Source organism: Platalea leucorodia (assembly GCF_965183815.1).
Source record: "Platalea leucorodia genome assembly, chromosome: 2".
In the NCBI taxonomy this organism is placed as follows: Eukaryota; Metazoa; Chordata; class Aves; order Pelecaniformes; family Threskiornithidae; genus Platalea; species Platalea leucorodia.
This window is the reverse complement of record NC_138824.1, coordinates 1,540,471-1,651,717: the sequence shown is the minus strand read 5'-3', so window position 1 is coordinate 1,651,717 and position 111,247 is coordinate 1,540,471. Positions and strand designations below refer to the sequence as shown.

Below are 111,247 nucleotides of genomic sequence, written 5' to 3'. Positions count from 1 at the left end.
GTCCTCCACAGCTGGCTCTGTGTGGGGGGCATCTTTTATTTCAGCCTCGCCGGTGCTTCGGGGAAGGCTGTAATCTCAGGTTGTTCCTGCCGGCCGGAGTTTCATGGAGCTGCTTCAAATCCCGGTGGTTTCTCAGAGGGTTTAAGACCTCCCCTCGTGGATGGGGGTGCCCGGCAGCCCCGGAGCGTGTCCGTAGGGCATGGCGCAGGCCATCCCAGCCTCCTGCTCCCCTTCCACCCTCTTCATGGAATCATGGAATCGTTTTGGTTGGAAAAGACCTTTAAGATCATCGAGTCCAACCGTTAACCCAGCACTGCCAAGGCCACCACTAAACCATGGCCCCAAGCACCACATCTCCCCGGCTTTTAAATCCCCCCAGGGATGGGGACTCAGCCCCTGCCCTGGGCAGCCTGGGCCAGGCCCTGACAGCCCTTTGGGGGAAGAAGTTTTTCCCCATACCCAACCCAACCCTGCCCTGGCGCAGCTTGAGGCCGTTCCCTCTCGTCCCATCGCTTGTTCCTGGGGAGCAGAGACCGACCCCCCCGGCTCCAGCCTCCTTTCAGGCCGTTGCAGAGAGCCATGAGGGCTCCCCTCAGCCTCCTCTTCTCCAGGCTGAGCCCCCCCAGCTCCCCCAGCCGCTCCTCCCCAGCCTTGTGCTCCAGACCCTGCCCCAGCCTCGCTGCCCTGCTCTGGCCACGCTCCAGCCCCTCCATGGCCACCTTGGGGTGCGGGGCCCAGCGCTGAGCACAGCATTCGAGGGGCGGCCTCACCAGTGCCCAGCGCAGGGGCACCATCACCTCCCTGCTCCTGCTGGCCACACTGTTCCTGATACAAGCCAGGGTGCCACTGGCCCTCTTGGCCACCTGGGCACCCTGCTGGCTCATGTCCAGCGGCTGTCGACCAGCACCCCCAGGCCCTTTCCCGCCGGGCAGCTCCCAGCCGCTCCTCCCCACGCCTGCAGCGGTGCCTGGGGTTGCTGTGCCCCCAGGGCAGGACCCGGCCCTGAGCCTTGCTGCCCCTCACCCCGGGGCCTGGGCCCATCGCCCCGGCCTGGCCAGGGCCCTCTGCAGAGCCTCCTGCCCCCCAGCAGATCAACGCTCCCGCCCGACTGGGTGTCCCCTGCAAACTTACTCTTCCTACAAGATCTTTAAAAAGACACCACAAAATCCCCATGTGCTAACAATCCTATCTTGATTTGCTGTTACTTACAGCTTTTCTTCCTTATATCCACAGCGCATGCTCCATTTTGGGCTCCTCAGTGCCTGTTAAGGGACATGAAGCTGTGAAGAACCCCCGGCCACCTGTAAAGGTCCAGGAGCTTCACAGATGAGACCAGCAGGTTATGAACTCTCTGCTGCGTTAACTGGCAGAGCACAGGAGCCGGTATCACACCAGCCCTTTAGTTTTACCCTTTCTGGGTAATACCTGCTTGTAGGTATTCAGTCAGCGTTGTTGCTTGGTGCACAGTTCCAGCCACGGGGTCTGGAGGAACCCAAATCCCCAACTTGCAGCCTCAGGCTAACCCCCAAAATTTCAGGTTGCCCCCCAACCCATCGTTTTCTATTGCTGCTTGAAACAGGGACTTGAAATCCATCACATCTGCTAAGTAACTCACTGAGGAGGGGTAAAGGGGGTGACGGGGCAGGTCCTACTCTTGCCTAATTTAGGGCGCGAGGGGCAAGGAGGTTGGGTAAACCACATCATATCAAATCACCAAATTTCCATCACATAAAATCAATTCACATAAATTCAATCACATAAAATCAAATCACAAAATTTCAAATCACCAAGCTGAGCGGTGCGAGTGCCAGGCCTGAGGGACGGGATGGCATCCAGAGGGACCTGGGCAGGCTGGAGAGGTGGGGCTGTGTGAACACCATGAGGTTCATCAAGGCCAAGTGCAAGGTCCTGCACCTGGGTGGGGGCAACCCCCGGTATCAGCACAGGCTGGGGGATGGAGAGCAGCCCTGAGGAGAGGGACTTGGGGGTGCTGGGGGATGGAAAGCTGGCCACGGGCCGGCAATGTGCGCTGGCAGCCCAGAAAGCCAAGCGTCTCCTGGGCTGCATCCCCCGCAGCGTGGGCAGCGGGGCGAGGGGGGGGATTCTGCCCCTCTGCTCCCTCTGGGGAGACCCCCTGGAGCCCCGCGTCCAGCTCGGGGGTCCTCAGCACGGGAAGGACATGGAGCTGTGGGAGCGGGGCCAGGGGAGGCCCCAGCGATGGTCCGAGGGTGGCCCAGCTCTGCTGTGAGGCCAGGCTGAGAGCTGGGGGGGTTCAGCCTGGGGAGGGGGAGGCTGCGGGCAGAGCTGATTGCGGCCTTGCCGTGCTTAACGGGGGCTTGTGAGAAAGGGGGGGACAGGCTTTTTAGCAGGGCCTGCTGCGACAGGACAAGGGCGATGGTTTTAAACTGAAAGAGGGGAGATTCAGACTGGATGGAAGGAAGAAATGTTTCACGCTGAGGGTGGTGAGACACTGGCCCAGGTTGCCCAGAGAGGTGGGAGATGCCCCATCCCTGGAAACATCCAAGGCCAGGCTGGACGGGGCTCTGAGCACCCTGATCTGGTGGAAGATGTCCCTGCCCATGGCAGGGGTGGGACTGGATGGGCTTTAAAGGTCCCTTCCCACCCAAACCCTTCTGTGATTCTATGGTTTCAACACTGCACTTACACACAGAGCCCATGAAGCCCTGCTCCTTGTGGATTCTCCAGTGTCTGCTAGTGTACCCAATTTAGTGCAGGGCACTAATTTGCATTTCTTATACCTAGCTCCCATTTGCACAGAACGCTTTGATGTGCAATATCTTTGAGATTTCTATCTTTCCGTCAGGCTGGTTGAAAGGTCCAGCTGATTAAGAAGTGATTAGACCTGCAAGGCCTCCTTAGCCCAAGCTAAGAAACAGGGCTAAAAATCTCACGGAGCTGCACTCCTACCTACGGCGCTGGATGAAGCCTTGCAGCTGCAGGGACAGCGTTTAAAGGTTTAGCGATGCAGAGTTGATTATTTTCATTAATGACATTTAACAAATACTCCTCAAGAGGTTTAATACAAGGAAAAGTCATTTCTGACAGAAGACTGACAGCGTTTGGCCTGCAGTGTTAAGCGATTAGCAAACGAGGAGAGCTTCAATGCTCGTGGAACAGACTGACGATTTAACAAACAGCTTTTACTGCGGGAGGAAGGCTTTGAACTGTTCTCCTCCTGAGAGGTGCCGCATCCTATGGGGGAGCCTCGGAGGAAGAGATGCAAAAATCACATTTAATCATCGTGGGGGTTTTTTGGGGCGTGGGAAAGAGGTTGCAAAACAGAGCTGGCGTAGAGGCGATGCGCATCCAGAGCGGGGCGAGCAGGGAAAAGGAGGCAGCGAACAGCCAGGCAAACGGGCTTGAAAATAAGGAAGGCAGCGCGGCGTGGGCACGAGCGAGGGGTGCTGGCTGCCGGCCGGGAGGAGCTCGGTGCCTACAGCGAACCCCAGCTCTGTCCCCGGGGGGTTATCAGCTACCTTAGGAGCCGGTTCCTGGGGTCTGTTTTGTGGTTCCCCTTCCTCCTCCAGGCAGGGACACTCTTCCAGGAGGGAAGGGATGAGGAGAGGAGCTGTGGCACCCAGATGCACTTGTTCCTCGGGAATTGAGGGTATGCAAACCTCCCTGCCATGTCGCTGGTGACGGGGGATTAAGCTGACCTGCTGGTTATTAAAGGCAAATGCTACGTGGAGTTTCAGATCTGTGTGATATCACACCCTGGCATTGCCCGGCGGGGTGCAGGACTCGTGGAAAATCGGGCTGGCAAGGTTCCCAAAGGGTTCTTCAGTCACCCCCTTTCCCTGCAGTGGGATCATAGAATCACAGAATCACAGAATCGTTAAGGTTGGAAAAGACCCTTCAGATCATCGAGTCCAACCGTTAACCCAGCACTGCCAAGGCCACCACTAAACCATGGCCCCAAGCCCCACATCTCCCCGGCTTTTAAATCCCCCCAGGGATGGGGACTCAGCCCCTGCCCTGGGCAGCCTGGGCCAGGCCCTGACAGCCCTTTGGGGGAAGAAGTTTTTCCCCATACCCAACCCAACCCTGCCCTGGCGCAGCTTGAGGCCGTTCCCTCTCGTCCCAGCGCTTGTTCCTGGGGAGCAGAGACCGACCCCCCCGGCTCCAGCCTCCTTTCAGGCCGTTGCAGAGAGCGATGAGGGCTCCCCTCAGCCTCCTCTTCTCCAGGCTGAGCCCCCCCAGCTCCCCCAGCCGCTGAGCCTGAGCAATGCTTCCCCGGGCGACTGGCTGAGCCTATCCCTGACACCAGAAAGCTATTTTTCCGTTGTCGGACATAAATCTTCCGTAAGTCTTGTCTTGGTTTCCCTGCTGGCCTCGTTAATCCGCATCCCTTCCTCCCACCTCAGGCTGGTGACGGAGGAGCCTAGACTAGGAGCTGCCTTGGCACAAGTGCTCCCTGAATTGAAGCGCTGGGGTTGGGGGCTGAGTCCAGATCCCAGGGAAGGGGGTTGTGTTACACCCCGAAGCCTCCCGGTGAATTGTTAGAAAGATCCTTGGCGCAGTTTTGGTCTCGAACAACCCCAGGCCAACCCAGCCCATCCCCAGGCACGGTTTTGGGGTTACTGAGGCCACAGGTTGTTCTTCAAAAGGAGTTTAGATGCGGCCGCCCTGTTTGGGAAGGAAGCAAGCACTTCATAGCGTGGCTTTAGCCTGGGTAAGGACTATTTCATTTGTTAGCAGCTACAGGTCCCGTCTGCAGAGCCACAAATTGCTGTGACGTACCGCAAACGGCGTGGCACCCCGGGAAGGGCTGGGAGCGGGTGGGTGGGCGAGGGTGGCCACGCTGACAGCCTCCGTGCTGTCAAAGTCGCACCCGGTGCCTACCTCCCTCTCCAGACACCTAAACTGCTTGAACATCTAGGCTCCTCGTGATGAGTCTGAGAGGAATATCCGCTTGGAAAGCCCACCTCCGAGATGGCCTGGCGTGAGCGAGGCCGCGTGCGGGCTCGTGAGGTTGGGCCGTGGCTTGTTGGGGTGGTAAATGTGAGGCGTGGGAGATGCTCAGCTCCCGCGCAGGCAGGAGGCCTGGCCGTCTCACCAGCTCTTCTGCTTGCCAGGTTATCGCGGGCGCTGGGTCAGGAAGGCGTCCTGTCTCTGATTATCTGCTTAAGCTGATCCTGGACCCCTGCTTCAATATTTGTGCAACGCCAAGCGCACAGGAGACTTGGTAACATCCCGTCATCCTGGGAGATGAATTAGCAGGGAAGGAAGAGGGAGATAAACCAACATTGCCCTGAAACTTCTCCTGGGGTGAGTTTGCTCTTTCCTGCACCAGCTGTGGGGGCTGAGGTTGGGGTGTTAGGACTTACACGGGGAGCAGGGGAGGCTGTGTCTTCTGCCAGACTAGGGAAGGGGGGACATGGGACAATCCGGACTTTGTCAGTCGCCTGCCGTGGGTTTGACTGCTCTCATGTGCCCTGGGAATGAGGGGAAGATGGGTATAATAGAGATTTAAGGATTTTTTTCAAGAGATTTGTTCTCTCTTGGTTTTAGGTCACTGTGGCCACCAGATCTCTCTGGTGCCTCTCCATCCTTCCGATACCTCCAGCACTTTCTCCTGTCTGCTCTATAGTTGGAGTTTATTTACCCGCAGCTGAGCAGAGCGCTCAGGTTTTGGATCAAGGGTAGCAGAGCCTCCGGGGACCTCTACATTGCTGAGAGAATGCTAGCGGGAGAGACACCCGCTCACACAGGGACGTTCAAAGGCTTCAGGAAGCCGTGGTGGAGGAGCAGGGCAGGGGGTTTGGATGGGACATGCATGAGGCATCAGTAAATGCCACCAAACCATCAGCGCATGCGCATGTTTTTGGGGCGTCTGCTTGGGAATTATGTTTTCCTTGCAAAGCTGTGTGCTGAGCAGGGCAGAGCACAGAGAAGCCATGCCTCGGGTTTGCATGTCCTGCTTTCCAATGCCTAATGCCCTTAACAACCAGCAGCAAACGCATTTAAGGGAATTTCACCCCAGTCTGGACAAGCAGGAGTGCTGGATTAATTTTTACCCAAACTCCCTGCTGCTTCAGGGCTGCAGGCGCAGGAGAGGTCTTTGAGCTCAGAGACGCTCCCCCGGTGCATTAATCTGTTCGTTAGGTGGGGTGCTGGGAGGTGTTTTGCGTCCCAGCATGGCACATGGTGCAGATGCCCGGTTGGCCACGAAAACTAAATTTCTACAGCTTGGCAGCCTTCAGTCAGAGGGCTGGACACGGCGATCCAGGTTGCTCTTACGCTTCGGTCCAAGGTGAGATCAGCTCTGCGTGTGTCATCGCTGACAGCCTCCTTCAGCCTCTTCTCCAAGATCGCCAGCAGTGGGGACCCTGAAGCCTTCCCAAATGATCAGTCCCAATCTTTTAGTTTCTCACTCTTTTACCTGAATTTCTCGTATTGAAATTTAAGCCTGGGATTTGTCCGGTCCCGCTGGGATGTCTCCCCCTACCTGCCATCCTGCCTGAACGAGTATTTGTTTCTATGACAAATCTCTATGATAAGTAGAGGAAGAAATCTCAAATGCCAGCGTGGCTCAGAAGATGTTTCTTCTCACAGGGCTGCCCCAGCCACGGTCCTGCTTTGATGCCCGCCGGTTGCTGCCCCTCTGCTCTCTGCGCTCTCCAGCCCAGCTGCTTCCTCAGCTGCTACCTACCAGCTTCATCTTCAGGTGTGCAAGAACTTCTTTCGTGGCCCTCAGCTTGGCCAGGGTGACTTTACGGTTTTGTCTGGTTTTTTTTTTTCCTGAGAAGACCAAAGGTGCATCGAGTCTGTCTGGGGCTTTATTTTAAAGTCAAACAGAGCTCTTGCCTTTCTGTGTATTGCCTGAAACGCAGATATTAGTAGCGCTTGGGCTGGATGTCACCGCGATGGCAACTGTACTCAGGGCTCTGAGAGCATGACTTGGCTTTGCAGGTTTCTACATTCAGGGGCTTGAATCAGCTTGAAGAATGGATTTTTTTTGGCATTTTTAAGCAAGACTTAGCTTCAGAATCCCCCTCCAGAGGAATTTGGTGCTTCCCTTGGCAAAGGAGCCGGTGTAGGGGACTTCTGTCCGCCTGGCTCTGTCCTGTGCTCCCTGCACCTCCTTTAAGGCCACCCCTTTCCGGCGGGGTCAGTGCTCATACCAGCACCCCCGGACTGTCTGTGTGCGGGGAAGGTGAATCAGAGAAAACCAGAGGAGGCAGAGCCTCTGCACTGGTTGCTATGGAAATCTCTTGTGCTTCTCTTCTGCTTTTCGTCTGTTTACCGGGGCACTAAAACAATCTGTCTTTTCACCACATTTTAGTGTCAGGTCCCTCTCCGATGAAGGCTCGCGGCTACCCTAGGCATGGGGTTGGCAGCAGAGAAAACGTGGCTGCAGAGGCGGAGGTGAAGCCCTACACCTTCGGGCCTCCTTGAAAGACTCACGGTTGGAGAGAGGAAGGGAAGATCCGTGCCCAAGAAACAGCCTCTAAATGTGTGCCGGGAACTTGCTCAGGGTTATCGTTTGCTTGCTCTCTCACCCACACTTCTATCTTTAGTTGTCTCTAGTTTAGCTGTGAGATGACTAAAAGGATATCAGTGCATCGATCCTCGCTGTTGTGGGGATCCACAAAATGCCGGTCGGCAAAAAAGCTAATTTCCAGGAAACAAGAAAATTGTAATGACTTTATTAAGACAAATGAAGACTTGAAGGAGGCAGCGGTTTGCTGCCGGGTCTGGACTTAGTCCAGCCACTCAGGTGCCTGTCCTGTAGATGCTGCTGCTAGACAGAGCCAGAGGGGGCCCGTTATTCCCACAGATGCCCTGGCCCCCCTTCCATCATTGGAAGTGCTCAAGGCCAGGTTGGATGGGGCTCTGAGCAACCTGATCTAGTGGAAGATGTCCCTGCCCATAGCAGGGGGTCAGATTTGATGATCTTTGAAGGCCCCTTCCAACCCAAACCCTTCTGTGATTCTAGGATTCGGGACGTGCGGAGCTCAGCGCTGGCCTGCAGAGGGTATCCTAAGCCCGTGCAAGGCTCCAGCCTCGCATCCCGCCACCCCAAGCCAAAACCTCTGCCTTGCCCAGCCTGCCGGGGAACCTTTCTCTGCTTCTCACCTCTCCCGAGGAGCTGGCAGGGTTTTGGCACCACCATTTCTCTTTGTGGCCCTCCCAGCGATGGTGCCGGTCCTGGCCAGACGCTTGCCATGTGTTGCAGCAGAGACAGGAGATATGGACAGGTCCAGGGCACTGTGCTCCCCCGTTTGTCCTCTCTGCCCTTCCCCTTGCTTTGCCCAGCCTCTCTTCACCCCTCTCTCTTATTTGGTTGCTGATCTCCGTCCCTGGAGGGGAATCTCTTACTCACAGTCCTCGCTCTATCGCTGAGTATAGACTATTTACCGCTCGTTGGTCTTGTGCTTGGCGACACGCTCAGATGCTAAAAAAATTACCAAATTTCCCATTCCAGGTTGGACTACGTGATTCCATTGGTAAATTATCTAAGCCTCATCAGTCATTGACTGCCTTAAACTCCCAAAGGTGCAGCTTCAGAGCTCTTGAAAGTCCTCTGGCACTCAGATTCACGCAAAAACAACTGCTGCCTGCAGTAGTCATGGCTGTTTGCATGGAGAACAGACCTTCTCAGATGCTGGCAACCCACAGCTGGCACGTGCTCTCGCAGGGTTTGACTGGATCCTGTCGCAACTCCGCAAAGCCCTTGGGAACACACTTTGCGTTCAAGGTGCTGTAATAAATTATGTTGCCTCCGGCACGAGTCCTGCAGGTCGTTAGATCGCTGTAGGGTGACAGATGCAAAGGCTGCTCCTCCCTTTGCCCGGAGCGTGAGTCAGGAGAGGTAGGGTGATGTCCTCAGGAGAGGTAGGGTGATGTCCTCAGGAGAGGTAGGGTGATGTCCTCCGTAGAGTCTTTGTATGAGATGTGATAAAGCTCCCGAGCAGGGCTGCTTCACGCGTGGTCCATTGGGCAGAGCAATCTCCGACGGTGAACGCTTGCTTGAACATCCCCTGAACACAGTTGCCTTCAAGAGACCTTCAGGAGGAGCTCTCGCCGGCGTTAATCACTCATCGGGATGGGAGCAGGAAATCAGATGATGTGTTAGGTGATGTCTGTATTAGAATTGCAGCCGGAGGCAGCTTCCCCGAGCTGCTGTGTCATGAAGAGGTGCTGATTGCTTGCAGGCAAGGTGTCTCCTTGCAGCTCCAGGAGACATTCGGTGCTGAGTTCTAGCTTGGAGGCACATCTCCTGCCGTCACTGAACCCAAGCCAGGCCCTGGGTCGAGGCGGCACAGGAGACCAGCTGCAGAGGTGGCTGCAGTGAGCCCACCGAGGAGTTCAAGGGTTACGCCGTCAGTCGTGGGAAGGAGGTAGCTCCTCTCCCGTGGTTTCACTGCTGGGAATTACAGCATTACTCCACCGCTGGTTTAATCCATGAGAAGGAACAGCATAAAAACAGGCGAAGGCTCAGCCCGAAGGATCCTTGCCAGCTCTCCTCTTCCCACCCCGATCGGAGCTGCAGAGGCAGCGGTGAGAGGAGCTCCTGGGGCATTGTGCAGGGAGGCAAGATTGACTCTGCACCTCGGAGAGAGATGTTTTGCCTCCCCATCCAGCTGTCCATCTCTGCACGGTGCCCTGAGGGACCAGCGGGGAACAGAGCCATCCAAGCCATCAGCCCCAGTTATCCAAATGTCCCTCTCTACCTCCTGGTGGCTGCTGTGCCTACAGGGAGGAGGGCTGTCGAGCAGGATGGGCCAGGAGTAGGAGTCTTACACTCCTGCCCAACCCATGCGTGAGCTCAAGGCTTTGAGAAGTGGAGGAGACCGACTTCTCTGTGGTGGCCACTCCTGGATATGGAGGAGAATTCATAGCTGCTGCCTGCTGGAAAGGCCCAAAAGAGAGGCAAATAGGAAAAGGGCTGATGGGAAGCATTTCCAGGGTATCCAGCCTGTGGCTGATGCTCTCCAAGCAGGACTTTGCAAGACCTCATCCTTCTGCAGAGAGAGCACAACGGCAGCGCAACACAGAAGTGACAAAAGTGACAAGGGCCCTCCTTGGGGAGGGCAGCGGGAGGGAGGGATAAAGCCCCCCGAAACAAGGCGGTGTGGGAAAGCAGGGGGAGGGGATCAGTCAGGGCTGGTCTCAGCCTTACTTGAACCCTGCGGCAAGGCTCGGGCTGGGCTGCCAGCGTTGGTGGCGTGTCTTCTGCGCTTGGGGGGCTTTGAAGGTACGACTCGACCTCCTGGGAGGCTGGGCTGGCGCCGGGGGCTGGGGGGTACCCTGAGCTTGTGTCTCCCTGCAGAAGTGGCATGAACAAGCTTTCGAATCCCCAGGAGAGGAGAGGAAACCCATGAGGCTCCAGGCATAGGATGGGAGTTGGATGAAGTTGTGGTACGAAGAAAACTTGGATTTTGCTCGATTTAGCCCTACCCCACGGAGTTTGGCAGAGAGGCATCATCCCATTCCATGTCCATCTTGCTGGGATGGGAGAGCTCCGTCTCCACTGACTCTAGCTTGGACCTCCGGCATGCTGATGCGGGATGCATCGACTCTTCCTTGAATGCATGCCAAAAATAAAGGACCTGGTCACTAGTCATCAACAGGGACAGAGGGAGACTACGGAGTTACAACAGGAATCTTGCCTCTGCCTTGGCCCACCCCGAGTTCAGGTGCCAGCGCATCTGCCCTCCCACCAGCCGCAGTTCCCACGAGGCTGCGACGGTTTTGCTCAGGGTCTCATGCCACAGCCCGTGTTTAAAAAAAACCCAGAATCCACTCGCGGGAGGTGATTTTCCCTGCTTGATGAAAGGAGGTTGGTGCCAGCTTGGATTGTGCTGCTGGCTGAGCGTCGGTGGGGTGGGCTGGCTGCGGGGCTTGAACGGGGACCGTGGTTTTCACTGCGGGATGACTGATAATGAGGATTTACTCCTGCGTTCCCCAGGATGGGCAGCCCTCACGCCCGAGCAGAAGAAACCACATCAGGCTACGTGTTTTTGCAGCCCGATGTCAAGCGAGGCAGCAGCTCCTCCATCCCTGGGACAGGACTCACTCCTGCAGCTGGACTTCTTTAGTCCGGCTTGCAACGATTCACACTCCTGCAGGTTTCCAGCTCCGTCGCCTGCAGCTGGCAGCCCTCGCATGTGCGTTTCTCCTGGCCCACAGACGCACTCCGGATCAAACATCGGGGATGCTGGGCTGCAAACTTCCAGGGAAAGGGATGGTGTGCAGCCAGCTCCTCCAGCCTGCAGTCTGGCCAGCTCACGATCCTGCCACGAGGCTTGCGTGGCGGGGGATGTTATTGGAGCCCACGCTGTTTATTCAGTAGTTTGTAGGAGAATCTCAGTTTTCACTCGAAAAAAAATAAAAAAAAAGGAATCGTCTCGTCTTCTCGATTGCCCAGAAAACATGAAGCAAGTTTGACCTAAAGGCTCAGGAACCAGAAGGCAAATATAAAGGACCCAAGTTTTATTATTTGCAAGCCAATCCTATGGTTTTTGGAGCCTGATTCATGATCGCAGATGGATTGATGTTGGCAGTATCGAACTGTCAGCCAGATTCCTTCGCAGATGAAGATAAAAAGCCTCGTTTTTGCCAAAGGGTGAATGTATTCTTTATGAGACGCAAGAGAGATGTAACACAGCACCTTGCTCCTGACAAGGCTGGCCTTTATTTCCTGGGTCTGCGCTTAGGACATGGCTGAACTTTCCCATAAGTTTGAGCCCTGATGCGGGGCCAGGATCTACAGTCCTGAATTCAGCTGTTGCTGTTGCAGCAGAGACGCAAAATAACTTCATTGACTTGGGCTTCGCGTCCCCATTTTTCTAAGCACTTTCATAACTTGCCCACAGACCTACGCTACACATGGGCTTTTCAAGCCTGCCTTGCGCAAGGGAAGAGCTGGGAGAGGAGGTACCGGCTGTTCCTGGTGGGAGCTGGAAGGAGCCTGCTGTTTACTCAGAACCCTTTAATATCTTTATCGAGGCATAGGAAGAAATAGAGGGGCATTGCTAGCAAAATTTGCAGGGAGCTGGAAATGAGCAGAGCGGCGAAACAAGGGAAGCTGCATTGGATGGTACGTTGGGGACCGTTGGGTGAGCTGAACCTGGCCGGTGTGAATCCGCACTGTGCGGAGGCACGGAGTTGCCAGCGTGCAGAAAATGGACGGGGGACAGCAAGATGGGGAAAAAATGTGTCTCCCCCAACCACAGCGTGGGACATCCCCCTCCCAGAACTACACGGAGGCTGCAGGGGGGCTGACCCATCGCTCAGAGGAGAAGTGGGCAGCGTGGACCATCCCGGGCTTTGGGTTTTGCTCTGACACCTCAGATGCTGTAACCTACAAGGCGTGTCGCTGCCTTCTCTAAAAAACAGCTTTGTGGTTTGTCTTGAAGGTGTGTGGTCGTGTCAGGATTGCTCCGGTTAGCCCCGAAATGCAACAGCAACGACGCTGCTTGTGCTTTCTGTGGGTGCCAGACGATGCGCAGAGCAGCCCTGGGTTCTGGGCTCCTACTGCAGTGACTTGGTCCTTCAGCAGGATCATGCTGGGCACCGAGCAGTACAATTATTTTTAGAGCTTGTAAACAAGCAGACCTGTGACGATCCCCGCAGATGACCCAGCTCTGTCTCCTGCGCTGTGCACGGGGCTGCGCTCTTTGAGGATCGCAGATATTCCCGTACGGGAGAGCCGAGGTGGGGTGAGGACTCGCCTGCCTTTGCTAGCCGTGGTTCGGTGATGGCCACCTTCTTCCCTAAAGATGCATCCAGCCCATGCGGGTGCAGAAATGCATCTTGACTTCTTGCGCTCAGCAGCTTAAAGAGAAAATAACAAAGCTGATGATTTAAAGTGTTATTAAAACAGGTTTCTTATTACAATTGAGATTTCCCTCATATCCAGCTCCGGGAACAGGCACCTACAGGAGTAGTTTGGTACGGGGGGATGTGTTTGGCTCCTGGGGCAGGGCTGGGGACAGACAGAAAGGAGAGATGGAGGGAAAGAGGAGTTTTTGCTGCAGAAATTCTCCTTGACTGCTTTCATTTCTGAGCCAAATGGGGAAGGTGGCTGATTGATGTGACCAGGCTTAGGGGTTTGGGGCCACCTGGGAGTTGTTGGCAGGCTGGTGGCTTGGTGCCACTCTCAAGTGGGTTGGCGTCAGGCACAAAGATCTCACACCCTGGAAAGCCCAGTCCCGAGCTTGAATTAATGGAGGAAAATAAATAACTAGGCTGATGGAAGAGATCTCCGGTCACCTGGTGCCAACGGGATCGCAGGTGATGACAGTCTCTCCCCGGCCAGTGGTGCGAGGAAGCTGAAGGAGATGAGGGGAAGAGAGAGACCCCGTGGTGTAAAGATGAAGCCATTTGCAAAGAAGAAGCCCAGCGCTCCTGCAAGGTCTGGGACCTCTGTCCAAGCCTGCCTGGGGAGGGAATCACAGAATCGTTAAGGCTGGAAAAGACCCTTAAGATCATTGAGTCCAACCGTTAACCCAGCACTGCCAAGGCCACCACTAAACCATGTCCCCAAGCACCACATCTCCCCGGCTTTTAAATCCCCCCAGGGATGGGGACTCAGCCCCTGCCCTGGGCAGCCTGGGCCAGGCCCTGACAGCCCTTTGGGGGAAGAAGTTTTTCCCCATACCCAACCCAACCCTGCCCTGGCGCAGCTTGAGGCCGTTCCCTCTCGTCCCATCGCTTGTTCCTTGGGCACAGGTTACAGGTGTTACTTGTTACAGGTGTTCGGCACCACGTTAAAGCCTGTATTTCTTGTGCTAATAAGGTGTCTTGCTCTAAGCACCCCTGGAAGTACGTGCTGTGAAGGTGGAGCAGGAGGAATGGGTAAAAAAACCACGCAAAATCTGGCCTTGGGGGTCTAAGGAAGCTGCAGGAACCCATCTCCACCAGGAACTGGTGGCCCTGGGTTATTTTGGCCATGGGAGGCAGCGCTGCCGAGTGGACACGGCCGCTCAGGGAGGGTCCAGTCCTGCCCAGCTTCTCCATGCGGGTCCTGGAGAGCAGAAAGCTGAGCCCCACAGACAGGGCTGGCAGCCAGAGCTGGACCGCTTCATGCGGGATTTGGGGAGCAGCGGGACCAGAAGCAACGTGTCTGGAGGCGAGGTGGCTTCTCCAGGGGTGACTGCGTGACCGGTGGCTTTCCAGCCGACGGCGTTTCATGCCCAGCAGCCCCATGGTGCGGAGACGAGGGGCGGCCGAGGTCTGAGCGATTTGGGATCGTGGCCGGGGGCCGGGGGGGGGTTCCTGCAGAGAGGGGCTACGCTGGTCATTTAAGATGGCTTTGTGAAGCTGGAGGAATGTAAAGCAGCTGGTGGGGAGAGCGAGCCCGACCACTTTGTCTCGCTGAAACCTCTGCCGCTGCGGGTACAGGGGGGATAGCTGCACCCCGCTGCCCCGGGAGGGACAGAGCCCATCTGTGGCACTGGGAAGGGAACTGGGGTTTACTGGGAAGGGAGTCAGGGCACTGGGGGACCTTTGTGGCAGAGCAGAACCCTGGGAAGGGAGGGTTTTTGCTTTGCCCCGCTTGGAGCATGGGATGCTCCGGGCCGTGCCAGGGCCGGCTTTGCCCTGGGGTGGGGCAGAAGCATCTGCGTGGGCTCAGCCCCAGCGTGGGGGCTTCAACCTCTCCCTGGCCCAAGCGTCTGAGAGCCAGGTGGGGTTTAGCAGGGAGAAGAGGTGCAGCCGGGCCTCGTGGGGGGTGACATGTCCCCTGAGGCTCCCCTCCCGGCTCCCAGCACCCCAGGACGGGGGCCAGCGCGGCAGCTCCTGCCGGGGCCCCCCCGGGTACCCCCCGGGGCTCTGCCCCACGGAGCCCGGGCCAGGCTGCAGGGAGGCAGGGGTTAAACCCGCGGCTCCCGCACCCCTCCCCGCCCGCCCTCCCTCCGCCCTCCCGCCGCCGAGGAATTTCCTAAAACACCCAAAAAAAGTGGGAAAAATAATAATAATTAAAAAAAAAAAAAAAAAACAACCGCCCTGCGGATCCCCCCCCGCCCCCCATCTCCGCCTTTAATACCAACAAACAAACTCCTCGGCTCTCCCTAAAGGAGGCGCCTTTGATCGGAGCGAGGCGAGCCCCGCCGGGCACCGGCACCGCGGCATCCCGGGCACCGGCACCTCCGGGCACCGGCACCGCGGCTCCCCCGGGCTCCGGCACCTCCGGGCTCCGGCACCTCCGGGCACCGGCACCGCGGCTCCCCCGGGCACCGGCTCCCCCGGGCAGCGGCACCGCGGCTCCCCCGGGCACCGCGGCATCCCGGGCACCGGCTCCCCCGGGCACCGGCACCGCGGCTCCCCCGGGCGCCGGCAACTCCGGGCACCGGGACCTCGGCACCCCCGGGCACCGGCACCCCCGGGCACCGGCACCTCCGGGCACCGACACCCCCGGGCACCGGCACCTCGGCATCCCGGGCACCGGCACCCCCAGGCACCGGCACCGGCACCGCGGCTCCCCCGGGCACGGACACTGGCCCCGAGGCATCCGATCCCGGGACCGAGACAGCGGCACCACCGAGCACCGGCAGCGAGAGGGAAGCTCCCCCCTGCACCGGGACCGAGGCATCACCGGGACATCGGGCAGCGGCAGCCCCGGGCACCGGGACCGAGACACCCCCGGGCACCGGGACCGAAGCCCCCGGGCGCTGATCGCCGGGCTGCGATGCTTCCCGGAGCGGGTCCCCTCGCCTTCCTCCTCCGGTGCCTGCTGCTCCTCTTCGCCTCCGAGAGCCGAGCCCGGGCTCGTAAGTCCCCCCGCCGCTCCCCTCCAGGCTGCGCTGGGTCCCTCTGTGCCTCAGTTTCCCCATCGCCGGGGTCCCCAAGAATTTGCGGGGGGGCTTTGCAGGCATGGCTAGGGAGACGGGGAGGCTCCTTGCCGTGGCAGGTGCGGGTCCTCCGTGGCCAGGATGTCCCAGGCCATGCAGCAAGCCGGGTCCCCCATCCTGCACTGCTGGGGACACGGCTGCGTCCCCTTCCACCCGCTGCTGTCCCTTGTGGGGACGTACAGCGCCTGGCACACTGCGGCGTGCTGGTGAGGGGGCTGCGGGGTTTCGTGGGCCGGCAGGGACATGGTGAAGGTCTGGGACCCTCCTCCCGTGGGCTAGAAATCGTGTAGGGCAGGAGGTTGAATTACAGCCCGTCCCCTGCACAGATCCCACCCCACCTGGGTGCATCTCCCCTCCGAGGGTGGACGGGGATGTGGGCAATTTGGGGAAATGACCCCCCCAAACCAAAACTGGGGGCTTCTCTCCACGTCCATCCCTTGTCCATCCCCACATCCATCCTTTGTCCATCTCTGTGTCCATCCTTTGTCCATCTCTGTGTCCATCCTTTGTCCATCTCTATGTCCATCCTTGTCTGTCCCCACATCCATCCCTTGTCCATCTCCATGTCCATCTCCACGTCCATCCCTTGTCCATCTCCATGTCCATCTCCACGTCCATCCCTTGTCCATCTCCACGTCCATCCCTTGTCCATCTCCATGTCCATCTCCACGTCCATCCCTTGTCCATCTCCATGTCCATCCTTTGTCCATCTCCACGTCCATCCCTTGTTCTCTCATTGCTCCTGCTCCCAGCTGGCCGACTGCAGCAGATAAGATTTGGGATGGGGAAGGGAAAGGAGGCTGAGCACTTCCTTGTACGAAAAGGCTTGAAGGACTTGGCCAGGGCTGTTTAGCAGCTTGGAGGGTGCTGGAGGTGTTAACTGGGGCCGGGAGGTGGGTTTGGCTTGGGCAAAGCACTGGGACTCCACCAGCAGGTGCTGGGCACCCCTACAACATTGCAAAGCCACCCCAGTGCCGAGCAAACCAGAGCAGGACCGTTGTGTCCCTATGTTTATTCTCCCCTTTAATCTCCCGAAATCCCAGTAGAGCCTGTCGGTGGCTGCGTTAGGGTGATTTACGACTTGTCCGCTGCCAGCGGTGCATTAGGCACTCGGCAAATAATCGTCCTCCTGGAGCGCCGACCCAAAATGTGAGCACTGGATTGCTTGTCCCGGCGGTGGGGTGGGCTGAGGGGAAAAGGCAGGCAGATGGACGGGGCTGTGCGGAGCCTTGGAGAGCAAAATCCGGGTGAGTTTGTCTCCTTTCCCTTCCCCGGGCTCATCGAAAGCCGCTGAGCTCAGACCGCAGCATCCGTTTCTTGCGCGAGGGATGTGGGTCTGACTCCCTGCCTCTGCCAGGGCTGCGTTAACCGTGGTACCCGCGTTAGGAGGAGGATGGAGACGTCTCCAGAAAGTGAAACAGATGCTAGGTGAGGTGTTTCCTCTTCAAGCTGATGGTAGCAGAGCCCCTCAATTGGGCACAAATCAGGATGAATGGGGACGGTAGGGGTTTGTCTGCTTTGGGAGGAAGCGCCGGGGTCTGTTTGTGGGATTTATAATGCCGATAAGGGGCTGGGGGCTGCGGGACAGGGGCAGGATTGGAGCAGGGATGTCCGGGATTGCCCCCAGCTCCGCATCGCTTTGGTTCTGCCGCCGGGAGCATCCCACGGTGTGGGGGGCTTGGCTGGGGCTCCAGCTGCCCCCGTGGTCGAGGGCAGGGGGGTCCTGGGGACAAGGTCCTCATCAAATCGTGGGCTTTTCTCCGCCGTCCACCTCTGCAGCTCGCTGCCTCACATTTTTCTTGGGGCCAAGCGCACAGGGAGAATGAAGTCAGGAATAAATTAGTTACGAGCAGGCTCATCAGCCAAGAGACCTACAGTGTCGTGGCTAAAAATAGGTGAGAAGCAGAAACACTCGGGCTTGAAGGCAAGTCAGAAAAGAAGAATTTGCCCACAGAAACAGGCTATTTTAGGGGATTTACACTCTCAGCTGAAAAAATATCAGAGGCGCAGGTTACTGGGCTGAATGTGCTTCAGCCCGGCTACCATGAGTAATTCAGCGGCAATAGTTGAACGCAACGATGTTTTGGCTAGAGACATTTAAACACCAGCATCTCTGGAGAGCGTGGGGCAGTGGTTTTCTCCAGGAGCTTGGAAGCTGCCATTTCATTTCTTTTTAATGTGGTTCCTGGTGAAAAGTGGGTTCACGGGATCTGTCTGTCCTACGAATTTGGATCCAGCGTGGCGAGGGACCGAGCGGTCCAAGATGGGAAGGCCGGGGATGAAAAGCAAATCCTGCCAGTGGCCACGGTAAGGGAGAGGCGAGGGCTGCACACCCCGCTTTAGACAACCGAGCATCCCCTTGGGAAGGAGAGGAGGGAAACGGGGCCCCATCTGCTGCTCGCAGAGCCCACGGGGATGCTCTAGGTCCGGGGCTTCGCTTGGCTTCTCCACCCTGGGGAGCTCGGCAATGCTTCGTGAGGCTGCATTTGCAGAGCTGCAGAGTATTCCAGGCTCCCAAAGTCCCAAGGAGAAATTCCCAGCCCAGGACTGAGCGAGGCGAGTGCGTGGGAAGCGATCTGGATGTGAGCAGAGTCATTAGGATGCCACATGTCAAGGGCCTGGTGTGTTTTAACCAGCCCCTTCTCAGCTAAGTTGCATTTTAAGCCCTTCATAAATACAGGGCTGTCATAGGAGCGCCTGGACTTTCTGTACCAGACAGTACTTTTTACACTTTATTTATGACCGCTCTTAAAACTCGCAAACTGGTTTGCATAAACACACCCCCGCACGCCCGGCGTGGCGCTGGCTGGCAGGTGCGTGACCTCCGAAAAAGCTGTTGGGGCCGGGAGCCTGGCTCCGATGTGCCCTGCCCGGGGGAGAGCTGCGGGGGGATCGCCTGGGGACACAGAGGTGAGAGAAACCCCTGTGCCGTGAGATGAAACGAGGGAGAAGTGGGGCGAGACCTGCAGGATGGTTCGGTAGCATTCTTGTTGGAGCCAGTTTGGTACCTGGAGTGAAAGTCCCTGCTAGGGAAACTGAGGCACAGGGCCTTCCACACTTTGGGGTCTGCATTAGCCCCTCTCTAGCCACAAGTCAGGGCTTTACCTGCAGCAGGGACTCGCCTCTGGGGCCACTTCAGTGTCCTGTAGCATAGAGGAGCTCCAGTGTAAGTCAGGATTGCTGCACGGTGATCCCACGCGTGCAGAGACCCAGCTGGGTAACGAGCGTGCGAATGGGAGCCGTTCCCCGGGCTGATGGAGCAATGATATAAAAGTGGCTTTAAACCTCCCACGACCCATCAGGATGCCCTGCTCAGGTCTGGGAAACCCTGACGTGGGAGTGGGGGGTGTAGGAGCAGGGTCTTGCACGCGCGCGTGTGTATGTGGCTTGACTGTGTTGAGTGTCGTCGGTCCCTATACCCAAAGGAAGGTGAAGTGAGCACGGCTGAGCCTGAGCCAAAGGAGGATTTGGCAGCAGAACGTGGTATTTCAGTAGCCATCACACGTGCAAATTTAATAGCTCATCTTGGTTCCTGCTGCCACGCTTGGGATCGGTGCAGGAGAACATCTGACCTGTTTTGGCCCCTGGTTCAACCATGGTCAAAGTGTCCAGGCAGTGGGATGAGTCACACCATGTTGGGAAACCCATGGGGACGTCCTTGTCCTCACAGCCCCCTGCAAATGTGGAGGGGTGCAAGGAACTGGCTCAAACGGGCTGCGTCGGTGGGTGGGAGAGCTTCAAGGGACAGGTCTCATGGACATGCTGGCCCGAGGGGACTTGTCTGCGTCTGAGGCCAGGAGATGTCCAGGGGTGGTCTGACCAACATCGGCCAGTTTGATGGTTCAACAAAGAGGTTGTGGGGTCTCGCCCATCTCCCCTCGGTTCATGGTCTCTTACTGGATCTAGAGCAGGTCATGAAGACATAGGATGGCGTCTTATTGGTGGCTGGTGTGGGAAGCTGTTGAGAGACATCCTAAAGAGGCATCAAGGCCGTTCTCATGGTGTGAGAGAGATGTCAGCAGTCACTGAACGCAGCGCAAGGCGGGTTTCTCCATGCCCTGGATTGATGTGTCTAGACCATCTCATGAAGATGCTGCTCTGGGTGGTTCATAGAGTGTCTCAGAGCCTCCACGATAGCCTGTTCTGGGATTTAAATCTCCTGGTAGCTGGAAAGCTTCCCACAATACCTGTCCTAAATCTTCCAGGCTTTGCCCCAAGCTGATTGCTTCTTCTTGTCCCTGCCATGGCCAGAGATCACCCTTTTCTTTGCCACAGCGCTCTCTTGCCTCGTCCGCCCCCTCCTACTTTCCATCTCATCTTACATACCCTCCTTGCCATCCAGGGTGCAATTAATGATAATTAATGACAATGAATGATAATCAAAGCAAACCAGGGCCTGGGCACGGCCTTGAGCATTGTCCGGGGGTGTCCAGACTCTTGCTGAGGGTGCACTCCCCAGCGTGGTGTTGGCCGGTGCCAACGTGGGCTTCACCAAATGCTTGGGGACAGCTGGGCCAGGGCAGTCCCAGCAGGTGGGTATGGACATGAGCTGGGCCAGGCCACTGGCCCCAGACCCTGGCCTAGGGTATTCAATGATTTGGATGTAACCAGGTGGTCCTCACCCAAGAAAACACTGGAGCCACGGCAGAAAATATCTGTTGGATGGGGTGGCAGGGAGAAACTTTCCTCCTCCATGATGTCCCCAGCAGAGCCCTTCGGGGTGGGCAAGGCAGAGCAGCTCCCACGTGGAGGAGTCGCTCTCCACAGCATCTCCCACCCTCCCTCTGGACACGAGGCCACAGGACTCGCTGCTGGGTGGCAGAGGAATCATTTCCACATCTTTCACCTGTTTTTTCTGGTTCATACAACCCATAACAGTATTCTGGAGAGCAGAGTCTGGTATCTGGGGCTTCTTGTATTTGGGAAGAAACTGGTTAGATGGGACCTGTTCTTGGAGGTGTTTGCAGTGGGAGGTGTTTGCCCCTTCTTACCTCTGCTCCTGCTTCCAGGTCCCATAGGGCCACCTCCAAGCATGGACCCTCAACACAACCCACAAGTTGTGTCTCCAAGGTGGCGTGGACCATGCTGGCCCACTGTCTTCTCCTACCCAGGGATCGCGTGCTCCTCGGGAAGGAAAACAAGGTGATGGCTTCATCTGGATTTTTGGTACTGCAGCCTTGAAAGCGCTCTGCAGCTCAGGAGCCCTCTCTGGAAAACGAAAAGTAAAACAACGTGACTTTTGTGAGCGTGCTGTTGCCGAAGACGCAATAAATAAGGAGACTGAACGGCACGGGAGCAATTTACTGCCACAAATGGCTTTTCACTCCCAGTGAATTGGGAAGATATCCAAAGTTTGACCTCTGAAAATGAAATTATTAGCCTGGCCTGGGAAAAAATGATCCAGAGCCTCCAGCTTTTAAGCCTCCTCCTTCCATCCATCCCCAGCTTGCTTTTAACCAAACACGCCGGCGCCTCTTGCCAAATACGTGGCATAGTGCTACTGAGATGCGGACACGTGTCTGCTGCTGCCCAGTGCTGCCAGTCGGCTTTAATTTTACCAGTGGGCCCTTTGCAGACATGAATCAGGCTGCTTTCGAGGGCTGGACCCAAACCAGGGCTCTACTTGTGAAAGGCAAGTGATTAAATGTTTAAACGAAGCAGCCAACTGGCATGGGAGGCTGCAAGCTGAGCGGGGCCGCGTCACACGAAGGCAACTTGATTTCTTCACCCTCAGCGTAATTCATGAAGATGCTGCAAGCAGGGAAAAATGAAGTCATTTTCTCACCCTTTTGCAAAATGATGATTTTCTTTTTTCTTTTTTTTTCCTTTTTCCTGGGTTTCTGCAGTTTCCAGTCACACACTCCCCGTTCTTGCGTGGTTTGCTGTAAGCTCCTGTTGTGCATGGCCAGGAATATGGGTTTGCTGACTTGTTAGAAGTTTGGAGCAAGCTATGGGGATGGTGTAAAGACCTGAGTCGGGAAAAGCCTCCTGCCTGTCCCTCTGGTGGCATCCACCCCAAAATTATTGCAAATATCCACCTCTGCAGATGCAACGCTGGCCCCACACTGCTGTGCTTGGACTAGGCGGTCTGGACAGCTGGTGGCCACCTCCTTTGAAGGTACAACTTGGAGAATCATGTACTCGAAGCCATTAACTCAATGAGGAGCTCAGGGCTGCTGGCAGACCCGTAGGGCTTGAGTTGGAAGGGACCCATAAGGATCATCATAGACCCCTAGGGCTGCCCTTCCTGATGGCCACAGGGTCTGGCCATGGTAGAGCATTCTTCATCCTGAGGATGGTCAGAAGCTGGAGGAGGGATGGCAGCCCACCACAGCATATTCGTATGAGTTTGGCTTGGTTGGTGGGAGAAACACCAGCTTTGGCAAGGTAGGGCAACGCCGGCCGGGCTCTCTAAACCACTGCTTTACCCCAGGTGACAGAGCGGAGCATGGGATGGCTTTTAGCATCATTGGGGTGGTGAGTGCCACCCAGCTCATTGTGGGAACCCTTTGCTATTCATCGAGGAGTCATTCCAGCAGCATAGCAGGGTCAGCACCCACTAGCTTGCATGACTTTGTGTGGTGGGCATGAGCTGGGCACCATGCCTCGGAAAACAACCCTCTCCCCTCTCCCCGCATCCCCAGGGTGCCGCAAGGTTTTAAAAGACCCATAAATGCTTCAAGGAGCATAAATGTCTCCGCTGCCTTCGAGCAATGTAATTGCCCAAACTACCTCAAATCCCCTCGATGACATAACCTTTTAAGTTACCTTCGGTTTTTAGTGGGACTGTAAGCACTTAAACCACTAATAACACACGCGGGCAGGAGTGTGCTTATTCACAAAAGAGCTTAAGCCCTGTCACGTCCCTCTGGCTGGTCAGGGCTTGGGGACACGCCACGGGAGAGCGGGAGCAGCCGATGGACTGTGATGGGAGTTACGGGGTCCAGGTTCCTGCAGGTCTGACCGGGGTTGGAGCTTGGTCCTGCAGGACCAGGCAATGCTTTTTGATGTGAATGTTAAGGATGACTGAATTGGGCTTTCTGGCCAAAGCCCTGTGGTTGTTGGTGGTGATTATGGCCATGGTTTGTCCCACAGGTCCTGCTGCAAGATGGCCTCGTCCTGCCAAAGGGTTGGTGTGTAACCAAGGGCTTGGAGATGGAGGGGGTTGATAGGGACCTGCTAAAATCCAGGGAGAGGGTGGATCACCAAAGGGGATCTCCTTCACCAGTCATGCTGGGCACCATCTCATCTCTCTCCCTGTGCTGCGGCAGGGTTAAACCCAGCCCAGTGTAGGCAGGGCTGGATGGTTTCTGGGACAGACACCTCTAGTTCAGGAGTGTGGCTGGAAACTGGCTCTTCTCGGGATGATAGGATCAGAGGAATAGAAAAACACATGGTTTTGTGCTTTTCGGGGCAAAAAGTGGACGAGGTGGACTTGCTGTCCCCATGGACAGCCCCATAAATGAAGAGCATGGTTCAACCCACTGCAGCCAGACTAGTGCGACGTCAAGCCCAGTAAAGCCAAGGGGCTGAGCCTGGTGGGATGGGGCAAGCCAGCACGGTCCTGCTCCTTAGGGCTGGTGCTTGGCTGTCCGTGTGCTGATAGCGCTTGTCCAGGGCTCCTTGAGAGAATGAGCTGAAGCTCTTAGGGGGAGCAAAAGGTTTTCCTTCAGAATGTGTTTCTACCCCAAAATGTCTTTTTTTTTTGATTCTTCTTTTTTTTTGGGTAACAGTGAAAATGTCTCCTAAATTCAGTCTCTCCTATCTCCCCCACCACTCCCAGCCCTTCTGGTCTCCCTGGGGGAAATTCAGTCTCATAGCATCACCCTGTAATCACCTGTCCACCTTCCAATGAGCACTTCTACTGACCTATTTTAGAGTGACAGCTCTAATTTTTGCCTCAAAAACACCCATTTTGTTCCTTGCTTGCGAAGGGAGTCCAGCTTGCTCAGAGGAGTTGCCGTTTGGTCAGATGAGTCCCAGCCTAAAAAAAACAAATCATGGCAAAAAAAAAAAGGCTTTTGGGGAATGTATTCAGTCTGGGGCCTGGTGGATGGGATGTGGCCATCAGCTCCTCATGGGGGACAGCATGAAAGCACAGAGCTGTCCTTGCTCTTCCCATCACGGATGGAGGAGAGATCCCCCAAGGACTGTCCCTTTCTCTCACAAAGCTTCTCCTGGTTGACTTTCAGGGCCAGATATGTTCTGCGACTTCAACGGCAAGAAGTACAGCCCGGGCGAGAGCTGGCACCCCTACCTGGAGCCGCAGGGGCTGATGTACTGCATCCGCTGCAGCTGCTCCGAGGCATGTCCCCTGCGAGGTGCCGAGGGAGGTGGCGGGGATGCTGCTGCGTTGGGGCATTGCTTTGGCAGCTTTTAAGCAGATCGGTTGTGGTGTCTAATTTGACCAGAGAAACCCTTTCCAGTCCCGTAGGGATGATGGATTAATCTCTTTCCTTTTGAAAAAGCCCCACGTCCCCCTGGGGATGTTGGGTTGACCTTGTGAGGGAGCTGTCTCAGTACTGGGCTGTGGGTGGAGGTGGCTCAGGGCTGCTGTGGGACCATGGGTGGTCCTTGATGATGAGAGATGAGACCATGAGCTGGTTGACAGTGGGGTCTGAGCCAGGGATGGAGACATCCTTGACTCGATGAGCTACACCAGCACGGTCTATCATGATAATGGGACCATCATCCAACATCTTCCTCCTCTTGCAGGGGTGAACATGTAGCTGAATGAACCGTCTTTCTCTCTCTCCCCAGAACACCAACATCAGGTGCTACCGGATCCAGTGCCCAGCTCTGCAGTGTGCCAGCCCCGTCACCGACCCCCAGCAGTGCTGCCCGCGGTGTCTCGGTAGGTGGACATCCCATGGGGGGGTGGTGACAAGGTGGCAGCGGTCCTGCAGCCTTCTTCCCCCAAAGGGCTGTCAGGCCCTGGCCCAGGCTGCCCAGGGCAGGGGCTGAGTCCCCATCCCTGGAGGGATTTAAAAACCAGGGAGATGTGGTGCTTGGGGACATGGTTTAGTGGTGGACTTGGCAGCGCTGGGTTCACGGTTGGACTCGATGATCTTAAGGGTCTTTTCCAACCTTAACGATTCTATGATTCTATGCAGGACGTACCTCAGCTGCAGTCGCTTGAACGCTCATGCCTGGGGCAGCGCAGTGATGCTGGGTCTGGCCCTGCTCACGGGGTCACAGCAGCAATGGCAGCTCGGGCTGCTTGCATTGCTTTTTCAAAATGTAATTTTGATGGAAAAAGGCTGTCTACCAGACCATTTTCTTCACCTTCCCCCCATCCCAAGAAGCCTCGTAGGGACAAAGTGTCAGTTCACAGTTCAGTGACAAACCAGAAGCTGGCACTTCATTCAGATTGTTTGCCAGCAAAATGTGTTGGATACAGGAAAAAAATTTTTTTGAAGATTTTTAACAAAATTCTTGAATTTTTCCCTCTCCTGGATGTGATGACCTCCAACATCAGACAGAGTCAGATAAAAAGGGCTTCTCCCATGGGTAATTAGATAAAAATTAACAACACTTTTTTTTCTAATTTTTTTTTTTTAATTTCCCAAATCATCGATGGTTTTTGACTAGCTTTGCCACCGCTCTGGCACAGGGGGTGACAAGAACCCAGGAGGTCAGACTCCAGTTTTACCTTTGAGCTGAGCTCAGCGCGGTGAGGGCAGCCCTGTTCTCCAAAAGCTTTTGGGCACATAAATCCCCACAGGCCATGCAACGCCCCGGCCGCTTCTTTGTGATAACTGTGGTGTGTAAAGGTCTCCTTGTCCTTTTGGGTTAGGCTGGTGGGGAATCTGCTGAGCATCTGTGCTACGTCAGGGCCAGGCAAGGGCTGGCTCTCATCCCGTTGCTTTCTCATCTTCTTTTCCAGAGCCACATTCCCCTTCTGGCCTCCGGGCACCCATCAAGTCCTGCCAGTACAATGGGACGACCTACCAGCAAGGCGAGATGTTCACCACCAGTGAGCTCTTTCCCAGCCGCCAGCCGAACCAGTGCGTCCAGTGCAGCTGCTCCGTAAGTTACCTGCGAGCCCACGGGGGGCGGGGAGGGCTCAGGGTCTGCTCCTGCACCCCAACAGTGTCCCACCAGGTCAAAAACCTCATGAGGACCGTTGGCTGGTACCAGCCCATGGTGGGATGGTTTATCGTCAGGATCAGGTTATCAGTGCAGGAGACTGATCTTCCTCTGAGCTTCCTCTGAAATGGTGCTGGGTCCTCCCTGCCTGTTGACTAAGGACCATGGCAGAGCTGGGTGCTTCCCCCTCTGCCGGGTGTGTTATCTGGCCTTGACCCAGAGCAAGGTGTGCTGCAAATGGCCACCGGCCCCTGGGGTCAGAGCACGAAGCACTCACCTGCATCTCCCTGGTGGGAACAGCACAAACAAGTTGCTCCAAGGGTGGGTAATTCACTGGAGATCCCACGGTCCAACTCTGGGTGGACCCTGCTGGGGCTCCTTGGGGTGGGCAGGGGCACAGCCCTGTCCCCACTGAGCGCTCCAACAAGTGCATTTGCCTGCTGCGAGGACCAGTGCTGTCCCCGCAGCATCCAGCTATCCCACCTGCCCCGCTGAGGCATCGTACGGCAGACAGCCGGTGGAGAGGACAACCGGGAGCCTCTCCCCATACATGCTTGCTGCAAAGCAGGTGGGGTTTGTGGTCGGAGGACCTGGGAGAGCTCAGCATGCCTGCAAGGCAGCATGGATGCCAGCTCTTGGGCTTCAGGAGTTCTTGGTACATTGAGCCCAGTGTTGAGCTGGTAGGACTGAGCTGAGCTCCAGAAATGATTTGGTGGCTCCCAACCGCTGCTGGATGCCTGGGTCTCACGATGCCTCCAGCAGCCAGCTCCTGCCCTGCATGGCTGGAGCTCACCCCTGACGCAGGCGGGAGACAACAGCAGAGAGATGGGGGCATTCGCAGCAGAGCTTGGCCATCAGGGATAGCAATGGGCAGGCGCCTGGTGATCTTCATCCCCTTGCTTGGATTTAAGTGGAAGCTGAACCCAGGGCTGAGACGTGCTTGAGCACCTGGGTGGCCAGGCTGCAGCAGGAGCCGATTTCATCTGGAAAGTCCTGCAGTGTGTTCACCAGCCCTCTGGGCCATCGTGTGCGGAGCTGTGCCCTGGAGATGTGCATGTGCTTTCCAGGCTGTCTACAAAAAGCATTTGCAGGAAGGGTCTGCCTTTCACACCGAGTTGCAATGACCTTTGGAGGACCATCGCATGCCCATCTTCCGTGATGGTCCTGGTTGCCCTGCCTGAGGGCTGCGACGGTGGCCAGGATGCTGTGTTGTCCTCAGCATGCATCCCCGTGATGGATTGCCCATCCACCACGCATTGCCAGCACCGGAGGGCTGTTCCTTCCCTGTGAGCCTCCAGCAATGCCCTGAGACAGGGCTTGGCTCCGCTCTGCCCAGCCCTCTCCCACAGGCTGGGATCCTGCTAAAAACTGTCAAAAAAAGAGTGCTGACACTTCACTGGGGAGACACGAGGCAGCCTGGCCAGCGGCGATGGGGAAGGTGTGTGGAGCATGGGGCCGCGCGTGCCAGGAACTCTGTGTTGGGAGATAAATGGAGCAGCTCCTCCTCCTCGAGAGGGAGCGAGGAAGGGGGATAGAAAGTGCCGACGCTGGATTTGGGTGCTGTGGGGAACTGCTTGCAGCAGCTATAGCCTCTGCCATAGAAAAGAAGAGGGTTGCAGACTTGGCTTTCACTGCCCATCGCAGGCTCCACTGGTCTGTGCTTTGCTGGCAGAAAATAATTTGACTAAGCTTGGCCAGGAAAGAAAAAAGGGGTGAGAGAGCCCAAACCACCTCCTCTCATGCCAAAAGCACGCACACGGTGGCTACCATCAGCTGATGCTTGATAGTAAAGTATCCGTGATACCGGGATAGCTGGACTGAGCCTTTGGTGCTTGTGCACACCTCGGAGCTAGGTGGCTTGGAGCTAGGTGGCAAGAGGAGTAGCTTCGACGTAGAAATTATACAGTTTTGAGGCTGGTTTCTCTCTGAGGGACCCCAGCTGGATGCCAGCCCACCAGGAAGGAGCCCTCGAACCTGACTGTATGTGCCCACCTGGCCCTGCTTTCCTACCCCATCCGCCACCAGCCCCAGGAGCCTGCAGACCTACGTGTCCCTCTCGGAGGCACTGGCTCTCGCTCAGGCTCTGTTTATTCGGCAGGATAATGCCTTGGATACGAAGGGGAAAATAAAAGGATGGCTGTGGAGCCTTGCAGCAGCAGGGTCTCGCCGGGCTGTGTCTGATGTTGTCAGCTGCTAGAACAGCTGCAGGAACAGCTGGTCTAAACCTCTTTGAAAACCGCCCTGAGACCAGAGCCTCCAGGATAAATCCTGCTTTTTATGACATTTGCTCTTTCCCGCCCAGGGCAGGCCTTCGCCGTGAGCTGCCGGTCAGAAGGAGAAAGAAGGAAGAGGCTCCGTGGCCAAACCCTGCTCCCTGCAGGTCTGGACCCCATGGAGGTCCCCGAAGCAGAGAGCAGGGTTTGCTTTGCAGTGACCTCCACCAAATCCTCTCATTTACCAAACTTTCTTCCTCCTCTTCACGTCCTCTGCACAGCGGCTTGGCTTCCTGATGGTAGAAGAACCTGGGGTGGTTTGGTTTGCTAAGGAAATCCTTGGTTAACCTCTTGGTTGTGGTTGACTGAGAGCTTAGGGATACCCCAGAGAAAATTGCTGCATGGAGAAGAGGACCTTGCTGTTGAGGTCTGGCTGCTGCTGGGCTGCTGAACGTCCTTCTCTACCCTTCTGCAGGGCAGGAAAAGCATAGCCATGCAGCAAACGGGTGCAAATCCATTGACTGAAGTGGGACAGGGATGCACTAAGGTCAAGATTGGCCTTGGCCTGTGGTTTTCAGCCTGAATCACTATGGTAATGATGTTTTCCAACCTAACTACCAAGCCAGCGGAAGAAGATCTACACCTGAACGTCCATCCACAGCTCTCGACCCAGTGTCTTTGGGTGCTTGACTCTGGTGTTATCAAATAACCCAAGACAGAGGGAGGGCAGATTGGTGATATCTGAGGATGGACTATTGGGGTGCTTATGATTTATGCTAGATCTGCAATTTGAAGTGCTGGCACCCCAACATGCAGGACCTACAGCCCTGTCCAGACCTTGGTAATGCTGACAATGCTTTTTTTATCTCCTGCCCTCCTAGGAAGGCCAGATTTACTGCGGCTTGGTGACCTGCCCGGAGCTGTTGTGCTCCTCTCCCCTAACCGTGCCAGATTCCTGCTGCCAGGTCTGCAAAGGTAATGAGGGGCCCAGGAACTGCTCCTGAGCGAGGGCTGGGAGACCCCAGCTGGTTGCCACCAGCTGGGAGAAGCCATTTCAAGCCCCTTTAGCAGGATTTTGGAAGCCTGTGCTGTAAATCAGGCCACTTACTGTGTCTTGGTTGCACCAGGAAACAAAAGATGAGGGCTCAGTTTTTTTCTTGCATGCTTCCCCTCCCACACCTAGTAGTGTCCTGCCTCCCTGCAGCCCACGCGCTGGCTAGGGCGGAGCTCTTTGCCCTGCCACTGGTGCATCATGCAAGAGATGTGACCTGCATGGAGGGCAAAGTCCTCCAGACCCCTCACCCACCAGGATGGAGATCGTCGTATGGACCACGTAAAGATGGTGCATGCTGCTGTTGCTCCAGTGAAGTTTCCAGGACAGCCAGGGAACCCCTGCCTTCCACCTTGGTGCAGCATGGCTGAGTTTCACTCCCACAGCTCTCTGTGGGGGAGAAACTCTTGGCTTTGCTGCTCTTTCCCCTGACTCACACCTGGGAGGGTGAGGAGAGAATCAAGCTCCATGTCTCCAGATGAGACAGACTCAAGAGCAAATGGGCAGGTTCACACCTTGCTGACAATGAAGTCACAGCATAAAATGACTCTTTAATACAAGAAATATTTATGAAGCTGGAAGGCCATGGTGGTCTCCTGGCCATGGCCACATAATGACCTCCTCCAGGTGCCTTCTCCAAATTCTCCCCTTCTGCAATTTGTGTTCCTCTCTCTTAGTTTTCTTTGGTGCAGTTGGGGCATGTCATTGACTTGGTGAGAAATCTCGTTGGATTTCTTTTTAATGCCAGATCATCCCCATCACCTCATACTCTTCCTCTGGGGTGTTTTCATGCCACCTAACTTCAGAAGCTACAAGACCATGTCTTTCTTGGAGCTGAGCTCTTTTTAATAGTCAGTGAGGATAAAAGGGTTTTTGGGGTATGGCTCCCATTTGCTTTGGGCAATGTGAATTGCATATTCGAAGCTCTTCTCTCTCCAGACCTCACAGATGGGCCAGCACTCTGAAGAGAACTGCTTTTAGTCAGCTGGACCCCAGAGCACAAATCCTCTTTCAGCCCTCCAGCATTTCACAGGACAATGTTTTTCCTTGCAGATGGCTCATATGAGAAGTCCACAGAAGAGGAGCACCTGCAGTTAAACAGAGGTGTTGTACGTGATGTTTGCATTTTAAAACTCAGATTATTGCTTCTAGCACAGCCCCATTAAACAGCTCAAAGAAAGCCATTTTCCCTTGGCCATGGTCTTCTACAAAGAAATGACCCACGGTGGCTCTAGGAGGACAGTCAGTTCCTCAGACAGCAGAACAACAGACACCTGGTTTGCAGATGAATCGTGTCTGGGAGTTGACTTTAGGTGAGGGCTATCAGCATAGGCTGAGACTTCAGACCACCAGGGAAAGGCCCTTGTCCACTTCCTCTGAAGCATCTCTGATGTCTTTGGAAGAGCAAAAGACCTGTGGGAACTGGAAATCTTGGGCACTTCTCCTCTTCGTTGGCCAACCTGGCTGAGGTTGACCAGTGGGTTAAAACAGATGAAGAACATGAACAGAGCAGACTCAGAGGTGACCAACAGCCAAATGTGACCCCCACCCATAGAATCAGATGGCCCAAATCTGTCTTTGGGGGCTTTTGCCTCAGGAGATGGAGTCTCCTCTCCACCCTGGGCTCAAAGATGTCCTGCCTCCCAGTCATAGCTCCCACAGAGCAGCCAGCGCTGGAGCTGGCCACCACCGTGCTTTCCCCGGGCTGTTTTTATCGGCAGCCCCAGCAAGGAAAAAGTGACTCCTTGGCTGCCGAAGGTTGATTCATGGTGACATTTCAGAGCTGGGTGGCCCATGCCAGGTCTGTGGGATTAGGTCACTTACAGCTCCTGGCCCTGCCCTTTTCCATACTGCTGGGTGAAACGCCAGCATCACACCTCCACCACCTATAAAACCTCCAAAATAGACACAAGGGGACTCTTTGTGTTGCACGTCTTGTCCCAGCGGTTCGCTCTTGGAAGCCCAGGATGTTCCCGGGATTTCAGTCCCGCTGGCTGGCAGCTCCACACCAGCTCTCCTGGTGCCAGCCAGGTGAGAGGGCAGGATACGGCCCGTCCTTACCTCTCTGATCCCTGTTGGGTTGCACGGATGCTGGTCCTCAGTTTCCCAGCAGGCATCTAGAAAAGACCAGCGCATTTCCCTGCCCGTGTTGGTGATGTAGGACCTCACCTGAGGGCGTTGGGTTGAACGTGGGACGAGAAGGGTGCTGCCCCAATGAAGGTGACCCACTTGCAGCATAGGACGGACATCAGTGCGGGGCATTGGCACAAACTGCTCAGCACCCCTTAGGCGGTGGCAGGCACCGAGATGGCTCCTGGGTCATTGCTCATCCCTGTGGTTTCTGGACCTTCCACTCCTGGTGGAAGCTATGCATGGCTTTTTCCAGCATGCTTTGGAGTGAGAACAACCAGACTGCCTGGGTCTGAGTCCCCTTCTTTTCTCTGACTGCTCACAGAGGCACTCGCAAGACCAGTGCTCGGGGGAAGCGGCGGGCAGGAAGCCACCCGGAGCCACCGCATCCACTGTTCTCGGTTCTTCCCTGGAGTTCATTCCCAGGAGCTTCAAACCCAAGGGAGGAGGTGGCACCACCGTGAAGATTGTCTTGAAAGAGAAGCACAAGAAAGGTAAGGGATGGAAGGGCCAGGCAGTCTGTACGTGGCCTAAGGTGAGTTCTCCAGGACATTGAATTCTCCAGGGAATCTGTTTCAGCAGCAGTTTTCCACCACCAGGTCCCACCTCCCACTCCTCCACAGCCAGCCTCACCCAGCTATCTCAGCCCCGGTGGCCCACAGCCCCTTGGCTGCATGAATCTACCACTTTCCAAAAAGGGTTGGAAGAAGATTACTCCTTGGGGTGTTTTGGAGATCTGGGACCTGGGAAGGGAGGTGCTCAGCTGGAAGACTCCATGTGGTCCTTCCAGGACAGTGCCGCAGAGGGACAGGGTGTTCCTCCTTGCACCTACCCATCGCATGCTGGGTCTGTCCCAGTGCTGTGGTCTTCCTCCTGGAGGAAAGAGTTGGAAAGTGAGATGAGGAGGAAACACCATGGAGCCAAAGGGGGAAAGACAAGTTCCTTCTCCTCTTGGGGGCTCTCCCACCATTGTGTCTTCAGAAGGGCTCTTTCCAGACCTTGGAGATGAAGCTCTGGAGGAAATTTTGGGACCTCCAAAAATTTCCATGGAGGAGTCAGCAGGTGGCACTCTTCACTGTGCTTCATGCCTGTGACAGCCTGGGAGAGACCCTGGGCTTGCAGAGGCTTGGAGGCAGGTGAGCTCCTGCCCACACTTACCACTTGCCCCCACCAGGGTGGTTGACTCCAGCAGCCTCCGTCTCCTGGAGCTGGTCCCCCTGCCCCATGGCACCTCCTGGGTGGGATGGCTGCAATATCCCTATGTCCGCTGCTGCCGGATGTGCTGACAGAGGACCATGTTCCTCAAGACAGTGGGGCCACCCATTTGCAAGGTGGTGAAATGTGTTGAGCTCCACCAAGCCTTGAGTGTACAAAGAGGAGGAGGATTTATTCCCACCAGCAGCTCTTCTCTCTCTCTCCTCCAGCTTGTGTTTACAATGGGAAGACCTACTCCCACGGGGAAGTGTGGCACCCCGTCTTCCGGCTCTACGGCCTCCTGCCCTGCATCCTCTGCACTTGCAGGGATGGCGTCCAGGACTGCCAGAAGATCACATGCCCCAAGGAGTATCCTTGCGACTATCCAGAGAAAGTAGATGGGAAATGCTGTAAAATATGTCCAGGTAGGTAGGATCCCACCTGCTCCTACAGCTGCTTTCCAGTTCCTTCTTTTAGTCTTGGTTTAAAGCGCAGAGCAGATGTGTACGTGTTCACATCACTGGTGGCTTGAATTCACACCAGGTGAGTTCAGCAGGGCACTGATGTAAGGGCTGGCCTGTCTTGCAGGTGACCCAAGGTGAGGAAGCTGCACCGATCCCAAAAGGTTGCATGTGTTGGGTGGGTGTAGTCTGGAGAAAGATGCCCAAGGAGGGACATGTGAAGAGTCTTCAGACAGATAGAAGATGCTTCCTGGGGAGAGGGCACGGTCTGTTCTCCAGACCTCCAGCTGGGACAAGAAGTCATAGGGTTAAATTGTGGCAGCTGAAATGTAGGTTTGAGATCAGGAGGACACTTTCCGAGTGCGGGGTTGTCTGTGGCACTCGTGGTTTGGTTTGAATTTGAGCTGAGGTCCCTGTCCCGGGAAGGGGAGGGTTAGGCACACAACTATTGGGGTGGGCCAGATAGAACTGGGCTGATGCTGGGACTGGGACATGGTGGAGAGGACACCGTTTTTTTCATGTTCAATGGGTTTTGGGTCTCTCAGTTGCTTCTTGGTCTTTGGAAAGCTGTTTACCTTAAACCACAGACCTGGCAAAGATGTGGCAGGGCATGAGAGCTTCTCCCGTTCCCACTGGAGAACGCTTTCTAGGTTATACCTCTCCGTGCTGTCATTCAGCAGTAGATGTTTAGATGATGGAGCACCCACTGCTTCCCTAGAGAAACTAAAGATACCTGATTCTCTTTGAGCCTGACCGCAGATGCAGCAATCGCTGTGCGATCTCCTCTGATGTGCGTTTTCAAGGTGGTTTCGTGTAGGGGTCTCACCAGGGAGAAGCAGCAAGGGGCCTTGCCACGTTTAAGAATGGGAGGCAAACAGGCTGCAAAATAATTTCAGCTGTGATTTTTCAAGGTTTTCCAGCCTCTGAGCAGCGAGGTTCTGGGATGGCCTCCCTGGGGGAGCGAAGGGCAGAAGCTCAGCTTGCTTTAATAAGGTTTCTGATATGTTTATGAGCAGGATTTATGACGTGGTGCCTGGTGGGAATGGGATGTGATGACTGAGCAGAGCCCTTCCAGTCTTGCATTCCCGTTATAGCGGGTCTTTCTGGTCTAAAGTCTACAACTTTCTCTGCTGGGATCTCTTGTCTGTTGTTCAGTCTTCATTTATTTCCATTTAAACACTCTGACCCAGCCAAAATTATTTTCTTCTTGCTTTCCAGTACTCGTAGATAGCAATCACACACACATACACATTGCTCAGCCAAGTTACATGCTTGCCCTCTGTTTCACTGCACGGAGGTTTCACCCATCTTCTTTTTCCAGGCAGTTTCCATGACTGTCCTCCTCTTCCTCCTTCGTACCCAGTAGCTTGGAGAGAAACGCTGAGCAATTTCTATTTGCAAAAGGGATCCCGATCGAAGGGGAATTGCTGCAATGCATTGGTTGGATGGGGAAATGATGGCAACTGCTGGGAGCAGAGCTAGCGGCCGGGACCCCTGGGTCCCTGCTCCTCCTCCCCAACGCCGTTGGCCATCGAGTGGCTCCAGTGTGAAGCTCTGAGGTTGTTAAATACCTGTTGTACCTGCAAGGACGTGTGGTTCCTTCCCTGTCGTGAAGGTGGGGCTGCCTCAATCGATGCAAAGAGTAGCCCTGGAGTGGGTGAAGTTTAATGGTCTGGGACGGAGGTTTTCCTGCACCTGGACCCCGTGGTGGCAGGGAGGAGGTTGGTGGGCTGTGGTCGTCCCCCTTCACGTCACGCTGAGCCTGCAGAGCTGAACGCTTGTCTTCCCATCGCTGGAAAAGCCTGGCTTTGCATCCCTTTAAACTGGAATTTCCATCCTCTCTCCGAGAAGAGTAGCTCAGGACCGCCTCAGAAAGCACGAGGGAGAGCAGAATCAGGCCTAAAATAACTGTTCTACTAAAATAAACCCCACGCGTCTATTTATAGCCAAACTTTCTTTCGAGTAGTGTAAAAAGCTTCAGCATCCAAAATGACAGAGAGAACAAGGCTAAATTCAGCAGAGCTGGGCTCCTCTGTGTTCCAAGGACCACAACCAAAGGCAATAAATCTCCTTCCAAAACCATGGGGGATTCTTAATTACTCCAGATACATGTAAAAAATTAAAAAATTAGCAGCTCTGCTTTACCGAGGATGTTGACAAAGTCACATAGGGTCCCACCGGTGCCCCTGGTGTGGGTCTCCCTGCCGTTGCACCCCATGAGGGGAGGGGGCCCGGGCTGGGGCTGAGCCCACCCGCGGGGCTGAGCCGGGCGCGCTGCCCGGGCAGCCCGGCCACGGTGCTGGCTCCCGTGCTGCGGGCTCATCCCTTCGCTTTGCTGACGTTGCTCCTCCGGGAAGGCAACGGGAGTGAGATGGGAAGCAGGGAATCTAGCCCGGGCTTTGCAGTGATGATGGCACCAAGGTCTCTGCAGCGGGTATGGGGGATCCAGGTGGAGGAAATCCCCCTTCCCCATCCCCGCTGGCATAGAGGCTGCCAAAATCAAGGGGAATGGAAAATATGGGGATGAGCAGGTCCATAGGTCCTTTATCAACATCTCCCTTTGCTGCTGATCTCAGTGCTGGGGATCGGACCCTGGGAGCCAAGGTCCCATTCAGAGATGCGGCTGCGCCACATGGCATTGAACCCAATGAGATGCCCTTTCCTCAACTTGGGTGCTGAGATGGCTCCTCCAAGCTCCTTCCTGCCCCTGTTTAATCAACTCCGTTCTTGTTTTTGCCCAGAAACCAGAGTCAAACCCACTGATGAAATAGTCACCACCCAGTGTGGCAAGAACCCCAACCATGTCCTGGTGTACATGTTTGTGCCGCCGAGCTCAGAGACCTCCAAGGAGATCCTCAGGACGATCGCGATCGAGAAGGAGCCCGCGGAAGAGGTGGAAATCTACAACTGGAAGCTGATTAAAGGTGAGTACTGTAATGAAACCAGCCAGCAGCGGAGGAGGTGTGTGTGGAAACCTGGTGCTTTCCAAGCTTTGTTCAGTTTCTCAGGCTTTTCTCATGGTGCTCCAGACCTTGTGTAGTGAGTTGAAACCTGCTGACAGCAGGTTGGCTTTTCTAACTCCCCCCTTTCGCGCTCTTTTGCTGCAGTTTCATGCAGACCAGGGGCTGGAAACCACTTTTGGCCCCAGTGTATCCTGTCACGAGCTGCAACGCCATTCAGAGGCACAGCATGTGGGCAAACAAGGCAAGGGCCATGGGGCTGCTCCTCCAAACCTGCCCGCTTCTGTGCCAAATGGACATGGAAAACAAACCAAAAAATTGTTCTGGTCATTCCATCCTTTTACTTTTACTCTTTTTTTCCCCCAGTCCACCCATCACTGGGAGCAAAGCTTGCAGAGCTGCTGCAAAGGTGCAGGCAGCGGGGATGGATTGCCCCCAGCCCACTTTTTGGACAGGTGGATTTGGATGCTCCTGTTGGTGTGTCCTCCAGAGGTTAAAGCATGGCAAATACACTGTCAAATGACACCAATCTCTTGCTCTGTCCCCATACCTTTAGCTTCGCAACACTTTTATGGACCTGAGGAGCCTATCTCTACTAGATGTTTGTGTTTTGTTTCTCTTGGGCCTGGAAAAGCATCGCAGTGTCCCCACTCTGTTGGACATACTCTACCCCTTGCAAAAACTTGTGCCTTGAGCACTTGAGGTTGGTCACACCTTACCTATGGATGCAGTGACCCTCAGCCCATGTAGCTGGGTGTCTTCTGGGCATCTGTAGGCAGGTATTCTGGTCTCCTGGGTATGTTTGTGTCTCACCTCTGTCTCTAAGGAGACCTCGGTCCTCCTGGGGCTGGCTCTTCCCAGCTGCCAAGGATGGGCACACTTAGATAGTAGCTGGAGAAATTAACTCCAGAGATGAAGCCCTGACTGCCACCATGTTTCCGTCCTCCCCCTGCCATCCTCCGTCCTCCACGGTGCCCCTCTCCCTGTCCTCCCCCCCGCCTCAGCAAAGCCTCCTTCACAATGGCACCTTGTAGCTGGAGGACAGCTCTGAGCCTGCACTGTCTGGGCCCCACCATTTCCTCCCCTCGCTCCTTGGCAGAGGTCGCCACCCAAACCTTCTCGCCACCTTCTGAGGCCAAAAGCTTCGCGTCTGCACGGAGCTCCCGAGCCCTGCCAGCCAAGGACAGGGGAGGCCCTTGTCCCCGAGGCCAACACAGCTCTTTTGCTTGGCAGAGCAAAGTGTTACTATTGGGAAAGAGCATGAGCTCAGTCACATATGGATTCCACCTCTCCATGGTCCATCACTCTACCAACAGAGCAGCGTGTGTGGAGAAAAGAGGCTGCAAGTTGCGCCTGGAGCCTGTCCATCTGCCTTTGTATGGGCTTATGATACCTACGTGGCCTCATCTATTTCTGTGCCGGGACGGTTTCCTCCACGAGGCAGGAGGAGAAACTGGCGCCAACACCCAGCCAAAAGCTTTACCCAGCTCGCTGGTGGTGCACCACCAGCCCCAAGATGAGTGGCAGTGGGGGCTTCCCCATGTTTTTAGGGGTCTGAACACCTCAGAAGTTTTGAAATGTTTTAGAGCAGGATGTTTTAGAGCAGGATTTATCATGGGGAGTGAGGACAACAAAGGAATAGGCAGGACCAGAGAGGGACCAGCACGGTTTGGAGGCTCTGTCATTGACTTCTGCCCTTCACCCTACCTCGCCGGAGGCCTGGGCTGTACTTGGAGGCACAATCCCCCCATGGACCTCTTTCCCACATTTACCCTCCCAGGCTGTTGATTAGACGTTGATCAAAATATTCCTTTCTATCCTGAAAACCTGCAGCTCTGGGACCTTCAGCAATCCCCAGTGTTTCACCATGCTGGTATACCCTCGCACCTGGGCTGGAGGAGACCTGAGAGGTCTGGACCAGCCATCCCCATGCTCTTCTGGCATGTGCTTGAAGGTCTCCTGCCATGGAGACTGTACAGCCCATCTAATCTCTTCCAGAGCCACGGACCCCTTCCTAAGGGAAGACTGTTCCCAATGTGCAGCTTCCCTGCAGCTCGAGCTCATACCTTCTCATCCTCTCCACCATGGGTGTGAAGGGCAGATGCCTTTCCTCTGAAGATGCCATCGGCTCCTGCCCTTGTCCTCTCTTACACAGTTTAAGCAGTTGAGTTTTTTCAGCCTTTCCTTGATTGAAATTTCTGGTCCTTTGGTCCATCCCATAGCTCTGCTCTGGACTCTCTCTGTGTCTTTCTTGAAGTACAAAGCCCAAAATGGGGTGTGGGGCTCTGGTCAAAGGTTGCGTCCTGCTGGGATGGGTCTCATACACCCATGTGCACCCATGCTCCCGTCTCCATCCACCCACCGAGGCTTTGTTTTGCAGATGGTTTAGCAAGTCCTGAGACCAGTTTCTTGAATTAGACTCTCTTAACTCCCCAGCCCAGCATTAAGTATCACACGACATAAGAGTCATGTTGGTTCCCCACGTAGGCAGCCAAGAGAAGCAGTTACGATATGTCCCGTCCACCCATTTTAGGATGGGTAGAATGGCACGGTGGAAGAGCCTGTCTCTCCCATGTCTCTCCAAAATAAGGAAAGATGAATCGCTCCCTTGGAGATGGGGCTGGTCCTTAATTCATTCCTTGTGCTCTACTGGACTCTGCTTTTTTTTTTTTGGCCCTGAGGCAGTGCCTAAAGTACAGAATCATAGAATCACAGAAGGGTTTGGGTTGGAAGGGACCTTTAAAGCCCATCCAGTCCAACCCCCTGCCATGGGCAGGGACATCTTCCACCAGATCAGGGTGCTCACAGCCCCGTCCAGCCTGGCCTTGGATGCTTCCAGGGATGGGGCATCTCCCACCTCTCTGGGCAACCTGGGCCAGTGTCTCACCACCCACAGCGTGAAAAATTTTTTCCTTCCATCCAGTCTGAATCTCCCCTCTTTCAGTTTAAAACCATCACCCCTTGTCCTATCACAGCAGACTAAAAAGTCTGTCCCCATCTTTCTTATAAGCCCCCTTTAAAGCACCAAGAAAGGTGGTAAGTGCCCAACAGCCCCACCACCTCATCCCAGACCTTGCAAAGAACGATCCTGTCTGTTGGACAGGATCTGCTCGCCGGGAAAAGGCATCGCCCTTTACCAGCTCCATCCCGGATTGCCTCTTCGGCGGATGGCAAGCGCAGCGGTCTATTCTTATCTGCGCTGCCTCGTGCTCTCCTTGTGCGTGCTAGAGCATCGTCCGCATTCCTCTGCTGCTCCCCAGCACCTGGCATGTGTCAGGAATGACTGTCCGGGGGGCCAAAGGTCTCAGCCAGCTCTCCGAGGGCTCTTGGGTGAACATTATCTAGGTCGGTTGATTAAAAGATGTTTATCTCTTGTAGCTCTTGTTTAAAATATCCTCTTGGTTACTAATGTACTGGAAAGAGCTTCACCAGCCACAGGGACTATAAGCACACCCTCCTGCTCCTTTCTAAGTATAGACCAGAAGGATTTATTGAACACTTGTGCCTTCCTTGCGTCATTAACAGTTTTATTATCTCCATCCAGTATCTTCTTTTGTTACTGGTAGGACTTCTTTTCCTGAACCACTTAAAGGACTTATTAATAGTCCAAATAGCCACATATTTCTCTGGATGTCTTTGACTTCCTGTATTAACTTTCCACCGTCCACAACATCTCGTTTATATGGATTGCTAGCCGGTTCCCATTCGTTACATACTCTTTTATGTGTAATTGCTGCTGGGAATCAGGGAAAGTCTCTTAACCAAATAAGGGGGACCACGTTGCCTCTGACATCTGCCGGCAGGGAGATGCTGGACGCACAGGGAGCCTGGGTGAGAGGTGGGGAAGGATGTGCCAGGCATACTTGCCCGGTTTGTCACGCTTCGCAGGCGAATATGAATATCATAACCCCTAATCCTGCAGAAAGGTCGCTTTCGTTGCTAAATGCAGGTTCTGGTTTTCTTGGGTCAAACGTCTGAGTCAGGCACCTCTGCTAACGGGACGATGCTGGCACGGACAGAAACATCAATCTCTGCTGAGGTCATTCGTGGTTTTTTTCTGTCCTGGAGGAGTTTCAGGGCTGGGGGCAGAGGGATGGAAAAAATTGGTCCCTGGTTGCTTCCAGGAAAGGAAAGCATCCAGGGATGGGATGGAGGGGCCTCTGCTGTTGGGGAGGATAGGTGGTCAGGAGTGAGCGGAGAGGAGGGGGATCCTGGGATCCCGTTGGTCTCACCTTAATTTCTCTCATGGTTTTGGGGGAGGTCAGACCCCCTCCAGGGTGAGATGCTTTTCAGAGCAACAAAATCTGATTGCTTTCACCTGCTTCGTGGTGGTGTCCCTGCCCTGTTCTGATTTAACGAGCAGTTACTGTTTTCACATGAGATTTCTCCTGGTCCTTGGCCAGCCCTGGATTTGCTCCCAAACTCCCACCAGGCTTCGGCAGCTGGTCCTGCACTGAACCAGGACCCCGGGGCAGCCAGTGCAGCCTGTGTCCTCTTTGCATCTCAGGGTGGGAGAGAGGTGTGCATCCAAACCCATCTGAGCCTTAAACTGAGCGCCGCAGAGTCTGATGCCCTCTGTTTCTCTCTGCAGGGATATTTCATCTGATACAGACCAAGAAGATCAGCAAACAGGAATTCAAGCAAGAAGCGCAGAACTTCAGGCTGATCACCAGGACGAACGAAGGTAGGGAGAGAAAAAAATCCCATTTCCCCACTCCTCTGGCAGACCCTGCCCCAAACAACCCCGTCTTTTGCTGCATAAATCCCGACACGACGTGGGGAGCGAACCGTAGGGACGAGGCTTGTGCAAACGTAGCCGAGTCAGGGCTGACCTGTCTTCACACGCGTACGCAACGCTTCTGGTTAGCGGTCACATTTTCACTTTATGGTATCAAAAAGGGCAGCCAGCTTTCTAAAAGTGGATGCATGCTTGTGAAATCCAAAGGCTTTGTCTCTCCAAAGCCTGTAAAACTGTTTGATTTTTATATCTAATCCATCTGGCGTTACGGGGGGAAAAAAATGATGCAAGGGATTTGAAAAAAAATAAACTCTTGAAATATTTTTAAAAATCATTCTTAATGCTCTTGGATGTGCGTAAATGTTACAAAAAGCAGGAATGCCAGTGCACATGCCGAGAGTGCCTGTGTGGAGCGAAACTGCTGTGCTATTTCCCGCTGGCTGCCTCTTCGCCTGGGCTGGGTTAGAGTTTAATGGGTTAGGTTCAGATCGGAGCCATTCCCGTATTGTCCAGCACCCACGGGTCATCGGGTCAGCCGGGAACAGCGCTGCTGCCCAGTGCATACCAGCACGCCCAGTGCCCCAGGGAAGGTGGAAACTTGTTTTCACCTTCAATCCGGTCAAGACAACGTTGCTTGACCAAACCCCGGGGGATTTTCAAGTCTCTGCTCCCAGGTTGGCTCTCACACCCTGATGGGGGTCTCTGGCACGTGCCGCCTTCTTCTTGCCTCAGTTTCCCCTGACAAATAACCCTGTTGTGAAACCATCCCTCTGCCGTTGCTGCAAGTTCTAGGAAAGCATTGGCCGGTGATTTCTTCACAACAGGAGGTTAATTCAGCTAGAAAATATGCCCCCCCTGGGGATGACGACATTAGGGCTGCATAATCCTTACTGGGATTACAGAGGAAGCGACCACCTAGAGGGAAAGCACCTCCAGCCACCTCCTGCAAGTACGGGGATGTTGGTGTTTTGGGGGAGCAAGGAGAGGGATTGGGGAGCTTTGTGCTCGTTTTTGGGGTGTTGCCCAGCTCCCACCGACGCATTTGCTTTGCAGGGAGTCTGCAGCTCACCCGTGAGGCTGTGGCAGGACCTAGAGGGGTTTCTTCTTCTGCAGCAGGACCTTCCCCGACCGTAGGTGGTTGCAATGCCCTGCATGAAGAGCCAAGGCTGGGGCAGTGGCAGAAAGACGAGTATAAATAGGAGGGGTTTGAGCAACCCACCCCAAAGAACTGGGACTGGCAGAAGGGAGGAGAGACCCATACCTGCCCGTGGCCCCAGAAACGTGAATTTGGGCTGTCTGCTGATGAGTCAGAGGACAAGCAAAAGGCTTCTCCCCTCTGAGAGGCGGGGAGTCAGCCTGAATCCCGGACACCCGGGGAGGACATGGCCCTAACCGCTCACATTAAAACATCCTTTGAGGAGTCAGAGAGGGGGATTTATCCCTGTTTCAGACTGAGATCTCTTTCTTCTAAGAGCGTGTGAGTGGTTTCCAGGGAAAGCATTGGAAATGCCCTTGATTGCGCTGTTAATTGCATTGCAGGAGGTATACGGGGCCCCTCTTGACCTCAAATACCACTTTAATTGCAAGATGGCAAAGTCTAGGACCAGGTTATGGGGCCGCTGATGAGCTGCTCTGGCCACGGCCAGCCTTGTGGCAGACCTCTCTCCCCACCTCTCTCTCGGCACGGTCCTCGTGGGTCCTCCAGTGCAGAGGGTGCTACGTGTGGGGTAAATTGTGTTTTTCTGCTCCAAGGGTTGTTGCTAATGAGTGTCCTTCTCATCCAGGTCACTGGAACATCTTCCGCGCCCAGACGTCAGAGCTGAGGATGACAGAGAGCCCAGAGAAAGAAACAAAGAACTTGTAAAGAAAAAACTTTAACCTAGCTATTGATTTATCTACACACACACACACAGATACACACATACACATATATAAGAAAAGAAAGTTGCATTATTAAATAGACTGGCACAGCAATAAAGGATACACTAGTGTAAATTACAGAAATTCCAGCAAACGAACCAAACTGAACCGCATTGAAGCCGCAGCCGTGGAGGTGCCTCTCTCCAGCGGGAGAGCGCAAGAAGCCGGCCGTCATCTCCTGCGACCGAAGATGTCGGGTGTGCGGAGGGAGGAAGGAGAGGGGGCGGAGATGTGAGACCCAGTGCGAGGTGAAGAGGTGGGATACGTCCCTGACACCCCGGCATTTCCGAAGAGCACCAGGAGCTAGCAGTAAAGCAGGACAAGACCATGCTTGTTACCACCGCCGGCATAAAGATGACCTGCAAGGAGAGAAAAATCATCCTTAGTTCCTTTCTTGGAGCCCCTGTGATCTGCAAAGGGTTTCTTTGGCTGAATACCCTCCAAAGGGTGTTTCTTGAAAAATCTTGGGTCTTTTCTCCTCTGTTTCAGCTGGGAGGATTCTTTTACCTTCTTTGCAGGTCACTCGAAGGTGTAGTTTTTGGGAGGACCCACCTGCTGACAGGGTCGGAGACCCCAAACACTGCACTAAGGTCGCTACTAAGCATGTTATTATGCTATATATTTATATATATCCTACATAATATCTACTGGGCTGTATTCACAGGAGGTGCATCTCCCAAAGGGCAAACAGGACCATTTCTGCAGCGTGGGGAGGAGGGTGTGCAGCAGCATCGCCCTCCCCCTGTCTGGAAATAGCTTTGGGGGATTTTCAGGTTGTTTTGGTACATATATTTATCCCTGGTTTCTTGTTTTATTCTGTTTTGATAAATCTATTTATTTGGAGATCCAGATCTGTCTGATAAATCTGATTAAAGCGTCTTCTTGATTCATCCTCCTGTGCTGGCTCTCCTTTTCCCGTAGGGTCCGTGTTACGACTCGGGGGGCCTCGTCGGGACCCCCATCCCAGGGGGATCTGATCCCTTTGCACTCACTCAGACAACGTCCTCAGGGTCGAGATGCAGGATTGGGGCATGTAGAGAGCATCCCACGCATGCTTTGCTCATCCTGCCCCATTTGCTTACGGTCCACAGCCAGTTTGGGCCTGAAAATGGAGCCTGGGGCTGGCAGCGGGCACGGGGGTCGGGTGAAGGCTGGGGGCAAACCTGGGCTCTTTTCCTTATGCTCCCAAAAAACAGCAGTTGCTGCCATGTGCTTGGGATGTGGATGGAAACCGGGTCTGTGCACGGCCAAAGGACAGAGAAGGTCAGAGCAGGGCAGCGAGGCTGGGGCAGGGGCTGGAGCACAAGGCTGGGGAGGAGCGGCTGGGGGAGCTGGGGGGGCTCAGCCTGGAGAAGAGGAGGCTGAGGGGAGCCCTCCTCGCTCTCTGCAACGGCCTGAAAGGAGGCTGGAGCCGGGGGGGTCGGTCTCTGCTCCCCAGGAACAAGCGCTGGGACGAGAGGGAACGGCCTCAAGCTGCGCCAGGGCAGGGTTGGGTTGGGTATGGGGAAAAACTTCTTCCCCCAAAGGGCTGTCAGGGCCTGGCCCAGGCTGCCCAGGGCAGGGGCTGAGTCCCCATCCCTGGGGGGATTTAAAAGCCGGGGAGATGTGGGGCTTGGGGCCATGGTTTGGTGGTGGCCTTGGCAAGTGCTGGGTTAATGGTTGGCCTTGATGATCTTCGAGGTCTTTTCTAACCTAAACGATTCTCTGATTCTAAGCCAGAGAGCAAAGCATCCACAGCTCTAGCGGACCTGCAGCAAGGAGCAACCAGGGATAATCATAGCAGCCAGTGGGCATTGACCTGGCAGTGCTCACCGGAGCCGTGTGATGACCCAGGCGACAGGGCTGATCTGGTTAAATTTATCCAGGAAAAAGTTCTTTGGGAAAAAAAAAATCAGGGAAAAACTGTCCCTCATGGCGTGGGGCAAAGGAAGAGGGGCGAAGCCACCCTCTCACCCCACCGCCGTGTGCATGACTGCAGCCATGCCCCAGCGGGGAGGATGCTGCCAGTCCCCAGGCACAGCCTGACCCTCACTCGTCAGCCTAATTAAGTGGCTCTTGCATGCTGTAATTGAGGTAGAGCTGAGGCCCAATTTACGCTCATTTACCAGAAGCGGCAGGTATTTGAAATGAAGCTGCCCGGTTGGGTTCCTAGGGATGGCCTGAGAAAACCAGCACAAACCCTGCACTGCCCGGCCCAGACGCGGTTTCCTACAGGTTACTGAGCCCAGTATAGGTTACGCTGAGCCCATACAGGTTATACTGAGCCCAGACACAGGCAGGAGACCTCCTGGGTGCTGAGTGCCATGTAGACAGAGCTCCTCTACCATCTCCCGGAGGGTGGTGGATGGTGCCAGCTGCTCCACGGCCAGGAGAAACCCTTTGGTGAGCAGTGATGGAGAAACCTGCCTGGGACGAGGTCCCTGCCGTCCCTCACCCAGTAATCTCTACCCAGAGCGTGGTGCATTATATTTCTTCTAAAAGGCGTATTTGAAGTAACCGCAGAGCTGCCTCACCCCTGTCAGTGCTGCCTCGCCCTGGCCCCTGGCTGAGCTTTGCCTGGGGCAGGGAGATTTGGAGGTTAACCGTGATACGCAGGAGGGAGTTTCTTTGGAGAGAGGTTTGATGGAGATGCAAGGTGGAGATGAAGCAGTCCCATCCCAAGGAGCTTCCCACCCAGAGCTGATGCTGCCGCCTGGTCCCTTCCCAGGACACACGGAGGGCTTTGCGCCGGTTGCTGCAGCGGGGCAGATGCTCCGGGATGGATTGGGTGTGCTCTGCTCCTGCTGCCGCCGTTGTCCTTGCACTGAAGTTGGTCCTAGCAAACGGGGTTTGGTGCTGAGCGTACCCACCACGAAAGGAAGATGTGAAAGCCTCCAAAGATGCCATTTGCATGATGTGACTATCTCATCCTTCCGTAGCTTGCTTTACCTCCCAGACCCATTGCACCGCCAGGCCTTGGCTGCCTCCGCGCAGCATCCCATCTTCTCCGGTGTCAGCTTCTCCCCCACCATCAGGTGTTACGCCACCGCCAGCTCTCAGTTGTTGCGAGTCAGGCTTCCTGCTGCCTTTTAGTTATCCCTTTACTGCAGCCCTGCTTTGGGACGCTGTCATAAAAGGCACCCCATAAATTTTATATTGAACAGTAAAACATTTTCACCTTGGCTGCTCTTCCCCCTCACTCGCTGCAGCAACACAGCCCAAAGGGGCGAGCTCCAGTTAGGCAGGAGCCAAGCGCCCTATCTCGGCTGCCAGCTTCTGGCAGAGAAAACCAGGCCGACGTTGATTTTTGCTTGTTTGGTTGGAGGAATAAGCCTGGAGGTGCCTCGCCTTGCACTGGTCCTGGAGCAGCACCGGTGTCTGCTATCCAGGGGACACAGCCACAGGCGGCACGGGACAGCTTGTCTCCACCCAAGGAGACCCAAAAGCCTCCCCCCTGCTCCCTGCGGTGCAGGGTCCCTTACCCCTCTGAAGTGAAAACTGAGCCAACAGGGATATGAGGGGTGGGCTCAGCTCTCCCTTCAGATGGCAGAGCTGCCACCATGGGTTTCTTAGGTGGGTTCCTCACCCTTCCCCATCCATTCATCTCCATCCATCTCTTTATCCATCCGTCTATTTATCCATCCATCCATCCATCCATCCATCCATCCTTTCCCATCCATCCTTCCCTGTCCATTCTTCTCCATCCATCCATCCTTCCCCATCCATCCTTTCCTGTCCATTCTTCTCCATCCATCCATCCATCCATCCATCCTTCCCCATCCATCCTTTCCTGTCCATCCATCCATCCATCCATCCTTTCCCATCCATCCTTCCCTGTCCATTCAAGTCTTATGAGGAGCGGCTGAGGGAGCTGGGGTTGTTTAGTCTGGAGAAGAGGAGGCTGAGGGGAGACCTTATGGCTCTCTACAACTGCCTGAAAGGAGGCTGTAGTGAGGTGGGTGTTGGTCTTTTCTCCCTAGTAACGAGTGATAGGATGAGAAGAAATGGCCTCAAGCTGCACCAGGGCAGGTTTAGATTGGATATTAGGAAAAACTTCTTCACCAAAAGGGTGGTCAAGCATTGGAACAGGCTGCCCAAGGAAGTGGTTGAGTCTCCATCCCTGGAGGTATTTAAAGAACGGATAGACGTGGTGCTCGAGGATGTGGTATAGTGATGGACTTGACAGTGATAGGTTAACGGTTGGACTCGATGATCTTAAGGGTCTTTTCCAACCTTAACGATTCTATGATTCTATGATTCTTCTCCATCCATCCATCCATCCATCCATCCATCCATCCATCCATCCTTTCCCATCCATCCTTCCCTGTCCATTCTTCTCCATCCATCCATCCACCCATCCATCCATCCATCCATCCTTTCCCATCCATCCTTCTCCAGCCATAACCTTTTGGGCCCTCTGGCTTCTCCTTCCCTGCAGTGGTATGGGAGGGAGAAGACATCAGCTTTACCTTGGTGTACCCTGAATGCTGGCCAGCATCAGGGACCTTCATTTCTCCCAGGACTGTACAAAACCATCCCAGACATGCACAGGGGCCACGTGGGCTGGTGACCAACCTCCGCACGGAGCACTGCCTGGTGACGTGTGGCCGAGGAGGGGCAGAGGGACTTGCTGTGGGGCTGGACGGGGCTGCAAGCGGTGGGTAATCTCCTGCAGCCGTGTCAGTGATACGCCAGACCCGTCCGTCCCAGGAGCCTGCCCTAATGACCAAACCTCCCCGTGGGGGACCTCTTAGAGGCTGCTTTCCCCACAGGGGCATCTCTGGGGATTAACCCTTTTAATTGGATCAGCAGCCACAGATCAGAAGCCAACATTCCGCAGTCGGTGGCATCGCCTCCCTCGCCCCGCTCCTCCTCCCTGCGTCCCTTTGCCTCCGCAGGAATCACCCCGTTTCCACCCCGAGCCGTGAAGACGGGGTTGATTTGGGGGCAGAGCTGGCACAGCACCGTGGCACCTTTCATCTCTTGCGACACTGAGTTTGCAGGGCAGGGCTGGGCTTTCTGCAGAGGGTTTGAGGGGGCTGCTCCCAGGGTCCGCAGGGGACGTTCCCCGGGGACATCCCACGTGTCCCCATGGCTGGGGGACCAGCAGGGATGGGGTCCTTCCCGGTGCGTGCAGGGCTGAGGCCACCCTGCCCTGCCATGCATAAAGCGTCCATGAACCCTCACTGGTGATTGCTCCCCTTACCCCCAGGTAGCTCAGCACCTTTGTAGTCTTTCTTTACATCTGGGCCACCTTCCTTACAGCTTCTTAACAGGGTTTGCAGCTCTGTCATTGTCCGGTTGTGCTGGTTGTGAGTCCTTTCTGATCTGTTCAAGGGTTGGGAACAAAACCTTGCAGTCCTGAGTGTGTTTGCACATCTATGAGAAAGAAGAAACCTCAGCTTATGGATGCATGGTTTGGGAAAGATGGAGCTCTCCAAGATCTCCCTGCGTAACCTGGCTGATGTCCCCCTGCTCTGGACAGCCTTCCCCATGTTTCTCTTGAATTAGACAGAGCATGAGAAGGAGTTTCAGCCAGCTCAGACCTTTGCTGATGTGGATAAAACCCATCAGCAGAAAGCCAGCACCCACTGGTGGCACCAAGGAGCAGAATGGATCTTGATGCCATCACATAGCGGTTGCCTGATGTCTTGAGAGCAAAAAAACTCAGAGCAAACACCCAAATGCAGCTTGTATGACACCGAGGGCTTTGGGACATCAAATGTCCTGTCCAGGAGAACCTGGCATGGACCCAGGCACCAGCCCTGGCCCGAGCCAGGAGGAGAGGGGGACACCAGCGCGCCCAGCCCTGCAAGGAGAAGGGGTCTTGCATGAGGGCTGAGGTGGCATCGATGGATTTTGCCACCCTGCCTGCATCTGCCTGGCTTCTGCCAGCACTTTGCATGTGGGTTAAATGCTGCTCATTCTGAGCACCGCAGGGCAGCTCCTCCATTTCACTCGCTGTGGCCTCCTCGGGGTATTTGCAGGTGCATCCACGCAATTGGACTATGGCAGCATCTCTCCCGTCAGAAGGGATTTGGCTCCATGGGGCAACAGCAACACACGGGTGTTTAATGCAGCATCCCCGGCTGGGGCAGTTGTCCCCTCACTCCAGTCCCTTCTCAACCCTCAGGGAGAAGATGTCATGATCTAATTGCATGCTGCCACTGCTTCTGCAGGACCCACATCTCCTGCCACTTCTGCAGGACCCATATCTCCTGCTGCTTCTTCTGCGGCACCCATATCTCCTGCTGCTTCTTCTCTGGGACCCATATCTCCTGCTGCTTCTTCTATGGGACCCATATCTCCTGCTGCTTCTTCTGCGAGACCCAATCTCCTGCTGCTTCTTCTATGGGACCCATATCTCCTGCTGCTTCTTCTATGGGACCCATATCTCCCAGCAGCCCTCCTGCAATCCCTCTCTCCTCTTGCTGTGACCTGTTTTGTGTGCAATAAGTGCATCAGATATCCCATGGCTGGTGCAACCTGTGCTGAGACATCTTTGGTCTCTGCAGAGCACGTTTGGGCACTGGGTCCGGTTTGGGTCCCCAGTACCAGGCAGGCGGTGACAGGCTGGACCCAGCCCAGCTGTAAGACATGCCAAAAAAGCTTTCCCCTTCAGGCTGAGCAAGTGCTGGAACAGGGACCAAGGGAAGGGGGGGTATCTCCATCCTTGGAGAAACCCAGCCCTTGCCTGGACGCAGCCCTGAGCAACCTGATGTAACTTCAAAGCTATCCCTGCTTGGAGCCGGAGGTTGGACCAGGGACCTCCTGGGGTCCCGTCCAACCTGAATTACCCTGTGGCTGTGTGCTCCGGGACGGATGGCAAGTCACCATCAGAAATCTTGGCTCTACCCCTGGGGTCTTAGGGTTTTTTTACGTCAGAGCCATGCTATTTCATGCTCTATTATCAGATTAGTCAAAACACTTCTCTAAACTATATGTCTATATAATTGCCAGCTACACTCACTTCCTTGGCTCCTGCTGTTTTCCATTGCATCGGATTTTCAGTCATGCAAAATACCTACTTTCACCTTAATCTGCGTGAAGCCCCCCTTCCCCGCAGGCAGCTCAGGAGCAAAGGGAAAGCCAGTACCTCTCCGCTACGTCCGCTGGAGCCTCGTTCCCCGCTGGGCAAGACGGGAGAGCCGGGGCTGGTGACGTGCTCTGCTCCCTTTGGGGTGTCACTGCACCCTTAGGGCTCTGCCATGGGGAAATTAAGTCACAGAACAGAAGGTTTTGTTGGGTTTGGTGCTGCCCTGGAAGTCCTGCATGAAGCCCACGGCTTTGGAGATGATTTGAATTTTTGGCTCGCAGTTGAAGCGTCTCCCATTGAATTGGGATGTATGTTCTCATATCACCTTCCCCCAGCCAAAGGGGGGGATTTCTCCCCAAAGGGATGGGATTTCTCCTAAAACAGTGCTTGTAGCTCTCCATAGAGACCCGTGCACTCTGCCGGGCAAGTGTTTCCCCCGCATCCTCTCTCCCCTGCACATCCCTTTCTTTTGCAGCGATGAGAAATGGAGAAACCAGAGGATTGTCCGTGCTGCGCGGCTCACGGGCTGTTCTCGTGCCACCGCGGACCTGTCTCCTCTCCAGACTAAACAGTCCTAATATTTCCTGTCTCTTCTCACACAGAAATGTGTCTGTAATCACTCTTTTCCCCTGTTTCTGCACCTTTTTGGATGCCGGAGCAGCTCAGGATGTACCTAATCTGGCAAGTTGTCTGAGCTGCTGGGGAAACGAGATCGCATTTCCCTGCCTCCAGCTTTGTCGAAGCTTGACACCCCCAAAACTGTGAAACAAAAAAATCCCCGCAGAGGAAAGCTTTGTCAGTGAGTCAGGACTGTCTGGACACTGGAAAAAGCCCCCGGCTGCCTGGAAAACGGGTGCTGAGAAAGGGGTGATGAGAAAAACAGGGAAATCCTCGGAGACTGCGGCTGGCAGGGCGGGAGCCAAAGGAGGGATGGGAGGTGGAGGAAACATGACCGGCGCGGCACGACCGCGGCTCTTTCCTCCGGCACGACGCTTGGCCTCTCTGCCCTGTACGTGTTACGTGACCGTCCCCAAACGTGGGGTTTCCAAAGGGATGGACCGATGGTATGACGGAGCTGGAGGAGCATCCCACAGTGCTCGTGGTCCTCCTGCCCCGTGGGATGCAGGAGAGCCGCCCACGGCTGCCCTTGCTGGTGCACCAGGGTGATGTTTCTTGCTCTCCTATTTTTTGCCCATGGGAGCACGCAGCCCCCGGCGGAGATCCCTGTTTGTACGGGCTGGATAAATCCAAAGGAAACTGCTTACGAGCCCTTCTCACCAGCATTGCCAAAAGACCATGATTCAGTGCTTTTTTTTGGGTAGAAATTAATTAGTTCAGGCCCATCACAATTATCTAACTCAATGAGCCCAACAATAACCCACTGTTTAAAGGTTGTTCATGGCCATTTAGCACCATCTGGGTCGTCTGATCAGGGGCTTTGAAAACAGTTGAAAATGAAGTAAGAGGGATTACTTGGCCCGGACACCCTTTTTTGCCTCCCAGCTGCACAGACAATGAAAATAATCCTGATGGACCCATTAGACACAGGGAGAAGGACTTGCAAACATCACCCCGTATCTCACTGTGCCCCTCTGAGCTGCGGGTCAGTGTCCCCAAATGGGAAGGTGGTGGCCTTGGAGGGGACAGGGCGGAAGACCTTGGCCACATGTCCAAGTAGCAAAAAGCTCTGCCCTGGACAATGCTCCTCTTCGAGCTTTGGGGGTTGAGTTTGAGCGGGTGAAGCTTGAGCGATCCCCATGGAAAGGCTGGGGTTTGCAGAGGTCTCTGCTGGTGCTCAGAAGGACTTGGACCACTTTGGAGACTGGGCAGTTTCTTGTGCGTGCTGGGAGATGGATTGGAGGGTTGCCAAGTTGGGCTTCCCCCAAGTTGGGTAGGCAGCAGGGAGCACCGTTGATTTTTTAAGGGCGAGTGGTTGCTCGTCGTGTCCAAACCTGCACCGAGAGGGGCTTGGAGCCTACTGGAAATTCAGGCCAGAGTCATGTATAGTCCATCTCCAGGTGGCCACCTGAGAAGTGAGTCTCCCCATGTCATGTAAGTTAGGAGATGCCACATCTGGTAGCCCACGTGCACCCTGCCTGGCCTTCCCAGCAGCCAACACCCAGGTCCCATGGTCTCTCCAGTAGCTGGCTTGGACCTCCCAGTCCACCAGTTCCAACTCGCAGCCCCCCAGTCTCTCCAGTAGCCGTCCCAGACTGACGGCTTCTTCAACACCCGGCTGTGACCTGTGCTCTGTGTTGCTGGCACCCAGACCACCAAACACACGTGCACACACAGGAGAGAGCCCCTCAACCAGGAGAACAGCTAGAAATGGAGTTCAATGAGGAAATGGAGTCTAATTAATGAGACAAACTGTGCTGCCTGAGGACAAGCGCAGTGACCATCCGCCTGCTTAGACAGAACCAGCCCATTTATCCCCTTATCCCTCTATTTTCATATGCTTGTTCCTCCCCAGACCACCTTCATCCCTCCCTTTGCCCGCTGCTGGTCCGTCCCCTCAACATTGTCTTCTACAGTCCCCAAATGCTCTTCCCTTGGGGTCCCAGCACATTCCCCCATCTTCATGCCTGGGCATGCATCCCCGGGGCGCATCAGTCCCTTCCTGCATCGTGGGAGGAGCAGTGGTGGCACCATGGGCTTCTGTGTCCCCATCATCACCACCACCTCGTACCAGCCACGTGAAACATGCTGTCCCCCATCTCCTCGAGGCTGGGGCAGCGGGGGGGGGGGGGGTTCTGGGTGTGAATGGGGTCTTGGATAGGAACAACACATGGATTTATAGCCCTGTTTTTGCTGCAATCACTGCTGTGCAACCCTCTCACCATGCCCACAGGAGCTGGGTGTCCGGCCATGCCTGGTGGAGGCTATGCTAAGCATGGACACCACCACATCTTCTGCAGAGAGGACACACAGCTTTCTACACCCTGACAAAGCCACGGGAGCAGTGATGTGGGGCATATCTTCCTTCATGGGGCACTGTTGTAGCCACCACAACTTGCACCAGGAGCTTTGCCAGCTGGATGCGTTGGCCTCCTCTTGTCAATGGGGCAATCGCTTGCGTGACCAGACGGCAGCATGGCTCGTGCTCAGATCTGATCAGACACCCATACCTCTGCTCGGGATTGACTGGACAGCCCTGAAATGTGCCTGTGTGACAGATTTTTGGTCTGGAGCCTGGATGGGTGGATTTTGGGTGGTCAGAGGAAGACAACTAACCTTCTCTGCCCTGGGAAGGTGCAGGTCCCAGACAGGCTGGAATGGGCACCATGCAGGTCCCATGGGCTGGAATGGGCACCGTGGCTTCTTGTGATGGCCAAGGACGTAGATATGAGTTCAAAAGAGGACAGAGACAAAGGGATGGAGGGGTCTGCTGTGAAATGTGGCCATCCAGTGGCACGAGCTCTGCCTTTGCAGCAGCATTTCTCCCTGCAGGTCACTGGGGGAAGCCCATTGCGTGGGCATGCTTTTTGGCTGGATGACCCCACTTGGGGTGTCCCAGGCCACCCAGCAAGGCAGGGGACCCACACCTCGAGGGTCTTCCCAGGTCCTGAGCAGCAGGGCGAATGCTGCAGTGTGCGTTGGACATTAATTTGTGGCACGGCTGTCCCAATGGCTTCCTTCCCCCATAGCACCGCATCTCACCAGCCTCACCCAGCAGCCCTGGGAGGACCTTGTTCTCCTCTGCAGGGGCATGAACCATGTTGTTCCCAACTCCTTGTCCCTCGTGGAGCTGCCCTGCAGCGCAAGAGAGCTCTTCGCCTGTGGGATGGAAAAAATTGTCTTTTAAGAGAGCGGCCATGCTAAGGCCACATGTGTGAGTGATCCATGTCGGTGGGAGTCCTGCTCGCCCCAGGAGGGGGTGCTTCCATCTGCAAAATGGCGGCTGTGGTCCCTGTTTGCAACAGACGATGAGATGCTTTGTGGTGTTCGTGCTCAGCAATGGCTGTCCCGAGCACGGCTAGGGCCTGGAGCGGGCTGTGCTCTTGGCGTGGGGCTCCCACCAAGCAGCACGATGGCTGCTGAGGACTGGGTGGGAAACGTTTTTCGTCACTTGGTCCTGTTGCTGCTATCCCATGCATCTTTCGCCCACATTTTAGGAAGGATCTGGTCCAGTTTCCCTCTAGGACTTTGTCCTGCTTGGAGAAAGCTGGACAAGTCACCGTGGGCTTGCATGCTGGCTCCTGCCAGGTGGGAACCCATCGCCTGTTCCCAGCCCCAACCACAAGCCCAGCTTTCATCCCAGAGGAGGAAGGTCCTGAGAGCCCACTCCCACGGTTGGGACCTCTTTCTTGCTTGTCTCCACATCTCTCCCAGGCTGGTTGCACAGCCACCGGCTGCTGGAGACCCAGGGTGGTTATTCCCCCAGTGATGGCTGTGGTGAGACGGGTGGGGGATGCAGGAAGGACTAAACTCCAGGACAACCTCAGCAATGAGTCCTCCAACCTCCAGGTGTTTGTGCAAAGGGAACCACAAGATATTAAACCCCCAGGTCCAGAGTGGGATGGACAGGCAGGTCTCCAAGAAACCTGTCTAGATGGGAAATGTAGGCAAGTGTCCCCCACAGCCAACACCTACCATGTCAGTGTCCATCCAAACAAGCCAAATTTAGGTCTTTTTTTTCTTCTTGCCTGTCTCTATGGCTGGTTTTTGCTCGGTGCCGAGTGCTCCAGGCTGCAGTTTGCACAGGAAAACCTCGTAAAGCAGAGTTTTGCGACCGGTGACAGCAGTTTGCAAGCGGGGTTTGGCAGGGGGCTGCCGAGGGACCCGCTGAGGTTCCTCCAAGCCCCGTCAGGCTTCCGGCTCCCGTTCCGCGGCAGGAGGATCGGCACTAAATCATGAACGGAAACATTGATCCCCTTCCAGGCTGCTTTTAGCACGTCCCGAGAAGTTACACAGACACCACGCAGGCTCCTTCTCCTCGGCGGAGCGAGGGAATCTGGAGTCTCCTGACATAGCAGTCCAGACGTGACCTAGAGGAGAACTGCACGATGTCCTTCCCCCAGTGACCTTCCTTGGAAGTCAGGAAGACCCAGTTACACAACGGGCGAAGGCTTTCAATACGTGATGATAGCTGCATCGATACGTGATGTGGCTATTAGCAATTGCTACCTGGGCCAAGAGGTTTCCAGCGGAGAACTGCAAACTGCTTTGCTGGCTTCCCGAGATGGATTGTTGGCATTTGAAGCTGAATCTGAATCACCAAAACCAACAAAAAAGGTCAGTTAGAGGTGGATATAATTTGGCCCTTCATCTAAACGACCATCAGCCTGTGAAAGATACTCAAAATAACTAGAACAAACTCTCCAGACAGTGCTGATCTGCTGATAAGTAAGAGATCGTGTGACTGGCGTTGGCTTTCCTGCTCAGCCTCACCAACCACCGGCCCAAGATGACCAGATCCCCAAAAGCATTTGGGGGCCTTTTGCCCTTGAACCTGCCCTGCAGATCTGAGCGGCTCCAGTTAAAATTGGGGCACGCTGGAATCGGAGGGAATTTTGTCCTTCACATTGGCATGGCCAGGGTTTAACCCTACGCATCCAAGAAGATTTTGAGGGAGGTTTTGCCTTTGAAATGGCAATTTAACCCTTTCTAGCTGGTCATTGCCTTGGAGGAATCATTCTCCCATGACCCAAAACGTGTTTTTACCTCTCTTCCTCAGCTAGGCAGCGTGTGCACTGGTTGGGATGGGGATGTCTGGGTTGAACTGGGTGCTGGCTGGCTTCCAAGGGACTTGGTGCCCCTCAGGGTCATGTTGCAGGTCCTAGGAGGAGACAGATGATGGGCTGCACATGGAGAAGTGGTGGGAGCTGGGACGTGCAGCCATAGCTCGGTTGTAGCTCATTGCTCTTTCTTTTGGCGAGACCAACAGTAGAGTAGCCCGATCTCTGCGTGGGGCTCCAAAACGAGACTTGGGTGATGCTCTCACCAGCACGGGGGTCCCTGTTCCCGGTGGGGATGGGCCCGTCCCCCTGCTGCGAGGTTTTGCACCCCCGGGGAGCAGCCGTGCTCCCCACACCTGGTCTAGGGAAGAGGGATAACGTCATCCACAGCTCCTTGGCACAAAAGCAGCTGCAAAATACCAGCCAGCAGGCCAGAAGAGAGGCCAGCTGGGGGAAAACTTATGGGTGAGCCCAGCGCCAAGTCTCCCAGCCGGGAATTGGTGGGGAGGGCTCAGGCTCTGCTTTTCACAGAGCCTGTGGTTTTATTCCCTTTACACCAAGGTAAGGGGAGGGAGGAGGCCTCTCTTAAAACCAAAAAAACCCTGGGATTTGGTTCTTCAAACGTCTTGTTTCGGGATGGTGCAGTGGGGTACGGCAGCGGGAGATTTTTGGGAAATACCATCCCGGTGTCCCCGCGGGAAGGACTCAGCAGGTCCCTGAGTGCCCTGTGCATGTTCCTCTCCCATGCCATCCTCTCCTCCCTTCTATAATCTGCCTTTTTTATACATCCTACAGCTTTTTCAGAGGACCAACACAGTGTTGTGATGGTTCATGAAGCTCTCCAAGCTTTGACGTGGGCACCAGCCCTTGCTTTGATGCCGGCAGGGCAGAGCCTGCTCCCCTTTCCAGCCCGTGGGCCCTGCTGGGAGAGGGGGGATCCTGGGGAGAAGATGCTGCTTTTCGGGGTTTTTTTTTTGCCCCTGCAGTGAGTTTCGAAGTCGCCAAGCAGCAGCCGTGGCACTGCTTAACCCGCTGGAGGGGAGCATGCAGACAACCCCCCCAGGGCCAGGCTTGTCTCCCCAAATTGAGGAAAACCGCCAGAAACAGGGTGAGTGGGAGATGACCCTTCCTTGGGGAGCCCCCTGCTTCCTGACAGGAGCTGGGTCGGGGCGTGGAGGTGGATGTCGCATCCAAAACCATCGTGCTCAATAGCCACCGGCAGCTCCATGTGCTCCCCTGGTCCCTACTCGAACCCACCCATAATTTTGGCCTCCACAAGGTCTTGCAGAGGGTCTGAATTCACTGCTGCAGACCTGCAGGGACGCCTCTGGCCCCTGATTACTCCTGATTTGCACCCGAGTGGGTGAGACCCCCAGCCTCCCCTGGGGTGGGAGCACTTGGAGATTGGGGGGGTGGTTTACAGTGGTTCTGAGTTTCCATCTCAAGAAGCATTTAGAGGCTTTCTCCAGATGTCATGGAGGCATCAGGATGTCCAGCTGGCCCAAGAGAGCAAAATGCTGCTCCCCACCCCGCAGGAACAGCATTTTCTCTCCGGCACTCGGCTCTGACCTAGGATCCGGCTGGCCATGGCATGGCAAAGCCTTTTTTCCAGGGTTAGAACAGCTTTATCTGCCCAGCCGGCAATGCTGGTGTGGGATGGACTCAGGTGGACCATCCCCGGACCGTGGTGGGCAGCATGGCAGAGCCAGTGGGAGCAGGGACATCCCCTCCCTCAGGGGTGGCTGGGATTTGTGTGCCCCCCAAATGCAGACATTGACACCCCTTTTCTGCCCCATCCCTGGGCAGGGCAGAGGGTTTGCATATGGGGCCGAAGCACCAAAGATCCTAGTCCTGCCACCACTGCTTTATCCCAGCTGGAGAACGTCACCTCCAGGCAAAGGGGGAGAAGGGGATGGGGGCAACCAGCATGGATCAGGACCAGCCTGACCTCCAGCTGCGTGCCGGGGATGGGATTCACTGGGGTTTTAGCAACGCTTTTGATATCATCTCCTTTAGCATCCTCATGGCCAAAACCGGGGCGACAGAGATACTCCTACAGCAGGTATCCCTGGGACATAAGGACGGGAGCGGGTGAGGATGGCTGAAGGTGATGTTGGGCTCCTTCGTGACCCATCTGCTGGCTCAGCCGGGTCCCAGCCCACCCAAATTTACTCCTAACGTCCTTTCAGAAGCACAGCCCTGTGCTCAGCACTGGTGGATGTGGGGAGTGCAGGTAAAGGGCTGGGGAGACGCGGTCCCTCGGGCTTGAGCGTGGCCATGTAGGATGGGAGGAATGCCAGAAATCCATCATTAGAAGAGTAATCTTATTATTTGAACGTTATTATTTAAAATATACAGTGGGGATGGCCACCTTAGCAGAAGACATCGTGGTGGTGGGTGAGCAGCACCTGGAGCAGGAGCAGCAATGGAGGAGGAGGAGAAGGATGCTGAGGTGAGGAGGAGTAGATGCAGGAGGAGGAGGAAGGTCAGGTCTGCTCTTGGATGAACAAGTCTGAAGTCTTCAGGACCCCAAATTTAGCAGGCAGGGCGACCCCAAATTTAGCAGGACATGGGTGAGCAGGTGCCGTGGTGGTTATGTGATGGTGCGCCGTGCCGGGGGATGTCAGCGAGTGTCACTGGGGGCTGTGTGCTGGGTGCAGCCCCCAAACCCATGGAAACAACTCCCCAAAACCTGCAAACAGCCTCCTGGCTCCCGCAACACAGAGGGGAGGTGGAGAAGATTTAATTCCCTGGGAGTGGGATGCTGTGTCCTGATCCTCCCAGCTCCATCACACCCCGGTGTCCCGCAGCATCGTGTTTCGACCCCGACCCTGGGGAGGGCGAGGCTGGGGCCGTGGAGCGGTTGTTTCGCTGCTGGAGTTACGATAACATCCCTGTGAGTTAATTCCTGGCATCCCGCGCCTTGGCACGGGGCAGGCACCGCGTGGCACCGAGCCGGACCCTCTGCGATGCCGTGTCCGCGGCGAGGGACGAGGAGGGAGCCGTGCTGGCAGCGGCCATGCCGGGCACCCTGTCCGGGGACTGTGTCCCCTCCCTGGGGGTGGCTTGGCCCGGGGTGGCCTGGGGATGGTGGAGCGGCCATTGGGGACCGTGGCTGGGATGCAGGGGGATGAGAGAGGGCATAGGGATGAAATTGTGGATTTGGGGACCGGGTCTCCCCGTTAACGCCCCTGTCTGCCTCCCTGCGTGGCTCTGCCTGCATCCCTGCCCATGCTTGGGTGTTTCAAGGGCCGTGGATGGGCCTTGGTGTGGGGATGGGGCTCAGCCCCAGGGACACGCTCGTGGCCATCCCGTGCACCGCAGGGGACCTGGGAAGAGCAGGGATGTCCCTGGGGTGTCTGGGACCTTGCAGACGGTCCTTGTGCCCCCTCCGCGGACACAGGTCTCCAAACCGGGGGGACCAGTCCCCACGAGCATCCCTGTCCCTGGGGATGACACGATGGTCCACCAGCAGCTGCCGCTGAGCTCTGCCTTCCCTGGCCCCGAGCATCCCCTCTGGGTGCGGGACAGGGTGACACCCTTGTGCCAGCCCCCCAAAACCAGCCCTGGCCATGGGGCCGACGGGTCCCCCACACCAGGGTCCTCCCTGGCAGCCTGCACCCCCTCTCGCAGCAGGGCCGGTAGCTGGGAACCTGCGCCGGGACCAGAAGCCCGTTTCATACAGCCGGGGAATATAATAAAATTAAAGCTCATTAAGCACTTAGAGAAGGGTTTGCATTGAGGGGGTGCGGGCGGGGGGCCGGGGGGGCCGTGCATCTCAATACTGGGCTATTTAGAAGGGAGAATTTAATAACAGGGGGGTTGGTTTTTATGGCAATAGATTTATTCCACCTGGGCTAAGAAATACATTCCACATCTGCCGAGCCGTGTAACCAGACTCTAATTAAAATCGTATGCCAAGCGAGGGCCCGGCTGTAAAACACAAAGCTGGCTTTTAGAGCGGCTGGGAACCGCGGCTCGCGCCGAGCCCCGGGCCCGGGGCCAGGCGGCCGCGGGGCGGCGGAGGCAGGCGGCGGTGGCCGGCAGGACGGGCACGGGGCTGGCGCGGCGGCTTCTCGGCAGCTCGCTTTCCCCACGGCGGGGCAGGAGGGGTGCGTGGAGGTGGAGGGCGGTGGCCGCGTGTGTGCAGGGACCCTGGGACAAGGTGACGTCTGTGTGCGTGTAGTGACCTCGGGGACAAGGTGACGTCCATGTGTGTGCAGGGACCTTGGGACAAGGTGGTGTCCATGTGTAGGTAGTGACCATGGGGACAAGGTGACATCTGTGTGTATGCAGGGACCCTCAGACAAGGTGGTGTCCAGGTGTGTGCAGGGACCCTGGGACAAGGTGACATCTGTGGGCATGTAGTGACCATGGGGACAAGGTGACACCTATGTGTACGCAGACACTGTGGGACAAGGTGACGTCCATGTGTGTGCAGGGCCTTGGGGACAAGGTGACGTCCGTGTGTGCCCAGGGACCCTGGGACAAGGTGGTGTCCACGTAGATGGAGTGACCACGGGGACAAGGCGATGTCCGTGTGTCTGCAGGGATCCTGGGAGAAGGTGACGTGCACAGTGCTCATGGGGACAGGTTGACATCGTGTGCATGGTGACAGTGACACCCGTGCGTACGTGGTGACTGTGGGACGGGGCACTGTCCATGTGTGCGTAGTGGCCACAGAGACGGGGTGTTGTCCACGCCTAAGTAGTGACACGGGGACAGGGCGATGTCCGCCTGTATGCAGTGACCACGGGGACAGGGTGACATCTACGCATACATGGTGATGGTGCAGACGGGGTGACATCCGTGCATCCATAGTGACCGTGGGATGGGGTGATGTCCACGCACTTGTGACATGGGAACAGGGTGATGGCCATGGGCACGTTGTGACCCAGGGGACAAGGTGACGACTGTGTGTGCGCAGCGATGGTGACGCTCATCCGCGGGATGGGTGATGTCCATGCACAAGCAGTGTGACATCCCCATGTGTAGCAACAGCAGGGATGGCGTGACATCCCTGTGTGACTGCGGTGACAACAGGGAGAGGGTGACATCCACGCATCCATAGCGCCCACGAGGACAGGGTGACATTTATGCACATAGCGCCATGGGGACGGGGTGACAGCCGTGAAGCTGTAGTGACCCGTGGGACAAGGTGATGCCCACGCACAAGCAGTGCCATGGGGTCGGGGTGACATCCACATCCATGAAGCCATGGACGGGGTGACATCCCTGTCCCCGCAGCGGCCGGCGCGGCCGGTTGCCGGGGCTGAAAGGCTGCCCTGTGCGCCCCGGCGCGGGACACCCGCGCTGTAATTTTACGGTCCCGCGAAGTCAAGGCTAATATTTACCGAACAAACAGCGGTTCTGTCTCGGGTTTAATAGACCGGTCCTCCAGACAGCGGCGAAAAGCGCCAGTTCTGATGGAGAAACTAATGAGCCCTTCGAAATAGTTTGTACGGGAGTAGGGAAGAAGAAAAAAAAAACAACCCCAATGCACTTGATGCCAAGGAAAATACACTTACCTAGTAAAGCATGAGTAATAAGTGGCACTTTTTACAGTGTGAAGATATAACTTTTCATGAAAATACCAAATAAGGCTCCGTGCAAAAGGTGGCCGGCCTTTCTATTGAGGTTTTTTCCTTCTTTTTTTCCTTTCTTTTCCTTCGCGAGACGCGCGTGTGCTTTCCCCAGCACCCGCTTTGCAGGAGCCTGTTTACGGGGCCGGGCTCCCGCCACCCCCGGCGCAGCCGGGCCCGGGTTCCTTCGCCGTAAGATGAAATGAGAAGGGAATGGAAAAACAGGAGCTGCTGTTCTGCGAGACTTTCTATTTTTAAAAGGTTAAAAATATCTATTTTCAGCCACCAGCCCAGGAAGCGCTGGGGTGAAGCGACGCGGCGGGACGCGAGGTGTAAACAAGCGCTGGGACGTGCCGGGCGGCGCGGGAGCCGCGGCTCCGAGGATGCTGCTGGGGACGGGGACGTCGTGGGCCACCGCGGGCCGCGGCCGCAAGGAGATGAAGGGTCACGTAAAAGGGCTGCGGGGCTTAGCACCAGTGGGGATGCTCAGCACCAAGGGAGGATGCTCAGCACCAAGGCCGGGTGATGCTCAGCCCTGGTGAAGGGTGTTCAGCAGCCAGAGGGATGCTCTGCACCCAAGGGGGTGCTCAGCCCGCATGGAGGATGCTCAACATAGAGGGAGGATGCTCAGCACCAAGGGAAGGTACTCAGCACCGAGGGAGGATGCTGAGCATCGAGGCTGGGTGATGCTCAGCCCTGAGGAAGGGTGCTCAGCACCCAGGGGGATGCTCTGCACCCAAGGGGTTGCTCACCCCCCATGGAGGATGCTCAGCATCAAGAAAGGGTGCTCAGCATCAAGAAAGGGTGCTCAGCACCAAGGGAAGGTACGCAGCATCGAGGGAGATACTCAGCACCAAGGCTAGGTGATGCTCAGCCCTGAGGAAGGGTGCTCAGCACCCAGGGGGATGCTCTGCACCCAAGGGGTTGCTCAGCCCCCATGGAGGATGCTCAGCATCAAGAGAGGGTGCTCCACCCTGAGGAAGGGTGCTCAGCACCCAAGGGGGTGCTCAGCCCCCATGAAGGATGCTCAGCATCAAGAGAGGGTGCTCCGCCCTGAGGAAGGGTGCTCAGCCCTGAGGGCCCCCAGGTGCTGAGTACTGACTTTGGGGGATGCTCAGCACCCGGGCAGGAGGGTTTGTCTCCCCTCGCATCGTGGTCCCGGTGCCCTCAGGGCTCAGGGAGTGGGATGGGATGCGTGGCTATTGCACGCGGTGCCCACCCCAGGAGTGGGATGTGGTACCCACCTTGGGAGGAGGGTGCGGAAAACCCATCTCCAAAATCCCACTGATGCTTTTTCTCCTTGCCCGTTGCAGCTTTGCTCCCCTCTCTACCACCCTGAAGGTCCTGGTGATGCTCTCTGGGCTGGCTCTGCTGGTGGCTGTGCCCTCCTACTCAGCCCTCGGCCCCGTCTGGGCACCATTTGCTGGTTTTCTGTTGCGGACATCCAACGTGCCCCACTGCAGCCCAACAGAGCGGCCGCTTCAGCAGCCACCCCGCAGCGAAGAGCCCCACCTCCGAGAACGCCACGGAGGGGCTTAAATATTGTTGCTGTGATTTTGCACAGCTGCCGGTTTAATTTCCAAACTTCTGGATGCTGGATGGGACCCCTCGAGGGCTCCGGACGGAGCAAGGCCAGCTTTGATGTGAGATCCAGCTCCAAAATGAGAGCGGAGGCTGAGGGTTCCCGCCGGTGAGTTGCACTGGTGTGCTGCTGGTTTCCAAACTGGGAGCTTCTGGGGTGCTCCAGGCAGCTTCCAGGCACCAAACCCCTCCTCCAAGCCCTGCAGAAGATGAGGTTTAAGAGGGGAAACCTCTTAAAAAAAAAAAATCAAATCATGAATTAAGACGTGCGATCTGTGCACAATTCCTAGTAGGACACGGGTTGGAAACATCAAATAATGGCACCAGCAACCCTGGAAGTTCTGCTGAAACTCGGCACCTCTGGTGCCAGGGGACACAAACACGGGCAGAATCACCCACAACCTTCCTTAAAATAGTCAGAGGTGGGGACGGGTGGTGAACTGGAGCTCATCAGAGGCCAACGTGGCCCATCTTGGTCCAGGGACAGCACTGACCGCTCTTCCCTGCCCTGGGGTAACGCTTCGAGCCGATACAAGGGTTGAGAGTCCCCTGTGGAGGGATTTCCAAAACTTACTTGGACTTCAGCCCCACGGCCCTGCATTTCACCCTGTCCTCCAACCCCGTCCCTGCCCACCGGCCAAGCGGGATCACCAGAACCATCTCCGTCTTCTCGAAGGAAGCCACCAAAATACCCGAAACAGTGTTTGTACAAGCAAGTTGTAATGCTGAGTTTATCTCAGGCGCCTGCCTTGACCCTTGCAGAGCTGTCGGATCGTCAACGGGCAGCTCTCGGTGCTGGGAAGGATGTTTAAGGTCTTTGAAGCATCGTGAGTCCTAAGGGGCTGGAAATGATGGTTCCTTGAGTGCTCTCCGAGCTCCCTGTGCCTCCAGTGCTTTCTTCCAAGGATCAAAGGAGCCGTTGGCGGCCGATTCAGCAGCGGTTTCCTCGGGATGGGGATGCCGGCACAGCAACCCCTGCCACTGGCTACGGCCACGAGCGGCTTTGCCGCTGGCTCCGACAGAGGATGGGTGAAACCCCCGCGCCAGCGGGGAGGGACCCATTTCAGGAGAGCAGAGCAGAAAAGACACAGGGTCTGGTCTACCCAGTGCCACGTGCTAAACCCTTTTCCCTTCAGCTCTACGTGTCTCGGGGAAAAGAACCCAAAGCGAGATAAAGCCTGCAGCATCGCACCGTGTGGGGCTGGTTTTAATCACCGATTTTAATGCTTTTGAAATCTTTCCTCAGCTGAAGCGGCCACTGCATAGGGCAGCACTTGGGAGGGACAGATCATGGAATTGCTTAGGTTGGAAAAGACCCTTAAGACCATCGAGTCCAACCGTTAACCCAGCGCTGCCAAGGCCACCACTAAACCATGGCCCCAAGCACCACATCTCCCCGGCTTTTAAATCCCCCCAGGGATGGGGACTCAGCCCCTGCCCTGGGCAGCCTGGGCCAGGCCCTGACAGCCCTTGGGGGGAAGAAGTTTTTCCCCATACCCAACCCTGCCCTGGCGCAGCTTGAGGCCGTTCCCTCTCGTCCCATCGCTTGTTCCTGGGGAGCAGAGACCGACCCCCCCGGCTCCAGCCTCCTTTCAGGCCGTTGCAGAGAGCGATGAGGGCTCCCCTCAGCCTCCTCTTCTCCAGGCTGAGCCCCCCCAGCTCCCCCAGCCGCTCCTCCCCAGCCTTGTGCTCCAGCCCCTGCCCCAGCCTCGCTGCCCTGCTCTGGCCACGCTCCAGCCCCTCCATGGCCGCCTTGGGGTGCGGGGAGAGCCTTCTTGTAGATGGGGCGAGAGCGGCCGCCAAGCTTCCATGGGGATCTCGGCATGGAGGGCTGCAGACGCCGTGACCCGCTGCCACCGAAGCGGACCCCAATGCAGCAGGGGGTGCCCCAAATGCAGCCCAGCAGCACCCCACGCGCACCCCAGGGTGCTGCAGCCCGCTCCCCACGGCCGAGGAGAAGCGAGGTGCTGACGCATGGTGCTGGCAAGCGCCCGCTCTCCCCTCGTTTTGCTTCCTTATAAGGCCCTGCTGCTCCGCGCTCCCCTCTCCGGTATCTGCGGCCGAGCTGGCATCGCCTGTTCGGAGAGCAAAACAATTCCCCGCACACCGCCGGGACACCCTCCTGCCCGCCGCGGCCGTGCTGCTCACCCGTTTGTTATCCTTGGATCCCTCCTCTGTTTTTCCTTAACTAGATAAAGGCCACGCAGCCCCAGAGTGGGAAACACGGAGGGTTTTTTCCGAGCAGGCTCTGCCCCGCGGGAAGAAGGGCTGTAAATCAGCTCCCGAGTCTCCCGAACAAGGGATGGGATTTTTTTTTTTTTTATCCCTACGAGCAGCATTTCTATTCCCCTTCCATGCAGCTGCTGGTTCAGAGGTACCTCGGCCAACAGGAGTCTGGTGCGTCGATAGTTTTGCCCCGAAGTATCTGACGGTGCAATTTCTTCAGCTTCTCACCTTGCCTGGAAAACAAGGATGAATCTCCCTCCGTCTGAAAAAAGGCTTTCAGAGAGCCTGAGCAAAGAAACGCTACAAACGCGCTGTTTAGAAGAGAATATTGAATTGACAAACATCCTCTCCCACCGCCTCTTCTGAGGCGTTGCTCTTCCGAGGGTGTAAAAGGGGTTGGAAAGGAGATGTAGGGGGAAGAGAGGAAATCCCTAAAAGATTTCTTGATCTCCAGGATGAGCACCATCAGTACTGAGTCTTGAGCCAACGGCAAGGCAGGACATGTGCTCCTTGCTCCGAGCGCCTGGCTCGGAGCTGCACAGAGTTGCCACAGAGCTCCCACAGAGCTCCCAGACATTTCGCCCCCCACCAGCCACCGGGTGCCAAACGGGTGACATCTGCCCATGGCAGCGAGAGGGAAACCTTCTCTTTACCCAGCAGCTCGGGGGCCCGGCCCCACTCCCTGCTCCCACGCAGCGCCTGGGGACGCTCCAGCCTCGCCAAGGGGGCATCCAGGGACCTGAGGCCCCCCTGGGGCTGGCAGCCCACAAAGGGCAGGAGGTGGGGGGAGTATTAGATCATGATTTTTGGAAGTCTGAAGTTCGCCTATGTCCTGCTTCTTCAGACATTAAGTCATTTTCCTGAGGAAGTCGCATATGACGTTGATCTGGTTATAGAGGGAGTCGGGGTGGAGCAGCGAGCTCCAGCGAGACCACGGTAGAGGTGAGGTGCAAGAGCGCCGGGACACCACGTCCTGTCAACATTTGCCGTAGAAATAAGGCTCGAGGGGTCAACTCAATACAGATCCCGATAGTCTGAGATGTTCTCACCCACGTTTCAGGTGCTCTAAAATGCTCAGTTTAACGCTTCCAGCCCTGGTTTCGATGGAAGAACCCTTTACCCACTTCACCAGTGATATCCTTCCACGCAGTCAAATGTCACGGCAACCACTGGAAATCAGGATGCAGCACATCATTAAATGAGTAGCAAGGACAAAAGAAAAAAAAAATCTGTATTTAATGGGTTTTGTTACTTATCAGTACTTTTCAAAACACACCCCCAGTCCTACCAAGAAAACCAGAAACACTACAGCAGTATTTTGTGGTTTTGAACAGTTAAGTTTTCTTCATCAAAGTCAGAACAAGGCTGTTCATTCCTCCCCCGTGGACCTCTGCTGCCCACGTCCCTCCAGCATACCTTGAGCATGAAACCTTCCTCAGCTTGTGCAGCAGGCTCTGCCTTTGGTGCCTGCCGTGCCAATTCTGCCTTCCCATCTTCCCATTATTTTTCCTATACGTCTCCAATTCAAAAAGTCCAGAGTTCAAGTTCTTAACACTTACGGGGAGCTACGTGGGGAGGGAGCTGAGCTATGAGGTTACCCTTGAGCAGCCCCGATAGCAGCGATCCGGGCAGTGAGCCGCTGAACCCAGCTGGGACACACGCACAGGCACAAATCCAGAGGGTGCGAGCTGCCTAGGGCGACCCGACTTCAATCGAGTCAACTGTTGGTAACTATTAGGTGCGCGTTCAAATTTCTTGAGTCACTGACCCGATCTCGCGGTCAGAACGACTGCGTAAATACACTCGGTTGGCCCTTTTACTGGCCACAGGTTGGAATGCTTTCAGCTGGGTGCCTGAAGACATTTCTTCCTTGGTTCACACTCTCCAGACCTTATCTACCTTTCTGCCAACCACAAACACTTTATTAACCGACATATACACGCATATCCATACGTATGTTGGCCTAACGCCACTCAAACAACCACTGGTGACATCGGTTGCCCATTTGGGAGGCCTCCCCAGGCCAAGCTTCAAAAAACGCTCAGCACCCATCCTCTGGAAAATGTGGCCTTTTACATGCAGCTATCAAATTTAGCACCAGAAAACCGGGAGGCATCCAAAACGACGACTCATTTCTGATTAACAGGACCGCAGTGCTTTATTCATCTCCAATAACTGGTTCCTCAGGACCTTATGCTGTGACACACTTCCTTCAGCAGGCAGATGACGGGATGTCCTAGGAAACAACTCTTCTGTTGTCTGGTTTACGCCTGTAAAAAACTTCAGGCAACCCAAAACCTACAAAACCAAAGAGCAGCGTGCAATTCTTCACGGACAATGACAGCGAGTACCTGACCGGCGTTATCAGAAGGGCCCTCTAATCACCCTTCCCTTTGACTCATTAACTTTCAAGGTTAAAGAGAGAGTTGCTTTCCCAGTAACAGCGAAGCCTTCCCCCAGTTACACTGGAGCCAATTGTGTGGGAAGCCTCAACGATGTTTTTGCAAAGACAGAGCACCAACAGTGTCCCGGTCTATAATTAGGCATCTGAGCAGTTTACAGAGGATATGTTCGAGGAAGAAAAGAGTAAGAGAATTTTATATGCACTGCTTTGTCCAAAAAAAGATTATGAAAGGCAGAGCAAAAACTATTTACCAGTCTTAGGGGGAAAATTAAGTTCATTTCATTCAGTTAAAGCTGAAGCAGATGTTCAGTATTTGCATGTACGCCTGAAGACCTGCTACATTACAGCTTCTAACCAGCGTGAACATTTAGATCAATCTGGAGAGCTGGGGGTGTAAAGAGTGGAAAAAAAAAAGAAAAATGCCACAACTCCTAATTTAGTCCATCTACCACTCGTGGAACAGGCCTTCAGCACTGAACAGGTGAAAGGCCGCGATAAAAAAATAAAATTTCATGTGAATAGATTAACAGTCTTTCAAGAGTTTCTCTAGGTTTTGCTTCTAGTTGGTGATTCCCATACAGCTTAGTAAAGATGACTGAAATTTTTGCAGTAACAAATAAAACTTTTCTCCAATACAAAATCTAGTCCAGAGGGCTTACTTACACAGTAAGCAAGATATCTTACGGAACTGAAGATTGCATGTTGTTCTCCTCCACCGCAGCGGCTTTCAGGAAGCCACAGAAAAAGAGCAACGCTCCCAAGCTGCCAAAAGGACCGGGAGAAAGACCCAGTTCATTTCTTCTGAAAAAACCCCATGATGGAGACCTGTTTGTTGGCTCTGTGGGCAGCGGCTGCCCCTTTCTTCAGGTTCTTCCTTTCTTCCTTTGGTTCTTTCTTCAGAGGCAGCGCAGGCTGTTTGTGTGCAGCTGGTGGCTTGGATTTGGCGAAGTCATCCTCGCTATCTGTACAGGATTCACTCTCGTAAACCTTCTCAGTCACTGATTAAAAGAAAAGAAGAACAGATGATGATGGTTAAGCCTGCGTACCAAAGAGCAGAGACCTTCCCACCGCAGCCTTCCCACTGCATTTCTGGAAATGAGCATTTTGGGTCCAAGGAGTACATGTCAGATACGGGAATTAAGCCTGTTGCTCAAGGTTACGCAGTAGATCCAGATGACTGGACTGGCTTCCCATACGCCGAGTAAAACCGCCTCCCCTCTTTCTTAAGTGTAAGATGGCAGGTTAATGACTCGGGAGCTTTAATGTCACCCAGCTCTTTCCAGATGGCTTGGGGTCACCACACACATTCATTCGCAGGGCATACGCTCGCCTTAAACAGCAGCAGCCCAAGGCTCCCCGCTGGGAAGGGCCCTTGGGAGGACAGCTCCCTTTCCAAACCTATTCAAGCGTTGCCCTCTTCTAGAAACAAGGCCCAACTGCGCTGAAGACCATCAATTCATCTTGCAGGGGCTGACAAGCAGCCATCAGAAAGTGATGAATCTGAACGAGCTCAGAATCCGTAGTTTAGCATTAGACGATGGAACCTCGCTTTTACAGTTAAAACCCACCGTTCTGGCTTGCTCCGATTTCCACAGGGACCAAAGCAATCAGATTGTCCCGAAATCCAGACAAGACAACCCAGAGACAGACCCAGCCTTCCCTCACCAGCCCCACGCGCATCAGATGGTCGGGGAGGAGTGAAGCAAACGTAGCGCATCTCAGAGATGAGAGAAGGACCCCAAAACCTCGGGGGCAGCTCCTTTCTATACAGGTAGGCAAACAGGGCAATTATAAAGAAATCCCTTAAAAAAATAAAACCAAACCCATGACTGAAAATCAAGGACTACGAGCGGGATTGCCAACTCACTGCCGTCAGCATCCGGTGATGGAAAACTAAGGGATATAAAACAACACTGAAGGAAATTAAACTGGAGTCAGCTCCGCTGATGAAAGCCATCGTATAAATGTTGTTATATCAGCTTTCCCAGCAGTGCTCTGGTATTCTTCTAGTAAGCCATTTTTCTTCAGCAACTGTATTCTTTTAAACAGATGTCCTAACTTCCCTTCTTCTGGGAAACTGGCTTTCACTTGTATTAACGCATCAAATTAAATAAGGTTTCCTACGTAACCAGAAACCGGGAAGAGGAACGGTATGAAATCTTGCTCCGCAGTGCTAGCGGATGCTCAAACAGCATAAAAAACCCAAGCTAACCTCCCTTCGGAGGCAACCGGCTTTTCAGTGAGCAGCTTTAAGACCACTGGCCACCTACTGAGCTTTAAAAAGTTATCACATTGTCACTCCTGTCAGTAAATATTGGTAATTCCAAAAGCATGCACTTAAACCCCTCCAATTGAAAGGTAACACAACTTAGATCAACTTTCTTTTACTGAGATCTCAGCTGAACTTAAAAATTCTGTATTTGTGGCCGCTACAGGCACACAGATAGATAGTTACTGATGCTCAGCTCACAGCCAGACTCGCTAAATCACAGTAATTCAAATTATGTGTGGCCAGAGCAGGGCAGCGAGGCTGGGGCAGGGGCTGGAGCACAAGGCTGGGGAGGAGCGGCTGGGGGAGCTGGGGGGGCTCAGCCTGGAGAAGAGGAGGCTGAGGGGAGCCCTCATCGCTCTCTGCAACGGCCTGAAAGGAGGCTGGAGCCGGGGGGGTCGGTCTCTGCTCCCCAGGAACAAGCGATGGGACGAGAGGGAACGGCCTCAAGCTGCGCCAGGGCAGGGTTGGGGTGGGTATGGGGAAAAACTTCTTCCCCCAAAGGGCTGTCAGGGCCTGGCCCAGGCTGCCCAGGGCAGGGGCTGAGTCCCCATCCCTGGGGGGATTTAAAAGCCGGGGAGATGTGGGGCTTGGGGCCATGGTTTAGTGGTGGCCTTGGCAGTGCTGGGTTAACGGTTGGACTCGATGATCTGAAGGGTCTTTTCCAACCTTAACGATTCTGTGATTCTATGAGAGCTCTAACTTAAACCAGTGCTGTAAGATTAATTTACCTACAATGTACACATATATATTCCAATATACAAGTCCACGTGCATCCTTTCAAGCTTTAGAAAGCGCAAGGTAGAAATGCACTAGCTTAAACCTCAGTAATTCCCCTTTGCTATAGACTAAAAGCAGGCACTTGATTGAGCCCCAGTTGATGCATGATAACATGGCCTGTGCTTAACTCCACGGATACTTTAATTGCTCAATTTCCCTCAGGGCTAATCCCTAAATTAGTTTTGCTTTTTGACACCAATTCCTTGCTGTTGCAGCTATTGTGAAAATGATCACTTAAAATCTTGGAGAAATATAAAGTACAGCCTAATCCTAATGTTAGGATTTAACGTCTCTTAAAACCTAGTTCTTGTTTGGAAAAAAAAAAAAAAAAAAAAAAAAAAAGGAACAAAAAAGAAGACAGCAGGGAGATGGGAAAAAAAGCCCCTATATTTCAAAGAATAACAACAATTTACATTAGCCCGAGAGATTTGCAAGTTATTTAGCCTTCAAATGATTAGGCCTGCGCATGGAAAGTGTGGGGAAGGGAGGGGAGGAGAGGAACTGGACAATAACCAGACAGCAAGTTCTGCACAACAGACCGGTAGGTTTTTAGTAGGGAAAGCAGCATCTCTTCCCTACCCAGTTCCTCAGCATCCCAGCTCCATCCCTCTCTCCTTCCTAGAGGATCTGTCTCCCAAAGGCGCAACAGGGACTTGGCCTTTTCCTTTTCATAAAATGGTAGTGGATATGAACTCTAAAACCGAAGGTCTGGATTTCACAAGAGACTATTAAACGCCTTGGGGGATGAAGAGAAGAGAAAGAAAGGCAATCTTCCCAGCCCTGGTACGTTTGGAAGGGGCTGCACAGAACGAGAAGAGCACTCTGCTGGAAGCTGAGCCCGGAACAGTCATTACTGCGAGCTCTGGATGCAGACCTCGTTCAACTCAACTCCCCAGCTAATGCTTTTGTGTTCCATTTTCCTTCCAAGTGTTTTAATGGTTCTATTTGGGATAGGAGAGCAAAACACCCCATAACGCAACTAGCCAAAGCAGTCAATAACTTTGTGCAGGTCCAATTCTTTGACAAAAATCCAGTACTTGAGATTTCAGTCACTAGCACAGCCAGTTGCTTTATATTTCTTTAAAGCAGACACACAAAGTTAATAGGAAACATAAGATACAACTACACAGACAGGTGCAAACAGACACAAGCTGACTCGCGTCCAGGCAGCTCCGAAGCTGGGCCAAGCAAGCCTGTATCTAGCTACGCTTACGCACAATGACAAACCTGTACGACGGCAACAGATCTTCTCCTAGAACTGGCTGAGCTCCCTTGACATCTACTCAGATCAGCAAGGCTGGAGAATGTTAAGCATCCCATACAACTGAGTGCTACAAAAACCACAGTCCACCCTCTTTAATGTTTAATGTTTAACACCTTTAAAAGAAAAAAAAAAAAGATTCTGAACTCCTGCAGCTCTACTTCAACATCAGGACACGGAGGGAGAAACCAGTACAGCGGTGTTACGTGGCTTTCTCCAGGCTACAGGAGGAAGCAGTGTCCAGTCAGGCTGGAATTCAGAGCCTCTGGCTCTCAGTACTTCTGTAGAGATTCTCTTCCCTCCTGAAAGCAGAGCCATCCTTATCAGAAACAGAAACCCTCTCAAGGATTTAAGCCCCAACTTACTCCTTGTTTATCTGGGAAACTTAAGAGTTTATATTAACGTATAATCAAGCTCTGCTGCACAGATCTGGAGTTACCTCCAAAAGGAAAAAACCCAAACAAACATAAAAAACAAAACCACAACCCAAACTTCTCCCACCTAGAATTTATCCCACAACCTAGACCTCTCTCTGCACCATCTTTAAAAATTTGTATCTTTGGAGAGGCGAGCAAATTAAGGAGGTGCTCGTGCTGGCAGGAGGGAAGGGAGAAGAACTGAAAGAAAAATCTGTGAATAATCAAAAGAGAAGAAGGATTCAGCCACAGCTCCATGACTCCCTATCCAGGCCTTCACCAAAAGGGCAGTTACCTCAGTCTGGGAGCATGAGGTTGAAGTGCAATAACAAAGCGATTTTGTGAACCTCTTTCTAAGCCTGGGAGAGGCTGGCCTGTAAAAATCTTCAACACAGTTAGTTCCACGGAGGTGCAGGAGACAGCTAGGCTTACCCATGCAGCCTTCTTCTTCGTCAATAAACATTTTCGATTTCAGCACACGCTTCCGTTTCCTCTTCCTCCCTCCAGCTGAAACCTGGAGGACATTGCAGTATTGTGAGAAACCGAGAGTTAAGGCCCCATGCACGTACACAGGTCATAAAAGCATCAGCCCCAGGAGTGAAATCTAGTCTCTCTAATGAAGCTGAGCATGATTTGATAACTAATTCTGTCCCTTCCCCGGATATCCTAATCTCATTTTTGCTAATGCCACCAGGACAAATTTCAGAGAGACAAAATACAACTTAAAGGAGACAGCAAGCTTTCCCGTCTGCCAGCACAGGGGGCACATTCCTCTCCCGAGGCATGAGACATTTTGAAATTTGTTCGGTTATGTGAGAAGGTGGCACTGGGCTCGTCCCATCATACCTCTGAAGAATGAAGAAATACCAAGGTGTGCAAGACATCAGAACTCCCGCTGGGACAAACAGCTGCACTTCCAGTAACACTACCTGTATTTTCTCAGCTCAGAGGTTGACTTCTTGCCAATCGCAGCCCACCTCCCTTACGCAGCAGCTTCCCTGCGATACAAGGTTGACTACCAAGAGTCTCTGGTTTCATTTCTGGCCCTGCCCTGACTCCTGAGGCCAAGATTCAGAGGGAAGAGCCTTCAAATAAGAGCCACAATTCATAGAACCGTTAGGAGGGAAAAAGAGAAGAAAACAAAAAAACTGCGCTACGTCAGCAGGAAAGCTAGAGTTTAAATAACAGTCTAGAAAATGAATGAACTAGTGAAGATGGTGGATTCTTTCAAGCGGGATGATGTGATGGACTTGACAGGCAAACAGGACCTCCCCCCTAGCATCTGAAAAGTGGCTGGGCAACCCCCATCGAGTCGGATAAAACCAGAAGTTAATCACCCTACTATGCTCTTACCTCCGTGGATGCAGGCTCCAGTTCAGTTTTCAGAGCAGGTACAGGAGGTGGAGATGGAGCTTTCTCTTCCTCAGGTGTGGGAGACGGTGGGACATCTGCTAAGAAGGTGAACATCTTAATGGCATGCGGGTCTAATGCCCCCTTGCAGCTACTGTTTTGTCTCAGATCATTTCATTCAACCCTGAGCAATTGCTTGTAACCTGTATTTAGATCAAGGTTTACAAGTTCTCACTTGGATGTGTTTAATTCAGGTCAGGACAAATCGTTTGAAGCGGTCAGCCTCCAGCCAGACAGCTCACCCTGTGCTAAGGATAGCACTGCAGTTCCCAAAGGAAGGAGGGTGGGATAGGATGGGAGAAGGGCATTTGGGATTTTTGGTAAGCCAAAATCAGTTCCACCAAATGAAACTTTAAAAATAGGCACGGAAACTGGCATGTTTTCGCCATATATTTCACTTGCTCATTAAAAAGAGGGACTGTTAATTTGTTTAGAAATTGGGAGTTAGGGTTTAAGACTACATATTCCCAAAACACTTGGTTTCTCTACCTCTTCCCCATGGGTAAAAAGTCATTGCTTCACAGGTGGTGCTACGCAGCCCAAACAATCAATGCTATTAGCCTGAAATTATCTTAGTCCAAGAATTAAGTGCAATATACTATTACCCAGCCTAAAAGACTGTTAAGGGACACCCCAATCTTTCATTTGAAAAACAAACAAAAAACCAAACCACGCCAAAAAAACTAAGCCCATTCTCTCATCTGTCATCATCTATGCTCTCCTCCGGGTGCAAGGACAGAGACAGTGGAATCTTTTCCATGCCAAAACTGCCTGAAATGGTCAAGGCCATCTTCAGAAATTTGTAGAGAGCAAAATCAGCTCTGGAGCCGCTACCAGCAATGTCAAACAGGGCCTTAACGAGACTAGCAGGGCTTAGAGACAACGGAGAAAGCCAGGGTCACCCTTCTGTGGGGCTGGCGGAGGGACAGAGGCGTGACAGCGAAGAAAAATCAGCGCAGGGCAAGAGGGGAAGGAGCAGCACCTTGCAGCACGCAGCAGGCACCGTGACTAATTTAAACGGCTTTAAGGAATCCTCTCCAAGTCCAAGGGAGAAACGCTGCCATGCAAGTCCTCAAATGTGGGGGAGAGCTAGGAATGTGGGGGAAGAAAACTCCTCATCTGACCTATTGCCTAATAATAACAACAATGCCGCCGGACGGGAGGAGAGAGTGCCTGCTTGGCTTCTCCTCCCAGCTCTGCTGGCTGTAGCACCGCATTCATCCTGTCGTCGTAACACAAATTCTGGATCTGTAGCTGTCCCAACAGATTAGGTCAGTGTTAAGAGTTATGACTGTGCCAGGCATACGGCCAACTGACCTTCATAGGTTAAGAAGGGCTCAAGTGAAACGGTGGTTGGCTGCCAAGGCTAAATAATAAATTACATTCTTCAAACAAGGACTCAGCCTCCTAACTACTTCAGTAAGCGAGGCACAGAAATGCAAACAGAGTGGGATAACATGACTCGGTATTTCACCTTGCTCCAAAGAGCTGGGTCTGGCAGCTGTGCAAAGATAAAACCAAACAACGGATCTGCTCTGAGGTGCTAACTGCTGGGGCAGCCAGGACCGCGGCCGAGGAGCTGCGGGGAACTCAAAATTCTCAATATTTATCATAGTCTCACAGCAACTGCAGGCTGAAGCGCCCGTATACCGCACAGCACCAAACCTGCTTCGCAGACTATCCAGGCTGGCCACATCAATTTGAAAATATTTTTAACAGAGCGTAGGCTAAGAGGGCTGCGAACCAGCCTGGCGAGAAGCTGCCACCTCTGCCGCGCTCAAGCGGAGGCTGCTGCAGGCATTTTCAGCGTGTCAGCTCCACTGCGTGTGCCTGGGGGACATCAGGGCTTTTCTTCAGCCTCCTTCAAACGAGTTCCCCCGGCTTTTGGCAGGCAGAAGGCACCTTCTCCCCACGTCAGTGTGTTTCGGACTACCATCAAGCTGCGTCTCTATTACTTTATTATCCTCTTCTAGCCAACGCAGCCCTCTGACATGTGATAACTCCTGAGTCAACCTCTAGCTGCTGCCCACAGTTTACTCAACAGCAACAGCTGCATGAAATAGATACAAGTTGGGCAATTGGATGTACCAAAGATGTAAATCCTGGCTTTGTTCGGTTTGCTCTGACCCTGCCTGGAAAAACTGTGAGAAGCTTTAGTGCTTCTGCTGCAGCTCTCCGAAACAGATAGAGTTTGTAGGTTACGGTGCCACTGAAATCACCCTCCAAAGTGGCTGTAAAACACTTGTCAACACTGCGAAACGCTGCCTGTGTTGGTATAGCTGAAGCTGCCAAAACCTCCTGTCCTCTGTGGACGCACTTGTGTAGTTTATTCTGGCACTGGAAGCAAAACAACCTGCAGTGACTAAGGCACCCTCATACCAATATAACCTTTTAATGAAAAATCATTTAAATGGAGAGGATTGTGCCTTATGCCCTCTCTGTATTTTCAACTTGCTACAATGTGCTGACACTCGTGTAAGAAGAGCTTATTTTGGGCTAATTTCAGGACATTAAGAGCAGACTAATACAGAACAACGCAAAAGACTTGCCCCGACATAAGAGCGCCCATACAGCGCTTTGCATCAGTCATACGGACCTTGTTTCAAACGCACAAAACGTCGCCGAGTCTGCCTGAAAGAGGGCGGTGCTTTTGCTAGCAGTTACACAGGTGGAGCCCTGTCTGAACGCCATTCGATCACGCCGATGGCTGCGGACAAGCGTCCCCTTGTATCCGCAGCTGCGCCCGCAGGAAAGGTTAGCACCCCTGCCCGGGGCTGCGCTGCGCCAAGCCGCCTGCGCGAGCACCTCCGCGTTTGCGCCGAGCCGAGGTCGGCCAGGTTAGCGTGGCGCGTTAGCCTAAGCAGCAGCTAGACTGTCAGCCGTTGAGAGCTGCTCGGGTGGTGCGGCTTCCCATCTTGCCTTCTGCATATTTAAAACTTACCCCTCGGATCATCTGTGGGTGAGCTATGCAGGTGGCGGATGAACCGTGCCCTGCCTGGCAGCGATTTCCAAATGCTGTGCGGCATATGGCGCCTTCCTCCCTGGAACAACGTTGCTCCAGGCCCCGTTTTGCTCACTGATGCTGCTGATTAAAATTGCCCCTGCTCTCCGGAGAAACCCGCTTCCAACCTTTCCAAGGATAAACGCTCCCAAAGTCCAGCTGCTGTACATTTTTTTTTTTTTTTTTTTTTAAATTATTTGTTTCATCCAACTGACATCCTTACGCTTGAATACCGAATGCAATATTACCAGTTTGGATTCAGTATGAATATTTCAAAGAATTCAAATCTATCTTTCATCCGGTTGGATTTAGAAGGGCAAGCCGCAGAACCGAAGGGCTGACCGCAGACCTCATCAGGGTGGGTTAGATAGCCATTAGCTTAAAAAGGAAGGAGAAGCTTGCTCAGTTCTCTTCCCTTTTGAAAAGTTTCTCTTCCCTCAGTTCTCTTCCCTCAGTTCTCTTCCCTTTTGAAAGTTCTTTCCCTTTTGAAAGAGGGAAAAGTACTAAGCTCATCTGAGTAATACACAAATTTGTATACACAAGCGATAATTTGCATAAATTTACAATTCTAATACACAACACACAGCCGATTCTCAACATACTGGAAAGAACAAAGAAGACTCTGATGCAGAAGCAACAGCAGTGACAAAAAAATTCTCCAGAAAGCCAAACTTTCTGCATACATCTCCAGCAGATTAAACAGGAGTAAGCCAAACCCAACCCTCCCTACAGACGAGCGGGTAGGTAGCCTTGCTTCTATTGTTTTTAATGTCTAAAGCTACTGAGAATGAGGTTAATAAGACAGCCATGCGCCCAACCTGACGGGAGGGCCAGACCCATGGGTTCTCATCGCAAATCCAGTTAACTCACACTTAAGAGCATCAATAAAACAAGGGAGAACAACTAAACAGATCTCCTGCGTGCACTGAGGTAGGAGTACGCACGCAGTCTCTGGACACACCTTGGAAGAAACGAAAACACAAGGCACCACATCCAAAGGCATTAACTATTTAGCACTTGCTACTGCGATACAGGTATTCAACAAGAGAGCAGAGAGCTCTAATGTTCAAAATCAAAACGGGTATGCGGCAAGCAGGAGTTTGCAGTACTCTCTAGAAAGTGCTGCTCAATTTAGGACAGTCTCATGGCAGCGCTCTTCGTCCCCGGACTTGAAAAGAGTTGTAACAGAAAGAGATGGAGCCCCGCGTCCAGCCCGGGGGTCCTCAGCACGGGAAGGACATGGAGCTGTGGGAGCGGGGCCAGGGGAGGCCCCAGCGATGGTCCGAGGGTGGCCCAGCTCTGCTGTGAGGCCAGGCTGAGAGCTGGGGGGGTTCAGCCTGGAGAAGAGAAGGCTCTGCGAAGACCTTATTGCAGCCTCGCGGTGCTTAACGGGGGCTTGTGAGAAAGGGGGGGACAGGCTTTTTAGCAGGGCCTGCTGCGACAGGACAAGGGGTAACGGTTTTAAACTACAAGAGGGGAGATTCAGACTGGATAGAAGGAAGAAATTTTATACCTTGAGGGTGGTGAGACACTGGCCCAGGTTGCCCAGAGAGGTGGGAGATGCCCCATCCCTGGAAACATCCAAGGCCAGGCTGGCCGGGGCTGTGAGCACCCTGATCTGGTGGAAGATGTCCCTGCCCATGGCAGGGGTGGGACTGGATGGCCTGGAAAGGTCCCTTCCCACCCAAACCCTTCTGCAATTATAGATAAGGAAAGCAGACCGTGCGGTCGCCTCTCAGCTGGCTGCGTGCTCAGAGCACTGTCATGAACACAGGCTGGGGGCCCCCAACTCACGGCAGCACGAGGAAGACTGAACCAACGAGCTCTCATGCTTCGAAGAGCAGCCTCGCCGCACAGCCCTCCCGCGCGCCTGAAACGCGGGGCTCGTTTCTGCCTGCTCTCGTTAGCAGAGAAGGGACGAGCCGAGAGACTCCAGCCCAGCAAGGAGCAGCGCTTCAAGTGGCTGAACGGGCTGATTTCAGTCTTCCCTCTTCAGCGCTAAACAACGCAGCTTGTCAGTAGGCTGTGATGAGTAAATGGAAAGACCAGATAATAGCTTACAAACATCTAAAGAAATAAATACCAAAGAGTGTGGGCATATATATTTTTTTTTTATGGCCAAACAAGGAGCTGCACACAGGAATGTGATGAAATTAAGGCTGATCATGAAGAACAGCTTCCTGAGAGATTTATCATCCTGTGGAATAGTCTGAGTAGAAGTGACGGATGCCTGATGACAGAGATCACTTGAAATTATGCTGGGCAGAAGAGAAACCATGAAAACAGGCCTAAGGCGGCATGGAGACTGCTCAGATACCCACCAGTATTTGCCTCTCTAACTTGTATTACAGATTCTCTTCATTTCATGGCTGTTTCTCATGTGCTAGCCACACTAAATAAGCAAACAGCTTCACTTCTCCTGCTGGAGTCCATCTCCTTGCTAATACAACCTATTTGCTGCTTCACCTTTTTTTTACTGGAGCTGTACACCAGACCGGTGGTTTCAATTATTTGTCCATAACGATCCCCAAATTCTTTTCCCGATCAGCTTGTTGGATGGCTGTTCCATTTAGCACATAGTCCCTAGCTCGATCCCAACTTATTTTCCAGTTATCTATATTGAACGGCATTTGTCACCTCAATTATCCAAATTCTTTGGAATCCGGCCCTGCTGTTCCTCATTATAAGCCCGAATCTTGTGACGTTCTAGGCACCCTACTCCTGTCAAAGCCAACAGCCACCGAGGAGACGCAGAGTCGCATCAGATATGGCTCAACTGTTTTGCCTCCAGTTTCTCTATTATCTTTTTTTTTTTTTTTTGAAGTCTTGCTTCCAATGCTGTCTTCCAAACCATTTCTATAAACAGACAGAATAAAGATACTAGAAACAACCCTGGAAGGGGAGGAGGTCACTTTGCGAGTGTTTACTCACCAAATAAACTGGTTATGACCAGTCCTACAATTCTGGAAGGCGCGATATCTTTCACAAGAGATTTGAGAACCTCCTTCTCACGCGTCAGTGTGACTGGCAGCACACTTGGTGAGGAGACAGCCAGATCTGAGCTAAGCTGAAACAAAGACTGAATGACTGAGGCATCTCAACCGTATGCCCAAGTGCTTGCAGCACAAGATAAACAGAACGCTCAAGCTACAGCCATTTGCACGGTCTTTAGTCTTCTAAACTATTCCCTCAATCATTGACCAACAGCCTTGGATAGTAACAGTGTTGAAATCAGGCCCCTGACCTACATGCCTGGTTGTTTACACATCTTTTTACCTTCCTCGTCGCTGCTGTCAGACTGAAGTGGTTTAATTCGCTTCCTCTTTTTCTTTACATTTTCGGGACCTCTTTCTTCCTCATCATCCGACTTGTCCACCCTCTCCATTTTACTGCCACGGAAAGAAAAAAGGAACGAACATGTGTTATCCCTTGCACGCGCACGAAAGCGTCAGGCACATTTAGACAATCGCATTCCTGACAGAAGTACTGCTAGCAAGGAAATCACATACCTCTGTACCTCTTAAAAACGTAGCATCACGTACGCTGAAGTATACTCACTATACCATCAGGCATAGGCGCATGCGCATTTTCAAGCCTCTCATCCTTACCCATATCCACTTCTCCAAAACAAGGAGGATTTCTTTAGCCCCTCTGCAGTTCAACAGTTTGCCCAGTACCTCACCTAGCTTGGCCACAGCAACCTGGCAAGAGCGCATTTCTGATCTTGTCTCTATAGCTCAGGTTCCCAAACACCAAATGTCCCCAGCAGCATCGCTCAGAAGCTCTTTTCACAGACTGCTTGCCACTGACTGACTATGAGGTAGTGTCTCAGAATCCTGGAGCCATTTTTAAAGACTACTGGAAAAATAAAATAGCTTCTTTCTTTTTAATGTTGGCGAGACATGTCAGACTAACAAGCCTGGAGGCTAAAGGCCCACGTATCCTCATAGAGCTGGTACAGCCCAAGCGGCCTTCCCAACACCACACTGCCAACATGCAGTTTCCAGGCCCTTGGCTTTTTGAATAAGACTATCAATAAGAAGACCAGTTAGCACTAGCTGCGATGGTGGGCTGGGCGGTGCGCTTACCCATTTAGTTAGAAACCGATTGAGACCACCAATTAATTACTCATAGGCCACCAGAGAGCCATCAGACTGTAATGATTTTTTGTCTCTGTCAGTTTGGGTTGGATTAAACACAAAGGGCTGAACTTAAAATTTACTTGGAGTCTCAGCCCAAAGTAAACCGGCGGCATTGAAAGCAGCAGTACATTAGCTATGGAAATCAACAAGCAGAACTTTGTGTGCTGGAAGCTGTGTACATATAAGCTTGGGAATATACTACCTTCCCTGCAGTACAGGTGCTCCTGCCAGCCCCCACAGATTGCCTGCGGGGTCTACGCTAAGTCTGCTCACAGCGGGAGGTTGTCTCATGGAAAGCCACCCCCTCCCACCGAAGACTACCTGGACCGCGTCCCTTCCCATCTGCAATGGCACAAATGGCCCCGAGGCACCTACAGCCCTACATGGAAAAGAAATATTAGGAAAGAATTCCAAGAGAGATAATTTTAGCCAGGTTTAATGCAACTTAGTAGCTGGAAGCAGGAGGTGAGCCAGCATTGTATGACCAGCCATGCAGGCCATCGACAAGCGGGTTAACAGACTACAGGGACCCTGAATGGCATGGCCCACCTTTTTTTGTCCTTTTGTTGAATTCTAGAAGACTCTGTTTTCTTCCCAGGCTTCTCTACTTCAGTATTAGGGGATGACTCTGGTTCTGCTACAGGAACCGAAGGCTTCACTACTTTCTCCTCCTTTGGCTGCTCAGGCACAGAGTTGACTTTGAGTTTATCTGTGAATAAACCATTAAAAAAGAACAAGCGCTGGGCATTCAGCATGAACGACACCTTACAAAGGAGTTGGCTAAACAAAACACTCTGCACCAAGAATACAGAAAACACTACAGGTGATACATAAAAGCATTAAGGGATCTAGATTGACCAGGCTGTCTCATACGTGAAAAAAGGGCATGCTTAAATTTCTAGCCGATTTACCAGTTTGGTTCTGTTCCTGACGGCACAGCCCAAGCACACTGCAAGCTGAGCGTGCTGCAGCCGTTAAACTCTGCAGAAGAGGGCTAGGAGGCAGTGGCAGCCTTTACAGTCACCAGGACCAAAGGCACCACAGAAGGGTTGGGAGCCCCTCTTCTAGCCAGCCCCCTTGGCATAACACCACAGCCATCTTTACGGTCAGTTTATCCCTTCTAAATTAAGAGTTTTCGTCAAGCACAAAAGTGGCCAGAAACAGGAGAATCGGGACTGATGAAAAGCAAGGGAAGGTGCGTGCAGTCTCCATCCTGCATAACGTTAGAGCCCAGGATTAGCATTTTCAGTGATGTAGTGGCTTCTCGTCCCGCCCCAACCCCAATGCGATCGAGAATCAGCCCCTTTTGCCTACACAGCACCACATACAAGGACAATTCTGCTTCAAAAGGCTTAATCTGGTACCGGAGAAGAGAGAGCAGGTGGGAGTGGACAGCAAAATATATTTATCAACCTGATAGGTGGTGCTGTTAGCACACTACCACCTAAGTACAGTCTGTGAGCTTCATTCAGCAGCTTCGCACACACACATCCCCCACCAGAAGAGAGGAGCAGACAAGTTGGAAGCTTGTATCATCCCAAGCAGAAGATGCCAGAGCAAAGAAAAAGTATTCAACAATGAGATCAACTACATTGTCAATAGGAACAGGGGCTGCCGAGAGGGCTAGAAGACTTCATGCCAACGCCTTTCTCACACTGCTTGGAAAACAGGCTGGCTGCTTCACTGAGCAAGGGGAAGCATGTCGTACGTAAGAGCTTGAATGACAGCTCTCTTATTTATGATCAACAGCAGAGAGCCAAAGGACCCAATTATTGTTCACTCAGGACTTGCTGGCAATGGTGAAATCTTTGAAGCCAGGAGAGATGTACAACATGTAGGGAATAAATCCTACTCCTGGAATCACCCTGTCTCTTCTATACACATAATCATTTCCAGTTCTGCTCGGTTTGCTCCTTCCCTACGGCCACCTCACGACTTTCCTTGACTCAGCAGAGAAATGAACCCCATTGGAAACCGGGGAAGTGCATCCACAAAGCTTTCTCCATCACCGCTGGGTTATCTTTACCACTCAACTTCAACTTCGTGGGTTTTCGGCGTATGAACTTTGGTCTAGGGCTCTTCTCAGATCTTACGAATTTTACTCGAGTTAATTGCGCTAACCGTGCTTAGGCTTGCGCAGCGTAGGCCGAAAGCGGCCTCAGCTCCCTCGGTCTCATCAAAACAGCAACTCAAAGATGCCCAACCGTGCTGTGCCTCGTGCGTTCAGCGCTGGAGCTGGACCCTGCAAACTCTGACAGATGTCTGTTCGAAAGTGAACGTTGCTCTTTACTCTCTCCCGCTAACTCTTCTTGGAGTCCGCTTGTACTCAGTATTATAAGGGCATCTTTGAAGAAAGTCCTACAGTCCTTTTCCAATGTCTATTTAAAAACTTCAGTATGTTTTCTTTAGGCTTGGACAATTTACGTCAGAAGGGACCTCCAGAGGCCACCTACTCCCAACCTCTGCCCAAAGGGGAAGGCCACCCCTCATTTTTACCCTCCAATTATTAGCTCTTCAGTTTTTCAGTAGAGAAATTAACCCTAAATCTAACTATAGACTCCACAGTGATTTGCGATGAAAAGCAAGCATCATTAACACGCCCTGCATAACAGGTTTTGGCAAACATTTTCCCAATAGCTCATCTTCCAGCCAGAAGGACTCACTTGAAATCAGATTTCTTCAGCACTAAAAATCCTTCCTGGGTTAGTCTGTACAAATATGTCATTTTAATTGATCTCCATCCAGCAAGCTTTTTGTCCGAAAAATTCCACTTACAACTTCTAATTTTTGCGTTAAGAGCTGCATACAAAAACATTAACCCCTGAGTCCAAAGGAGCAAAATAGTATGGAAAACTATAAGAAAAGAGGGGATATAAAGAAAATCCAACAAGTCTAGCAGGGTGGGAAGGAAGAGTTCTGCTCCTGTCTCTCTATGCCTCCCATCACAGCTGTATAACCAGACGCCTGATATCACTGATTTTTTTTAATTGCTATTTAGCTTAAAAAAAAAAAAAAAAAAAAAAAAGAGAGAGATTTCCAATATCCCTCAGGATTTTTATTTTTTTTAAACTAGAGCAGGCTGGTCCCTGACCACAATGGTTTCTGAAAACAGATGCATGTTATAAAGCACTTACTCATGGCAGCTTTTCCAAAGAAGTTGTTCATTATGTTGCCCTTTGCTGGTGGTTTGCTGCTTACTGCAGACACCTAGAAGCAAACAGAGGAGTAACCACAGGAATTATTCATGCAACACAGCCCTCGACATGCATAGTACTGCTTCTGGACAAGCATAATAAATAGGTATAATTTGTTGAGTATTAGATTTCAGTATCTGTTTAGGAGGATATGCAGATATTAGATATGACATGCATCAAAGGGTCGAGAGTAAGTTATTTACGACGCCTTAGCTAGGCCTTCAAACCTAACTTGGGTCACATTCCTATCTGATGGCTGACAGTGTTACTGAAATAAGTGGTTGGGACTTGGGTCAGTTCCCAGTAAAGAACTGTTCTTTTTGCAAACTATCAGTGCCTCAATTCACAGTAACCGACAGAGGAAAGAACCCAGATTGGCCAAACCATGAAGAATTTATCCAGCTACTCTGGCACATATGCTGTTCTGCTGAGCTGTTTGCAAAAAATATCACTGTTCGATTCCATTAATATAGCCACCACCAAAGTGAAAAAAATCACACACACACAAAAAAAACCCACCTAAGGAAGCTTGGCCTCCTAATCCCATTTATCTGCATGCAAAAAAAGGCAACTAGACACTAATGTTCCCAAAACACTGACACACGCATATTTCACCAGTTCTAAATTCCCAATAAAAATCAGAAAAATGAACCAAAATATACTCAGCGGTTATAAAAAAGCCAAACCATATGCAGGGAACATTACCATTTTAATACCCATTTACTGGCCACATTGCTTTAAAAGCAATTATACGAATTAAAATTAAAATGTAAACCTATCCTGCAAAAAAAACAGCAGTTGAGAAGATAAACAATTTAGTCTTGCACAGGTCAAGCTCTGAAACTTCCCTCACGGACCAAGTTTAAACACCTTGATACTTTTAAGAGCTAGACTTCTCACATTTCACTGATTGCTCAAAACAAATCCTTTTAAGCACAATGGAGAGAGCAAGATCCCCAACCGGTGTATATATTGGCGTAACTGCAGACAACGGAACAATTGTCTCAATAATGCAGCTATGCTGGTTTATACTCGCTGGAGATCTGCCTCCAGGAGGAATGTCAAAGCGTCAACGTTATGGCAAATATACTTTTGTGGAGAGATCAAGAGTGTGGCACAATATATTTTTGCTCAGGATGACCGACAGAAGGCACATCTGTGCTATACAGTTAAATACTTACAGAACAGTGGCTGCGCATTCCCAGGGGACAACAAAGTTAGCACTAGAAGCAGCGGACAAGACTGCACTACGGCTGTTTCAGGTTATTTAAGTTGAGTAAGAGGGAAGCTAGAATCATGGAATCATTTCAGTTGGAAAAGACCCTTAAGATGATCGAGTCCAACCGTTAACCCAGCACTGCCAAGGCCACCACTAAACCATGGCCCCAAGCCCCACATCTCCCCGGCTTTTAAATCCCCCCAGGGATGGGGACTCAGCCCCTGCCCGGGGCAGCCTGGGCCAGGCCCTGACAGCCCTTTGGGGGAAGAAGTTTTTCCCCATACCCAACCCAACCCTGCCCTGGCGCAGCTTGAGGCCGTTCCCTCTCGTCCCAGCGCTTGTTCCTGGGGAGCAGAGACCGACCCCCCCGGCTCCAGCCTCCTTTCAGGCCGTTGCAGAGAGCGAGGAGGGCTCCCCTCAGCCTCCTCTTCTCCAGGCTGAGCCCCCCCAGCTCCCCCAGCCGCTCCTCCCCAGCCTTGTGCTCCAGCCCCTGCCCCAGCCTCGCTGCCCTGCTCTGGCCACGCTCCAGCCCCTCCATGGCCGCCTTGGGGTGCGGGGCCCAGCGCTGAGCACAGCATTCGAGGGGCGGCCTCACCAGTGCCCAGCGCAGGGGCACCATCCCTGCCCTGCTCCTGCTGGCCACACTGGTCCTGATAGAAGAGCGGTTCATGAAAACTCTGAACCCAGAGGGCTGCCAAAGGGTCTGAGGTAACTTACACCTGGGGCCTCCTTAGCCTCTGCTTTAGTTTCTTTATTTGTGTCCTGGGGTTTGGAAGCGGCTTTCGCTGCAAACATTCCCATGATCCCTTTAGGCTGCTGCGAGGGCTGTTTAGCAGTCGATGGACCATGGCCGTTGACCACAGGTACGCTGACAGTGTTCATGTCGCTTTGTGCCTGGGAACCAGCCTGCAGAGACGTCTGCGCTTGAGAAACTTCGGCCGGCGTCCTGGGGACCGCAGCTGCACAGTGAATGGCGCTAAACCTGTGTGACGGAGTGAAAAATTTAATTAGCCTTCTAACTTCTTATTTTTCACCTCGGTTTCCTCTCTGGTAGCGCCTTGCTTCTCTGGTCCTGTGTTCTCCTGTTATGGGAAAAAGAGCAATTTAATTTGTGCATGGGACAAGAAAGAAAGGCTGGCACAGAACGAGGGAGATGGAGACCTCTACTGAAAAGATCAGCCGAACCTGCCAGCGAGAGCCGGAGCATTCAAATGCTAAACAAGCTCTTCAGATTTCATGGGGGGAAAAGCCCATCTCCACACCCAGGGTGGAGATGGAACAGACTGCATTTTATTCCTAAACGGGTTACGCTCCCTAAAGTTTGCAGCATAAATTGTATGGCTGTCTGATGATCTGAAACGTTTACAACTTTCAGATGCTTTGACAGAGTCCACTACTGCTGCAACAAGCAGCCACAATCGTACCGGCCAGGTAAGTAAATCACAACTGAGGCTAAACTACTTAAACGGCTCAAGATATCCATGACATTCAGACTTAACTATATAAAGTCATTTCCATGTAATCACTAGTAGACAGAGACACATCTCAGCTTGTAACAGTCTGAAACGTGATTGTTTGGGGATACGGAGATACAACAACGAAGTGATGTGCTCACAGTTACAATACAATTCCCTGACAGTCAGGAATAGCAGCACCCAAAAATAACTGAACTCTGCTCCCCACTGTGCCTATCACAGGAGAGGCTTTCCAGATTTCCTACAGAAATGCCACAAAAGAGCACAGACTCACGCCTTCCAATCCACTGAATTACACAGCGTATTTTTATTTGCATAAGAAATAAACCAGTCTTCTGCCAACTAATTTCTGTGCCTCAGCATTAGTGGCTCACAGGCACAGTCCGCTTCTACTCCGATCAGGAACTGCAACGTATTAACAAAACAACACCGTCTCTACAGCATTTCTCGGCTGCAGCAGCAACCTCTTGACATTCAAACCTTTAAAGGAAGGAAAGAAGACACTGAAGAAAAATATTCCTGCTTTCCTTTATACTTTCAATCTGTTTTCAACATGGTCAACAGCGCTGTCTGAACAGCCTTCACTCCTACTCCGCACAACCCGTAAGCAACACCACCAACCCTTCAGATCACAAATAATGTTTTATCGTCAACAGTTACATTGACTGTGCAGCAAGCACATCTAAACCTCACGCATTCCAGGCGCTTGGGAAGTTAGCTTGCCTTAATGCTGCTGTGTGGCTATAGCTTATGGGATCGATCCCAAATTCACTAAATAATTCACTGAAAAAATAAGCAATGTTTGGACTATGCTCTGCAAGCAAGGAGCTGCTTCCGCTTGGAAAGCTGACATGAGCAACATGCCTTAAATCTAGTTAGTTATACGAGTATAACATCCAGCCACCTCCACCGGCCTCACAGCATAACAGGTCCCATGCAAACACAGAAGAGAATAAAGATCCTTGCCTCAGAGCTTATGAGATATATGGACTGACAGGGAAGGATAAGAAGCCAGTAGGTTCTGTTTGCTATAAACATGCACATAGTTAAACCTCTGTCTTCTACGGGTACTGCAGGCATTTTGCCCCAAGCGTAAGAGACAACTCATGTAGCTGACAAGGCAGAGGGAACATGGTCAGCCTGAATTCAGTCAGCCAGGTCACAAATGAAGAAGCTGAGGTTTTTTTAGCTTGGTTGGGAAATTCTGCTCCAAAGCCAGGCAGGTATTTAAGCAGAAGCTTCAGAAAGCCATTTCAGAATCTGAATTGTCTAAACCTTCCGGATGCCCAAGCCTGAAAGGCAGACTCCTCTAAGACACAAGTATCGTCGCGCAGGGGTGCCCGAGAGTCAGCAGACTGGAACAAGGCAACTGCAGCCAAACCTACGGCACGCGTCCTCGTTGAAGCAGGGCCTTCTAGCACCTACCACAGTACCGACATTCACATTCGACACACACAGCTTCTAGGACTTTATTCTCTCAGCCACTCTCGTCAACGTTTTGAAGACAGCCATGTTTCTACTTTCAAATTCTATACTCTTTCTATGACACAACATTCAGGCATCCCCCTTCTAAACCACATCCGTCATGGCACTGTACGTACTGATTGCACCAAGCTGAGGCTGTCGGGGTGGAAACAACATATAAACGAAAAGCCACAGCTGCCAGGCACGGTTCAGGAGGAGAGACAACGAACCCTGGAGGCTGAAGTCCCTCTGAATTCCAGGACAACCTCTCTCTACTTCAACCACGAAGGGCGCTTGTGCTGCTCGGTCTGTTTTGTATGCTTCCCCGACACCCCAGGCTCTCGCCTTACATATGGAGAATGCGTTCTGGTAAGACATCTTCAGAGAGGTGGACGAGTCCAGTGGATGCAAACACGGTCTCGCAAACCAGAAGGCAAACTCCCGTTAGCGCCTTGCTGAGCGCATCACTCGTGTTTTTGTAAGTCTGTTTCAATTTACTCTTCCTGACTGAGAACTGGATAAAAATGGTCACGAGGAAGCGTGGCCTGGAAATGAGAAAAAGGTTTCTAGCCATCAGAGAAGAACGGTACTGCAACAGTCTGCCTGTTGGAGTAACAGAGCAAGTGAACCAACTGTAAGCTGGAAACAGCTCGGTTTACAAAACAACCATACAATGCGCTGTCTGGGGACTGGTCTGGCGTGACTTAGAAGATATCTTTTTCTAGCTTTCTAAAACTCCAGGCATATCTGGTAACCACGGACTTCTGCTTAAGTGCACTATGTAGCAACACCTCATCAGTCTCAAATCACACAGCTTAAGAAGAAAAACCAAGGCGCAACTCACTTGCTGCAGTTGTGCAGGTTTGTTTTGACAATATCGTAGTCTGTGTTGTAGAGCGGCCCGCTGTCCTTGAGCAAGGCTTTCTGAATGCTGTAGACGTGCACGCTCGCAATCGTGGCTAGTTTAGACTTCATTGCTGGGGAGAAAAAAAGAGAGAGTCCTCTGTTAGCACAGCCTTTACAGAATCAGGTGGCAACTTTAAGTATCAGGCTCTACCAAGGATGGAGAAAGACTTGACAGCAAGGACCTGAATACAAAACTGTGTCCTTGTCCCTTCTGCCAATACTCGCTAATTGTGAATTCAAGGTAACAGACTCCACGAGCCTGTCAAACACGTTTTCCATTGTACACACTTGGTTCTCACACAACGGAATTAAGAGCAATCTCTCTGTGTTTACCTTCAAATTATCTGGTGTTTGGGATCCAGAATATCTGTATGACTGCCTAAAGCTAAGGAAGAAGATAGATGGTCATAATTCTACCCTGCTGGAGCTGCTCTCTGCCAGTAAGGTAGCGTCCACCGTATCAACTAGCGTCACAGCGCCTTCTCTAGTAGTCTGCTGGAATCAAGGTTTTGCCTCTTCTATGCTATTTAGACTGTTACCCGCTTAAGGCAAGGGCTGGTTTTTAGGAATTCTTTGTTCATTGCTTATATTGTTCTTTCCACGCAGTCCCGGTCTGAGACAGCGCTTCTAGGCACTATAAAAATACACACAGTAATCATTTCTTGGGGCCAGTCCTGATGGCAGCCTTACTCCCATCACAAATCTCAGCCTCTTCCAAATGTAAGTCATACCTCTGGCCTGTCTTCTAATACAAAAAAAACACAAACAACCCTTTCCTCCACAGCAAAACAGAATATTACGCAGCACACATAACGCAACAAACATGACAGACAGCAGTTGCACGGCTTGACAATCTACTCGCCTGATAAAGACAACTTTAACTAGAAATCCACTTCAGACCTCACAAAGGAAAATAAGGCAAGTCTTTCAAACAAAGTTAGATCATCAGCACGGATATTTAAGGTCACAAATGCCACAGTACGTTCTTGAATGCCAAAGATGTTATTTGAAAACAACGAAGAGCCTGCAGCTGTGTTTCAATTGCTACGGATCAGACCTCACCAGCAGGACCAGACCTGGAAAGGCGGTAAGACGACTGGCAGGGCAGGGAGAACAGTTGGAGGAAGCAGTGTTATAGCGGTGGGTTTTTCCACCTTTTACCATGAAAGCAAATACTCCAGACAAAAGTGAGAACGTTCTTGTGGGACATTTAACTAACACCCACGTCACTCAGGGCAAACAAAGACTGCAATTGCATTTAACCAATAACTAGAATTATCTGCTTCAGCATCCTTGGGAGCCTGAAGGCTCATAATTGTTCTAAAACACTGCGAGACACTGCTGTACGCTACTCGGATACTGTTGCCTTTAAGGAGGAGCTGCCTGTCAGCGGCAGGGAGGTGGAAAAGAATCACTGACTAAAATGTTCACCGTTAAAAAAAAAAAAAAAAATCAGATCCAAGTCAAAAGTCTGAAGTTACACAGCTGTTGGCTCAGATACTCAAAATTCTGAGAAAAAGCTAGTACAAGAAGTACACACCTGAACCCAGCAGCCTGACTGGGCATTTACGTGCAGATGGCAAGTTCTGAGCTTTACTCACTTCGCTGTTCTTTCAAAGAAAAAAGTTAAAACCACATAATTTTCACGATCTGCTTACCTTCGAGTTTATCCTCTCTCACTACTGCAACCTTGTGGCACTGTAAAAAAATAAATAAATTGCAACCTTAGAATTTAAAAAGATCTCTTGTACAGAAGACTGGTATTTTCAGTTATCTATTGAATAAGAAAGTCTATCGATTAGAGGTGCAGCTTTATAGCTGCAAAGAACACTGCCAATGCCTTTGAACAGTCATCAGCCACTAGTTTTTAAAGCTCTGTCTTCCTACTTTTGTAAGAGACTGTTTCACAGATCACTACAGCCCCCTGCCCCCCATTCCTGACACTGGGAGATGAGACACAGATGAAACAAGAACTAAACAACTGCGCAGCACGGCGGAGAAAAGCAAAATAATGCAGCTGAGGACCCAACTGCTAGAAATCCGCCGCGCTAGCCCGCATCACCCATGTACGTTTAGATTGCCAGTAAACTCTAACGTAGCAATCTGTAGCTCTGAGACGGCACCAGAGAAGCAGAACACCGTGAGAAATTAAGCATTAATTTAAAAGCCAGAAATGAACGTTTCTGGAAATGTGCTTTACAGCCAGTCTTCGAGGACCATACCTGCTCTGTGACATTTAACAGGCTGCAGTTAACACAGAGAGTATCCAAAGCGACAGACTGGACAAAATCCAACCATTAATGGTGTGTTTAACTGATACCACAGGCTCGCCAGCAAAAGAGTAAGAGGTAAGAAAATGTAGGCAACCTGAAATGGTAAAGAAAGATTGAGAGTCTCGGTCCCTCGCTGAGGCGGATAAAAGGTTGCAAGTAAAGAGTGGGCCGTGTTTAAGACACGATGAGAATTACTTGTGGCTGATTTCTATCCAGATCTCCCTTCCAAGGAGTCTTGCTGTTGAATCCACAGCCTTGTGGCTACACCTACCGACAGCAGGCAGTAGTGCAGGGTTACCAGTGAGCACAGGGTTGCATCTAAGCACTCCCATCCCTTTCCTACCCAAAATTGAGTTGTGCCAGGTAAAACCCACCAGCTACTCCAGTGCCTGCACGTCTTTTGGAGGTATCTTCCAGAGCTGACCTCTGCCCCCACCCGCTCCAGCTACCCCTCAGACACCTGGTACGAGGAACTTTATACTCCTCCTGTGCGGCCTTCCCAACCCTGAGCATCGCTTCATCTCTGCCCCTAACAACTTACCGCACCTGCAGGTCACCTGCCCGAGCAGGCACTGCTATTGCACTATTCAAAAATAAGATATTTAAAAACAAACAAACAAAAAAGTGCCCTTTGTACGTTTACCTTCGTAGATCTTTCTTGGTTTATAAATAAATAAACTGCTAAGACAGAGTTTAAAAACAATTGTCTATATCCTATGTCAGAATTCACTTCTTTGTTTTAAATACATTATGGCAAACTTTAAAATATTACAATTTGTTGACAAATCTCTCACTAATTCTAGTGAGCCAAGAGATGCTACCTTATTTTTTCCAATAGAAATTGGGGGAAAACCTATTAAGCTCAGGCTATAAATGTGACACTATCTGGACAGCTTTAAATAAATATATTCTGTTGTACAGAATTAATGCAATAACTAATTACCTTCAATTTCAGGGTAATTTGGAGATGTAAAGAGAATATTCTATGCACGTGAACCAGTTTATTATTTAGGAAAATCAAAAAAGGTTTGTGTTTTTTTTTTTTTTTTTTCCAATCTACAAAGAAAAGCCAGGACACCCGGAGATGTACAAATTCTAAATGAGGAGTGTGGATTGTACTGTAAGAGATATTTGGGTATCTAAAGATATGAATAGACACCTAGTGGAATGTCAAAGGCATTTAGTGTTTGGCTATTAAATTCTTTTGACAGCAAAGAGAAACAGGCACTCAATTTGCTCATCTTCTTTCAAAAACCCCTGGGGTACCTGTCTGAAATTTTATATGACATTCTTGAAAATGTGACGAGGAGCAATGAGAAAAAATAAATACATTAACTACAAGCAATGATTCCTTTCCTTAATAAGTCAATGCATTTTAAATACAAAATACTGTTAATAAGTTTATGTTTCTGTTGTATATCAGGATAAAAAAGTTGCTTTGTTTAAGAAGAGAACTTCAACTATTTATTATTCTATTTATCATTTGTTATTATTCTGTTCTAACTGAATTCCAAGCTCCATCCAAACACTGCTCTCCACTCCACAGCAGCTCCTGGGAAGTGGGTTCGCTGATCTCACAAGGGCCCCTCCAGACTGCTCCAGAAAATCTGCTGTCCAACAGCAGTGACAGGATTGAGAGATGACCGGTAACAGGATTGCAGTTAATTAAATAAAAGCCCCGGTGCATTATTCAGCACTGTATTACCAAATCATGACCAACTGATCTTTCCTCCCCATCGTTTGTATGCTGGGGCAGAGATAGCGTCTTGTTTTGTACGTGTGCACGCTGTGCCTGTTACTGGAAAAAGAGAGCAAGTTCAGCTTTTGACCCAAAGATTACAAAACAAGATGGAAGACACAAGAACAAAGAGCTCACAGACACCTTTGAGAAATAAAACACTCACAACGCGCCCATTCTGGATGAGGTTTCCTGCTACTAAGTAGGTGACGTGAAGCTGAGCTCCTGAATTCTCCTTTCGTTTCCTCTCTACGTAATCATACAGCATCCTGCACAAAAGAAACCAGTGTTAATCACCTAGAACGGAAAGTGCCTGTCACCGCCCCTTCCATGAAGCTTACAGAACAAGAGCAAAGCCAGCCTGACATGGAAACATTTCACATAAGCACAGTTATTTTAACCAGGATTAAATTAATCTTACTGAGACACCTTTCTCCTCCACCACTTTGAAGAATCTCAGTCCAACAACTACATAAACCAAAGGTGCAACGAATGCAAGCTTTAATAGTTGGTTGCAGATGGTCTCACGTCCCTCGGGCAGCTTGTTCCAAAGGCTCCCCTCGAGAAGGCTGTTTCCCTTGCTACAACCCAGCCCTCTGAAACACCTGACAGAGGAACCGATGACTTTCAGTACGCGATCTCGTTGCCAGGTGTATCTATACAATCCCACTTACATCCACTGACACAGTGATCAGAAACGGGAGGAAAGAGCATGATTAGTGATGACAAGATTGAGCTGGGACTCAAGCTTTCAGCTCCCACGTATATCACTGATTTATGACGAGCGTCCCACGGAACTGGGCAGAGACACTACCGCACACTCCGCACTAGCTGGTAAAAACACTTGAAGATCCTCATTGCCACAGAGACAGACTGCAATTACTGTGCTGCCACAGCCAGCAAACTCACTAAAATAATTCACTCGTGTTATCAGGCACTTCTCCAGCTTCTAGGAGAGAGTTTTAAGCACAAAGATGCCACAGGAGTTTTCCATCTCCAGGCTGCTTTCAGGGGAATGAGAAGGTGCCTCCATTTCACCTGGGCCATCTTCTCCACAGCAAAAAAGTTCTCTGGCTCCTTCTAGTTTACTGTATGACCAGAACCGTTCCCAGCAGAGCTCTCCAGTCAGGTCTACACCATCACTGAAGCACACTCAGATTTATGCATCATCTAAACGGTTCACACACAGGCAGAGGAAAGAGACCAAACAATCTCTTCATTACATTAGATGCCCGAGTTGATATTCTAGTAGTTTGGACAAGACAGGTGAAGCTGGGCTCAGTACATTCCAGCTGAGTACGCAGCAAATGCCCCTTTAGGTCCAAGCTATAGCCAGAAACAGGGAGAGAAAATATTTGTATTATGGGACTTGACACTCTTACGCAACCTCCAAATCTTACGCTTAACTTTACCTTGCTGTGTAGCAACAGCCCCAGAATCCTTGGGAGCTCGTTCTTAGGATATTTAAAAGGCTACAGTAATTTTTATTCTTCAAAATACACTAAGACAAGGTTACGCATTTATACTAAGTTTGGAGAAGCAAAAATATCTGGCAACACAGCTGACTTCCCCACCCTTCAAACATTTACCATCAAGCCTGGTAATTAGATATTAATAACGCATCATGCGCTACGCAGCAGGGCGATCAGAGCGGACGAGCGTTTGCCATACGCATGAGCTGCTCTGCATTTTCCTGACTCTGCTCCCAGCAATATCCAGGGATAACGTACGGCATCCTAAGCTGGGATATGCAGCGGCAGATTCTCCCAAAGGCATAGCTCTGTTTGCTGGACTAGAGCCAAGTTCAGAAAACACATCCGTATTTCAGGATGAAAAGAGCTACATCCATTTCTGCAGTAATAACAGGCTAAACCATCTATTCTGACCTAAGTATTTATGATACAAAGCGGCATAAGGCGTCCAGCTGAGCACTGCTCTCTAAAGCACAACTCCCATCAAGTCAAGGCAAGATCTGCCTACAGGAGGAGTGAGGCATGTTGAAGAACATAACCTGAGAAGACATGCAGGATTTTTCAATATTTCCAGAGAGATAATTTTAATACACTAACCACAATCACGAAAACGGTAATTAACAAGGCTTTGCCACAAAACATTTGTGGGATGCACTAATACCTACTGTTTAGCCTGGTTGACGTGAACTCCCAGAGTATAGCTTAGCCATTTGTATGTCACCTGTAGAAGAAAAAAAAAAACTTTAGTAAGAAAACCTCGGTCTCTTGACTTAAACCCCCCATCCTTTGCTTGTTTCACGGGTAAGTCAAACTCTTTAGACCCCCTCCAAGAAACCCCCAGCAAAACCTGTTGGAAGTGAGAGCACATAGATGCCCAACCACCTGTGCTTTAATAATTAGATCGAATCCCTAAAACCTGAACAAACTACCCACCCTAAAAGGTGTGGTTTTGTGAATGCCTTCTTGGAAGGCCATCACATAAATAAAAGCCATTCAAAACACCCGCACTGCTTAGCTTCACAACAGAGAGAAAAAAATTAAACAGTACAATTTTTAATTGTGAGAAGCTCTTATTGTTCTCCCAAACAACTCCTGAGGATTTATCGGATTTCTGCCACCCTCGCCTGTCACCACCACAACTCTGACAGCGCAGCGTGCTAAACCTCGGGAGGCTGCAGCTCTAAACCCTGCCCTGCCGCTGGTTTGCTATATTATTCAGGCAAGGCACGTCTTTTATACCTGTTTCTCCTCCCATTCTGCCTTTTTAAACTAATCCTCCGGCTAGGGCTTCTCCTGTCTCAAATACAACAGTTAAATTAAATTGTTATTAGTCTAGCAGCTTACTGAAATAAACTATAATGACATAAGCAGTTCATGTTAATGCAACTGCTTTGACAGACGAGATGCACCAACTTTATTTTCCAGGCAAAAAAATCTTTATTTTGAAAGAAACACAGAAGCGCACGCTTACCGTTTTTCTGAATTGTCCTAAAAAAAGGCAAGACCTCAAGAGACTACGGACAATAAGTAGTAACTTTACTTTTAAGCTGAACTAGTGGTCCAGACTGCCTCAACCTTGCATGGAAAAAAACATGGTTTCGTACACTTCTGTCATTTATAGCTTGAGGTAAAACACTGCTGTCACTACAGTGCTTTTTTTTTTTTTTTTTTTGAAAAGCAGCTCACCTACTAGGGCGCATAAGGAATTTGGGGAGAGCGGCTTTTCCTGTGACATAAATGATGGCATTACCAATTCCCTTCAGAGACATTAAATTAATTTAAAGTCAAAGGGGGATAAAAAAATCCCGCCAAGAAAGGCATCTCCTGCCCGGCTGGATGGAAAGCCCACGTTAACTCTACGCCGTGACCTGTGGAAAAGCGACCGCGTAGGTCCCCAAAGGGGAGCAAAAGGGGAGCAAACAGGGCTGAGGGGGAAGGCGGCTACAGCTGCCGAGGCCTCCTTCCTCCCGGCCTGCCGGGGGGGTGCGGGGCACCCACGCGTGTCCCGCAGGTGGGTGCCACGGGGGGCCCAGCCTCGCCTTCCGACTGCCAACGGAAAGCGGCTGCTCCCTGCGGGTTTGGGCTGTTTGAACCGAAAATGGAGGCGGAGGAAGGGGGGGGGCTGCAGCGGTGTGGCCCCAGGTGCTGACACGGTGCCAGGCCGTGGCACTGCACCCCCCTCCCTCCAGTCTGCAGCACCCCCGGAGCTGGGTTTGGCGCTCAGCCTGAGGGGGGTTCCCCAAATATGAAGGCTGACCCCCCCCCCCAACGGGAGCCACGCTGTGGGGGGGTCGCTCCCTCCTGAGGGGGTCGCGCAACGGCGGCGGCCTCCTGCACCCCCCGCCCCGCCGGCAGCACTCACGATGCGGTTCTGGTCCGTGACGAACTCGTCGATGTTCTCGAGGTAAAGCTCGTCCTCCATGGCGGGGCGGAGAGGGCCGCGGAGGCCGCGGGCGGGAGCAGCCGTTCCCGCCCAGCTCAGGGCCGCGGCCGCCAGCCCGCCGCCATGGCAACCCGCCCAGCTGCGGGGGGCCGCGACGGCGGCCGCGCGGGGACAAAAAGGCCGCGCGGTGCGCCCGGCGCCGCGCGGTCCCTGCGCCCGCCCGCTCCCTGACGGACCCGCGCTGCGCCGGGCTGAGGGGAGCGCCGTGGGCGCCGTGGGCGCCGGGCTGTAGTGAAGCCTTCGGCACCCTTCCCACAGCGTCCTCCTGGAGAAACCGGCTGCTCAGGGCTGGGACGGGCGTACGCTTCGCTGGGCGGCGGGGTCCAAACAGCGGTGGTGAAGGGAGTCACATCCAGTTGGCGGCCGGTCACCAGTGGTGTCCCCAGGGCTCGGTGCTGGGGCCGGTCCTGTTCAACATCTTCATCGCTGATCGGGACGAGGGGATGGGGGGCACCCTCAGCCAGTTTGCAGGGGACACCCAGTCGGGCGGGAGCGTTGATCTGCTGGGGGGCAGGAGGCTCTGCAGAGGGCCCTGGCCAGGCCGGGGCGATGGGCCCAGGCCCCGGGGTGAGGGTCAGCAAGGCTCAGGGCCGGGTCCTGCCCTGGGGGCACAGCAACCCCAGGCACCGCTGCAGGCGTGGGGAGGAGCGGCTGGGAGCTGCCCGGCGGGAAAGGGCCTGGGGGTGCTGGTCGACAGCCGCTGGACATGAGCCAGCAGGGTGCCCAGGTGGCCAAGAGGGCCACTGGCACCCTGGCTTGGATCAGGACCGGTGTGGCCAGCAGGAGCAGGGCAGGGATGGTGCCCCTGCGCTGGGCACTGGTGAGGCCGCCCCTCGAATGCTGTGCTCAGCGCTGGGCCCCGCACCCCAAGGCGGCCATGGAGGGGCTGGAGCGTGGCCAGAGCAGGGCAGCGAGGCTGGGGCAGGGGCTGGAGCACAAGGCTGGGGAGGAGCGGCTGGGGGAGCTGGGGGGGCTCAGCCTGGAGAAGAGGAGGCTGAGGGGAGCCCTCCTCGCTCTCTGCAACGGCCTGAAAGGAGGCTGGAGCCGGGGGGGTCGGTCTCTGCTCCCCAGGAACAAGCGATGGGACGAGAGGGAACGGCCTCAAGCTGCGCCAGGGCAGGGTTGGGGTGGGTATGGGGAAAAACTTCTTCCCCCAAAGGGCTGTCAGGGCCTGGCCCAGGCTGCCCAGGGCAGGGGCTGAGTCCCCATCCCTGGGGGGATTTAAAAGCCGGGGAGATGTGGTGCTTGGGGCCATGGTTTAGTGGTGGCCTTGGCAGCGCTGGGTTAACGGTTGGACTCGATGGTCTTAAGGGTCTTTTCCAACCTTAACGATTCCATGATTCTATGATTCACAGACGCACGACCCCGCGCCGTCCTCTCACGGACCCACGGCTCTGCGCTGTCCCTCAGGGACCCATGCCATCCCCTCACACATATTCGTGCTGTCCCCCCACAGACCCATGGCCCCATGCCAGAGCCTCACACGTCCCCACGCCGTCCCGTCGCAGACCTGCAGCCTTCCCGCCACCCCGCTGCTCCTCACCTCCATCGGCCCCGCCGTGGGCTGTCCCAGCACCTCGTCCCTGACATCCAGGGCAGGACGAGCCATGGCACAGAGCAAGGGAGGGTAAACCACCCACTTGTTGGGAATCGCCAATTTTCCCTTTTTCCGATTTTCCTTTTATTTTCAGCCCTGCCTGATCCTCACTGGAATGGCGGAGGCAAACCAGGCATTGCAGTCTTGCCACTCCCTCCCCCAAATAAATGCTGCTGTTGTTAAAAGGCAGGGTGAGGTGTTATTTAAAACCATTCTTACTGTTGGTTCAACTGTCCCCATATTTCCACTGGTGACCACTGCCAGCACTGCTCACAGCACCAGCTAAATATTACTCCATGCTTTCTTTTTTAAGATAAATAGCAAACGCTGGAACACAAGATTCCCAATCTTTAATTCCCAATCCCATCCCATTTGCATGCTGTTTTTAATACAACTTCACAGTAAGCTGAGGACTTCATTGATATATCTATATTGTTTTCTAAATACTTCTCCATGATAAAGTTAATTTAAAATCTGATCAAATCTATGAGGAGGTTTTGAGGTTGGTTTGTTTTTTTTCCTTTCAGTGTGGATTATACTACTTTTTATTTGTCGTGTTTCTTATTTACCTGTCCTGGCTGGTTTATAGCTTGGTCCCACGCGGGGGCTGGCTGGGTCGGAGAGATTGCTGCTGCTGGGAGAGGGATGTCTGGCATCCCCCACCCTCCCTGGACCTCATCGACCCAAATCCCTCTGTCTCCTGCACATTTATCAGCTCGTTTTCGCTCAGTGAATTGCTTTTTGCCATATACCATCTAGTTAGGTTAGCAAAGTCTTGCCTACAAATTGGGCCTACGATTTAAATGCTCAGGAATAGTCTATAACGTATGAAACGACCCTGGATCGACTCCAGAGACCTCTCCCTTCACTGGGAAAATAAAGCTGTTCTGGCAGGGAGCTGTTCCCCTGGCACTGCATGCAGATGGCTTGCTTCGTTTTACTGACAGTTAGGTAAAAGCAACACAAAAGAAATAAGTTCTTAGCATCTCCCACCGCCACAACATCCGTTCCTGCGGGGGAGAACTGATGCATGTTTCCTCTGCCCTCGGCGTTTACAGGTGGGCCGCGGTGCTGGGCTGAAAAATGTGCTTTTCGGGTCAGAAGCGAGTTCCTCTGACAAGGAGATCACTGAAACATTACCTTTATGAGCACTAGGTCTTTTCCTGATTTATATATTGTCTCTAGGAGTACTGGCTTTGGGAAACTGGGAGGTCCATACGGAGTGCCACAGCTTACGGGACTGAACGTCGGGAGAATTTCAAATGAAATTTGGGTGCGTGAGACGAACGCGTTCTGTGTTGGTACTGAGAGCTGCAACAGAGGGGAAGCAGAGAGACAGATTCTGCTGGTTTGCAAGAAAAGATCACAAAATTAGCCTTAACATCGTGAAGGAGTAATCTTCTTCTAGGTGCCCGAGGTCGTGACACCAGCCTTAACGTCAGTGATGCTGCAAAGTATTAATTAGCAAGTGCTGAGCAAGAGCCTTTCACGCCATGAAGTCAGAGGTTTTCCTTCTGATTTCCAAAGGAGCAGGAGAAAGGTCAAAATCATTACCCACATACTGCTCTTCGTTACGAAAAGGCAATGATTTTTTGCAGATTCTGGGACTTGGTGGTTATTCTTGTCGCTAGTGCGAGCCGTCTCCAGTTCTGCCCAGAGCGGATAAAGAGTCGGTATGCAATTTCATCTCGTGAATCAAGTCCTTGGGCAAGCATGTTCCTATCCAACAGTGCTTGAAACACGGCAGCTGACAAAGAAAGAAATAAAAATTTCAACCTGTGAGCAAAGCATGGAGCAGTTTCATATTAATGCCCTTTTACATTGTTCTTACAGTTAAAGGGAAAAGAAACGGTGACGTGACGTGCCCACAGCCAAAACCACCAGCAGAAACTGAGCCCGAGCACTGACAATAACGGTTGTTTCACCGGTGCTTTCAAAAAACAGAAAAGAATGGGCAGAGCCTCTGGAAATTTATTATATATAGTAGCTGGCAAGCATCTGCCCGAGGAGTTTGAGTGAAAGGAGTTCTGCTGAAGTCCTAATTAATGCCGTGTGAGGGGGATTTCCTTGAGCAACCAACGCCGAAGGGAGACCAGGGAGGTAGAGATCCCAGGGTCAAAGCACAGCGAGTTGAATCTGTCCAAACCTCAGCCAGGTACGGGCACCCATTTCCTTGTGGAGCTCATCAAATCCTTTGGAGGCTTCTGAAGATCCAGCTTTGGGGCAGAAGTGTGGGATTTCAGTTGCGACATGGGAGTCGTAAGACAGATACATAAGGAGATACAGAGCCTGACCCTCCTCCTTTCTGCCGCCAAGACAAATCACAAATAACAAATAACCAGGTAGAATTAGCGGGGACTTTTCAGTAGGAGACCTGTGTGACGGGTGAGTTATGGTTAAGGAAGGAGTCAAGGCGATGACTCCGTCCTTAACTATACAAAACTATACAAAATGGATAGCCATGGAAGACTTGGGATCAAACACCATCAGAAAAACAGTGGGAATTAGAATCATAGAATCATTTAGATTGGAAAAGACCTTTAAGATCATTGAGTCCAACCATTAACCCAACACAATTAATTTGCTTCTAGGCTTGCAAGGGCCAGAATCAGTCCAGGCAAATCCATTAACTAGAATAAAAATTAATATTATAGGAGACAACAGCATTTGAGACAGATGCATATGTTTGCATGGCTTAATCATCTTTTCTGTGTTCTTTTCCATGTGTGTTCACCATAAAAAAAATCTTGAATGAGGCAGCAATAAGGCCGACAAGGGAGAGGCATCTGAGAAACTCCTAAGGTAAGTTTGCAGGTGGAAGAAGGAAACATGAGCAGGAACGCATCTCTGACAACCGGCGGAGAACAGCAGCGGGACTGCCGCCAGCCGGGCGCTGTCGATCGTAGGCAGCCCCGTCACTCCTGGCACCGCCGACAGCGCTGACTGCTGTCTCCACTAGCGACGGGGAGAGTTTTAGACACCCAGCGTATGTGGAGACGCCTAAATTTAAGTGTCTTCACCTGGAGCTGGTTCCCAGTCCACTCACGTGTTTTGTGGTGCGTCACCGTGCCGCATGCCTTCACGAAGAGAAACGCTGCGTTGTTAATGGCATGAGCAGATAGGTTTGCTTTTATACCTTGTGCGGTCTTTTGTCCCCAGATTTTTTGTACTTTTGTATTAAGAGTCCCTTCTCAAAAAATAAAAACGTGAGGTATAAGCACTATAGTAGAAAAAGGCACATGTAACCAACTGGGAATGGATCAGCCAGAAGAATATAATCGCTGCTTCCACCGAGTACACGTTGCCACGTCTAAACAAAGGTGACTGACGTGAACGTCCTGCAAAGCATCGTGACAAATTTCCCGTGTTCGGTCACATTAGTAGCTGGCATTTCTGACTTCAGGTTATGAACCTCTCGTAACATCATGCCCATGTCTCATTCCGAGCATGTTCTGGGGGCTGTTTGCGTGGGAAGGCTGATGGAATAGTTCCCCTATGGATTCCTGTTCTTGATGTCTTTTATTTCAAGATAATTAGTGTGCCTCAGCATGGAGTATTTGACATTTATTCAATAGTAGGATGGGCACAGAAGGAGCTGTGGGAGAACAGCTTGTTTTCTAGCAGCTATGCGGATGTGTTTCCACAAGCAGCCAGGCTATTAAAGAAGATAAACAAGAGGAACCGCTAGGAAATAATGAAAATCCTCTGAAGAATGGCTACTGATAAAGCAGAGATGAGGATGAGCAGGAAAGCATCGCCCCGAGGACAGGGCAGTGCACAGCTACAACATCCCGGGGACAAGCAGGCAAGGAGATATCGGGAGCAAACTCTTCGGCGTCAGCTCAGCTGTGTCACGCACTGCGCCCAGGGGCAGAAAACAGGGCCACTCCTTCCCTCCTCCCTATCTCATACCCTAGTCGAAGAAAGTAGTAAGAAAATTTAAGCTACCCCTTGCAATGCAAGATCTGAGCTCTGAGAATAGGCTGAAGATGGGCTCTTTGATGTCTCCGACCATCTTTACTTTACTGCTAGGGAGATTCCACTCCGAAAAAAGGCTGGTTAATAGATTTGGGGGAAAATAACCCGTAACAGAGTTGAGAAGTGGCGGCAAGAAACAGCAATTCTGAATAAGACCCACTAGAGCCGTGAGAGGGGTCCTCTCCTTAACAGAGCTTGCAAATGGCCAAACGACGACAGCTGATGCGGTCTGCGAAGGCACCGACCTCCTGTCGAGGCGTGGGCACCGCGTTGCCAAAGCCACCTCCTCCCGTGCAGTTCCCTTCCGAAGTCAGCAGATGACAGCTGGACACCGCGCTCGCCTGGCAGCCCTGGGGCTGCTCGCCGCCAGCCCGGGCGATGAAGCTCCGCTGCCGTCGCTGGGAACGGCGAGAGACCTCCGGGAGCCTTCAGCTTACGCAAACCAGAGCTTCTGCTGCTCTTCCCTACCTGCTTCCCGCCGCCCACCGTCTCCCCCTTACCGCCAGCACGAGTGTTTGTGCAGCCGTGCTGCCAGCTGGGTCAGGAAAACCAACTTAGGTTAAAATGAACGTTTTCCTGCGCTACTTTTAGTCTGGATCAACCCCCCCCAAACCAGCTCGACCCTGTCACACAAACGCTGCTGCGGGGGAGCGGCAGGGCGGTGGCACTGCTGTGTCTGACAGCGCGCAGGCTTCTGCCAGTTTAAAGTGTTGATGGAGTGGTGGCATGAATCACAGAATCATGTGAATAATGGAATAAGAAGTAGTGAAAATGTTTCGCCTTCCAAATAACTGCAGGACTGGTAGCTGGTGCTTGCAGGACGTGATTGATGCTGATGTCATAGAATCACAGAATCACAGAATCGTTAAGGTTGGAAAAGACCCTTCAGATCATCGAGTCCAACCGTTAACCCAGCGCTGCCAAGGCCACCACTAAACCATGGCCCCAAGCCCCACATCTCCCCGGCTTTTAAATCCCCCCAGGGATGGGGACTCAGCCCCTGCCCTGGGCAGCCTGGGCCAGGCCCTGACAGCCCTTTGCGGGAAGAAGTTTTTCCCCATACCCAACCCAACCCTGCCCTGGCGCAGCTTGAGGCCGTTCCCTCTCGTCCCAGCGCTTGTTCCTGGGGAGCAGAGACCGACCCCCCCGGCTCCAGCCTCCTTTCAGGCCGTTGCAGAGAGCGATGAGGGCTCCCCTCAGCCTCCTCTTCTCCAGGCTGAGCCCCCCCAGCCCCCCCAGCCGCTCCTCCCCAGCCTTGTGCTCCAGCCCCTGCCCCAGCCTCGCTGCCCTGCTCTGGCCACGCTCCAGCCCCTCCATGGCCGCCTTGGGGTGCGGGGCCCAGCGCTGAGCACAGCATTCGAGGGGCGGCCTCACCAGTGCCCAGCGCAGGGGCACCATCACCTCCCTGCTCCTGCTGGCCACACCGGTCCTGACACAAGCCAGGGTGCCACTGGCCCTCTTGGCCACCTGGGCACCCTGCTGGCTCATGTCCAGCGGCTGTCGACCAGCACCCCCAGGCCCTTTCCCGCCGGGCAGCTCCCAGCCGCTCCTCCCCACGCCTGCAGCGGTGCCTGGGGTTGCTGTGCCCCCAGGGCAGGACCCGGCCCTGAGCCTTGCTGACCCTCACCCAGTTGCTGCTTCACAGCAGCTTCAGCTCATGCAACTTGTGGCTGAAAGGGGCCCGCTCCCCTTGATGTGCACTGGCGCTTCCGAAATCACCCGCTGTGATGCCCTAAAGAGCTGAGCGAGCCGAAGAATAACCCATTATAAACAAATAGCTGGGTTTGGGGCGAACAGGGTTGTGTGATCCCAGGAGCAACTGTGATCTTGCGCTGCTCCAACAGGCATGGAGCCCCAAAGAAGCACCGCTGCCTGGGAGGCCACCCAGCGACGCCGCACGACGGTAGCCGCCTTTCGCAGGAGCGCACCTTGCTCTGGGCAAAGCCACTCGCTCCGTGAGAACCCCGGGTGGATGCAGACCCTCACTGGAATGCAACAATTTTTTACCTGGCAAAGGTCGGGGAAGGAAATCGCACGTGTTAAATAAGTGTTAAAATAAACTCAAGTGACGCACGTGGCCCCGCAGCATGCTAGTGTTTCTCTCGTGGTCACAGCAATCGCATTACTCAGCTGGCATCGTGTTTGTTTTGCTGGTAACAAAATTATATACATCCTCTTCCTCCTGCGGCCCTGTGCACTCTCTCTCATACTCTCGGTCTCTCGTTTGCTTCATTTCGCTGTAGCTATTCTTGTACTGCGACATTTTGCTCCTGGACGGACATTTGCGTTTGGTTTATGGAAGGAATGTGCAGGTCTTAATACATTACTCAGCATTTTTTTTTTTTTAAAAAAAGTTTCTTTTCATCTTTTGTTTTTTCCTCCTTTAAGTTTCCTGCTTTGAGCTTTCTGGATGATTTCCTGACCTGGGTTAACGTGCCTGGTGACTGCAAAATTACACTTTTCACCTTCAGGGCACGGTCCGCGTGTGTCTTGGTATTGCAGATTGGCTTGAGGGTAAGAGTGAGTTTACTGAAGTTCTTAGCCGAGGATTTCTTTTCTGTTTACAAAAATGCCACGGGATCTGGGTCTGATCTCACTCGTACCTGCGTTATACTCTCAGGTAAGTAGATAGGCGTAAGTTGAAACAAGAGAGGTTCGGACTGGAGAGAAGGAGAAGCTTTTTCTCCGTGCGGATGGTCAAGCAGTGGGAGAGGAGCCCAGGGAGGTTGTGCGTCGCTGGTCTCGGAGGTTTTCAAGACCTGACTGGATAAAGCCCCGAGCAACGCGGCTTTGAGCGGGAGATTGGACCCGAGACTTCCCGAGGTCCCTTCCAACCTGAACGATGATCCTGCGGGCCTCCGTGGCGCCTGCTTTGCAGCGTGGAAGCGAGAGAAGCGGCAGGTCCCTAGTCTGGAAGAAAAGAGAAGGAAGGGTAGGCACTTCATCAATGCCTGAAGATTCATGCTTTTGAGTTTAAAAAGGCCTTTAAGATACCGAGCGCTGCTAAACAACATTTTTAAAATGCCAAAGCTCTTTCCATTCAGAATCTAAAAGCATTTAATAAAGGCAAACACAATTGTTTCCACATCACACGTGAGTCCTCCCATCTTCCGACTCCTAACTGGTCTCCTGCCTCGCCTGGGTCCCAAGTTCCCCAGCTCACACCTCTCCCGTTTTCCAACAGAAGGTCACCGGGCGCAGGGGAAAAAGGATCATCCGAAGCACAGTCATCCTAAAGGGGTTCATCCCAGCGCCTCCCGCCGGAGCTGCCGCCCCGCTGCCCCGCGTCTGCTGCGCGAGAGGGGTGATGCGGGAGCGACCCGCCGGCTCTGCAACGCCTCGGACGGCGTTCGGGGCTCTTCTGCACCCCGGTGCTGCACAGAATCCCCCGGCGGAGGCAGAGCAAGCGGCGGTTTGCTGGGGGTCTCTGGAAAGATCGCCCAGACCACCCCGAGCTGCCAGCGAGAGAGGGTGGGGAGCAGGCAGGGTGGGAGGAGGTGGCCATAATTCAGAAGAGCTGGCCCCTGACCTGCAGAAGTCCTGGTGGGCTGAGGAAGAGATGGGAGGAATCAGCATCCCAAGCTAATAAGACGGAGGCAGCCGTTGCCTTGCTGTCTGGAAGGATGCTGTGGCGGGTTCACGGCCTCTAAGCCCCGCTTTAGCTCAGATCTGGGGAAAAAAACAGTGCTTTCTGGCCATACCTGTCCCTCACGATGCCAGCCCCGCTCTCCTTCTAGCGACACTCAAACAGCAAGTCCACCGACAGTAGAAACCGCAAAGCTGCACCTGAAAGTAGCAGAAGGCAGCCGCTCTTTTATATTTGTGAAGAATATTATTGATTTCAACGTGATTAGAACAGCAACCGCTGCAAATCTGCGTGTGCCGGTGAAAACGGAGCGGGTCTCTGAGGTGGCTCCTGAAACAAGGCTCCCTTGCTGCCGCTGCAGCTCGCAGCTCCCGGACGGACACGCACGGGTCCATCTGCTCCTTCTCACAGGAGGAAAAAGCACCAGGTCTGATCCCTGACCGCTGGAAGAAATGACCTTTTTTTCCCACTTTGGGGTCTGAAATAAGACATTTTAAAAGAGACAACCGCTTCAAAGCAGAAATAACTTCTCTCGGGAGATTAATCCCTGAAAAACATTCTGCACTGGCAGCTTTTTGGCAGCAGAAAGAGAAGACAGAAGGAACGGCAATTTTTACCCTCCCGACTGCCACTTTTCACATTGCTTTGCACAGAGCATGAAGAGAACAGTATCGAATCAAAGGCACCTCGAAATTCATGCGGGGTAGAGATAAAGATGAAGAAGCTGAGACTGATGTCGGAGATGAGTAACAACCCATCCGAGCGACTTCTGCTCTCGCCTCTCGAGGCAGAGGCCGGGTGAAAGCGCACTGGAGAGTTGTAATTCCAGGACAATTTGAGGTTTGGCTCTACTTATAATTTGTACCAAAGTTATCTGGGTCAGGCAGCCAAGGCACAAGTTGTCTGATGTGAGAGATGAAGTTTGTAGTGATTTCAGATCAGCAGGACTAGGAGGTTAAACGCCCTCGGCGCGCTAAAGCGGCCATCACTTGCGGCCGGCCTCGCTCTGATCTACGCGTCTGGACTGCGGCTCTGGGGAGAGGATCACAGAGGGGTTTGGGTGGGAAGGGACCTTTCCAGCCCATCCAGTCCCACCCCTGCCATGGGCAGGGACATCTTCCACCAGATCAGGGTGCTCACAGCCCCGTCCAGCCTGGCCTTGGATGCTTCCAGGGATGGGGCATCTCCCACCTCTCTGGGCAACCTGGGCCAGTGTCTCACCACCCTCAGCGTGAAACATTTCTTCCTTCCATCCAGTCTGAATCTCCCCTCTTTCAGTTTAAAACCATCCCCCCTTGTCCTATCGCAGCAGGCCCTGCTAAAAAGCCTGTCCCCCCCTTTCTCACAAGCCCCCGTTAAGCACGGCAAGGCCGCAATCAGCTCTGCCCGCAGCCCCCTCCTCCCCAGGCTGAACCCCCCCAGCTCTCAGCCTGGCCTCACAGCAGAGCTGGGCCACCCTCGGACCATCGCTGGGGCCTCCCCTGGCCCCGCTCCCACAGCTCCATGTCCTTCCCGTGCTGAGGACCCCCGAGCTGGACGCGGGGCTCCAGGGGGGTCTCACCTGGACACGTCCCCAGTGTCCCTTCTGGGGCTGCTGTCCCCAAAGACCTGCCAACACCACCGCATGCCAGCTCGCTCCCTAACTGAGCTCTTCCAGAGGATCCTTCTTAAAAACAATGCTGTGAGGAGTGTTTAACCTAACGGGGATGGTCTCGGCAGGTCTGTGAGGTTGACCAGAGGGGAGGGTGACCGCTGGCAGGGTGGCTGGCCAGCAGCTGGGGACAAACCGGAGAAGAGAGCGTCTTCACCGGGGTCGATGAAGGCCAAGCGATGCATCCGAGCTTTGCGAGCGGCAACACCAGCTCCCGGCGGCACGGGAAGCTCGGAGGAGCGGAGCTGCCTGCCACGTCGGCTCCAAGATGGGCCAAAAGATGACAACCGCCGAGAGGAGCGCAATCAGCGCAGAAACTCACGCCGGCTCCGACCCATCTCCCCAGGCGCAGCAAGGAGCTTCCTTAACGACTTCCTTAGCGCAGCCCGCGGCGCACGCAGCCCGCGGCACAGCCCGACACGTGCGTTTCCTTGTTTTTCTTCCCCTTTGTCACAGCCTCGGGAACGTGCTTCTTCGAGTCAGTGAACAGATCGGGGGGCAGGAGCGGTGCTGGCTATGGGTCACATCCACTGGGATCCTGCCTGAATGAACTGGAGACCTCAGCCATGAGCGATTCCCTGTCAACACCCTCAGGGAAAGGTTTAGTATGGAATAAGATGTAGTGAAAATGTTTCGCCTTCCAAATAACTGCAGGACTGGTAGCTGGTGCTTGCAGGACGTGATTGATGCTGGTGTCATAGAATCACAGAATCACAGAATCGTTTTGGTTGGAAAAGACCCTTAAGATCATCGAGTCCAACCGTTAACCCAGCGCTGCCAAGGCCACCACTACACCATGGCCCCAAGCCCCACATCTCCCCGGCTTTTAAATCCCCCCAGGGATGGGGACTCAGCCCCTGCCCTGGGCAGCCTGGGCCAGGCCCTGACAGCCCTTTGGGGGAAGAAGTTTTTCCCCATACCCAACCCAACCCTGCCCTGGCGCAGCTTGAGGCCGTTCCCTCTCGTCCCAGCGCTTGTTCCTGGGGAGCAGAGACCGACCCCCCCGGCTCCAGCCTCCTTTCAGGCCGTTGCAGAGAGCGAGGAGGGCTCCCCTCAGCCTCCTCTTCTCCAGGCTGAGCCCCCCCAGCTCCCCCAGCCGCTCCTCCCCAGCCTTGTGCTCCAGCCCCTGCCCCAGCCTCGCTGCCCTGCTCTGGCCACGCTCCAGCCCCTCCATGGCCGCCTTGGGGTGCGGGGCCCAGCGCTGAGCACAGCATTCGAGGGGCGGCCTCACCAGTGCCCAGCACAGGGGGACCATCCCTGCCCTGCTCCTGCTGGCCACACCGGTCCTGACACAAGCCAGGGTGCCACTGGCCCTCTTGGCCACCTGGGCACACTGCTGGCTCGTGTCCAGCGGCTGTCGACCAGCACCCCCAGGCCCTTTCCCGCCGGGCAGCTCCCAGCCGCTCCTCCCCACGCCTGCAGCGGTGCCTGGGGTTGCTGTGCCCCCAGGGCAGGACCCGGCCCTGAGCCTTGCTGACCCTCACCCCGGGGCCTGGGCCCATCGCCCCGGCCTGGCCAGGGCCCTCTGCAGAGCCTCCTGCCCCCCAGCGTAGGGAATTTGGCTGACCCTTCCAAGGCATCGCACAGGAACCTGTGGGCACGCAGCTGGTGTAAGAAGCGTCAAGGAAAAATAAATCCAGAGCTTAAGGCTTCCCAGCACCGCCTCCTTATGCACCAAGCCGGGAGACCTCTCCCTCACCGCAGGTCTTAGAGATCCGGCTGGATGTCAGTGGGGATGGCCAGCCCGGATCAGACCCTGCCGGGGCGAGGGTGACGGAGGAGGTGACCTCCCAGCTCCCTCCAGCCCTACGGGAGAAGGGAGGCACGCGGTGGCGGTTCCAGAGACAGCCAGGGATGCTCCGATGCCTTTGGGACAGGGTTTTTCTTTGGCGCTTGCGTAGCCCGTAGCACAGCTGGGCTCTAGCCCACGCGCCGACATCTGCACGCTTCAAATAATTTGTGCAATCAGCACACGCAAACAGAGCAGCGGTTACCCCCGTCGCCGGCATGCTCTTCCAGTACAATTTGCTTGGAAAAAAAAAATGGGATTTTGCTGAAAGGCTTGGGGCTGCCTGGGGAGGGGTTGCTGTTCCCGGCGGTGCGCGGGGCGGCCCAGGCCGGGCACGCCGCTCCTGGCTCTGCCTCTGACACCGGGACAGCTCCGTCACCTCGCCGTGACATCCCGGCCTTGCCAAAGTCAACAGGAATTTTGTCCCGGACTTCACCGGGGCCAAGGTGTTGCCCTTTGCATCCGTCGGCAGCTCTCCGCGAGCTGCGACGGTCCCTCTTGCCAGGCACCTGTTTCTCAGCCACCACCTTTGTCCTCCCCTCCCCTTCCTGCTATTAAGCCCTGACTTGCATTAGCTCTAAAGATCCCTGAGGGAGGCTCTCGTGCCAGAAAAACGGGCTCTGCAATCAAAGCAGCTGGTGAGGATTCAAGAGACCGGGCCAACATTTAAGGTACCCAAAGGAAAAGGTAGGCCAGAACAGCGAATTACCCTAACACGAAGGAAGAAAAAGCACTTTAAAAATACTCGAGCCCTGACAGAAGGATAAGGCGTGAGCCATCCGTGGCTCCCGTCCATACAAATTTCCTCCCCGCTTCAAAAGCAGGATATTGACAGTAAATACCCCAGCGACGCAACCACGCTCATCTCTGTCGTCTTATTTACGAGGATCCCGGACCTATTACACACAACTCTCCTTCATCTTACGCATGCAGCGCCGCGGCAAGCCAAAAAGGAAGAGCATTTGGCTTTGATCTCCAGCAAGAAGTTGATGTTTAATCATAAAAAAAGGAAATAACTCGATACGCACACAATGTTGGTGCAAAATACGAGTCGCTCCTGCCAAGGGCAGAGGCCTGGGGCAGCTCTCCTGAAGCCGGCGGTCGAGGCGATGATCCCACCCGAAGCAAGCTGAGTGCTGCTCCGTGTGCCCGAATACGAGCTGATAAAACAGCCCGGTGGGGTTTATGGTGGCGTTTTCCCCATTTTTTTTCCCCAGGCCATATTAATTCGATAATCTGTTGAAGCGCTCGCTCCTTTTCATCGGGAAAGTTGAGTAAACATAGGGAAGCGCCTTCCCTTCCTTGCAAATACCCGCTCAGAAGTTAAGGCTGTTGTCAGACGACAGCTGAATTACCTGCGGCGACAAAGGGCAGATTACCAGCGGGGCGTATTTTTGATAAAAACAAGAGTTTATTAACACAGTCGATTGCTCTATAAAATCAAAACATACTTTCCCACGCTTAATCCGATCGATACCTTGGAAGGACTGCGGGCTGGGAACGGTTTGCTGAGGTTTTAATGGTTGACTCATTAGCGGTCCGACCAGACTTGCATATTTTCTCCATTTGTAATAAAAAGTTGAGGTGGGAACGGTTTATCGCTTTCCAAGTCGCAGGGTGACTAACCGCAGCGCCCATCAGCAGTACAATAACTTTATTTACAGTCCACGACCTTGAGGTGCCACCCCAGCATCCCCATTTTGCCCCGTTCGCTGTCCCCACCTCGCCCCGTCCCCCACCATGGTGCCCCGCACCCTACGGCGACGGGTCCCTCTCTCTCCCCCCGTGACCTCGTCCCCCCTCCCCAGGCCCCCTCCCCTATCCCTAATCCCTGTCCCCAGGCACAATCCCCCTGTCCCCAATCTCCTGTCCCCTGTCCCCATCCCCTGTCTTCTATCCCCCACCGCAGGCCCCATTCCCTGTCTCGGGCCATGTCCCATGTCCCCAGGCCCTGTCCTCCCTGCCCCGGCCCCAGCCCACCATCCGCTATCCCCCTGTCCCCTCTCCTGTCCCCATCCCCTGTGCCTGTCCCCTCTCCCCCCATCCCTGTCCCCTCTCCCGTCCCCATTCCCCCTGCCTGTCCCCTCTCCCCCCATCCTTGTCCCCTGTCCCCCATCCTT

The 111,247-nt window shown here is 53.2% G+C and overlaps 2 protein-coding genes across 3 annotated transcripts; one reads left to right on the top strand and one right to left on the bottom strand.

The window, feature by feature from the left end:
* Positions 1-15,658: 15,658 nt before the first annotated feature.
* Positions 15,659-42,537, top strand: CHRDL2 (chordin like 2; the record flags this gene model as incomplete). The annotated part of the gene is made up of 11 exons (XM_082337859.1): positions 15,659-15,740; positions 24,014-24,126; positions 24,582-24,675; positions 25,708-25,850; positions 29,005-29,098; positions 30,228-30,283; positions 31,630-31,798; positions 32,729-32,923; positions 35,701-35,883; positions 40,511-40,603; positions 42,442-42,537. The coding sequence occupies 11 exons, from the start codon at positions 15,659-15,661 to the stop codon at positions 42,519-42,521; spliced, it is 1,302 nt and encodes a 433-aa protein (XP_082193985.1). The 3' UTR covers positions 42,522-42,537.
* Positions 42,538-65,879: 23,342 nt separating this feature from the next.
* Positions 65,880-96,588, bottom strand: POLD3 (DNA polymerase delta 3, accessory subunit). Of its 2 annotated transcripts, none has more exons than XM_082337896.1 (12): positions 96,446-96,588; positions 94,749-94,804; positions 92,778-92,880; positions 90,259-90,298; positions 88,539-88,671; positions 85,473-85,737; positions 83,477-83,549; positions 80,892-81,051; positions 79,477-79,589; positions 73,143-73,240; positions 72,222-72,303; positions 65,880-68,061 (listed from the first exon to the last, which is right to left on the bottom strand). In XM_082337896.1, the coding sequence occupies exons 1-12, from the start codon at positions 96,503-96,505 to the stop codon at positions 67,856-67,858; spliced, it is 1,389 nt and encodes a 462-aa protein (XP_082194022.1). In that variant the 5' UTR covers positions 96,506-96,588; the 3' UTR covers positions 65,880-67,855. The 2 variants fall into 2 exon arrangements, with proteins under 2 accessions (XP_082194022.1, XP_082194023.1); XM_082337897.1 differs by having other exon boundaries at positions 73,143-73,237.
* Between the last annotated feature and the right edge of the window lie 14,659 nt (positions 96,589-111,247).

What these genes read in the sequence shown, in the direction of transcription:
- POLD3 (XM_082337896.1), bottom strand. Translation starts at nt 96,505, where the DNA reads ATGGAGGACGAGCTTTACCTCGAGAACATCGACGAGTTCGTCACGGAC. An exon ending in TCATCCAGAATGGGCGCGTT is followed by an intron (nt 90,299 to 92,777) that starts GTGAGTGTTTTA and finishes ATTTTTTTACAG; the next exon opens with TGCCACAAGGTTGCAGTAGT. An exon ending in CAACAAAAGGACAAAAAAAG is followed by an intron (nt 79,590 to 80,891) that starts GTGGGCCATGCC and finishes TTTCCGTGGCAG; the next exon opens with TAAAATGGAGAGGGTGGACA.